The 124,380-nt window shown below is 35.5% G+C and overlaps 1 protein-coding gene across 4 annotated transcripts; it reads right to left on the bottom strand.

The window, feature by feature from the left end:
- Positions 1 to 6,044: 6,044 nt before the first annotated feature.
- Positions 6,045 to 92,189, bottom strand: PHF3 (PHD finger protein 3). 4 transcript variants are annotated; one of them, XM_045543802.1, is made up of 16 exons: positions 91,841 to 92,189; positions 80,847 to 81,023; positions 47,338 to 47,499; positions 41,861 to 43,649; positions 35,991 to 36,297; positions 33,298 to 33,481; positions 30,114 to 30,258; positions 29,875 to 30,031; positions 28,301 to 28,417; positions 26,413 to 26,544; positions 25,708 to 25,843; positions 14,114 to 14,309; positions 13,433 to 13,580; positions 11,462 to 11,551; positions 9,139 to 9,334; positions 6,045 to 8,917 (listed from the first exon to the last, which is right to left on the bottom strand). In XM_045543802.1, the coding sequence occupies exons 2-16, from the start codon at positions 80,947 to 80,949 to the stop codon at positions 6,789 to 6,791; spliced, it is 5,991 nt and encodes a 1,996-aa protein (XP_045399758.1). In that variant the 5' UTR covers positions 80,950 to 81,023; positions 91,841 to 92,189; the 3' UTR covers positions 6,045 to 6,788. The 4 variants fall into 4 exon arrangements, with proteins under 4 accessions (XP_045399758.1, XP_045399757.1, XP_045399759.1 ...); XM_045543801.1 differs by having other exon boundaries at positions 80,847 to 81,115; positions 91,841 to 92,183; XM_045543803.1 differs by lacking the exon at positions 80,847 to 81,023 and having other exon boundaries at positions 91,841 to 92,183.
- Positions 92,190 to 124,380: the final 32,191 nt, after the last annotated feature.

The raw sequence follows: 124,380 nt of genomic DNA, 5'->3' as shown, positions 1-124,380 counted from the left end.
CAATATGAAACTTGAATATGGACTTAAACCAAAAATTACTGCATGTTGGAAGGGGGAAAATGAGGGGAGATGAGAGTGGGCCGGTGAGGGGTAAATTCTTATCTTTAATAGTAAGATATCAATAGATAATACTGTATTTGTAACTTAAAATATTGCACATGCATGTCACAAATGTGAAGAAGGCAAATGTCCTAATAAATGTCTAAAAGGATTAAAAGTGGTTGCCTCTGGAGAGAACAGTGCAGAGGACTGTTGCTTTTTGTTTATAAACCTTGTAGAACTGTTTGACTTCTTAAACCAGGTACTTACATAACTGAGCAAATAAAAAAATAAATTTCATTTATGTTTAACTGTTGTCAAGTCTACAGATCTCAAAATTAGGCATAAAACAGGTTCTGACCACCACTGAAAATTACTGTCCTTATATGTACTGCTGAAAGCATAACTTGAAAAGTACATATTTTGCCCAAACATCAGTTATTGATATAATTTTGAGTGGCATTTTCACCTGCTACTCCCACTCCGTCACTGCAGATTGGATAGTAGTTATTGCTGTTGTTCCTTAGCACTTTTAGACTTTGATATTTATAATTTTGCCACCAAGAAAGCAACAGACAACAGATAACTTTGAGCACTAACAGGTAGAACAGGTCATGTGGAGGGAAAAAAACTCTTAGCAATAAGCAGCATGTAGGGTTTAAAAGGAAAAATACATAATTATCCATCAAGTAAATGAAGAAAAGAATTCACAAAGATAAGGACTGATGAACACAAAGTTAATGCTTGTGCAGATTCTGGTCTATACAAAGGAACTAGGTAAGTAATTTATCATTTGAAAAATACTAGATTTTTAAATTATTTTAGCCACTCTAATCCAATCAGAAAGCTATAGACATTCCTGGAAGGATTTAGGACCAAAGTTAAGAACTTTGGCACCATTAATAGGGCACTAATGGCTCCCAGACCGTTCCTATTGACACTAGAAGTGTGAGGGCAGAATATAACCTAAGGCAGAATTGCAGAATATCTACATATTGATTCAAAGGTTTTCTTGTGTTTTAACAGAAACCACTCAAGACAATTCCATCCAACATTTGCTGAAAAACTTTGACCCAAACTTGTTTTAGTCCATACCACTACATTTAACTTTGGAGACACTGAGATTATAAGGACAAATGCTCTAAAGAAAACTTTTTTGGTAGCTGGTAATCAAATCTAACTTTAAAAAAAAATACACTTTATGTATTAAAGCCAAGAAAGCTATTCTGTGGAAGTTTACAAAGTCTTCTAAGAAACTTTGCCTGAACTCATTCTCATATTAGCCCACACATTCTTCCATAATACACTGTGCCTTTTCCTTAAAGCAGAGCTTCCCAGAGTGTGGTCCGAGGACCCTTGAGGATCCCTGAGATCTCTTCAGGAGATCCAGAGAGTCCTCCCTTTCCCAATGACAATGCTGTATGAAGCCAAATTTTCTTCACAGATTTCAAACAAAATGACATATTGCAAAACACTGAATGCAGAGGCAGGTAAGATAATCCAGCTGTCTTAAGTCAGACATTAGAAATATGTAAAAATGAAAACAGTTGACACTCTTCTTACTAAATTTGGTTTGGAAGTCATTTTTCACGTTATATTAACATATAATAGGATTAGTGTTAAATTAACAAATATTTTATTACTTTAATTTCTAATATGCTAAATAATGAGACAACCCATATAATCAAAAGCTCTTCGGTGTTCTCAAGTTTGAACAGTATAAGGGGTTGGCCTGACGAGGTGGCTCACACCTGTAATCCTAGCACTCTGGGAGGCCAAAGCGGGTGGATCATTTGAGCTCAGGAGTTCGAGACCAGCCTGAGTAAAAGTGAGACCCTGTCTCTACTAAAAAAAATAGAAATTATCTGGACAACTACAAATATATAGAAAAAATAAGCCTGGCATGGTGGTGCATGCCTATAGTCCCAGCTACTTGGGAGGCTGAGGCAGAAGGATTGCTTGAGCCCAGGAGTCTGAGGTTGCTGTGAGCTAGGCTGACGCCATGGCACTGTAGCCAGGGCAACTGAGTGAGACTGTCTCAAAAAAAAAAAAAAGTATAAGGGGTCTTGAAACCAAAGTTTGAGAATTGCTGCATTAAAGTTTCTTCTCACAGCTACAATTTTAAATTCAGATGTTATCATTTGTCTTCTATGCTATTCTGCAAGCCACACAAAATTGGAACCCTCCCATGTTGTTCATGATTGAATTTCAAGAAACAAATGCAGAATATTGGGCTTGCAGAATAGACACACAATACTTGACTGCTACCTACAGATTCCCCTGTAAGTCGAAATGACTTGAGAACATTTTTTTCACCTTAAAACCCTGCAAATTTCATGACAAATTAGCATTACTCCTGTTTCCTGTTTTTGCTATCCTAGTGATGATAGTGTTGAAGATTTTCCACGTGATATGCTTTTCCAGCACAAAATAAAAACGATACAGAATTTTACTAAGGATGTTGTAATACTTCTGAAAGTGTTCAATGTAAACATGAGAACATTTTTAAAAATAAGTTGAAATATGTAATATAGAAACCAGGAGATGGCAATATTATTTACCTTTTGAAAGACTTCTTTAAAAGAATAAATTCCTGTGGAAAAAATCATTACTTTGGGGAAAAAGTATTCTCTTAAAGAATATTTTTAAAAGACACCTCGGGCTGATATACACACACATACTGAATTATTTCATAAAAAAGGTATTTTGGGGATATATACATAGGACTCACCTTTCTTTAAGTATTTATGTTGGAGTTTCCCCCTATGACTCTGTTCTGCATCTACCTATAAGATGAAACTTATAGAGTGGACTCAAGTTTTCAAAACACTTCTAGTTATTGATCCAGTATTTGTTTTTCAACTCACGCACTACCCTTCTTGCTCTACATGTGAATTACTAAAATTCTTTATGAAACAGAAATCAAAGGATCAGGGTGTTTGGCACCCCCTTAAAAGCAGTAACCCATTTTATTCACAGTTTGCTTTGGGAGACAGAAATCAATGCTGATTAGGTATATAGTTCTTAGCAATCATTAGTAAGTGGCAACCTGATTGCTGTTTTAGAGGGATCTACGATGAGTACAGTACAACTGGTACATCCAAACGTTAAAACTAAATATTTGTTTTACTAAGATCTGGTTCATTACCAAGCTCTCATAATGCATTTAAATGGGATTCATACATTTCTTTAAAAACATAGCTACTATTTAAAACTTAGGAATAACTGAGTGTAAACTTACCTGTTAACAAGTAGTGTTATATGTTAACACACATACATAAATAAATATGTTAACATCCAAGGTGCTTCTCACTCCATTTTCTTCTCCATTGTTGGTATTATTTTTCTTAAAAATTTAACATATATTTACTATGGCCTTAGATACTCTATAATTCCAAAAAGGTAAGATTAGTTCGCCCACATTAAGCTACAATTAGTGAGTCAAGTGCTGTGGTAGGTAGAATAATGGCCCCCGGGTACACCTGTAAATATGTTAGGTCACATAGCAAAGGGGAATTAGGGTCACAGATGGAATTCAGGTTGCTAATCAACTGACCTTAAAACAGGAAGATTATCCCTGGATTATCTGGGTGGGCCCAACATAATCACAAGCGTCCTTAGAAGTGGAAGAGGGAATCAGAAGAGAGAGTCAGAGATGGCAGAGAAAGACTGAGTCCCACACAGCTAGCTTTATAAAGGAGGGACCATGAGCCAAGGAAAGTGGGTGGCCTCGGGAAGCAATAAACTAAGGCAAAGACATGGATTCTCCCCTAAAGCATCCAGAAAAGCAATGCACCCTGCTGAGACTCTTGATCTTACCCAGCCAGATCCACATCAGAATTCTGATCTGCAAAACTGTAAAATCATAAATTTGTGTTGTTTTAAGCCACTAAGTTTGTAGTAATTTGTCACAGCAGCAGAAAACTAACGAGACTAGAGAATTAGGATTGGTGATTAACATAAACTGAAAATCTGTACAAAAGAGCCCACAGGTTTTGGGTTATATCTTTTTGCTCACTTTGAGAATGTGGCTTGCTCAGTGAAGGGTTTCAGACAGGCTGGTGGAATGGGGAAAACGAGGGCTATGAAAGGTGTAAATATTCATCAGACATTTGCTCCTCTTTCCTGTTCTCAATTCTCAGAGCACAAGAGCCAACCACGTGGATATTGGAGAAAAGTAGAACTCAGGTAGTATTCGGGCTCTGACAGCAGTCTAACCTGGGCAAGTTTTTCCACTTTCTAAATTCTAGTTTCCTCAGCTCTAAAACAAGTCTTCACCTTTCAGAGCTCACCAAGGTTTACATAAAGTGCTCAGTACAAGGGGAGGCCTACAGACGGCTCACGGAGGCTTTCTTATCACCACAAAAATTACAAGAACTTTACAGGTACTGAGAAGCCCTGGTACATTTTACTTAAAGTACAAGCTGTCTTAAGATGGTTCGAAACTTTCTAAAGTGTCAAACTTTTTTTTTAAAGAGCCAGTTTTCCTTAAAATAGGAAAACCTGAAAGATGAAATTCAAATAATTTACTAGTTTGTGTAAGGATGGCTGTAGGTGGATCTTAAAGACAGAATGGCTTTGGATCAATTACTCATTGCAAATTTTTATCTTTTTCCCTTTTTTTCCCTCAAGAGGAAAACCTCAAAGAGTTAATGTGGCCATACTTTCCCTACTCTCCACAATATTTCAGTCAACCAGGGGTTAAAAGATCTGGTTTTAACTTTAGTAGCCCTGTAATTCCAGGAGATGGTCATCACTAATAGGTGGCTATATGAGCCTTGCCTACTTAAAACATGTATCAAGATTCAATAACATATGAAGAATTTTAGAGTAAGCATCACAGTAATACATGTAAGAAACTATCAGCTAAGAGGTGATCAAAACGTGACTTGAAGGCCTTCTTTCATTTGATAACCCATTCTTTTTTATTTGTACCTTGCAAAAGACATCTAGTGTCTGGCAACCTCTCAACTAGGTAAATCAGTAAAAGCAGATTTACTACTGACAACATACACATTTGAAATAAAAAAACTGATGTTTTTGGTTTTTTTAATTTGTAAAACTTTGATAGCAATTTCTTCATAATGGTGCAAAAATGACTGACCGACCTTAGGTTTTGTTTTGTTTGGGGACTTTGTTTTTTAGCAAGTCAATTTTCAAAAGAAAAGTAAACAAAAGTTAAACAGACTTCTGAGAACTTTCATGAGGATAAATTTCAGAGGATAAGGATGGGAAGTAAAAGTGCTGCAAGTCATTGCAAATTAGACAAAATGTTTGGTTCTGAATTTCCTCTTCTCTCTAGCAAAAATAAGACTAATCCAATTTCAAAACCTATTTTTAACTCTGATCTGTAGACTCTTTAGGAAAACAAATTTAATCTTAATTTTGTGGCATTATTTATATTTTTCTTCATTAATTCGGATAAGTAAAAGTACTGGTTTCTTTTTTTGGTTTTGGTCTCAAGTGTCAGCATCATTTGGTAGCTATTGCTTTAGATTATAGCCAGTGATACAGTATGCATTTTAGGGTACAAATAAATTTAGATTTGGATTAATGACAGCCTCCATATGTTTTCTATCTCAAGTAAAACTGGTATATGAAACTGTATAGTTACTGTAAACATTAGGATAAATTACACATTTTAGAAAAATATTCAAAACACATTTCTCTTAAACAAAAGTTCTGTGGTCTTACAATGATTAGTCAGTGCACCAAATTTTGATAGCGTACAAGTTTTCAGAAACATACCTATAAAATGGGTTGGGTTACAGCTGCCCAGTGTTTTACTGGTAGTTCTAAATTCTAGCCTCTTCAGAACTATACAATTCACCTCAGCCTAAAATCTAAGATATTTAAAAGATTATTTTTCCCCTCATCTAATGCCTGACATAGATAGCTACATCTATATGTTCTTGGCTGAATCAGAGAAAAACAATTTCTGAAGGTAATTAAAGCTTTAAAGAAGAAATTCTTTTACTACTGAATTTCAAATCACACACACAAAATAGGTGAGAAATTCTTTTATCGTATTTAGAATCAAAATATTCCTTAAAATATTTACATTTTACAGTAAAAAGGATAGCAAAACACAAGATCATGTACAAGCTTCAGTATTCAAGTTTCTGAAGAGCTAAAAATGAAAATGAAAATAATGGCCTACCACAAAGCTGTAGTATATGGTAATAAATGCCTTCAATGAGTGCAGATTAAAGCAATAAATGTACCCCTTGGGCTTCTGATTCTTGGTCAAAAACTGCTCTATTAAATGATCAGCATAATCTGATTATGAAGTTGCTTGGACTTTCGTTGTTCCTCTACAGGTTCTTTAAAAACAGTGCAATTTAAAACAAACTTACAGAGCACACATTACTCTCAAATTAGTCATTATATAAAGGACATTCACTAGAGGCAGTAAATATATTCCATAGTTAACCATATTTACCAATTAAGGAATAAAACTAAAATTTCTAAGCCTTTATTGCATATTAATAAAACAAATCTTTGAATATACAGCAATGTAAAACTTTTAAAAATATTAAATTCCTATTACTAGGGACAGTTGGTATGAAGAAGGGATGATGAGCACTGGCACAGAGTACTCTGCACCAACACACAGAATCTACTGTTCTGCAAACCACCAATAGTAAAAATGTAAAAGATGGCACAATCTTAGCAGGCAATCTCGGAAAGTTTTTAAGATACAACATTTAACAGTTATTTAAATGTAATCTTGAAGTAGCCTGCAAATTTTACCTTTTGCTTTTAGTTCTGTCAGTGTGGTCCCTATCTTTATGGTACCTATCCCTGTCCTTTTCTCCTTCTCTATGTTTACTTTTCTCTCGGTCTTTGTCCTTCTCATAGTCTTCACTTTTAGGTTTATCTGGCTTCTTGTCTACATTCCTACTATCTCTGCTTGCTTTCCCATCTGCTCCTCGATCACCATGTGATAACCGTGCCCTCTCTTTATCTTTGTGCCCTTCCTCCCTGTTTTTTCTGTCTCTGTCCTTGTCTTGGCTTCTGTCTCTGCGTCTATGCCTTTCAGATTCTTGCTCCCAATCCTTTTCATGTCGCTCTCTTTTCAAGTGGTGTGAATCACTATAAAATCTCTGGCGGTCCCCTTTACCCCTATTAAATGGCCTATCCAGTTGCTGTTGGTCTTGCCTACCCCAAGGGTCACTATGGCGCCTTTCTGGTCTCCGAATGTCTTTAGCCTGGTAAAAATTTTGTGGGCCTATATACCTTGATGCTTGTGAAAGAGGACCCATCATACGCTGCTGTTGGCCTGGAAGATGAACAACAGGTGGCCAGGGCACCATGGGATTTTGAGCAAAGCCAAAGCCTGGTGGGGGAAGCAATGGAGGTGGCAAATGTGGTGGAAATCCAAACATGCTTTGTGGGGGGAAATTAGGAGGCCCTGGAAATGGAAATCCAGGGGGGTTAGACTTGAGATGCTGGAGGTTGGGCTGCTGTGGCCTCATGGGTGAAAAGTTTGCACTTGTTCTGGGGCTGGTGCTTCTGGAAGTAAAGTTGATGTTTTTAGATGGAAATTCTGATTGACTTGTGTTTCCAACTTCAAAATGAGATGTTGCTGCTGCTGTTCCTCTTCTAAATGGATGCACAGTTTCAATATTTTGCATTAAAATATCCTCCTGTAGGGGCTTTGCTTGTTCTGTTTGAGAAGTGTGTATGTTTTCTACTGATGGTGAGTTTTGTGCAACTTTTGAATTATCACTCTGTTGAACACATGAGTTTTTCTCTGCAGAAGACAACTTTTCTTCTGTGTTGGTATGTTCTGGTAAGTGCTCCTTGTTATGTGACAGGCCAGGCGGGGTCTGTTTTTCTCCATTCCGGCAACTATCTCCATCTTTGCTTTCTGAAGCAGTTACCTGCTGACTTCGTCCTGCTGCTTGCCTAGGATCCCTTTTCAGGTTGATAAACTGTGGGGCTCTTGTTGCATTAGCAACAAGGTTTTCGTTGCAATTCACATTACCATCTATGTTTCCTTTTCCCACGTTGGATCTGCATGGAGAACTGGTATTTGAAGTCTGATTATCTTGCAAATTATTCTCTTGATCTTGCAACTGCTGTCTTTTTAATGTTTTCTCTTTACTCTCCACAGTTTCCTCTTGTTTTGACTGGATTGATAAGTTTGTTAAGAATGCTTCTGTAGAAACATCTGGTGGTTTACCTCTGAGACTAAGACCTGTCAAAGGCCCTGGAGAAACGGGGGAGGACCCTACTACTGATGTTTCTTCTCCTATTACTGCTGAATTATCTGTGGATTCTGAAAGATCATCTACTTTAACTTTTACCTCCTTGGCTTCATCATCAGTTACTTCTACTTTATCTATTTTCTCTGCTTTTGAGTTGGTTTGCTCATTTAAAAATGGAATTTCTTTAGGAGTGTTTTGTTCTATCACTGACTGAGCCTGGTCATATATTTGACCAGTGGTACCCAAAAGGCTTTGAAGTATATCATCCACAGGAAGGGGTTTATTTGCTAATTCCAGAGTAGAAGGTTGATTTTCCCAGCCAATCAATACACCAGGAAGAAATCTTAAAGGTTTTGGTGGCTCCTGTTTGGTAACTTCCATTAAAGGTTCAACCGCTGTTGGAAGGTCTTCTTGAAGAGTCGGCTGAGGCTTATTTCTCTGCTTATGTAATACAGTTGTAAAAGAATTAAAAAAGTCATTTTCTTCCTCTGGTGCTTCCTCTGTAGAACCTTCCATTTTACTTTTTTTATCAGGTGGCAATGCTATTGGTATACTTTCAGGAGCCTCAGCTGTATGACTAGTACTAGCAGTAGCAGTATGTTGCCGCTTCAGTTTCTGACGAATAATTAGGCCCAACAACAGATTTGGTCTATGCAGTTCAAGCCCTGTATAAAAATCAAAAACATCAATTAATAATCATTTTCAATCATTACAAAAAAGGGCAAATTTTGTATCTAGCTTAGTACAGGTTATTAAATGGATGCCTGGCCCTGTCAAGCCATCTTGAGAGGGCTGGATCCTGAAAAAGCAAGCAGTCAGTCTTTCCACTCTGGTCCCACCTCCCACGTAATTCCAATCTTATTCTGTTATTAAAATGTATACCTACCAGGTCCATCGAAAGGCACAAGAGGGTGTGGAATTTTATCTGCAGCACCCAAAGGAATAAGGTACATATCTTTAACCTGCTTCATGTTGTTAGCAGCTACTCCATAGCGTTTTCTGCTACTGAAGTATGCAAACAGCAAAGTATAAGAAATCTGATCTTCTTCAGTTACTGGTGTAAAGCGAACCACACAAATTTCCTATTTGAGAAAATAACAAATGGTTGTTTAAAATAATAATCTGAAGAATAGCTTGGTTTTAAATACTATTTTGCAATCAGTAATAATCTACTGAACTTTACAATGATGGTTAGTTACCAAATAACGTGGTTTACCAACTTAAATACAGATGGGAACACTAAAAGGAAATAAATCTTAAGAAAAGATCTTTGCTGATCCATTGATGGATTTTGTTTTCACCTGATGGCTTTCCATAAGAAATTGAATCTCAAGGTGATTAATTTTTTCAAGGTGACACAACTTGTCAGTGGCAGAAATGATACTAAAACCCCAGTGTTTTGGTATCTGTGCTATATCCTGATTCCCAATGCTGTAACTTCCACAGAGGGCTGTCTATGTCCTTTGGCACACTGGGAACTAAGAGCAACCAACACCACCACCCTCCTATGCATTTATACACACAAACACACAAATCCACTTATAATTCAGTGTATGGGAACCGAATTTAGGACTGAAGGAGGATAGGTGAAAAGGCCTCAAATACACATAAGACCATATATTTAGTAAAGTAATTTGGCTTATTCAGGAAATTTTTACTCCCCTCTGGGTTCCTGGCTTTATTTCAAATAGAAAAGACAATCATAATTTGGTATTAATTAGGTGGCATTAAGAAATGGATGTGTCCACAAACGCATACGGTCAAAATGGGAAAGCCAGATTTGTTGCAAAGCCTAAAACTGATGGAATCTCCTGAAGAAAACATGTGAATGAACTGAACTATGGCTCTGCCTCTTATAAAATGTCTGTTATGTAAACCACCCACTTTTAGATTAAAATTCATCATACATATATTAGTAACCACTATTATAGTGTTTAAATCAGTTCAAGTTGGAAGCATACTTTAAGTGTTGGCAGTAATATTAATATAGGGGTATATTCAAGAGCAATTCCCAAAATGTCCAAAAGTAATACTTCCTGTTTTTACTACGAGAGAGTTAACAACAAATAAATGTAGTAACTTTTTGAATAGTGCTTCAAAGTTTATTTGTATTCTAACACTGTATCAATTTAAATTCTAAAATCCATATTGGGAAAAAAATATTCTTTTCATCTTAAGATCATCCATTTTGGATCACTCCAAAGAAAAACTACAGACTTCTAGAAAGAGAGGAAAAAAATAAAGTTGATTTCTTCAAGATTTATTTACCAACTGCCTGTAATATGCTAGGTACTATAAGATCCCTTGGAGGGGAAACCAGTTTCTTCTAATTATTAAATCTCCCTCTGTAGTACTATTTTATGAGTTTTAAAAAAATGATAAAAAAAACAGAGGAAAAAGAGAAATATTATTGTGATAGAAGGCTATTAATTATCTTCCAGTATCTTTTCTCCTCCTTTCCTCCTAATGAGAAGCCCTTAACTTTTAGCTGGGCACGTGCCCATCCAATTGAGATTACATTTCCCAGCCTCCCTAGCAGCTATGTAAGGCTATGTTACTAAGTTCTTGCCAATAGAAGTTGATGACTACAGTTTCTAGGTCTTGCCCTTTAAACAACTGGACAGGCATTCCTCATTTATTCCCATTTGGTGCTTATGAGTTAGCTTTGATCATATTTGACTGATAAGGGCAACAGTCTTAGAAATAGCAAAATAACAAGAAAGAAGGAGCATGGTCCCTAAATGATCCTATAGAACCAGAGTCACCTAACCACCCTGAACAACTGGCCTACCTCACGAAAGAGAGAAATTAACTTCTGCATTCTTTGAGCCACTATATTTTAGAGTCTCTTTGTTGTTAAAAGCTTAGCTGTGTCCTGACTCACACAAATACCTTTAATTGAAGCAAGGCAAAATTCCAGGGTGAACCTCAATACTTACTCTAAAACATTTCTTCCAAAACATTGACAACAGTCACAAAGAAAACATCCCACAATGGTGGGACAGGGAGGGGCAGAGTGGAGGGGGGGGAAGGAATGCGGGACTGTTTTGAGCAAATGGCTTTAAGTTCAGTTTTTGACGTATATTATGTAGATTCAGAATCTGTATTGGCTCCCTTCCCCAGGAGACCTTGCATCCTCACATAAGAACTCTGAGTTGTTTACTTTCTGAACGTTTTCCCATACTGGTATAGTGAAAAGTTTTCCTCACCTTGGTTCCTGATGCTTTTATTTTTTCCACATAATCCCAAACTGTCTGAGGTGATATCCTGCCACCTACTTGAATACTATCTGGTAGGTCCTGTGGCAAAAAATGTAAGTGATCAATATATACAGAATGTCTTTATTAAAATATCCAGAAATTGTACCAATTTAGCTCTAAGATTAATTTGAAATGGTAACAAAAACAAGTAAAAAGATTATGAAAAATGCATCAGAAAACATAATAAAGTGCGGAGACAGCAATCAGGCTTTACGATGCCAACTGCGAATGACTGATGCCTAAAATACAGTTATTAAAAAAGAGTCTGAGCTCATGCCAGGTCTCAGCAGGAACGACGGGCACAGGAAAGGGAAGCAGTGGCAAGCACAGCGCATTGACAGTCCAGAAAAAGTACAACACATTTCAGAATATTAAGCAGAGCCTGTTCCAACCTTCCCCCCACTTTTTCTGGTGGTGTAAGCAGGAGCATTCCTTAATCATTAACAGCTGAATTTCAGAGGTTATAAAATGTAATATAATTACAGGGTGTATTTTTTGCACAGAGGACAATAACACTATAATAATGTAAGGTATTTTATTAAAAGTACAATCTTTCTGAAAACAAATGACTATAAATATAATCAATTAAGAATATTTAAAGCTTTATTCAGTATATTTCTATTTTTTCATGAAGACTGAAGAAAATCATAAAAAGCATTAACATTAAATCCAATTATGTTTATTTAAATTATTTGCTTTAAATATTTTATTTGGAATTTTAGACCCAATCAAACTAAAAATAAGTACAAAGCAGAGGTGGAATTCTGAAAAGCAACCATATAAAAACTGTGGCTCAGAGAGTTAAATAATAATCTTATTTAAAATGAAAAGGATTTCATAGTTAATTTTTCATTGTTAAACTTCTCCATTTAAAAGAAGAATTATTTTTACCACGCACCAAAGACTAAATTTCCAAACAAATTTGTTCAAAAAGAACATTAAGAGTCTACTTTATTTTTCTCTTATAAAATTCATGCTTTTAAAATATTATTTACCAAGCAAACAATGCATAAAAGTAGCAATTATATTAATCAAAAACATAACTGTTAAATGAACTAATCAACATCAGATAAGTGATATTACATTGAGTAAAACTAATTTCAGCCTAATCTGAAGAAAAGTAAAGCTTCTGTTAGCCTTAAAGACAGCAGGTATATAATTTAGGCTTTTAGAAATACTGAATTTTTAAAAATCTTTTGCTTTTATAGCTAGCATTAGATATGAACATAATGGCAAAATATGATCTCAACATACAGTACATGTATACTGATTTTTCTTTCTATACATATACAAAAATACATTTCCTTCAAAATAGTTCAAAAAATGTCATACTTTCTCACTTATCACAATATTATAATGCTACTGCTGCTTATTTTCAATAAACACCACATAATAGTTTCATCACTACAGCAATGATGGTCATTAATTTCAGAGACAGTCCCCTAGCTGTAAAGCTTCAACTCCCAGTCTACAAACACCATACTCACAGAAATAGGCAAGTAAGAACTATAGTCATGAAGCTGGGAAAACATAAGTAGTGGAGAAATTAGACTTGCTTAACAATGAAAAATCTTTTTAATGGACTAACACTGAAGGCCATTACTATGCCAATCTTCTTTGTAAGTCTATATTCAAAGAAAAACTGCATACCCATGCAGATTCTCATTAATTTTTAATTCTCTGACATGGTAAAGTAATATATTTTGGGGAAAGTACAGGATATGTGGGTTTAAAACTTTCAGAGTACAGTCTTCTACATTTCTAAAGAATTGTGAATTCATAATTCCATTAATTGAACTATTTAAGGATCACTGTTCATAAATATTTTTGTTATATTATTAATTGTATACTGTTTCCCCCATTGCTTTCAGAGTCACATATACCAACGCAGGGACAGAAAGGCAGAAAAATTCACAGTACCTCTGTCAAGTATTCAGCGGAGCCAGATACCGGGTAGGCTTTGGTAACAAATTTTGCCACAGAAGGCATGTTGATGAAACCTTTCCAGATGAAGTTCAATCGAGCCAAGAAAGTAGATTCAACTTCAACAGTTCCAGGCATCTCTGGGCTACAAAATGATATTAAAAAGTTAGCAGCCTAAAAGACATGTTCATCAATAAATCCATTTTCTACTTAGTCATTAGTTACTTCTATTTTAACATGTCAAGAAGGCCAAAATACATAACGACTATTGATAAGGAGTTTACATTTTCATTTTATAAAATTACATTCACGTTTACACAGTAATGTTTCACAAAGTCATCCTTCTTGGCTGGCCTAGGTAGACTAAGGTCCTGAGAAGCACAAATAATTTTTCTTTAATAATCTATCCCCTGACTTTTTGGACAAGTATAATTAAAGAGAGTTTTAAAGGTGTTTCCCCAAGGATTCAAATCTCTAACTCTAAGCATCCAAAATAAATTAACCTCCAAGGCTTATAGTTTTATCACAATTAGTTTAGAGTACAGGAAGGTACAGTTTCTTTCTCAAAATGAAAGTTCCTAAGAAATGTGTCACTCTTCCATTTTTAAAGATTTACAAGTACAATTTGGTAAAGATCTATAATGACTATTACAGAAATTTTAACTTATAAAAAATTACCGTGGAGCCGGAGAGAATGTTGACTTTGGAGACTCTTGTTTCTCCTCTTCAAAGAATTCAGAAGCCAAAATATTTGAGGTTGAAGACAATGCATCGGCTATACTTTCTGCTTCGTTGTCCGAATGCTTACGAGCTACTCCAACAACTACTTTCACTTTTTTCGGAGAAAGATCATCTACAGGTGGTGCCATTCGACCTAAAATCCAGAAGACATCAAAATAAACCAATTATTGTTAACTGCAATTTTTATAATAACCCATTTTCATGTTCTAGAATTATTCAATTGTTAAGTAACTATATATTTCCTGGGGTAATTTCTAACTAACATCATTTCTCGTAATGAGTTATATTACAACTATATTTAAGAATCAACAGGAAATTTGCCAGTGTTCTTCCCACCTCTAGCCCTCTTCTACATGGAAAAACCTAAGCTTATCTGAATCGCAAATCATAGTATACTGTGTGGGGTTTTACCTATAATATATTTAACTTCCCTTTCAAATCATTTTATAAATATTATCTCCTAAATGTAAAAACATATCATGAGTAAATATGGAATAGATAATATAATTCCTCTCTTAGTGATGTGAAAAATTAGGAAAAGAGGATGTGTTAAACAACTCAGACAAGTTCACATGAAAATATTGTAACTAGAACCTAAAATAGGTTTCTTGATTCCCTGACAATTTTTTTTTTTTTTTTAACTAAACTGCACCAAATTCCAAAAGCCTTGAGGAGTAACTTGAAGAACTGAGTAAACAAATCTGTATCTGATTTTGGGATATACACACAGCAGCAGTTCACGATTATACACAAATAATACGGGGCTATTTAACATGAAAAACATTAGTAAAGTTTAGAAAATAATGTTAGTTTTAGACTACAGCATCAAGAAGGAAAAATCACTCAAACTTTCTGAAAAGTGGTCAAGTCTAGTAGTATTTAACAAATGTTCTTGCGTGTACCATTAATTTATGTATGTGTATGTGTGTATGTATGTGTGTGCATTTTATTATATAAATAACTAGAACTAAAATTTCATAAGAATTATAGTCGCCTCTATAACTGCAATTCACAGTAACATTTTCTATTCTGTTTTTGTTTGTTTCAAAACACTGGTCACTACTTATTCAACAGATTTCACTATTACTAGTGAGTCACAATCTGAAGTTTGAAAAGCAATGGCTACAAGACACTTTAAAATGTGATCTCTAAAGATCTCCAACCAAATCATGTGCCTCTTTCCTCTTCTTGAATTCAAGTTCGCATCATTTCTACTCCCTAGAATGATCTTCTCCTCTCTCTTTGCAGATACATGTCTCAATTTTCATATCGCAGCTCAAATGTCAATTCCTCAGCCAAACCTCCCCTAACCATCCAGTCTATGCTAGGTCTTCTGGATAAATATAGTTCTAACAATTGTGTTTCTATAACTTAAATAATCGCCTGCCTGTCTTTACCACTAATCTACAGTTTCTCTTAAAGCCTAGACATCAGACATTTTCACTACTACATTCCCTGCACCCAGCAAAATGCCTGACAAGAAGAAAAAGCTCAATAAATATTTACTGATGAATAACTAAGATAAGATATTAGAGAAAGGTAATTTCTGAGTAAAAGACCCAACATAACTTTGAAGGAGAAGAACAAAGTCTAAGGACTGATACAACCCAATTTTAAGACTCACTATAATACTAAAGCAATCAAGATAACAGTGGTATTGGCAAAAGAAAAACAAATAGATTAATGGAACAGAACAGACAGCCCACAAATAGACTCACATGAATATAATTAACTGATTTTTGAAAATGGAGCAGAGGTAATACAATGGCACAAAGACAGTCTTTTCAACTAATTCTGCCGGGGACACAGGATCAAGATGGCCAACTAGACACAGGGAGCATGTGCTAGGATAGGAACTTGGAGAGAAACCTTAATAGTAAGTAGATTCTAATATTTTGAACGTATCACCTAGGAGAAAATGCTAAGATTCACCAGGGAAGTGACAGAAAGTATCAAAAGTGGATAAGGAAAGGGTTCAGGGAAACTTGCCCAGCCAGGGACAGGCTAACAGCTGGGAGAAGCTCCTAGATGTGGGGAAACTGTAAGAGAGAAGCTCCCAGAACTCTATTCACCGAGACAAGCTTTTACAATCTTGGCTACCAGAGAGCCCCTGACCCATGTAGGTCTCAGGGCTAACATAGTTCCAGAAGGGGAGCTCAACATGGAATCCCTCAGGCATCCAAGCCTAGAGCGGCTTGAGCTAGGCACCATTCTGCAAGTCTAGATACTGGGGAACTGAGGGTGTGCCTCAAGCCACTGTGGGGCTCCGAGGAGGCGCTCCCACACACCCCTGGGAAAGTCTATACTGTCCTGCTGGGGGCTGCTGCTGAGACTGAGACCTGAATGGACAACATTTTCCAGTTTCTCACACATACCGCATGCATGGGTGAGGCCTTAGGCTTTCCGGCCCGAGGTCCAAGGTACCATTTTAAGAGCTTGACACTGGACTGCACCCTGCTCTCAGGCTGAGTTTGCACTTGATGTGGCTATAGGCCCCAACTGGCTAGAAAGGTGCAGAGAAAGCAGGTTTTCCAGCACACATCTGGAGCAGTACCCACTATCCTGCAGCCAGCTGCTGTGGGACCAAGTTTCAAGTGACTGCACTCCCCACAATTTCCTGCCAGCGCAGCTTGCCTAAGAAGGGCCCCACCCTCTCTGATCACAGGCCTAAGGTGCCATTCGGGAAGTCTGAAGCCATGCAGTGACCCACCCTCGAGCTGAATTCAGGCGGATAGCCCCATCCAGCTTAGGAGGGAAGGGGTGCCCAAGATCTCCCACATACCTCGAACAATTCCTATCCCCCCACTACAGGCTGCTGTGGGACCGAGTTGTGAGCAGACAGCACTCCTCCCAGTATCTTACATACCCTGTTTGCCTAGAAGCCCCATCCTCTGGTCACAGGTGCAAGGTGCCAGTTTGGGGGTTTAAAGCTCTGCAGCGCCCCAACTTCAGCCTGAGTGCAGGGTGACGCAGCTGCAGCTGCCAGCCAACTGAGGGGGGACAGGGAATCCCAAGCTCTTCTACACACACCGAGGACAATTCTCACCACCCTGCTACAAGCTGTAGTGAGACAGAGATGAGAGCTAACGACAATTCTCACCACCCTGCTACAAGCTGTAGTGAGACAGAGATGAGAGCTAACGACACTCCACCCAGCATCTTGCCCGTAATGTTTGCCTGGAAGAGAACCAACCCTTTCTAGCCACAGGCCCATGGTGCTAGTTTGGGAGTTTAAAGCTGGGCAGCACCCAGTATTCAGGCTGTGATCGAGCTGAAGCTGCTGCAGCCCCACCCAGCTGAGGAGGGACAGGAAAGCCCAAGCTTCCCTACACACACTTAGGACAATTCCCACTGCCCTGCCATAAGATGAGACTGAAAAGTGAGTAGATAGCACTCCCCAGTTTCTTGCCTATGTGCTTGCCTGTAAGGGGCCCTGCCCTCTTTCACTGCAAGTCCACACCCAGTGCCATTTTGAGAATTCAACACTGGGTCATGCCCAGCCTTTAGGCTGGGACCAAGGTGATGTGACTGCAGCCGCCACCTGGCTGGGGAAGGACAGGAGAGATCAAGTTCCCCTAAGCACATTTATGACAATATCCATTGCCCTGTAACAGGCAGCTGTGGTACTGGGGACTAGCCTGCCCAATCCATTGCAGCTAGTGGTAACATCAAAAGGGACCACTTGGGTCCATCCTAATGGATGGCTCCACCACTGCTACTGCCTATACTACTGACTATAAAGTGATCGAACTTACTAAACCTTCCACATCACACTAGCTGCTCAGGGGTCTGAGAACCCACCCATACATCTGGCCTCTGCACCAACTACTAGCTTCTGAGCAAGCCACCAGAAGGTCCATGAGTTGGCCCCTCAGGACACACTAATACAGCTGCCAGTATAAGATGCTCTGGGGCCTAAAATCAGATATACTCAGCCCATTCCTTACGTCACTGGGGCACAAAGACTGGCTTGGCTGTCATTCAAATCCCCAGCTAAATATCAGCACAGCCTCAACTAGTAACTGTTCCCTAAGCCACCAAGGAAATTACAGATACCACTGACCCTGTGTAAGGACTAAGAAATCACACAAAGAGCAAACTACTGGAGGCACCCTAAATCAAGGCCAAAGTGTAATTAATACTCAACCAAAAGCACATACATACCCTCACGAAAAAATTCTCCCCTTCAAAAGCAATTTCAAAAAATCACAAAAAGCAACTGCTACATCACATATGCAGTATCAATGGAAACACGAAAAAACATGGAAATATGACACCACCAAAGGACCACAACTGTCCAGCAATGGATCTCAATAGAAAGAATTCCTCATAATACCAGATAAAGAATTTCAAATATTGATTCTAAAGAAGCTCAATGAGATGGAAGAGAAATCTGAAAACCAATACAAAGAAATCAGAAAATCAATTTAAGATATGAATGAGAAATTTACCAAGGAAATAGATACTATAAAAAGAAAACCAAACAGAAGTTTTGGAATTGAAAATCAATTGAAGGAAATACAGAAGACATTCTAAAGCTTTTAGAATAGACTAGACCAAGATGAAGAAATAATCTCAGAACCTGAAGACAGGTCTTTTGAAATAATCCAGTCAGATAAAAAAAGGAAAAAATTTTACCTTCAAGATATCTGGGACTATAAAGTGACTGAACTTACAAATTATCAGGATTCCCAAGGGCGAAGAGAGATTGAAAAGTTTAGAAAACCTATTTGAGAAAATAATTGGTGTAAACTTTCCAGAACTATCAAGAGAGTAAAACATCAAGACAGGAGGCCAAATGATCCTCAAATACAACACAAAAAAGGACTTCATTATGGCATATCAGAATCAGAATAACTAAAGTCGAAGTGAAAGAGTAAATTTTAAAATTAGCAAGAGAAAAGTGTCTAAGCACCTATGAAGGAAACCCCATCAGACTAATAGCAGACCTCTAAGCAGAAACCTTACAGACCAAAAAGAGAATGGGACTATATTTTCAAAGTGCTGAAAGGAAAAAAAAAAAACTGCCACCCAAGAATTTATATCCTGCCAGACTAAGATTCATAAATAAAGAAGAAATAAAGTCTTTTCCAGACAAACAAATGCTCAAAAAATTCATCACCACTATATCAGCCCTACAGGAAATATGCAAATGAGTCTAAAATAGGGAAACAAAAGGTCAATATGCACCATCATGAAAACACACAAATACATAAAACTTACAAGTCTTATAAAACAATCAAACATTAGAAGAAAAAGGAATTAAATGGCAACATGACAGAAGTTCTGAAAACCACAAAAAGATATAAAAAAAGAAACAAGAATTTATAGAATAACTAGAAATCAACTACCAATATGACAAGAACAAAGCCTCACATATCAATATTATAATAACCTTCAATGTAAATGGATTAAATGCTCCACTTAAAAGATACAGATTGACTGAATGGATAAAAATACATGACCCAACTATCTGCCGCTTACAAAACACTCACCTTATCCATAAAGACACATACAGACTAAAAGTAAAGGAGTAGAAAAAGATATGCCACGCAAATAGAAACAAAAAGCAAACAGGAATGGCTATGCTTTTATCAGATAAAAAAGGCTTTAAATCAAAAACAGTAAAAAAGATAAATAAGGTCATTATATAATGATAAAGGGATCAATTCAGCAAGAGGATATAACAATTTTAAATATATATGCAACCAACATTGGAACACCAAGATTCACAAAACAAATATTACTAGACCTAAAGAAAGAGACAGACAGCAACACAGTAATATTGGGGGATGTCAATACCCCACTCACAGCACGAGACAGATATCAAGACAGAAAATCAACAAAGAAACACTGGACTTACATTGGACTTTAGACCAAATGGACTTAACAGACATTTACAGAACATTTCACTCAACAAATTACAGAATATACATTCTTTTCACCATCACATGGAACATTCTCCAAGACAGACCACATTTTAGGCCACAAAACAAGTCTTAACAAGTTTTTATTAATAAAAATCAAAATCACATCAAGTGTCATCTCAGACCATAGCAGAATAAAGCCAGAAGAGGAATTTTAGAACCTATACAAACACATGAAAATTAAACAACATGCTCCAGAACAACTAGGTCAGTGAAAACATAAAGATGAAAATTAAAAAATGTTTTGAAATGAATGTAAATAAAAGCACAATATACCAAAAAACCTGTGGGATACAGCAAAAGCCGTGCTCAGACAGAAGTTTATAGCATTAAATGCCTACATCAAAAAAGTAGAAATATGACAAATTAACAACCTAGTATCATTCAAGGAAGAAGAAAAACAAAAACAAATCAAACCCAGAGTTAGCAGAAGAAAAGAAATAACAAAAGATTGGAGCAGAACTAAATGAACTAGAGACCAAAAAATCAATACAAAGGATCAACTAAACAAAAATTGGGTTCTTTGAAAAGATTAACAAAATTGATAAACCACTAGCTAAACTAACCAAGAACAGAGAATAGCCAAATAAACACAATCAGAAATGAAAAGAAAGACATTACAACTGATACCACAGAAATAGAAAATATCATCAAAGACTATTATGAACAACTACACACTCACAAACTTGAAAACCTAGAGGAAATGGATGAGTTCCTGAAAACATACAACCTCCCAGTATTGTACCAGGAAGAATTAGAACTCCTGAATAAACCAATGATGGGTAGTGAGATTAAACCAGTAATTTAAAAATCTCCCAACAAAAAAAAAAGCTGAGGACCAGATGGATTCACAGCTGACTTCTACCAGACATACAAAAAAAGATCTGGTGCCAATCCCAGTGAAACTGGCTCAAAATATCAAGGAGAGAATCCTTCCTAACTCATTCTGGGGAGCTAGTAACACCCTGATACCAAAGCCAGGAAAGGATGCAATGAAAAACGAAAACCAAAGACTAATACCTCTGATGAACAAAGATGCAAAATTCCTCAACTAGCAAACTGAATCCAACAACACATCAAAAGGATAATACATCAAGATCAAGTGGGTTTTATCCCAAGGATGCAAAGGTGGTTCAGCATATGCAAGTAAATAAATGTGGTTCACCACATAAAAGAATTAAAAACAAAAACCATGGGATTGTCTCAATAGATGCAAAAAAGTATTCAATAAAATCCAGCATCCCTTCATGATAAAAATTCTCAACAATCTAGGCGTAGAAGGAACATACCTCAAAATTGTAAAAGCCATATGTGACAAACCCACAGCCAACATCATACTATATGGGGAAAAGTTGAAAGCATTCCCCCTAAGAATTGGAATAAAACAAGGACGTCCACTTTCACCACTTCTACTCAACATGGTACTGAAAGTCTTAGAGCAATCAAGCAAGAGAAAGAAATAAAAGACATACAGATTGGAAAAAAGGAAGTCAAATTATCTCTGTCTGCTCATGATATGATTTTATACCTAGAAAACTGTAAGGATTCCTTCAAAAGACTTTTAGATTTAATAAGTGAATTTAGGAAAGTCTCAGGTTATAAAGTCAACATACAAAAATCAATAGCATTTCTATGCACCAACAATGACCAAGCCTAGAACCAAATCAAGAACTCAATCCCATTTACAATAACTGCAAAAACAATAAAATGCCTCAGGAATAAATTTAACCCAGGACATGAAAGATTTCTAAAAGGAGAACTACAAATCACCGATGAAAGAAACTGTAGATGACACAAACAAATGGAAAAATATTCCATGCTCATGGACCAAGAGAGTCAATATTGTTAAAATGACCCTGTTCCCCAAAGCAATCTACAGATTCAAAGCAATTCCTATCAAAATACCAACATCATTTTTCACAGAATTAGAAAAACCAATTATAAAATTCATATGCAACAAAAAGAGCCCAAATAGCCAAAACAATCCCAAGCAACAAGAACAAAGCTAGAGGCATCACGGTACCTGACTGTAAAGTATACTACAAGGCTGTATGTAGTAACCAAAACAGCATGGTACTGGTATAAAAATAGACATATAGATCAATGGACAGAATAGAGAACCCAGAAATAAAACCACATACTTACAGCAAACTGATCTTTGACAAAGCTGACCAGAACACACACTGGGAAAAGGACACCCTTTTCAATAAATGGTGCTGGGAAAATTGGATAGCCATATGTGGAAGAGTGAAACTGGATTACTATCTTGAACCATACACATAAATTAACTCAAGATGGATTAAAGACTGAAATGTAAGACCTGAAACAATAAAAATCCTAGAAGAAAACCTAGGAAAAACTCTTCTGGACAGGCCTAGGCTAAAGAACTTATGACTAAGACCCCAAAAGCAAAAATAATAAAAACAAAAACAGACAAATGGGACTTAAGTAAACTAAAAAAAATCTCTGCCAAGCAAAAAGAAACAATCAAAAGAGAAAAGACAACCTACAGAATGGCCGAAAATATTCCCAAACCATGTGTCCAAAAAAGGACTAATATCTAGAATCTACAAGAAACTTAGCAAGAAGAGAACAACCAACCCCCTTTAAAAGTGGACAAAAGACATGAATAGGCATTTTTCAAAAGAAGATATACAAATGGCCAACAAACATAAAAAAATGCTCAAAATCAGTAATCATCAAGGAAATGCAAATTACAACCACAGTGAGATACCATGGGACTCCAAATTAGAATGGTCATTATTAAAAAGTCTAAAAAGATGTTGGTGAAGATGCAGTGAATAGGAAACACTCAGACACTGTTCATGGGAATGTAAATTAGTACAGCCTCTATGGAAATCAGTATGGAGATTTCTCAAAGAATTAAAAGTAGATCTACCATTCGATCCTGCTATCCCACTACTGGGTATCTACCCAGAGGAAAAGAAATCATTATATCAAAAAGATACCTACAGAGATATGGAATCAACCTAAGTGCCCATCTACAGATGAGTGGAAAAAGAAAATGTGGCACATATATACCATGGAGTACTACTCAGCAATAAGAATGAAATAAATGTCTTTTGCAGCAACTTGGATAGAACTGGAGGCCATTTTCCTAAGTGAAGTAATCCAGGAACAAGAAACTAAATGCAGTATGTTCTTACTTATAAGTGGGAGCTAAACAATGGCTACACAAGGGAACACAGAGTAGGTATAATGGACATCAGAAACTGTAAAAGGGGGAGGGTGTTAAGGGGCAGCGTGATAAAGGGTGAGGTATGAAAAATTACCTATGGAGTACAATGTACACTACTTGCTTCGGTGATGGGTACACCAAAAGCCCAGACTCCACCACTATACAATATATACATGTACTGGAATTCAACTTGTACCTCCTAAATTTATTAAAATAAATTTTTAAAAAATGCTTCTGGAAAAACTAGATAGTCAGATAGTCACATGCAAAAAATAAAAAGAATCTTGACATAAATCTTTTACCCTTCCTTCATAAAAATTAACTCAAAATGGATCAGAGACCTAAATGTAAAACACGAAAGAAGATAACACAGGAGAGAACCTAGAGACCTAAATATAAAATACAAAAGAAAACAACATATAAGAGAGAACCTAGATGACCTGTTGACCAAAAAAAAAAAGTGCATGATACATGAAAGAAAAAACTAATATGCTGGACTTCATTAAATTTAAAACTTCTACTTTGCGAAAGACAATGTCAAGAGAATGAGAATACAAGGCATGGACTGAGAAAATGTATTTGCCAAAGACATATCTGATAAATGGCTACCATCCAAAATGTAAAAAGAACTAGGTTCAACAATAAAAAAACAAACAATTTGATTAAAAAATGGGCTAAAGACCTGAAAAGACATCTCAAAGCTGTGTATCTTTTTTTTTTTTTTTTTTTTGAGACAGAGTCTTGGTTTGTTGCCCAGGCTACAGTGAGTGCCATGGCGTCAGCCTAGCTCACAGCAACCTCAAACTCCTGGGATTAAGCGATCCTACTGCCTCAGCCTCCCGAGTAGCTGGGACTACAGGCATGCACCACCATGCCCAGCTAATTTTTCTATATATATTTTTAGTTGGCCAGATAATTTCTTTCTATTTTAGTAGAGACAGGGTCTCGCTCTTGCTCAGGCTGGTCTCGAACTCCTGACCTTGAGCGATCCACCCGCCTCGGCCTCCCAGAGTGCTAGGATTACAGGTGTGAGCCACCGTGCCTGGCCTAAGCTGTGTATCTTAAAGGATGTTCCAAGCATACCATCAGGAAACCACAAAGCAAAATAAGAATGATATACCACTATAGATCTATTAGAATGGCCAAAATTCAGAACCCTGACACCACCAAATGCTGGCAAGGATGTGGAGCAACAGGAACTCTCATTTAATCCTGGTGGAAATGCAAAATGGTATAGCCACTTTGGAAGATAGTTTGGGAGTTCTTTATAAACATACTATATGATCCAACAATTGTGCTTTTTGGTATTTACCCAAAGGAGTTGAAAACTTACATCCACACAAAATCCCACATACAGTTTATAGCAGTGTTACACTCATAAATGCCAAAACTTGGAAGTAATCAAGATGTCCTTCTGTAAATGAATAGATAAATAAGCTAAACATCAAGACAATGGACTGTTACTCAATGCTACAAAGAAATGAGCTATCAAGCCATGAAAAGATATGGTGGAAGCCTAAATGCATATTAGTAAGTGAAAGAAGCCAATCTGAAAATGCTACATACTAGCATATGATTCCAATTATATGCTATTCTGGAAAAGGCAAAGCTATGGAGACAGTAAAAAGATCAGTGGTTGCCTGGGGTTGGTAGGGATGGTGGGGGAGGGATGAACAGAACACAGAGGATTTTTAGGGCAGTGAAAATACTCTGCACAATACCATAATGTTGGATTCATGTTGTTACACATTTGTCCAAACCCACATAATGTATAATACCAAGAGTGAACCCTAATGTCAAATATGGACTTCGAGTGATTATGACATGTGGCAGGTTCATCAACTGTAACAACTGTACCACTCTGGTGGGGGATACGGATAATGGTGGAAGCTAAACACATGGGGGGGGGCAGGAGGTATAAGGGAAATCTCTATACCTTCCTCTCAATTTTGCTATGTAACCTTAAATTGCTCTAAAAAATAAAAAGTCTTTTATCAAAAATTAATTTCAATTTCTGATTTTTTAATGTTTTATATATAATAATAAAATATGAATGCTATTTTACTCCTTCACTTTAGTAAATGACAGTACCATCACAGCTGCCCACAATTTCTGATGTTCTTTCTAATAATTAAGTTCCTGTTATTTGATCCTGGCAAAAGTTTTTAAGCTCAGATCATATATAGTAAAATTAATTCTAGATAGTAAACTATACTACAGTATCAAACCATATCTCAACCCAGAAAACCAGTCACTCACAAATGTGCTACTGCTAAGGAAGACTGGGTGGGTGCTTCAGTGCCAACACTCGGAAAATGAAACCTACGTAAATTACAAATACTAGTATATAAGTATTCCCCTTTCACAATGAATGTAAAATTTTAGGAAGAAAAATTTTCAATTACCTATGCAAATTTTGCAGTTAAGATCAAAAAGATGCTGTCTGTGTTGGCTAGTGGTATCTTTAGACGTGGAGTCAATCTCCTCTTTCTGTTTTTCAGATCCTTCCGGCTTTTCCAATGACTTATTGGCAGTCGGTTCCTAACATAAATGAGAGTAAAAATTAGCTTTAGCAGATAAAATTTGGTCTCAATTATAAAAATAAATTTATATTTCACATTTGATTTTTTACAAAATGAAACTGTTCCACTCATAGGTTTTTTTTTTTACCATATCTTAAAAAAATAAATGGTAGCTATTGATAATGATTTAGAGCAAAAACTCAGACATTCCTTATTCTTCAAGGCTTCTAACAAAACTTCAAATTATTTCCTCACTGATATTTGAGAAAAAGAAACACCAGCATCAAATGACAGTCCGCCTAAGAAGCATCTACAGATTTCTAAGCCTACTAAGAAATTCACCAAGTCAAAGCACCCCAGGAATCTACATTGTAACAAGTGTTTAACAGGTACCTATAATATCCTGCAGTCTACACACTAAGAGAATCAATATTCTAAGTACTCTCAAAAAACCATTCAACCAATATGATAGGCAACTTTAAAACAAATACATGTTTAAACATGTTTTTCTACTTTAAAAACGTTAGGCAAATAAAACTTTTCTGAATCTAGGTTTCGAGCTATTAAATATGACATATTTATCTTTACCTGAATCTCCATGGCTGCTTCTTGTTCTTTCATTGGGGCATCACTCTCAATTTCTATTTCACCTTTATGAGTTATTTTTGTGATTGGTCGTCTTTCCACTTCTCTCTGCTCTTTCTCAATCATCTCTATGGTCTACGAGAAAATATATTAAAATAAATATAAATATGCATTTCCAAATGTACACTTTAAATAATAAGAGCTTACCTAAAAATAAACAAATCATCACAGATGACTTTTAATCTTTAGGTAGTCTCTCATAAAATAAACTTACACTGAGTGCTTATATATGCCAGAGACTATTTTAAAATGCTGGGGTTATAAGAATAGGGTTAGACCCCATACCTCAGCCATGAGGAGTTCACATATACATTGTAACAGAAAGCAATTTAAGTGCAATGTAATTTGCAAAGTGGTGAAACATGATATCTACATTTGAAATCTCTTTGTACTTTTTAGCAGCTGCCACAGGGAAGTAAGAACTATCTTGCTTTTAAATTCCTAATTTGATGTTCTACCACCCCCTACAATAGCAGTTTATTCACAGCAAAAATAATCTGGCAGTCCTTTATCTCCTAACTTGAGCCTGCTTAGTGACCCTGACAGTTCACAGTTGAACAAGCTCAATAACAAAACAAAAAACTTAATTAAGCAAGTATAGCAAGAAGTAGTATAAAGTTAGCTGGGAGTGGGATGGGATAAGGAGGGTAAGATGGGTCCGCTCACTTATTTTGCCTTTGTTGAGTGCAAATCATCCATTAAAGAAATCAGGTATGTGGCCTAAAGAAAGAATAAGCTGGTCTCTGATGCAGATGATACATGAAGCCACAGTTCCAAAGCAGAAAGAGACATGTGTACATTTGCGATAAGAGGAGGGAAAGAAGAGGAAGTGATATTATTTTCAAAATAAAAGAGGAGGAGAAATTACATAGGGTGAAGGTGAAAAAAATGTGTGAGTTAAGTATGATGTATCAAATCAAGCTCTCTTGAGCTTCACACTAGAAGCACAGATCTACGTGAAGGTTTAGTGCCCAAGATGCAAGTAAGTATTATGGACAAAAGAATCATGTAAATCACGCAGAGTTAATATGAACTATAAGAAACCAATATTTTCTAGAATGGGGGCTAATATTCTGAGGCCACTGTAATAAAAATATTAGATAACACGGCTATCTTACTGTCACAATAGTTCTAAGTCACACAGTCACTTAATCTTTAAAGGTATTTCAAGTTCACCATCTCCAACTGAAAACTCAGCATCTGTGACTGAACAGAACTTTTGAGTTTTAAAAATGCAATATGGTGCACACTATATATTATATAATATTCCAGTTAGGTGTGAGACAGTACCACATAATTAAACATACAGTATTTCAGTGAATATGAACATTCATACATGGCAATTCAGGTCATGTTTTATCAATAAAGTAAATATAGGAAAAATTCTTGTTTTTCAAAGCTTTTGGTACTTGAAACTGAATAATAAGGGATTGTAAACACATACAAATTTTTTTTTTTCTGACTTAAATTCATCTGGCTCTAAAAATTACCTATATTCATAATACCTTCAAACTGTACTTTTGAAAAAGTACAGATGTGATGAAGAAAAGATGTACCTATTTTCCCATCCTTCTCATTTACAAAATATAATAACAAAACACAAGGTAATTCTGTAACCTCATAACTGGAGGAAATGAGGAAAAAAACTGGAGAGATCAGGAAAAACAACAATTTAAGAACCAGAGGAATGGGTAACAAGTAACTAGAAGCAGTGCGTAACAGAAAGTCTGTGTTACTCTGCAATCTGTGTTGAATTAGCTCTGTATAATTTTTCCCATGGCTGAAAAATGTAGGTTTTGATAGTCAAACGTATATTTACAGATAATCTTACATGTCTGTTTTCTCTTCGTCTCCACGCAGCTAACTCTTTAGAAGCTAGTTCTTCTGGACTCATTTTTATAAGATGATCAGGGGTTACTTCTCCCTTCAGAACTTTTTTAAATAATATCTGGAAGGATGTAAAAATAGGAAGTAGAGACACATATTTAAAAAACAGAAGCTACTGTATAGAAACTTGAAATAAAGGTATAATTTTTGAAGCCTGATTTACAAATATTTAATGATTTATATATAACCTACTACACAGAGAATAAATGACTGCTTTGTATTCTAGGAATTTATTTAAGGCAGTAAAATACACATTTCATATAAAAATCAACACATAATGGAGAAGCATACACAGTAGAACCAATTCGATACCTATCCAAAAGTTGTATTAAGTCTACACAGGAATGCAATCTAACCGTCATAATAACCAATCTATAGTATAGCAAAGTACTGCATAAAAGAGCTTCACTCAATGTAATGTCTTCCATATTTTTAAGATTTTACATATTTAAATCCTGACAGGCTGGACTCCAGAGCAAAGAACCAATTGCAAGAAAAAAACCTAAAGGGTACAGGTCTTTAACTAATTACTGAAGTAATGCTTCCAGATTATATAATTCAAGAAGTATTTGATCCCCCTGGACCATGATAGCAGATTGTACAATGTACATTTTTCTTAAGTAGCTGTTAGTATACTTCAAAAAAATACCTCAAATCACATACTGTAGCAAATATCCTTATGCAAATGTATATCACTTATATGAAAACCTTGTATGCAAAGAAGTTGCATCTAATTAATTACATTTTGTTACCTAGAATCACCTGTAGCAAAAACTCCTGGTAAACCTAGGTAAATGCCACATGAAAGAGACCAATCATGTTCTGAACTTTTAAAATGCTCACTGGCATAACTTGTGCTTACTGTACTAATTAAAGGCCTACTTTTGGTGCTGACACTGACACACACACATACACACACACACACACACTCTCTCTCTCTCTCTCTTTCTTACTCACAGCTTTTAGATTTCTTCTAAGTCCCAAACAAGAAATCCCAAAAAAAGATTAGGGGTTCAATTAATACTTATCCCACTGCTAAAAGATATTTGGAACCAAAGTTGCAGTTAATTCAGCAAAAAAGTTTTAAAATAGTTTTTATCTAAATGTAATTTATTTTCTTAAGAAATGCAGCTCTATTTTCAGTTTTAAATCAAAAGTAATAATATAGTGTTATGAATTTTAGCTTAGCAGAGTTTTTAAAGAATATATATAAATGGATTTTTAAATAAACTGGATTATTCAAAAAACAATAAAGGAAAAAATTCACATAAATCAAGTAGACACCTTTAGCATTTCAACAGACTAACTGGATAACACTACCCATTACTATACATAATTCATAACTCAGTTCAGTAGCAAAAAGATTTTATTGCAATTACATGTTCTAAACCTAGAAGAAATTCTATAGTCTCACTTCAATTAATAATAAATTATAGATGTATCATATTACAATGTTAGATACCTATATATTCAGGAAAGTTGGAAGAATATCCATACACATGAACAAAACATACTTACATTGTTTTTAGGATCTTTCAGATTGAACATCAAACTTCTATATTTGTTCTTATATTTAGCATCTGTGTCCCGAAAAAAAGAGAAAAGCTCTTTTTCAATTTTTGTAGCAACTTTTGCTGCCTTTTCTTCTGGTACCTTCAAATTTGAATCTGTAAGTCTAAAAATTAGAACAATTCAATTATTTTTCAAACACATGAAGCCTATATTATTCAATCTTCTACATTAATAATATGTGTTACCTTTTCATAAGAATGTCTTTGAGAGAATGTCTGACACTTTGTCTGATCTGATCTGCAGACGGCTTGGAAGTAGAAGCAGCAGGATACACATTAGGCACTCCTTTTTCAACTTTTTTCTTCTTTGCCTCTTGCTTCTCATGAGTACCTAATTTGAATAAATATCAAAACTCATTAAATTGTTTTTAAAAAACAGTTTCCTTTTTAATGCACAATATAAGTTTATAAACAAAACTGACTGATTAAAAGTCCCTATTAGATATGAGATCAGAACCCATAGTCCATATTGAAATATTCTGACACTAAAATTCTAATTAAAATGAATAGTGACTAAAAAGTAGCCCTAAAGCTATAAAACGTATATGCCCTTTTTCCAATTTAGATAATGGTTTTTAAAGCTAGTTACTTTTCACATATATATATTCATTAACTTTTAAAAACCTATTTAGAAAATTCGATCTGAATGTATTAGGTGATAAGATAATTTAATGACCTTACTAATACCATAAAATTGATGAATTTCTTGTTTTTACTAGTGCTTAATATTACTAATATGAATGTTAAGCTTTTCAAATGATTTTTCATTCTATCATTACTAACTCCTGTGCATCTCCAAAATTTCAATGTTAAACATTATACTACTCTGACCTATCAGATCAGCTCATTTATTCTAGAGTCTGCTCATTCCAACAATTATTAACTCTATCATGACTTCAACTTTCCCACATTATCAACTTATATGAGACAGTCCAACACTATTACCACTCCCTTGTATACTTAACACCTTTATACTCTCTCCTTTAAATATCTGTGTTGCAAAACCACAACCCTGGTGAAAACCAACTTTTATCCTTAACCCAAATACACCACTAACAGCTAAAGATAATTTAAGAAAAATAAGCATTGGTACAGGCAGATCTCATTTTAAATGTATAAATACAAATATCAAGTAGGTGACTAAACGTTCTGCCCTAATCCAACTAACTGTTTCCAATAACTTTGCTCTCCCACTTCTCAAGACATCTGTTTCGTAACTTTTCTCCTCTCTTCTCAAACCAATAATACCTCCTTCCCAACTTCAACCTCATTTGATTTGCTCACTTCATATTTTACTGAGAAAACAACAACAAAAAAAATGTCAGCTATTACATGTTCCCACCACCAAATCTAACCTACCTGTATCAGCTCTCCCTCTTTATCACATACAATCTTCCCTATTACCACAATGGATAACTGTTCCTTTCTATGACAAACCTCTGCCTCCATGTGGAGTGAATCCCATCCCCTTTTCTCTTCATGGATTTCACACCTCAACTATCACCTCTCTCTACTATGTCATTAATTTCTTTCTCTCTCTCTGTGGCTCTCTCTCAACTGGATCATTAGTCTTGCAAACATAAATATCTGCTTTAAAAAAAAATTCCTTGACCCCATGTTCTATCTCTAGCTACCCCACCATTTCTGTCCCCTTAAAGAGTAAAACTCCTTGAAAAAGTTTTCTATAATCAATACCTCCAGTTCCTCACCTTTCCATTCTTCCATAAGCCACTACAATTGGCTTTTGTCCCTAATGCTCCACCAAAATCACTCTAGTCAAAGTCACCAATGATCTCCATTTTTCTAAGTCACAGATTTAACAATCCATGTTCATCTTATTATCATAGATCCCTAGACAACATTTGACACAGTTGATCATTCCTTCCTTCTTTAAACTTCATCTGGCTTCCACACACCATAGTCCCTTACTTCTTCTCTGTCCTCACAGGCTGCCCCTTAGTCTCCTTTACTGATCCTCTCCTCTTCCCAACTTCTAAATGCCAGTGCTCCCCAAGGTCTCTGCTTCCATCTCTTTATTATCAAACTTTGCAGCTGTTTACATTTAGGTCCGTAATTTTAAATATAGGTTGATTATCCTTTTTCTGAAAAGCTTGGGACCAGAATATTTCGAATTTGGGTTTTTTTCTGATTTTGGAATATCTGCATTGTACTTACCAGTTGAGCATCCCGAATCTGAAAATCTGAAATTCAAATGTTCATTGGAGCATTATGTCAATTCCTAAAAATTTTCAGATTTTGTATTTTCAGATTTGGGATGTCAACCTGTACTAACAACTATACACTAATAAATCTCAAATTCATATACTGGCCCCCAAAGTCTTCTATAAGCTCCAGACTCATCAGCCAAAGGTTTACTCCAACATTTCCACCTGTATTTCCTAATAGGAATCTCAAAGTGATAACGGCTGAAACATAATTTTTCAATTTTCTTCCCCCAATTTTTTCTCTTTCTCATCTCAGTAAATGGCACCAACATTTATCCAATCATCCTCTAAGACTTTTATGTTCACCTACCTATATCTAATCAATCAGCAAATTCTGTCAACTCTCTTATAAAATGTATCTGAATCTGACCACTTCCCACTACCTCTATCGTTCCTCTGTTCCAAGCTACCAGCATTTCTTTCCTAGGATACTGTTATAGACTCCTAGTTGGTCCTAACCATCTACAATCCAAACTGTACAGTGCTACCACAATAACCTATCATTCCCTTGTACGAAATCCTCTTAACATTTTCCATAATATTCAGAACAAAATATAAACTCTTTGCGATGGCTCCAAAGGTCCTACATAACTTTCTCTGAATTCATCTTCTATCAGTATTCTACCCTAATGCACTACTGTCCAATCACTCCATAGTGACTTTCTTGCTCCTTAAATGCCAAGTTTACTTCTACCTCAAAGCCTTCAGATTTGCTGTGTCCCTTACCTAGTCCCTTCTCCAAAAACTCTTCGCATCCCTTCCAATTCTACCTCACACGTTACCTCTTCCACATCATCTAAAACAGAAGCTCCCACCACTCTCTCCGATTTTGACTATCTCATTATTCAACTTTCTATTTATAGGCTCTAAAATAACACACCATTTTCTTACCTGTCAATGTATCATCTGCCTTTCTCCCATTAGTATTTAAGTGTCATGAGGGGAGGGACCTTATATTAAGTTCACTAGTCTTTCCCCAGAATTTACAGAAATATTTTTTAATTACAAGTATAAGGCCAATCACCTAAACTTTTTTTATTGCTATTAAAATATTAAAATTTTTAAATATCTAAAAATATTAATTAGTTGTATATGAAATAAAATATAAATATATTAGTATATAGTAATTCTATTAATCTCACTACCTGATTTTGAAGCTTTTTCTCCTATGCAAATAACAGTTGTAGAATCTTTTGGTATTTTTTCACTTTTTTCTTCTGAGGATCTCCGAGGTAAAACTGGTTGTCCCATCTTACGAAGAGGAGCTAGCTGCCACTTTTTAATTTCATTATCTCTACAGTCTGATGAAGTTTTGCCCTCACCAGGCTCCTGTAAAAACAGAACTTAATTCATTAGAATGAAAACTATTAAAACTCTTTAAATATAAAGCAAGATGTAATTGTATGTGGATAAAAAAATTAAACCTAGTTAATATTATAATCTATTATCAAACATACTCCATTCTTTAGCCCAGTAAATGTTTAAACATTTTAAGAAGTACAGATATAGCTCTCAATTATTGGAAAAATGAAATTCACCCTTTCATTCAAAATCCAATTTTTAAGCATCTGTTTTGTGCAGAACACATAACAACCGATAAGGGAGAAACAAAGGACATAGAGATCATGTTCTCAATAATGTATTAGATCCTAAAGATTGAATCCAAAAAAAAAAAAAAGGAAAAAAAATAACGTATTAAAAAGAAAAAAAGATATAAAGTAGTAAAAATTCTCTCAGCTGGCTGAGGATACGGAAAAAGGAAGAAACTGTGGAGAAAATATCTATATTTTTCACAGTATTTCCAGAACAAATGAAGTCACATTCATTTATAAGTGTATCAATTAAGTTCTTGGTGTGCCCATTGGCAATTTTAACTCCCATGAGGTAGAATTAATCATCATGGGACTTTCGACTCTGGTCCTAATTATATCCCATAAAGAATCACTAGTGAAAGTGGAATTCTGAGACCCTTGGAAGAAATTAATCACATCATACTCATGGGAAAGGAACACTGTGTATAGACATATAATCATAAGTTTGAAGACAGAATACACACACAAAAAAGAATTTCTCTAGAGTAGGAATCCTCTAATTTTTTACTAGCTTGTCTATTTTTTTTTTTTTTTACCTCCCCAACTAGACTTGAAAACAGGGACATATTTCAATGGTATATACCCAAGGCTAGTAGTACTATGCTTGGCACATAACAGCAACTCAGTAAATAGTTCAACATTAAAATCTCGGCCTAAGAAGTGACATCTGAAAAGCAAATTCCATAAACTAACACCAGACAAGCCCAAATGAGATCCAACAGTTCACACCAAAAAAAAAAACAAGGAAGCAGTGATTATTTGGGATGGTGCATGTATTTATAAAATCAGACTAACCTCAGTTCCTTTTCTGACAAAGAGACTGGATAGAGGAGTTTCTCAAAACATTAACAATGTTAATATTTTGGGTCTTTTTAAGCAAAATGGAGACAACTCAGCTAAATGACAATACAACAAGCTATATTTCTAAACTGCTGAGTAGTTGTACACAAGAGGTGATGATTAACAGTAATAGAAGCTTTCTAAAGACATACTATACACTATTTTTAATGCTGCTCTCAGCTATCAATGACTATGACACTCATCAAATCAACAAAGTAATAGCAAATATCAGACAGAATCTGATTTTCAAAAAGTCTTAGCAGACAAAAAGAATCAGATGCCACAAGGATTTGGCAAACCGGAACTTGATCCAGATTTGCTATACAAAGAATATCTGGAAGAACTGAGTTTATAAATAGTGGGAAAGATTTTGGAGAAAACATGTTCATGCTCTTCAATCTGAATTACCTTCCATATAATGCTGTAGAAAAATTAGCTTTAATTGGGAGGTTTCAGAAAACTAAAAAGTTTTCAGAGATGTAAATTCATGTGAAACCAAAGAAGTTTCTAATAATTAGAGCTGCTTAAAAATAAAGATGTATTCCCTTGCAATGGTTTTCTAATAGAAATTATATCATCACTTCCTAGAAATATTTAGAACATATTAGTAAATCAGAATGGTTAGACTAAAAGATTTCTAAGATTGCTCCCAACTCTAAAATTCATGTTGCTTTTTGTATTATTATACTTGCGTATCCACATACTTTTGCTGCTAGAGTGTTTCCTCTCTAGCAGTATTCTGTAATAACTAATTCATGATTAGAAAAGTCAACAGGTAATGAAAGGTAGACAATGAGGATTTAAAAAAAATTAATCAGATAAAATGCTGTGACCTTTATATATTTCTGTTAAAGACTAAATATCTTGAAAATTCTATTTAGAAGATACTTTCAGAATGTAGTCAAAAATACAAAACCAGGAAAAACTGATGACTTTTTAAGAGTCTACATTTTAAGAGAAAAATAATGAGGTGAGAGTTCTAAGCAAATGAGACAAAGTTAAAACAATCACTTCTCCTTACAAAGCAAAAAATACAATTCTTCCACTTGAAAATAATGCTAAATAGTTAAAGGATTGAAAAGCCTTTTTTAAAAACTTAGCAAGCATGATTTACACTTCAGACCACAGATCACAGACATACCCCAAAACAGAAAACTCAACTACCAAACAGGAGACTAGAAATAGCACAAGACTGTAAGAGATAAGACCTTCATAGTATGAAGAAGTGATTACCTGGTTTCACCAGGATAGCCAAAAAAATCTTAAAAATCTATTGATTTTTAAGGAAAAATAAATTTGAAAATGTACAATAGAACATTAAAACCTAAAGAGAAATTTCAAAATTCTCGTGGTCAGTCCATACAAAGCTCTCAAATAACAAAATAATGCATTAATGAAAAGCTCACCTGTTTTAAAATTTTGACCTTGTGCTTCCCTGTATCATTTATGTATTTGCTTTTGTCATTTGTTGTATGTTTTGATAACCCAAGCTTTTCACATTCCATTGTTTTATCTTCACTATGGACTTCAACTGTGGCTTGATTTTCCAAAATATCTGGATCTAATATTTCAGTCTTTTTATCTTCTTCAGCACAGCATTTTACACAGACATATTCTTTGTCTTCCTCTCCCATCTGCTGTGCTTGAGAAAGACTTAACCCAACACAATCACCATGAAACCAGTCATCACATCTCCCACAGCCAACCATAAACCTGGGGGGAAAAAAAAAACTTTCATTTTTTTTAAATTGTCAAAAGTGGGCCTAAATTTTCAATATTTGGTTTTCTGATACTTTGCATTGCAATTTTCCATCTTTACCCATTCCATAAGTTCAACATGGAGCAAGTTTTCAAAGAAAAGAATATTCTATGAAAATGAAACATTTAGACTTTGAATGTTTCCCCTCTGGTATGAATGAGAAAATACTGGGGGTGGGGGACAACCATCAGGAAGAAAATAAAGGACAACTGACATCTGTCAGTATAGAGTACTACACAGAAGAAAGTACAGATTAACAATGTGAAGGGTGGTAAGATTTCTGAGATAATCTGACCACACACAATCCATCAAAGTTACAGCTACATTACCATAGATCTGAAATCACATATAAAATTGGTAAGAATTGTTTATCCAACAAATCCTTTTAAATGACAAAAAGAAAACCAATAAAAGTAACAAAAATATAGTTCAAAAACTAACAAAATAAAGCCTCTCTGTCTATTAACCATCCCAACTATGTAACTTTAGCTCAATATATTCTGATTCATGGTATCACAGTGATTCAGCTAAAAAAATCTTTTTATGTATTTTAGTGTGGATTTCCTTGCCAATGACCATGTGTTTTAGATAAATGTGTTTTCCCAAATAAAGATCAATATTTTGTCTTAAAGATAATTTGTATGCAGGTTGGATTTTTTTAAATTCCCAATTTCCTTATAAATGTTTTCCCTTTACTGCATTTTAGCTAAGAAATTACTTCATTAACCCACTGGAAAGTCCAGGCACATGAGATTTATGTCTCTAGAAAAAGCTTCCATTTTTCTAGTTTAAAAAGAATTTTCAGAAGGAATAGGCCAGGGGCGAGGGATGGAAGCAAAAAATATCTGTAATTACTTTTGAATAAAATGGAAATAAGTAAACAGCAAATTAAGGGAGAAATTATCTTTTACATACTTTTAAACCCATTGTGAGGAAAGCTAAAATGCTCACTTCAAATAATCATCCTTAAAATTTTCCTTTTTCCTTCTTCAGGCTAGCGATTCATATGTTTGAAAGACTTAGAAGGATTTAGGTATGTTCTTTAATGATTTAAAGACTTTGTGCTACTGATTTTGATAATAGGAGCAACCAACAACAGTGTCAAACTCCTTTTAAAAAGTTAAAGCTAATACACTGGGTAATAGGGTCAACTCAAAATATGCCAGAGGTTCTGTTTTAATGTTGGAAATATAAAAATTAGAATGAGTTTCAATCTTTACAGGGTGTTTTAAAAGTCATGTCAAATACCCCATTCCTCAATAATGGTATTTCCCTCCAAACTATGGCTATGCTTACGGAGACTTGACTTCTTCCTATCCTTAATTCATCATTCTTTATCCTCACTGGTAATGCCTGTGCTAGCTTTATCAGGTGAAGTCCCCATCTCCCCAATGATTCATTTGGTTTTAAAAACAAAAATAAACAATGTTTTGGGTTCACAAGAAAACTTTCAAACAATACAATAATATGTTTGCAAGGCAGAAATAGTCTTCTCTGGGTTTGAGATTTCTGATGTGTCCATGCTTCAATGATACATATATTCCAGCCAGCAAGGGGAAAAAAAAGCTTGAATAACACAAGTGCTTGGTCTTTCATTTCAGGTTGCAAAGTTACACGAACTGCTATTTCTTGAAAGTAGCTAATATGAATGTTTTTGAAATATTCACGGAAAGCTAATGATTTCCCTTTACTTCCATAATCTAGCTATATTAAGACTTCTTCAAAACAAGTCTAGGTTAGTTTCAGTGAGACAAGACTTAAAAGCCTAAAGACCATGCTTTTGTCCCAAACCTAAATCTAAAAGTCAAACTATAAATCATATATTATGGCATTTCCAAATTTTTATTTAATTAGGGTAGGATGGTTTTATGATCATCAAATTTAGGAAGCTATCATTTCACTATGGCTCATTTCAGGTTTATTCTGGAAATGTCTCAAACCTGAAAGCATTGAAAAGCAAATCTCTAGTGCCACCTACAGATGGTACCTTAATATTATAGTTTATATTTTATGTAAAAAAGTTACAGAAAATTTCCTAGAAATCAAGAAAAAATCACATTGATAAAAAATAATTTCCATATCCTAGGGGAAAATAAAACTCATTCTAAAATGAACAGGTTACCCAAAAATATAAATATGGATCATTTTTAGGTCTAAAACTTAGAAATACTATGAACATTTTAAACCATATTTTTTAAATGTGGTTTACATAAAGAGAATATATTTTCTTCCCTTTTCAAGCTATTGTTCTACTGGGAGCAGCTAATAATTACTCTATTTTCTGCCCTATCCCTGAATTTCTGATCAAGGGGAAAACCCACTTTAAGGAAAAGACTATAACCTAGATGTTAATCTTTTACTACAAAATCAGTGTTATGTAGAGTTTAGCTTGCTATCAATTAATTAGAGCAAGTCAGTATCCCTTAATTGGAAGAGTTCAGCAATATTTTCTTCTCCATATGTTCATATACAAAATAAAAAATAAAAAACTAAACTAAGCCTACTACAAGACAATTAAAAATTAATTTAAAACTCTTAATCTTTATTCTTGTCTTTTGGCATAAGCCAAAAAATATCCTTAGAACATTTTAAAGTTTCTTCAAAGTAAACTACAGAGATAAAATTAAGAACTTCTGTTCTTAACAAATTCATCATATATTCAGTAACACTGCAGATGTTACAAGATGGGCATTCACTCCTGATCAGTGTTTCCTGGTGACAGCCTAGACCATGTTACTGTGAATGTATATATGTACTCACTCTTTAAGATAAAGATTATATTCCACATAAACATTAAATCATTTTTGTTACTAACAATCCAATCTGCAAAAATACTTGTCTGTGTAGCTCTTAAAATCCCAAGAAAAACACAATCATTTATTCTAGGATAAGACTTCCTTCTCAGAAGTTTAAGTTTTCTTGTTTGAATATAAAGCTATAAATACATTTTGCTAAGGAAGTATTTTTTGTTTTTTAAATTTTATCCCACACACTACCATACAACTGCAGGCAACAAAGTGTAATGCAAACTAAAAATACAAGCACCTTCTGGACAAGTGGGGAAACAGAAACCATAAACTAGATAATATGAAAAGACTAAGATTTCTTCCTTTCAAATGCCACTTGGCTTACGTTTAAAAGATGTTCAAAAAGTTTCATTAATTTTTTTTAAAAAAAGAGTGTTAATCTGGTTTTTAAAATAATCAATATAACTTTGGTATAAGGGTGAACCAGAAAAATATATGGAAGCAAAAAAACTCAACATAACGTGTTGACTCTTTAAGAGTCAATATCTACTGTCTTTAGGATATATACAGAAGTTCTTTATGGTCAAATATCACATCTGGCAATGCCATGAGTAAGTATCTGTATTATAAAATGTAATTTCCAGCTGGAAGCACATACAAGGAAGCTAACGTCAGCTGCAACATGTGTAATATGTGAAAGAGTTGAAGCAAAGCTGTCAGAAGTGCTAGATGATGTCATATTAACAAATAGCTTTGAATGTGTCTAGTGCATGAAATCAAAGGATCAAAATTATTTTCAAATATGCCCTTCCTAATAAATTCCTATCTTACACAAGGATTAAAACAGAAAAATTACATGCATTTTTTGAGTAAACTCAATGTACACAAGCACAATGTACCAAAGTAGTAACGAAGGCTAGTTAATATGTAAAGAAAAAAACAATCAATGACATAGGCTTCTTTATTCACAAAATTGAAGTAATCTGAAATGCTGCTTCCAAAACTGATTGGTTCCAGTGTTAATATATATTATTCAGGTCAATACAGGGTGAACCCCAAATCCCTATACATCTTAACATTCTAAGTCATTTTCCAGACTGGGGCAAAGAAACTCTAGATTCTAGAGTAGATACAAAAGGCGGCATTAGGTTTAAAAACCGGGGGGATGGGACACTAACACCTAATATTCCTTTTAGGAAAATAAGCCTTGATGTTGGTGAAGTGACAGTCATCATTAAAAGGCTGAGCAAACTCTTGAAGACTGGGCCATCAGAAGTTTATCTTAAAAAAGCTGCACTGTAACAGACATAACATGGCTTCCAACTCTATGCCAAAGTTTCACTTTAGAAACTATTTACTTAAGACTCCCTAAATACATTTCTCTGGCCAGATGTCAGTGTGACAATTTTTAGGAGATTCTGGCAGAAAGGGGGCTGGCTTAAAAGAGCACTTAAAAGCACCATTCAACCCTCAATTCTCTTGGGCCTGAAAACAGCAGGCCCACTTTAGAATATTTGAGTAAAGTGTTTGTGTAAGTGAGGGCAAATGTAGGACTGTATTAAAACAAGTCACAGTTTTTAAAAACTGGAATATATTCTGTTACAAACTAATCCCTAATGTATCCCTAAAATAGGCTACGGAATGAATCACAAAGAAATCCTTTGATATAAAACTTATTTTTTTACAGAATAACACAAACACCTCCCTCCCATTCTCCCCAATCATTCCAACCCTGTCACCAAAATAATGTGTTACAACACAGTTTACTAAATTGTCCCTCCCTAAAGAGTTTCGTTTTTATGTAATCTGATAGTGCTGGGAAAAGTCACTCTAACATGAGTGAGTACTTTCATGAGTGAGAATAATAATATAGTATACAGGTTATAATATTCTTTTATCATATCAGCGTTGATAGAAGTTCCAACAGCAATGTCAACACTTGAACAGGATAATCTTGTAGCTGCAAATTTCACTTCTTGTTTTCCTTTTCTTAAAAAGCTAGCAAAAAATGCACTGGGATTGAGGAACAGTGTCATAAAACTACAAAACACTGAATCTTAAGAAAGAATAATGAAAAGCAGTACTAAAATCACCTCTAAAATTTTAAAAGCTTAGAACTCACAAAAAATTCTTTAAATCACTAAAACATTCAAAAAAGAAGTACATGTTTTCACTCTATTCCATGTTACATACAAAATTCACCTGGGTAATTAACACTTGTTTAGCTATCAAATTTCATTCCAAAGTCAAGTTTAAGAGTTATCAAGTGATGGCATTAAATCTTTAATGTGCATCATTTTACCAAAAAAATAAAATAAAATAAAAATACAAAAAAGAAAAATAGAAGTTCCATTATGACCTTCGTGCTTTATTACTAGTTCTTCTCAGGCCAAATTAAAATGATATATAACTTACAGACCGAAAGCAGTGTAACAATTTTCTGATTAGTAGGAAGTTTTTGGTGTTTTGTTTTTTTTTCCCCAGATGCAACAACTAAATTACACTCTCTGGTTACAATGACAAAACATTTCCATATATGTCAGCTGTTGGTCACACTATGCTTTTTTAAAATGTTCTAGGATGATATATTTGCAAATTCAGTGGCTCCATCTTTCTATCATTTATCCAGGGTTGATGAGGGGTTTTTTTATTTTAGCAAAAGTCTTTGTATGTTAAATAATTTATTTCTATTAAAAAGTTCTCACACTAATCCCACCCCAAAGAAGTAATTTCTCTTCAATGTACACATCACTCATACATACACACACACCTGTTGCCATGTGGTTTTTTGCAAAACCCACACTGCTTGCTGGGAGTCCACATATATTTGTTTTCAAATGAGGAGCTATGATCAGAACCTTCTCTTTTTACAGTAGCAATGTTGTCTGGAATAAACAATGGTGGTTCATCCAAAGAAAAACTTTTGCTGCTTCTTCTTTGGCGGGGTTGTAGGTTCTTCTCAGATTTTTTTAGTTTCAGTTTATCTTCCTCTTTATAATGCTCGACACCTGGGTGTTCAAGCTCTTCCTTCACCTGACTACTAGTTTTCATCGATGGGGCCTGCTGCTGAGGCTTATGGCACTGTTTCTGGGTGGAATGTACTAAATGTCCAGTTTGTGCAGGATTATGAGGTTCTTTAGAGCAACCAGGGTGACCATGAGGCTTATCACTCAAAGAATGAGTTAAAGGTTTAGAAATCTGTACTAAATTTTGATCCTGTAATGTTTTTTTCAAAACAGAATAAGCTTGGTTTTTTATGGATTTAACCCCAGAATTGCAACTCTGAATCTTTGACTCCTTATCAACTTGTTTTTTTCTGACTTTGACTGGCCTATGAAAATTTTGCTGAGATTCTGGTTCATCAGCATTTCGTTTCCCACTTTTGACATTAACTTTAGTTCTGTTCTGCATTACTTCATGCTTTGCTGCAACAGTTTTCTTCGGAGTATCTGTGGTCATGTTTTGCTTAGAATGAATTACAGGTTTTGTGTGTTTTGACTTTATGTTTTTTGACTCTAAATAAGAAACATTACTTGACTGGCTGTTTCTGTCATCCTGAAGGTTTGCTGTTTCATGAGAGTCCATTTTAGTACTTTCTGTAATACTCAACTGTTCTGAATTTTGGTCAGACAAATCACAAATAGCATTTTCTAAAATATTGTTTTCTGGTTCAAAAGTACTCGTATCAACCACCTCTAAGTTTGATTTATTAAACTCGGTGCTCTGCAACTGCTTATTAGACTCTGTGTCTTCACAATAACCGAGTGGTTCTATTTTATTTCTTTGAAGAGAGTTCTTAGCTTTATCATCAGCAACATTCGTGGTATTCTTCCTTTCCAAATTACATTCAGTAACTTCATCCACAGAACTAGACAAATCTACAAGGTTCTTTTCTGTCTTATTTGGATTTGAACAAGCGACATCATCAGAAATACCAGTAGAGGATCCAGGTTCCTCGATAACTTGGTCATCTTCATGAGATAATTTTACTGTCTCCTTTGAGTCTTGTTCAACTTTTCCCTTTGCTATTATTTCTTCAACAATAGCTTCATCCATTTTACCTGAAATGGAATCATTCTGTTCACACTCTTCTTTATCTGAAAACTTAAACAATGGACTACTAACAGTCTTAATTTTACATTCCAACAAAGTTTCATTTTTCTTTTCTTCAATAGTAACACAAGTCTCTGAAAGAAGTGGACAATTTAATTCATGAGATGGCACATTTGCTTCTACCTGATTATTACACTTATGCTTAGAATCTAATTCAGCTTCATCCTTCATTTCAAGACAAGATGACACTGAAGGATGACTTGAAGACACTGATACTTCTGGTACTACTTCAATTTGTCCACTATGTCGGCTGCTCCTTCTATTCTCCTTATGGTACTCGGGTTTCAGAGAGGTAGAAACTTCTTCTTTAATCTGATTTCTTTCTGGTTGTTTCACCCCTGCTTTAGGGGTAGATACAGTCTTCCCAGATGCTTTTTTTGTGTTACTTAAAGGTGCTGCATTTGAACGCTTGGCAATAGTGCTCTGTCGCAAACTTCTTACTTGTTCTATCATAGGGGAAAAAAAATAAAAATAACTTAGCTACTGTGCCATGTGTTTTTATTTCAATACAATTTAGAATATATCACTTCCTTATTCTGAGCTATAAAACTTATTTGCTCATTTCAACAAAAATGTACTGAACAGTTACGATGGTGGTCATATATACATTAACAGATATACAACGTAACATACATTATATATTAAATTTTATATTTATCAAAGTTTTCTCTGAATTCTGGCAGGAGTGAAAAAACCTCTATAAAATTCAGACTAATAATTACACCTTACTACAAGACATGTTTTCATCACGTCTCTTATCTATAAGAAGTAACTGAGGACTAAAACAAGTAAAATGAGCTTCCCTTTGCCATTAATGTCCATCTTAAAGAAAGACCATCATATATTTTTAAACATTAAATATTTCTAAATGTATAAAACAAAATAAATTCAAGTGCTAGTAAAATGTGAACTGAAACTACCTATCACAAACAGGATCTGTGCAAGTTTCAAGATACAGCCTCCAAAGAACTCTAATTCCTTTATCAATGTGCTACCCTTAGTATCATCATTTTAGCATTCATCCTATTCCTAAGAAATTACATATGAACTAGACTACCACACACAGATCACCAAAAAAGAAATCACAACTTAAAAGATTTAAAATGTATCATAAGAGAAAATAATTTAATAAAGCTTCCCACTTTTAACAATGAGCCTAACTAAGAGTCTCCTTTCCCTATCCTGGTACATCCCCCTCGAGGGAAGGAGAAACACAAAGTGAAAAGAACTGGAAAAGAAAAGTGAGCTAAATAATTCATGAAGTAGAAAAACAACCCACAACCTAAAATTTGTCGTTTCATTTATCACTGGACTGTGAGAATCTTATAAAAGCTATATATCCTCATTTACCTGAAACAGTTCCAGGTGATGCATATAGTTCTAATGTAATTATTAATAGCACTCTTGCACTCTCAAAAGTATACCAGTTTAGATAATAAATTATATGGTCATCCTAATCTTAGGGATGCTTTCTAATTTCCCTAGGACTTGACACAATATTATCTGGATATTAAGTAAGTACTCAACAACTTTTAGAAATTATTTGGTGGATTATGAACTATTTATCACGTTTGGTATATAATATTTTTTAAATAACTATAATTTTAATAAAGTTTTATTTCAATATTTAGATGATTTTTAAAGCTTTAAAGGCAGCTTGTAGCAATTTACAGCTCTACTTTATTCATCCTTGACATAAAATAGATAAAAAAAACTTTTAACACCCATTACCCATTAATAAATAAATGAAAAACTTTTAACACCAAAGTGGTTGCTAAAAATGACAAATGAATAGCATATTCAACTGCAAAGGATATTCAGATAAAAAATTGTCTTTCAATAGTAAGTAACTTATTAAGCAAAGGTTAAACTCACTTTTTCTGGAAACAGCAGCAGAATTTTGGAAGCCAAACAAAAGATGATTAAAAAGTAACTGACTGCCTGACAAAGACTGGGCAATTAAAAAAACAAAAAAGTAAATGATGTAGGAGACCCAAAAGTGACAAACACTAAGCTGGCAGTACTGGCAAAAACTAACAATACTAACACCACAAAAGCCTTAGGAACTGGTGGCCCCAGATGATTCTAAAGAGGAGATGAAGGTAGGTGGTTAAAAAAAAACAGGAGAGGTTGAAAGCTCTTTAAAAGCAGAAGTTAGATCCCTAGGATCCCTCTTCTCCCCTACTCCACCTGTTGGCCTTTCCCTGGTCCTAACTCAAAAACTGATGGTTATTCTCCGGAGAGAGTGAACTGGGTTTCTAGCCTAAGGAACATCAGGCACAGTTGAGAATGGCAGTAAAGTACACTGTAGTATATCTGTATATACCGAAAGCTCAGAAGCTCCAGTCTGCTTCCCTCAGGACTCCCATGATATATTAGCACTCTAATGAGCCCATGGGGAATAACCTAAATTTTGATGTTAGGGGTTCTGCCAAAAACAGCACAGTCAGATCACCATACAGTAGTGCTCATAGCTGGCAAAATCCAGCCCACGCACCTAGAAGTTCCATAAGTTTTAGTTCCCTACCATTAAACATGAGCAATAATCAAGGATCAGATATTTTAGGAAAGTCTCTAGGAAAGATGGAAGCCACAAAACTTTTTAAATGCAACAGAGAAAATAGAAACTACGAAATCAGTAAAAACTTTTAAAAAAACACCATTAGTTATTTTATAAAGAAAAAAGCAATCATAAGAATAGAATGCTACAAAAAGGACCATTCCCAAAACAAACAAATAAAGGAACATTTAGAAATTGGAAGTATACAACTTGACAGAAAAGCTGGAGGATAAATGAGAAAATTTCATCAAGTAAAAGAAAAGGACAAAATCGTAGAGAGTAGGAGAGATAAAGAAAATGTAAGGGCCAGGCTATGTTACCTGACAAATAATAACCCCAGAAATCAAGAGTGAAGAAAATAAAGAGAGAAATTAACAATGAAATAATTCAAGAAATCTTCCCAGAATTGAACAATAGTTTTCAGACTAAAAGGATCTACTGAGTACTTCGCTCAATACAGAAAACACACCCACACCAAGACACATTTATCATAAAACATCAAAACACTAGAGCTTAAAAGAAAGATTCCACAAACTTCAATAAAGTAGGTAACATACCTCCCTCCCCAAAAATACAAATAAACTTCTCAACAACACTAAAGTTAGAAGAAAATGGAGCAACACCAACACCTTCAATACTTCCGAAGGAAAATGATTTCCAATCTTGAATCTTATGTCCTACCAGACCATGATTCCAAAGTTTAAAAAGAGTATCTCAATGCTCCTTTTTCTCACAACACTACTGGAAGAAGTGCATCACTAAAATAGAGGAGTTAAACCAAAAAAAAAAAAAAAGGAAATAGGAACTACAAAAAAATACAAAGCACAGACTCCTCAGAAGAATGGTAAAGAGATTCCTGAATAACACTTTTGCTTCAGGCTTACAGGGCTAACACCAGCCCACACAGGGACAAAACAAAAGGTCTGAAGAGGTAACAGAATATCTGATATGCACACATGTATTGAGGAAAGATTCAGATAGCTGGCAGAGCAGCTGGGGTGTTAATTGCTGGTATGTAGGCAGTAAACCAAGCAAATGAGAAAGAAAAATGCTTAAACCAGAAAGACAAAAGGCTGTAGCAAAAAAAAAAAAAGTTTATTAAGTGGATCATTTCTAATAGCATATATAGGCATAGTAACATAAACAAATACTCTAATCTAACAAAATTATATATTGGAAGGATGAGAAAACTGTGCTTCTGTGAGATGGGGACAAGAAGAGGAAAGAAAATCTACATTATTCAGAGTGGGAAGTCAACAGGTTAATACCTAAATCAGAATAATCAAAAAATAGCAATAAATGCATGTTACTTAGAGATATGGAAGTTTAATACCACAATAAATAAATAAAAGCTCCTGAAAGAGTTAATAGTGATTTCCTCTGGGTAAAGGGAAATGGGTAGTAGGTACTGGAAATTTACACAGTAAACTGATAAAATCTCAAAACTGATTATTATCAAAATGTTTAGATTAGCAAACATCAAGAAAATATAATATCTGCTCAGCAAGTTTACAACCTAACACATCTGTCCCAATATCTCTGATTTACTAGCTAGACCTCTTTGGAAGGATTACCTTGTGCCATTAAACGAGGTGATTTTCTTGGTGATCTCACTGAATTTTCTTCTACTTTGTCCCTCAAATTCCTGTTAGGTAAAACCAGTTCTTCTTCATCAATGGTATCATTGCCACTTTCTTTAACAACTCCTTCATCCATAATATCGTCAAGACCAACAACTAGAAAAAAACAAAAACAACAACAAAAAATTAATTTTTAAAAATATTAGGATTGTTAAGTATTTAAAGGCAATACAGAAAATAATATGAGACAATTTTAATGTAATACTATACAAAGTCTTGAAAATCTAGGTCTATTCTTAACATGTGAAATTACCACTATTAAGTTTCCAAATCAATTCAGTTTTATAAACGTCTACCTTGTGAGATAATTAATCAAAGAAAGTATTAGCTATAATCTTTCCTAATTTGACCTCAACTATCACTTTCATTTATTTACCGTCCCCCCTTGTGAATGTTATAGGCTACTACACCTGGAGTACTCAATTATACCAATTTTGGCTAAAGTAGTACAAATGCATGCCATATCTTCAAAAGTGTTATTTTAGGTTCATGCTAGAACCAAATTTCTAGTTCTGAGATGGTACTACTTAGAGACCGAATAAGCAAGGCAGATGTACTTTTGAGTGGTACTCACCCCCACAAAAAAAAAAGAAAAGAAAAAGAAAAACAGAGAAAAATGAAAAACATAGCTTCCCCTTTCCCCAACTGCTGGGAAAAATAGTATGTGTCTAATATAGCTATATGATTACATTACCTTCTCCTACTCAAAAGAGAACTAGAGCCATTTGCTTAATTTGGAAGAGGTGGGGGAATGAAAAAGGACTCAGGAACATTGAAGGAAATATAAACACTGTATTCATATTGTCATTAGGTTTATTTCTATATAGAACAAATGTCACTTAACTAGCCAATATGTATCAGTAATTCGAAATGTGCAGTTGTATGAAATCTTGTAAAAAGAATCTGATTATTTAGAACAGAAGGTCTGGATTCAAATCCCTGCTAGAACATTCAAATAAAACTTGATCAAGTCACTTAACCTCTCTATCAGTTTCTTTATCTCTAAAATGAGAATAACAATACCTGTCCTACCTACCTCACAGGGCTGTTGTGAGGACCAAGTGAGATGATGTATGAGAACTCACTCTGTAAACTTTAGAGCACTATACAAATGTTAGTTATTATCTTCATCTTAGGGGTTAGAAGGACCCTCAAGAAGTTATCTAGTCCTCATCTTTGTATCCAAGTAGAACTTCATTTAAAAGAGCTCAACAAGATAGTGGTCTATCCTAAAATTTAAAGAGAACAAAATTCTTCATAAACATACTTTTAAATGATACAGTCTTTCTGAAGAGCAATTTGACAACAAATATTGAATCATAAAACTGCTCATATACTTTCACCAAGATAAATTATAAAGAATAGAAGAATAGATTGTGAAGAAAATGCTAGCCAGAAAACACAGTGTGATCCTTGTCAGAAATAAACAAAATGCATGTGTATGTACATTTAGACAGACAGAAAAAAAAAAGACAGGCAGGAAACAGAGAAAATTATAACAGTAATCATAATAGTAATTCTTATCTATAAAAGATAAGAATACACCTTTCTTCTATTTTCCAAATTTTCTGCTATAAGCATGTATTATTCTCAAAAACAGACCTTTCAATCACTATGCTATGCACTCAATGTTTAGAGAAGAATATGCTTTAAGAAAATTAATCAAGATTAATTTAAGATATAATTAGGGTAGGGACAGGTGGGAAGTCCAGTTAGGCTATTCCACCATGACAGAATACTTATGTTACCACACATTCACATAAAACCTCAAAAAAATTTTGACATTAGATTAGCAGGTCTACTATGTTCATTTACAAAAGCAAATTTTAAGACTTTTCATCAATTGTACGTAAAAGCATATATATGATATATGCATTACAAAGATGCATAGATAAACTTAAATAGGAAAAATAAAACGAACTGCTATCAGTGATTATTTCTAAAGGTAAAGTGGATAAGGATTTTGTCGTTGCTGTTGTTTTTTAATCTTTGTTATACTTTCTCTGAGTTTTCCAAATTTTCTACAATAAGCATGTATTTTATATTGTTATCAGGAAAGAAAGTAACAATCCCAAAGAGGAAAACAGTACAGGAGAAAAGCATAATTAATAGTGTTTGTTGGCAGGGAATGAAAAGGTATGTTATGAATTTTAGAGCTGTACTGCAAAGCAGAATCAACAGGATTTAGCAAGCCAAATCCAAAGGTCAATTATCAGCTTTTAAATTATTCCACTTCCTAGGCATCTGACATAACTGAGCCTTCCCTTCTTGAATCCCCCTCTCCTCACTTAGTTTCCTCTTATTTCACTAACCACTTCTCAACATCCTTTGATAAAGCCTCTTCTTGTAGACGTCTACACTTCACAGGGCCCAATGGTTCAGTTCTCTCATCCCTCTTCTTTATCTACACTCACATTCATTCCTCACCAGGTGATCTCATCCAGTTCTATCTACACGCCAATGACTCCCAGGGGTATTTTCTCCACCTCAAGGTCACATTTGACCTCCAGAAGAGTGTAATTTCACATGTCCATTAAGTTGTCTAACAAACTCCAAATCATCTCTCATCAAGACTATAATAGCCTCCTAGCAATCCAGGTTTCCCTATTGCCACCCCCTCTCCCAAAAACACAGTTTATTCTCCACACAGCCATCACTGTGAGCCTTCTAAAATATTAAGTCAGATAACATTACATTCTTCTGTTCAAGACCCTCCAAAGCCCTCCCAACACATTTAGATTTAGATTTAGATTTAGAGTCAAAAATCCTTGCCAGGGCCCACAGGGTCCTAACAAGATCTTCTCTTGCCAACTTCTCTGACTTTATCTCCCATCACGCTGATTTACTCTGCTCCAATCACACTTGCTTTTTCTTCAACATGAGGAAGCATAAGCCCATCTCAGGGTCTTTGTACTTGGCTAGTCCGTCTGCCATGGAAGCTCTTCTCCCAGATACCTATATAGCTTACTCTCACACTTCATTCAGGTTTTACTCAAATACTACTTTCTCAGAGAAACCTTCCCTAACTACCATATGCAAAACACACTCTCATTACTGCCTATGATCCTTAGCATATTTTATCCTTTAATGTTTCTCTATATGACATTAAATATGTTTATTGACAGTCTTCTCTGATAGAGTGTACACTTCACTAGCCAGAGACTCTGTCTCTTATTCTTGGCTGGGTTCCTAGAACCTAGAATAACAACCTGGTATATATTAAGTACTCCAGAAATACTTACTGAATAAAAGAGTAAGGGGAAAAGATCGGTCAGGAAAATTTAAACCTTGATAAATGAAAGAAAATGTTTCTATTAACCCAAACAAAGAAGTTGGAAAGAACAAATTTGGAAGATAATGACTTCACTTTTTAGATATATTGATGACTTGAAAAAAGAGGAGGCAAAAGAAGCATCAAGGTAATACAACATCACAAAAGAAGGGTAAGGAGAATTTCAAGGTAGTAGGGATCAGGAAGGTTAACTGCCTCAGAGAAAACAAATGAAGGAGGAAAGCCACTAGGTTTGACACACAGAAGCAGAGGGTCAGAAGACAAAGGGTTAAGAAGTAAATAAGTGAAGAATGACAATAACTACAAGTCTCTTTTTTAAGAAGTTTAATGGTAAAAGAAAGGAAAGGGGGACAATCAGCTGAAGAAGGTTAAAGAGACCAAAGATGGTTTTTCTATAGAATTGAGAAATGGGGAAGGCAGAGGAGAAGCAAGTTATGGTAAGGAGAATACCCTTTACAAAAAGGGAGATGAATAAGAGAACGCAAACAGGGAGAGAGTGGGGCAAAAGAGGGAAGAGGAAAATGGGAAGGGGACAAAGAAGAAAAGGAAAATCAACAGAAACCTGACCATGTTTTATGTGCTAGAAAATAACTTGGAAGGTAATGATGACACCTTGAGGCTCCATCATCATTCAAAATCATCTTGGTCAACAACTTACAAATTAGAATAACTAAAACTGAATTTGGGAGATATTTCTCAAAGGTGAGATTTCCAAGAATGCATATGTTTTGGTACTTCTCTTCTTCCTGGCAACACATTTCCTTCAACTCAAAAAGTCTATTTCTACACTAAATCAAGCTCTACATTGCCTCCAAAGTTCCTAGGACTCTCATGCTGAATAAAACCCCCAACAACTGAAGCACCTCCAGTATTGCTTTTTCCTACCTCCCACATTCTACAACCAGGTGTCATTCTCATTTTGAAATCATTTTTTCCTCAAGTCTGATACTTAATGCCAACTGTATAAGAGAAGAAATAACCAACCTAGAAGTAATTGGGCTGAGGCTGACCTTTGTATTGCTGCATAATCAACACATACCAAATATGAAGAGTTCTTTACTGTCTCTGACTTGTAATTCTCCCTTTTGTATGGTATTAAAGTGATTTATGCCAAATCCTATTGTTGAGAAACACAATAAATTTAGCTCCAAATGGTTTTGAAATCTATGATCATACTTAGAAATCTCCTTGAGCCTGAATTTAGATCACATTAAAATGTGATCCCATGTCAATCCCAAATCACCCTAAATAAACTTGCTTAAGTGAAGTCCTTCTGACACTAATACTGCTTTATTGAAGACTATTTAATTCTAATCTATAGTTTTGGGAAGAGGCAAAGAAGACCAAAAAAAAAAAAAAAAACCATTTGGACTTAAATTTATTGCATTTCTCAACAATAGGGACTGGTGACTCATACCTATAATCCTAGCACTCTGGGAGGCCGAGGAGGGAGGATCAGTTGCGCTCGAGTTCAAGATCAGCCTGAGCAAGAGCAAGACCACATCTTTACTAAAAATAGAAACAATTAGCTGGGCGTGGTGGTGCACGCCTGTAGTCCCAGCTATTCAGGAGGCTGAGGCAGGAGGATTGCTTGAGGTTGCTGTGAGCTAGGCTGACGCCACCCTCTAGACTGGGCAACAGAATGAGACTGTCTCAAAAAAAAAAAAAAATAGGGATTGGTTTAAAGCACATTAATACCATACAAAGGTATTACCAGTCAAGAATAGTAGGAAATTCTTCACATTTGGTATGTTTTAATTATGCTGGCAGTACAAAGGTCGAACTCAGACTAACTGCTTCTAAGTCAGTTATTTCCTCTATTTATACAGTTGACGTGAAGTATGAGACTTGAGGAAAAAAAATAAAGAACATGATATCTTTGTACTATCACACCTATTTTATAGAGCTTTTATTTCTGAAGTAGAATAAAAAAATATGGATATCCCCTACAACAGAGTCCCCACATTGCACAAGACCACCCACCTTCTACTAGGCCTCCCTCTGGTTAAGAATTCTTTCCTTCATGGATGATTCATTGACTCTAAGAAGATAAATTCAGTCCCAAATGGTTACTTGTATTGTAATATACAACCTGATAGAGTATATCACACTCCAGCTTCTTTTTGGAATCAATGAATTCGTTATCTATTATCTGTGTTACCTATTTCAAAAATTTTCTCATTTACCTTATTTTAGTATTTGGTATCAATCTAAGATAATTTTTCTTTAGAATGCTATTTTCAATTACTCCAACACTATTAAATTATCCATCCTTTCTACTATAGTTTATATTTAACACATTCCAAAGTCTTATGTTTAAATGATCACAAATATTTCAACCTTTGCCAAACTAAACTTCATGATTCATGAGGAATTTCATAGGTATCTTCATGGAAAGGGGAAAGAAGTCTATAAAATACTGAGTTAAAGGAAGTTAAAACCGTGTGTTCACTGCAGAACTTCAGAGTTCTCAATGTACTAAAGGGTATTTATGAGACAAAGAAGTGTACATGGTATAGCATAATTGTTTCCCAAGCTTTATTTTCTCACACCTTCCTGCCCCCAAAATCGTTTATCAAAACGGTGACACTGGTTATTTCAGGAAAGATTTTTCCCTTCCTTCTCATTCACATTTCTAGTCCATTTTGTATTAAAATGTTTTGTTAAAAAAAATTTCCAAAAAATATTGTGTAAATGCCTAGAAAAAGCTAGGAAGATACATACTCAACAAAGGTTTTCTATGTAGAGGGAAGGGGTATTGGTGCCACTTTTTCTTTTTTATCAAAGTTATACATGCACAAAATTTTAAAAAGTTCTAATTCCATAAAGTTTGTTAAGGAAAACATTAATGCCCAGCATCCACTTCCCTCTCTGAAATCTCTATTTCTTCACTGGGAAAATAAAGATATTGTCACCCTTCACTGACGGGTTGCTGTGAAAATAAACCAATGCAGTAATAGTTTCTACCACAGTGCCTGACAGGCAAGCTGTAATATCTTAAACAAATGATAGTCATATTAGTATATCGTGGCAGGTTTTATCAAATAGATTTCTATAGCCCTAAATGCCCTGACATTTTTTTTTTACCTATTCCCAACTGTCTAAATAACTACCCTAAATTACATGTCTAAATCTATTGCCAAGATTACTCTATCAAGCTGATAAAAAAATAAGTAATTATTGTTAGGTCTGGAGCCGATAGAGACACACAAAGCCTCATGTGTAGCAAAATGCTGTTTATTTTGAGCATCTGGGTACAGATGGATGGAGGCTAAAAAAATCGTCCACAAGAAAGAAGGGAAGAGGAGCCTTGGGTTTTATAGAGGGTTTCTCCAGGGAGAGTAAGTAAGTGGGCCAGAACAGCCGCTTATAATAAATTCTTTTTCAAACAACCAGCTCCTAGGACTCCCTGCCCCAGTCACATCCATCCTTCAGCTCCAGTGCCCTCCTTATCAGGAGAGAGAGAGAAGGGTAAACTTCGTCCCTATGAGAGTATGGAAAGGAATGGTGGCTGCAGCCGTCTGTTGGATTTACAATGTTTTATAAGTCTAAGTTTTGCATTAACCACATTCTGTCCTACACATACTTTTCGGGTTCCCACCTGGAACAAAACCTAACAATTATTCCCTTAAAATACTATGAATCATTTATCTTTAAATTAATTCCTTTAAAAACATTCACTGAGTACCTACTATGTGTTGCATGCTGTCCCTGATTATTCTAGATACCAAGACTACAGAATTCTCAAGACAAATAACCTGGTTTCTTCTACAAATATCAAGAAAAAAAGTGGGGGCAACTTATATAGACTTAACTTACCCATCAACTAATTGAAAGTATTGACCTTACTTCAATTCTGATTCAAACTATAACAAGAATGTTGAGAGAATTGGATAAAACTGAATAAATATTTAAAAAAATATTGGTAACTAATTTTAAATGTTTTAGGTAGTATGATGTTACCATACTTAAGTTTTTAAAAAGATTCTTATATTGCAGAGATAACATGCTGAAATATTTAGAGATGACACCATATGCTTTCTTGCCTGGGCTTCCAAATAATCCTGGGGGAGAGGGGTGTTAAGGATGAGTGGAATATAAATGAAGCAAGACCAATTAGTATTTAAGCTGAGTAACAGGTACATGGGGGTTCATTATTCTATTCTCACTATTTCTGTATGTTTGATGTTTTCCATAAAATAAAATTTGAAAAATTATTCCCATGAAGCTTCATTTTAATGAGTGAAGCAAAACAAACAGCATGTTAGGTGATAAGTTATATAAGGAAAGGGAGTGTGGAGGAGAGAACAAAGGATAGTTTACAATTTTTTGTGTGTGATAAGTTTATAATTTTAAAATAGAACGGTCAGGGAAAGCGAGGGATAAGCTGTACTGGCTTTCATTGCGTAAGAGCTTCTGGCCATGGGAAAAGTGGAACCTGAAATTCAGGCTCCTGTCTGCTTTCCAAGCTGTGCACAGGAAAAAGTGGTGTCCTTATCTAATTTCCAAAAAGGTACTGTACAGGCTGGAAGGAACCTGGGGATGATACTACTGAGGTAACTTTTCAGCAAAAGCCTGACCACGTTGGGGAACTAGCTTTCAAGTACCCAGACTATGAGGCAGGAACATGCCGAAGATATTAGAAGAATAATATGGCTAGATTAGGAGAAGTAAGAGGAATACAGCAGATTAAGATCACAGAGGACAAACTGAGTAGGGTCCTGTAGGCCATAAAGACTTCCGGTTTTTTTTTCTTTGCACAAGTACCAGGGCATTGTGAACAAAAAGTTGACATAATCTTAACTTTTTATAGAATCACTCTTGGTGTTCTTTTGAGAAGACTGTAAGGAATCCTGAAGGACAGAAGCAGGGAAGCCAGTTACAGGCTACTGCAGTGATCCAGGTGAGAGAGAATAATGGTAAAAACCATGGATGCAGTGAAGAAAGTGAAAAGTACAAGTAGCCAGATTCTGGATAATTCTGAAAAAAAAATGCCAACAGGATTTGCTGATGAACTCAATATGGTATATGAAAGAAAGGGAGAAGTAAAGGATGACTTCAGAAGTCTTTGCTCAGCAACTTGAAGGAACTGCCATTTAGAGATCACAATGACTGTAGGAATTAGAATTGTCAGAGACAGGGGAGTAGGGGTATGGGAAGAGTAGATACCAAGAGTTCAACTTTAAACATTAAGCTTAAGATGCCCAATAAACATCCAAAGCAAGTAAAGTCTGGAGTTTAGGCAAGAAGTTGAAGCTAAAGGTATGTATACTTGGGAGTGGAATCATAGAGGTCTTTTTTTTTAAGCTATGAAATCAAATGATACACAAAAGTGAGTAGAAATAGCAAAGTTGTCTATACTCCGAACCCTGAGACACTCCAATGTTTAGAGATTAGGAAAGTGAAGAGGAGTATCCAAAGAATCTGAGAAGCAGCAGCAGCCAGGAAGGTAGGAGAATAATCAAGAGAGAGCTATAAAACAGAGATCAAGTTAATAAATCCTTTCAAAAAGCAAAGATCAGCTGAGTTGGAAAAAGAAATAGCCTTTGGATCTAGTAATGTGATAGTGACTGTTGATCCAGAGGAGTGGTAAAGGTGAAATCCACATTTGGAGGAGAGATATTGAGGACAAGGAGCACAAAAAATTCTTTCCAGGAGTTTTGCCATAAACAAAAGAACAGAACAATACAAGCATACTAATGAATACATATGAAGATGATGTGTGATGACACTGAAATTCAATTTTAAGGGCTTTGACAGACTTTTATACTTCTTTTCCAATTTTCCCAAGTATAGACAAAACAAAAAATAAGGAATATGTCCCATCATATAACTATAAACCATATCTGTGCAAACAGAAAGGCAGAAACCTAACTGCAAAACATGATCTTCTAACTTCATCAAGCGTACCTAAATGTAGACATCATAATAAAGGTATTTTTTAACCTACCAAGCAATATTTATTATGAAAATAAGAAAAATACCAAAGTGCACATTCCAAATTTTCATTTGGATTAGCTCTGTCTCTTCAAAAACAGGCGAAGAAGAGGCACTTGGCCATCCACTGGTCAATTCTGAAAAAACTAGTGAGATAAGGCATGCACTGTTAATATGGGTGTGTAAATTTGGAGGGAGGGGGAACTATTTAGTTGCTTAAGGACTGCTTCTTAATTGTTTAAATATGGCTTATTTCTTAGATTTTTTCTTTTTTAGTGTGACAGCACAGGAGAAAATCATTCTCAAAGTTCATTTATTTACACAGCCCACAAATTATAGTCTCAGTTGGGTGAAAAAACACAAATATGAATGTAAACATGTAAACACAACCCTCGGAGACACTAGCATTATTTATTAACATTATTAGTATTTATGAATTATTTTAATCTGACAACAGGATTGACTAATCACCACTTAATGTACACTTTTTATTCACTATTTCTTTGCTTGGACTGTACTTCACTTGCCCAGGATCTTCAAAAGGCTGGCCACTACATATATCTTACCACACAGCTACTCTTAACGTTAGAGAGAGGCCTGAATTGACCAGCCCAACTCAGGTAAACCATGACCTCCTCCGCCAAAAAAACAACTACACTTCTCTATCATCTTACAATTTACTTGCAAGCTCAATGAGGGCAGGGACTTTATTTGTCTCAAACACCAATGTATCCATCCTCCAGCACTAGAAACAGTTTGGCACATGACAGGCATACAATAAACATTTGTTAAATAAACAAACAGTAGTGTACCAACCACTTTTATGCCAAAGCAAATCATATACCTTACATACAATGGTGGAAGCACACTGTAAATCGCTGATGCCTGGAATGCTATTTAATAAGAATCATGTTACCATAAAACAGTCACTTTTACTCAAATATAAGAAAAAACAGACAAACAGGGCCAACCAAAGGGTTCTTAGAGAGTTACATTTTTTTTTCAAAAAGGAAGACTTAAGCAATTAACAGTCCTAACTTGTAGCAGCCCAGGAAAAGATTATACATACCATTAAATAGAATATAACCTCCATGAGAGCAGGAATTTGTCATTTGTTGTGTTCTGATACATCCCTAGAACCTACAACAGCAGTTGGAACATACAATGTTCCAACTTAAACATAGCTTGAAGGAATAAAATGCGTGAATGGATACAAAAATATCATGGCTCTCAAGTTTCTATCTCAAGAGATCAGGACCCCCACATTCAACTAGACTCAAATTAAAATCTACCCTCAGCAATCAAAAGAAGTAGAACACAACACCTCTACTCCATCACAGTAGTGTCGACTGGTCCCTTGCAGAACTCAAGAGTTAAAATGATAATAGTTTAGAAAACAAAGATTAGAAGAGGGCATCCAAACACAGAACCACCCAACAACAAAAACAAAAAAAGCTGCTCAAAAAGATACACTTAGTAGCATTTTTTCAGGGTGTACACTTAGGAACCAAAGCCTCTTTTAAGAGTACAACTGAAAAAATCTCTATCTATTATAAAAGGAATTCTGATCAAGTATATTAAGAGATTAAAGACATGAACCTTGATAGGAAAAAATTATCAACTGCAATAAGTTTGGAACATATGAGAGAATTATTAGAATTTGGAAGACAAAAGAAGAGAATTCTGATAAACATACCTAAGTAAACGTCGTAACTTAACGATGAAAAAAATGATTAGTATTGTAGGTAGTTAGCCTTGAAGCAACTGTATATATAGTAAAATGTATCTTGCTCCATTCCATAACATAGGTTTCATCTTCAGTAAGTATCTCTGGCCTCTCATGAGCAGTATGCACTGAGTAATTCTTTATATCAAGTTCATTTAAGTTTCCAATTCCAGAGCCTTCCTCAGTGAAAATCAAGTAAACAGAAGCCCTCAAAGAAAAACTATTTTAATAAGGTTTATCATCCATGTGTTTTACATATACCCATCCTTTTATTTATAAGAGCGCAGCCCCTTCTGTTTATTTCACCTATTTTAGACAATCTGTTTCCTAGCCTCTCAACTAGATGAATAGATGGAATATGCTAGATATTTAAGAAAGATACACTAGTAGGTCCTAAGACATTATTATAAAAAAAGGAGAAATAAACCTTTCAAAAAAAATTTTTTCCAGGTGTATTTGTCTCAGGCCTAGCTAATACGGGACTTAAAGCCCTACCTACTAAAACAGTACCTAAGGACATTGCAAATAAAAAATGATAAAATAATTTATTTCCCAAGACAACTAAATCACCAGTTAAAAACTAAATTATTTCCATTATACTGGTTTTAAAAGGAAGATCTTAATATGTTTTGAAAATGTCAGATTCTTGAAAATTTATGTGCAATAATTATTTTCCTAAATCATCACAAAGATGTTCATTAAAGCTAATACTGCTTGTCCATTAATCAAGGTTATTTGACAATTTTCCTGTGGCCAGTGTGCATCAAATTTAATTTAAAACATTTTCATCAACACTAAACCTTAAACCCTAAGGTAAGGAAAAAATTTTCTACCAAACCTTAACAATAGATCAGTTAATTTCCAGGCTAACCTCTTTTTACATATTTGATATATTTTTGTGACGCTGCCTATCAGGAAATCTGACATGTCAAAACTGACTGTAATTATGCATATAACAAAGGAAAATATGGTTCTGAGGCTAAAACTAAAATAAAAATTTCAGAATAAAAAGAAATCAATAAGCACTTTTAGAAGCACTCTGCCTCTATAACAGTAACAAAACTATACAATGGAGCACACATTTAAAAGTATTGTATCTCACTAATATGTGAGATGATTTGAGTATAAAAAAGAAAAGGACAATTTGAGCATTGAAAAGAAAAAGCAGTGTGACACAATATATTTGTTAAAACCTATGAACCCATTAGGACAATCAAAAAGGAAAGTGCCAAAAAAATCATTTGCCATCTCTAGGACTAGATGTGATCATTCACCACTCCTTACTTTGAAAATTGGTAATTAAATGTTAATTCTTTCCCTTTAATCTCCCTCTTTAGTAGAAACTGTAAGCAACTAGGTAATGAAAGAAAATTTTCCTTTACCAGAATAATGCCAACAAATAATTATAAAAAAAAAATTAGAAAATCATCACTTTGCTACAACTGATTCCAGCAAGTATCATCAACAGATGCACAGAACCATTAGCAGGAAGGCTGATGAGGAACTAAATATTTTCATGTGGCCAAAGTGATATCCCTACACATTATTTGCCACCTCAAGTGTTTAGGAAGAAATTTGGCTCTCATCACCTTAAACCCAGTAGTTAAATTTAACATCAAGAGTCAGACAATCAAACATTGTAACACTTCTGATATGATGATGATTAACTACATAGCTCCACCTATAGAGTATTCTTGCCAAAATATGTTTAGAACCTCACTTTTAAACCTAGCTTGCAATTTGCAGAAAATAAAAGAAATAGAAGCACAAGCCAACTGACATCACAATTTAAAAAATCTAAAAGCTAGGGCATTCCTAAGAGACATTTGGTCTTATCTCTTCAAAAAGTATCAATGGAAAAGAGTGTGGAGAGACTTCAGAAATATAACTAAATGCCAAACTAGGTCCTTGACTGCACCTTGATTTGAACAAACTAGATGCAAATGGCAGCTTGGGAACAAATGGTAAATCTGAATATGCACAGAAATATTAGATGATGTTTGGAAACTGTTTATTTTTTAGGTGTGGTTATGATATTGTTATAAATACATATAACTACTTTTTTTGCAGATAAATACTGAAGTTCACTTAAATGGATGGATTAGATAGATGAACTGGTAAACTGATAAATAAATACAGCAAATATAGCAAAACATTAATAGTTGGTGACGGGTAAATGAGAGTATACTGTACTTTATGTTTTCGGTATGTTTTAAATTTTCAAAATATACACTTAAATTTAAAAATAAAGGAAAGCTTAAAATAAGAAACATCCTTAAGCAGGTATCTAAATAGCATATATTTGATTTACACTTTGTTCCAAAACAGACTTAAAGTGGCTTTTAAAAGAATATAATCTCAACCCTCTGAATCCATGGGTTCTGGATCTGTGGATTCAACCAACAACAGTTCAAAACTATTTGCGGAAAAAAAATTTTATCCATACCCAACCTGTACAAACTTTATTCCCTAGTCATTATTTCCTAAACAATATAGTGTAACATCCATTTACACAGGATTTACATTCTATTAAGTATTGTAAGTAATCTAGCGATGATTTAAAGTATACGGGAAGACATGCAAAGGTTATATGCAAATACTATGCCATTTTATATTAAGGACTTGAACATCTGCTAATATTGGCATTGGGAGGAAGGGTCCTGGAACCAATCTATCATGAATACCAAGAAATGACTGCACAATACAAGGTTATATTTTTTTCAAAATGCTGAGCTAAATTAAGCAAAAGAAAAATATGAATAAGAAACTACGAAGAACTCAAGGATGATGTCAATATGCAGAATAAGTTACAAACATTTACATTTTACCACAAGTTCCCTGATTTCATGGAGCTTAAAAGTCAAAGTTTGTCAGGTATTCAGCAACTCTTTAGAGGAAAAAATACATGAAAAAATAATATATGTTAAAAAGGTACCACCTCTAAACAATTTACCATTTCAATAAACACCCTTATAGCAGTTTTTATTACACTGTAAGTATACACTAAGCAGATGGTTTCCTAAGGGGATATACATAACTAAAAGTGTAAACACAACAATCAATCTAAGTCCTGGAAGAAAATACTATTATATATATTAACTTATCTAAAAACTGAACAGAAATAAAACTTTACTAATATTTAATGAGACTGACACTAATATCCTTGGTGGATTCATGTCAGACACAATTTATCTAAATGGAAAGATCCCAAGAGAAGAGTTAAAAATTCCATAAAGTGGAGAAGTTAATACCCTTAATGCATTCATTTGCCTTCAGTATTCTGCATTGTTAACAGTATGTCATTATGTATTTTAAGAACTTTATAAATAATAGACTGTTTACAGTAATTTTAATGAAATAGGAACTATTAAAATCTTCATGTCACATAAAGGTTCTCATTAACTCACAGTAAAAGCCTTAAAAGAGCTGCTATACTTAAAAATGAGTTACACATCTTTGTTTTACAAAATAAGACAAATGTTTTACAAATGAGACAAGTGTTAAACATTCTGGCCTTTTCTATTGTAAGTAGCTAGAAGTGATATATCATATTAAAAAATAAACACCCTTAATCTGCCCCTTCCAGATGACATTTTAGTAATAATAATTGATTCTCTTAAAAATAAATTAATTAATTTTAAAAAATACAAAACTTGGGCTAAGAAAATTGTTTACATATATTTCCATCATTACGTGATTTTGGCTAAAAAATGAAATGTGGCACTTACAAAAACTCTTATCTGGACATTTCAAAATTTTTTCAAATAAAAAAGGTTCAGTAAAGAATTCTGAGCTTATATGGTAATATTGTAACATAACAACTTCCTGTTGGTTTAAAAGAGCAAGCACACAAAAAAGATGACAGAAATATTCCAATTAAATTGCAATAAAAGCCTTTCATATTTGATATGAACAAAAAACTACGATTATAATTTAGTAACTAGAGCCTACAGTAAATTTCTTCCATTTAAATACATGTATTATTCATTATTGAGTTATCTTTTTCAGCTATGACAGCCATTAAAGTCCAGTATCAAAATAAACAACTTAGAACCAGATAGGTAAAAGACTGTATCAGAACAAGATGAAATTTTCTAAAATAATTAAGCATATGCAATCATAGTACATTCCACAAAAGTTCTTATGCAACAACTTCAGTTAATTTTAAAGTATAAACATCATTTATTTTATTTATAGCTTACCATTTAAAAATATTTACTTTATGTGTTATACAAAGGACATTAATATATTAATACATGACAAGTATATAAACACACATACAAATACTGGTGTGCACTCAAAAATGCCTCACTTACAAGCATGTAAAGTCAAAAGAGTTTGGATACCATTACCTTAATGAAATGAAGCCTCAAATACATAGTAGCAATTTTGACACTCACCCACTTCAGGATGAAACAATTCAATCGCCCTTGAAAATTTTTGATATGAGCATATAATCATGCTCTATGAATATAAAACTAGATTTTATAAGCTGAGACCCAGGTTCCATTAGTTAGGGGGATAAAATAGATATGCAGCCTAGAAAAGTTTGACAAGTAAGGCAAGATTAGCTCTGAACATAAGCCAAGTAGTCAATCCTCCTAGGATGACCTGTGAGCTGGGAAAAGGTACTGATCTTAATCTCCCCACAGAGTGAACCACAGAAGCTGTGCTTGAAACTGCTAGCTGCTGCCCAATATTCATTCAGCCAGTCTTCCTCATTTACTATAATTCTGTTTTTTTAGCTGGGTAGAAAAGACTATACTTTTCAATCCACCTTACTGCTAGATGTGGTTATTGTCTATGTTGTGGCCAATGGGATATAAGTAGAAACTGTACATGCAACTCATAGGATACAATCTTAAATGAAGAAGTATTACATTCTCCTTTTTTACTGACTGGAATCCATATGTATAGCTGAAGGAGCCATCTCAAAACTATGCGTGATCCTGGAAACAGTGATCACATACGGTAGTACAAAACAGGAGGAGTTTAGGTCCCTGGCACTATGGGACTCTATACCAGCTCTCAGTCACTTACTTTTGAGCTATTACATAACAAAATAAATTTCTGTCTTTACACCACTATTTTCTGGAGTTTTTTAATCACTCCCAGCTGAGCCTAATCCTAACTAAAACCAAGGCCAAAAAGAAATGGAGTCTCACTCTGTCATCCAGGATGGAATGCAACAAAGTCAAAAATTCTGAGTCAAAGTGATGACCCACACTAAGTCACAACCCATGAGAAGCAAATCCATGACAGCAACTGAGACCAGGAAAAGAATGTAGAGTCTGAAATACAGAAAGCATTCCTGGGGTCAGCCAGGAGGTTGAGGAAATGAGAAATGGACAGCTGAGGTGGCTGAGGATGCTAGGTTTATGATTTGGGGAAATCCGTGTAGCCAGCCTTTCCTACTTCTCTAAAAACAGGGATCTGCCACTGCCAAGGAATTACAAAATTTCAGCTTCTCTAGCTGGCTGGTACACTCACTTCTGTGATAGGGAAGGTGAGTCAGGAATAGTTAGGGCCCTGAAACAAGTAATCACTTTCCTGGACCACTATAAGCTAGCCAAATAGTCTCATCTCAAGATCCCATAAGGACCAAAAATTCAGCTCTCCTATCTATTAGCAGAATTCCTTGTTGGTCAACATCCTCAAAATATAGCAAAGTAAAAGGCTTAGAAACTTTATTATTCATTTTTCTTCTTGACAGAAAAAAAAAGTTAAGAATAATTATGAGGTTAAACAAAGGAAAAGAAGATCAAAACCAAGGTCAAGAAAACATTTGTTCAAGGATTCTTGATATTCTTTATAACAAAATTTTTAAATTACAAAGTAGAATAATTCATTAAGGATTGAAAAGCTATTCATAAACCATCTCATGTTGATTAATAAATAAGTTAAATATCAACTTTTGCACATCCAGTATGAACAGTGTTCTATGATTATGAGAAATAAATATATGTAATCAAGTTGGTGCCACATTAAACAATTATCAAATGAAGAATCCTAGTCTTTAAAATTGCAAAATCATAGAATATTAGTCATTCTGCCCCAAAACTACCCATTATCCACATACTGTACCCCTAAAACTTTTTTACTTCACTATGTTAAAATGTACAAACACCAAATAATTATAAAATCATTTGCATTAAAAAATACCTTTCAATAATACAAATAGTTCTGGAAATGTTCAAGAGTTATCAATAAAGTTTGTTAGTATATACTAATGTGATAAGCTTACTTGTTTAAATTCTGAGTTCCAATCACAGACAAGGTATAAAAATAAATTTTGATTACAGATAAGACGTTAATTCTGGAGGGGGTAAAAAAAGCTTTTTTGCAGATGAAGAATGAGACTGTAAGGAATGCAGCTGTGAAGAAAGGAAAAGGCAGAAAGTGAAGATGAGAGAATATAGAAAATAAAATGAAAGATGGCCAAGAACAAGTAAATATATCACATATTTTCCAAGTGTCCCAAAACAGGGTGCTTTAAAACATTTCTCTTTCATACTTCTATACCAAACCAGGACCTGGGTCAGGCTCATTCAACTGTTCTAATCTCCACAGTTATGGGTTAAAAACATATTTGATGTGAAAGGAACTGGGAAGAAGCAGGGAAAAAAAAAAAAACTTTAAAAAAGAAAAAAACGCATTTGAAAGCTAATCTGGATATTTGACCAATCTTAATGAGAAAAGCAAATTCAAATTTATACATTTTCAGAACTGATTCATTTCTGTTATGTTCTTTTACAAGAATACTTTATTACAATTTAAGATACCTTTAATATCTGACATGTATTCTCTTCGAAATACTGTGCCAGCTATTTCATAAATTTTACATTTTTAAACAACAAAAAGACTGCAATGACTGCTACAAAATGATCAGATTATAGTTGGCTCTGGAGAGAAAAAAATACCCTTCCTACTCAAAAAACAGGAGGTATTTTTCTCTTTTTTTGCAATTAGAGTACACCTGTCCACCAGGTGGTAGTTAGTAGTCCTACAATCAGACAGAAATCTAGTTTTACACTAGTTTTTCAAACTAATAATCTTACAACGAGGTTTTTCAGATGGGCCATTTCTATTTAAGAAAATTAAAAGCCATTAAAAGGTAACTAAAATTTTAAATATAATCAAATAATTTTTAGACATCATTTTAAATTAAAAAATCTCATATAAACTAATGATTAACTCCCCTTTAACTATCCCAGGCTATTGTACACTCAATGTACGGGGGCACCATTCACTCTGTATTCCCTGAGATTGGTACCCACTGGAGTTGTGCAACCCAGCCACTGAAATGTCTCATCCTAATCTCACACTCTGGTTACAGGAAATTAGCTTTACCAGGAAAAAAGGACTTAGATTATGCTTTGCACAATGTCATCATTTTGGATATTCCCATATTTTAGGTAACTTCCATGTAATCATCCATGACAATTTGCCTCTCTTGTTATGTAGGTATACATTTGGTAACTAATTTATCATTAAAGATGGATTTAAAGATGTGATGAAGTCTATGACAAAAGATCAACACTAGGGAAAGGCAGTATTTTAGGAGGAACAGATGGCAGAGGACAGTACCAACGCTAGTAGCTCCAGTTCAGAAATCTTTTGAGAAGATTCTCCAACAAGAGAACAAGGGTAGAAGACACAGGCCTAAAGCATTCCAAGGAAATCCAGGCACCCACTACAGTGAAAATGACAACAAGGGATTATGCAATCCTGCCATAACTGAACTGAAATAAAACAGTGAGAATAATCATTGGAACTAAAAAGGATAGAATCTATGAATTTTACTCAGCAAGTTGTCACTTTAAATATGTGCTGCAAAACAAAATTATCTATGCTAAGATGATCTTCATTTGTGTCTGAAACTATGAGGATTCTCCTATTTATGCATTAGAAAGGACCCCAAAGTCATTTTCTCAGGCAAATCTTGGCCCTGTACTCCAAGGGATGCAAAGCAGCCTCCCATTCAAACAAACACCCCTATCAGAGCCTTCAAATTTACACAATCTCACATCCAGCCATGATGATTAATAAAGCTTACGTCTACACCATTTAGCTGGCAAAAGGAAAAAAAGCTGGTTGCATTATCAACAGTTCTCAGACAGTATCATACAACTCACCTTCATATCAATATTGTTTAAAAATCTGGTGAGAAATGATATCCCAGACAGGATGTTTGTAAAGACAGCTTAAAAATCTATGCTGGGATTAGGTCAGTCAGACGATTATATTAGTCCCTATAATACTGCTTATACTGGAATATATATTGAAGGATATAAGAAAAAGCCCTATGTTCATTGAAAGTAAGTTGTAAAGGATTTTCTTTTATTATATCACACATCATGATAAAACTGTGGATGAAATTTCTTTCTAGTTTTACTGTCAAAAATACTTTTCTTTTTCCTGGGCATTGCATATATTTTTACATTCACGACACTGTATTTTCACCTTGGAATGTTTTCCTCCTGCACAATGATTACTAGAAATCTGAAGGCCAAAGCTGTATGACACCTGCTGCACACATTTTATCTATTATCTTAATTTCTGGTCCCACTATCCTACCCCAATTTTCCTTTGTGCTCTTTTTTCCATACAAAATTTACCAAATGCCTACTATTCTAGTGCCTATATGAATAACATATATAGAAGCAGTCTCTGCCTTCATGGAGGTAAATTATTTCATTTAAATTAATATGTTACCTTTAATAATTAAAGCACTTGGTCAATACCCATCATTTCTGGGATTAAATACAGTAATGTCAGGTAGGCAAAAACCTACCTACCAGATACAATGAACAACTATCTGGATGAATGGCACACTTAAAACCATGACTTGAGGATGACTAAATCAACACATGTAACCAAAAATATTTATGCCCCCATAATACTTTGAAATAAAAAAAAATACAGTAATGTCACAAATTGTGAAGGGTCTGGGATTTTACCCTACTTGCAAACTAACCTATTCCTGATTCATGGTCACTGAAAGAAAACACAAGACTATTGGGCAAGAGACAAAGAATTCTGTTATTCATGGCATAACAAGCAGCATGATCCTGATGGTTATACCAGTTCCCTTTGCCTCTTCAAGTTCCACTTCTACCTGTTGGCACTTACTAAAGGCACATCCTTAGAGCACCTTTCTAGTATTCTTGACTCACTAAATCACTAGCCAATGACTGTCTCTCTCTAAACCCCTTAGTCTTTAATAACTAAGAGCCATTTCAGGCACTCACAAACCCATAAAGCTCTCCTACAAACACACACATCTTTAAATGGGAAAGAAAACTATACTCTTTTTTCTTTTAAGAACAGAATTTTAAAAAGCCTAATTTTGCTATGAAGCTAAATGAAATTTGAGAACCAGTTTAGAGCCTTGATCTTAATAGCACTCATGTACTTGAAGGCAGAAAAATTTAGAATCTACTGCAATCCATGTACTGATTTATGTATTAGAGAAGTTGGGAAATTAGTCATTCTTGAAGCTTCAGTTTAATCGACTATAAAATGGGATTAATAGTACAGGTTGAGTATCCCCAATTCCAAATCCGAAATCTGAAATGCTCCAAAATCAGAAACTTTTTGAGTGTCAATGTAACATTCAAAGGAAATGCTCACTAGAGCATTCAGATTTCAGATTTTTGGATTAGGGATGCTGAACCAGTAAATATAGTGCAGATATTCCATAATCCAAAAAAAATCCCAAATCTGAAACACTTCTGGTCCCATTTCAAATAAGGGATACTCAATCTTTAGTATCTATAGTTCTTAAGTTTTTATGAAGATTTAGTAAAATAGTGCTGGCAAAGTACTTTTGCACAGTATTTAGTACATTAACATCCACACATTATTAACTATTTTATTAATTTCCTTGTGAGAAAAGAGCTGGGGGCTTTCTTTACAAACTACATCTCCGTGAACCTGCTTTCTCAAATATCCTGAGATTAAAACTAGTTTCATGACAAGTTTTCATGACGAACTAGCAGTTCAAATAATAATTTATCATGTTCTGATCCTGTAGTGTGCCTTGCTGTGATGGTTAATTTTATTTTTAATTATTTATTTGACAAAAATAGTATACGTTTATAGTGTACAACATGTGTTGAAATATGTGTACATCGTGGAATGGCTAAATTGAGTTCATTAACATATGCATTACCTCACATATTTATCATTTTTTTGTGGTAAGAAATGGTTAATTTTATATGTCAGCTTGGCTAGGCTACCATACCCAGATATTTGATCAAACACCAATCTAAATATTGCTGTGAAGGTATTTTTTAGATAAGATTAACATTTAAAGCAATAGCTTTTCAGTAAAACAGAATATTCTCCATAATGTGGGTGGGCCTCATCTAATCAGTTAAAGACTTTAAGAAACAAAAGATTGAGGTACCCTCAGTAAGATGGAATCTTGCCTCTAGAATGCCTTTGGAGTGGAGCTGCAACATCAACTCTTCCCTAGGTTTCCAGCTTGCCAGCCTAACCAGCAGATTTTGGGCTTGCCAGCTTCCACAATCATGTAAGCCAATTCTTTAAAATCAATCAATCAATAAATATCTCTCTCACTGTAAACACACACACACACAACCTATTGGTTCTGTTTCTCTAGAGAACCCTAATACACTTGCAAACTCTGAAAAGTCTGTTGATAGTTTTATTACTAACACAAAACTAACGAGTAAGATTATTATTACTAATGGGTGAAAAAATACTGAAAGCAAGGAAATAAATGCAAATTGACCATAGAAGAAATAAATAACAAGGCAAAACTCAACACTGACAAAGACAAGATAATAACTGACGGAGTTCCAAATTTCCTAAATAAGAACTGCTGGGTATCAGAAATTTTATAATTATTATGACTTAATTAAGAGTCACTGGTTTAATACGGCAAACTTTGTATATCTTTTATCTGCTTTTTCCCACCCTCCTTAAAATCCCATAAATATAAGAATAAAAGAATAAGAGGTAAAAACTCATAACAAGAAAGTGAATAAAAAGAAAACCCAAAGCACTATGAAATATTTCAACACATTTCTGGAAGATGAAAGAAAAATGAATAGACGAGATTAATGAAATAGAGCATGAAGAAGTCACAAGCCAGAGTGAAAGGGAGCTAAAGCTTAAGATGAAACAATCTTGTCCAACAAACTACTAGAGTCTCTAAAAGTGGAATGACAGAGGGCATAAGTATTGAGCTGGGCTAGACATAAGCATCAACTGAAGGCCTACATACTGAGAGTTCAATCCCATCCCTTCCCCCCATTTCAGTGTCCAGCAAGGCCTACAACCAAGTACTGAACTCCAAGAAAGAAAATCTTTTCTTAACCCTAAACTGTAATTGAATGAACTAACTGGAGAAAACAGGAGAGTTATCACCTAATGATAAATGCTTCTCACCCTGGTATTTAGAGGTTCCCCCAAATAACTGCAGGCTATCTACCTAAAACCTACCCACAGAAAAACCTGACTAAACTACCTATTTTCTTCTATATTAGTTAACAACCAACAAAAAATAATCAGACATTTGAGAGAAGCTTGAGACACTACGGGAAAGATCAAAATAAACAAATAAAAATTAATTCGGACTATAAAGAGACTCTCATACAGTTTGAACTGTGCAGGTCCACTTATCCATGGATGTTCTTCTGCCTCTGCCACCCCTGGACAGCAAGACCAATCCCTCCTCTTCCTCCTCCTCCACTTCCACTTAATGAATAGTAGATATACTTTCTCTTCCTTATGATTTTCTTAATAACATTTCTTTTCTCTAGGTTACTTTATTGTAGTACAGTATATTATACATTTAACATACAAAATGTGTTAAGTGCTTATGATATTAGTAAGGCTTCCAGTCAACAGCAGGCTATTAGTAGATAAGTTTTGAGGAAGTCAAAAGTTTTGTGCAAATTTTTAACTGGGAGTTGTGGGGCAGGGAGTGTTCCTAAACCCTGCAACAAACAAGGGTCAACTGTATATCCCTGTGATAACAGAATGCTACTCAAAAGTGGTATAAATAAAGAGAACACAAGTAAGAATTCTTAGAAACTGTCAAATTATCAAAATTAAATATTCAAAGAAATGGAAAACATGACAATGAATCTCTAGAAAGACATACTGCAAAAACAATGGAAAGGTGCAAGTAACAGGTAAAAACGCAAGGACCAACATTTGTCTTCAAGGAGTTTTCAGAGAAAAACAAGAAAATTTCCCAAAGTTGAAGGGATCACCCTTCAAATTTAAAAGGCCCACCAAGTGCCCAGGAAAATAAATAAAAGACTAAATCCAGATACATCACAGCAATTCAATACCAAAAGATAAGAAGATCCTAAAGCTGGGATGGAGGAAAGGCCACCTAACAATGCAACAAGCCTCATCTAAGTATCAGGCAACCCATAAGCAGTATCAAATGCTAGAAGGCTAGAAATAATGCCTAAAATTTAAGGAAAGGGGATATTTAACTTTATATTCTATATAAAAGCAAATCATTAGTCAAGTATGATGGTATTAGAAAGTTATAAAAGATATCAATAAGCCAAGAGGGTACAGATAAAAAAGATGAAATAAAGGAAAAGAATAGCTCTAATCAAGAAAGGCAGCAAAGCTCTGGGATAACAGATGTACAGCACACCCAGAAAATGATAAACCCCGACACGAAATGACAATGACAGAAGGCTCTGAAGACAGATCTTTGGCGGGGGGGTAGAGGGGGAGTAGATTTAACAGAACCAAAAGTATGCCCAAGACCATGGAAATAGAAGCCTATTATAACAATACAGAAACGCAACGCTACTAGTTTTAATCCAAGATTTGTTTTTTGATTTCGGGATTTTTTTTAAGTGAAATAAGCAATGGGCTTCAGGAGTAACAATGGAATGAATTTAAGAAATAGATGAAAAAAAGAAACTGAAAGATATTAGGGTTATAGTAATGAAGGTAAGATTTTCTTTCACATTTTAAATCAGAAAGACAGAAAATTAAATATTCAGTCAATACAAAGTATAAGTAAGATATATTTGGTTTTATATTATGACAAGCTAAGGAAAGCAAAACTAAATGGAATCAAATACAAGTAAAACAGAAAAGTCACAAAATATATAAAATAAGACAAATTGGAAAGTTCTGAACTTGGGCTAGAAATTCCATACCTCAGGATTTTCTAAATGCAAAAAGTGGTATTTTAGTATTTGTGTTAAAAGGTATATTTGTTTTATCTGAGTTCAAGTGTTACATTTGGTATTAAGGATGACTGTAGCAATGACTAATGAAAAATACCTGTTTGAGAAAAACTGACATATTCTAATAGAAATGTCTAAATCACATAACAGTCTATAACACAGAGAAAGTATAAGAAATAAGATGGCAAGAAACAAAGTGAACTAAGAGGAATTAAAGCTGCTGCATAAATGTAGTTATCACTGTACTTTTAAGCTATATTTCATGTAATTTAAGGAAGCAATAAAATCCAACAAGCCTACAAATAGGACTTAGAACTAAAATGAAAATAAGACTAATTTTTAATAGAAAAAGAACAGTTTCAGAGATACTTTAGGTTGGAACAGACCTTAAAAGGTCACCTAATACAAACAACTATCTGATGCCTAAATCCCAATGAAACACCCAGTCCAGGGGTCATATTCAGCGAAAGTATAAACCCAGATATGGGATATTATTCCATTTGAGAGAAACCCAAGTTCTTCCTTTTAGCCACTCAAACTCTACCTCCCTTTAACTGCTACCTAATCAATCTAGCTCTTTCCCTTTTATCCATAAAGAAGTCAAATTCCTTGTGAATACGACAAACTTTCAAATATCTATGGCAGCTACTATGTCATACTCTTTTCACCTTCCAGTATTTCTCTTCTGCACTGTTATACCTCTAATTTCTACAAAATGTTTGCCTCTCTTCTCTTTGCTCTCTTCTAAATGTACTCCACTTTCAACTAAACCCAAGTACAACTCAAAATATTTAACATTCATCAATCTTACAGAAATGAAGTTTTAGTCTTAAAGGCCATGCACGTGTTTACAAGGCTAATCAGTTAATCTTCTCTAACATTTAATTAAGAGTATAAACTTTGTCTTAACTAACGTATTTTCATTTCATTTGCATGACTACTTTACAGTATCAAATTTGTTTTTCCTGTTCAAACACAATTCTGTCTGTAATAAAAAGTCTCTCATCAAAGAAAAGCCCCGAACTTGATGGCTTCACTGTGGAATTCTACTAAATATTTTAGGAAGAACAAACACCAATTCTCATGCTCTTGCAGAAAACTGGAAAGAAGGGAATTCTTCATAACTCATTCCACAAGGCCAGCATTACCTTGATACCAAAACCAGACAAGGTGTCCACAAAAAAGAAAACTACAGGCCAATATCCCTGATGAACACAGATGCAAAAATCCTCAACAAAATACTAGCAAAATGAATCCAGTGGCACATTAAAAAGACCATTCACTATGATCAAGTGGGATTTATCCCAGGAACGCAAGAGTGATTTAACATAAAAAATCAACATGATAAATTACATCAACAAAATAAAGAACAAAAACCACATGATCATCTCAACAGATGGAGAAAAAGCATTTGATAAAATTCAATATCACCTCATAATAAAAATTCTTAAGTTGGGTATAGAAGGAACATATCTCTACACAATAAAGACCATATACAATAAACACACAGCCAACATCATACTAAACAGGGAAAAGTTAAAGCTTTTCCTCTAAGATATGGAACAACAGCCCATGTTTACCACTTTCATTCAACACAGTACTCGAAGTCCTAGCCAGAGCAATTTAGCAAAAGAAACAAATAAAGGGCAACCAAATTGAAAAGGAAGAAGTCACACTGTCCCTATCTGCAGACAACATGATCTTTTTTTTTAAAAGACAGTCTTGCTCACCCTGCGTAAAGTGCAACGGCGTCATCATAGCTCACTGCAACCTCCAACTCCTGGGCTCAAGCGATCCTCTTGCCTCAGCCTCCTGAGTATCCAGTACGTGCAACTACAACCATGTGCCCCCACACATGGCTAATTTTTCTATTTTTAGAAGAATTGGGGGTCTCACTCTTGCTCAGGCTGGTCTTGAACTCTTGAGCTCAACTGATGCTCCCACTTCAGCCTCCCAGAGTTCTAGGATTACAGGTGTGAGCCACCACGCCTGGCCTAACATGATCTTTTATATAAAACCCCCTAAAAGTGCCACAAAAAACTCTCAGAACTGATAAACAAATTCATTAAAGTTGCAGGATACAAAACATACAAAATCATACAACCATATAAAATCATAAAAACATACAAAACTCAGTAGTGTTTCTATATACTAACAATAAACTAGTGGGGGAAAAAAATCAAGAAAGCAATCCCATTTACAAAAGTTACCAAAAATTATAAAATACTTTGGAATAAATTTAACGAAGGAGGTAAAAGATCTCTACAAGAAAAACCATAAAACACTGATGAAGGAAAGAGAACACACAAAAAAGGAAAGATATCCCATGTTCAAGAATTGGAAGAATATTGTGAAAATGACCACAATACCAAAAGCAATCTATAGATTCAATGCAATCCCTATCAAAATATCAATGATATTCTCCACAGAAATAGGAAAAAAAAAAAAAAAAAAGCCCAAAGTTTGTATGGAACCACAAAAAACACCAAATAGCCAAAGTAATTTTAAACAGAAAGAACAAAGCTGGAGGCATCACACTACCAGGCTTCAAAATATATTACAAAGCTATAATAACCAAAACAGCATGGTACTGACATAAGAAGAGACACATACACCAATGGAACAGAATAAAGAACCCAGAAATAAATCCATATATTTACAGCCAACTGATTCTTCACAAAGGTGACAAGAACACTAATTGAGGAAGGGACAGCCTCTTCAATAAATAATGCTGGGAAAACTGGATATCCACACGTAGAAAAATGAAACTAGACCCCTATCTCTCACCATATACAAAAGTCCACTAACTCAAAATGGATTAAAGGCTTAAAGTAAGACCTGAAACTATGAAACTACCAGGAGAAAACATACAGGACACTGGTATGGGCAAAGATTTTATGGAGAAGACCTCAAAACCACAGACAACAAAAGCTAAAATAGACAAATGGGATTATATCAAACTACAAAGCTCTACACAACAAAGAAAACAATCAATAGAGTGAACAGACAACCTGCAGAATGGGAGAAAATATTTGCAAACTATTCATCTGACAAAGGATTAATACCCAGAATATATAAGGGATTCAAACAACAGCAGGGGGGGGGGAAAAGGCAATCCTATTAAAAAATGGGCAAATGAGCTGAATAGAAATCTCTCAAGAGAAGATGGTGGGCCAGGCACGGTGGCCCACATCTATAATCCTAGTACTTTGGGAGGCCAAGGTGGGAGAACTGCTTGAGCCCAGGAGTTCGAGACCAGGCCGAGCAAGAGCAAAATCTCTACAAAAAAATAGAAAAATTAGCAACGTGTGGTGGCACATGCCTGTAGTCACAGCTACTCAGGAGGCTGAGGCAGAAGGATCCCTTGAACCCAGGAGCTTGAGGTTGCAGTGACCTATGATGACGCCACTGCACTCCACGGCCTGGGCAACAGAGCAAGACCCTGTCTCCAAAAGAAAAAAAGATGGCCAACAAATATATGGAAAAAAATTAATATCACTAATCATCAGGGAAATGCAAATCAAAACCACAATGATACACCATCTTATCCCAGTAAGAATGGCTATTACCAAAAAGAACAAAAAATAAATGCTGGTGAGGATGTAGAAAAAGAGGAACTCATATACTGTTGGAGGGGATGTAAATTAGAATAGCAATTATGGAAAACAGTATGGAGGTTCCTCAGAAAACTGCAAATATGGCTGGGCACAATGGCTCACGCCTGTAATCCTAGCACTCTGGGAGGCTGAGACGGGTGGATTGTTGGAGGTCAGGAGTTCGAGACCATCCTGACCAAGAGCAAGACCTCGTCTCTACTAAAAATAGAAATAAATTATCTGGACAACTAAAAGTATATATAGAAAAAAATTAGCCGGGCATGGTGGCGCATGCCTGTAGTACCAGCTACTCAGGAGGCTGAGGCAGGAGGATCGCTTAAGCCCAGGAGTTTGAGGTTGCTGTGAGCTAGGCTGACACCACGGCACTCACTCTAGCCCGGGCAACAGAGTGAGACTCTGTCTCAAAAAAAAAAAAAGAAAGAAAGAAAGAAAGAAAAAAGAAAACTGCAAATATAACTACTATATGACCCAGCAATCCCACTCTTGGGTATATATATCCAAAGGAAAAGAAATCACTATGTTAAAGAGATATCTACACTTCCATGGTTGTCACAGCAGTATTCACAATAGCCCAGATACTCAATCAACCTAAGTGTCTATCAACAGATAAATGGATAAAGAAAATGTGGTATATATACACAATGGAATACCATTTAGCCATAAAAAAGAACAAAATTCTATCATTCGTAGAAACAGAGACGAGCTAGGAGGACATGTTAAGTGAAAAAAGCCAGGCACAGAAAGATAAATACAGCATGTTCTCACACATCTGTGGAAGCTAAAAAGGTCGAACTCACGGAAGTAGAGAGTAGAAAAGGGGTTACTAGAAGCAGGGAAGAGTAAAGGGAAGAAGTACATGAGACAAGGGTTGGTTAATGGATAAAAAAATACAGCTAGATATGAGGAAACATTCCATAGCCCTACACGGTGACTACAATTAACAATTTATTGTATATTTTCAAATAGCTGGAAAAGTGGATTTTGAATGTTCCCAATGATGAATGTTTGAGGTGATAAGTATGCTAATTACCCTGAGTTGATCATTACACATTGTACAAAGGTGTCAAAATATCACACTGTACCCCATAAATATGTGCAATTATGCGTCAATAAAAAATAAGAAAAGAAAAAAATACAATTCTCAAATATAAGATTAATGGTATAATAGGTTCACTGAAGTACAGAAGTTTTTTAAAAAAAATACTAGTACTCAGAATAAACAAAAAGGTCAAAGATTCCAGTGCAAATATAGAATGAATTTGTATGTGTAGTTGGATACACAGATGTAATTAGTCTGCACAAATACTCCCTATATCCCCCAAAAAAGTACAAATAGGGAGGAAAATAATAAATATCTGAAAACTGGATTTTAGTGGAACAGGGAGTCACTATGTTTAGTTCAATGTACTGTGTCAGTGAAAATGTTGCCCAAGAGAAACAAGAAGCCATAAAACTCATAAATACCTATTAAATCTCAGTGACATACTAGACACCAACCCTTTTTCCAGAACAACTGCAATGTAATTTTTTCCAATATTACACAGATTAATTCTGTCTCTAGTGATGAAGAAGCCCCAAACTCAAAGGTATGATTAAAAGTCAAAAATTCATGTGCCAAAAAAGGGACTAAATCACACTATCCTGAGAAGCTTTTTAAAACTGGTCTTAACATAAATTACAATATTTTGCTCAGAAAGAAAACGACACAAGCTAAAATTCTTTCATTAAACAACACTGACTGGTGTCAAGTATGATAATATTAATGGCATTTAAGAAAGCAATGATTACATGTGCATGTTAGCAAGTATTTTCCTTTACAGTTGAAAAAACATAAGTATACAATACGAATCAACTCTTAGCAAATATGCAGGATACTTGTAAGAGTTCAATGACTTTTTGATTTGCTTAAGCTCCAAAAACCGTGCTATAGGAAAGCTCTTTTTTAATTTAGTCAATGATGATTTTGCAAGCCATGATGTAGCCTGGAAAGGACATCTTGGTCTCACTGAAGGTACAGTAGCTTCAAGTGCTATCTGAATGAAAGACTGCTCTGAATAACCATTTATCTACAATGTGTCTATCTTCCTGGTCTAAGGCAGTGCTAAACTACACAGTAAAAAATAAATAAATCAAATTACAACCATTGAACATTTCTTTTCAATGTACCATACTAAGAAATGGATCCTAAAAACAAGATTTATGAATCACAGCTGTCAGCGTAAACATTTTCACCACGTCCCTGATAAGGCCAGTAAACATCATTTCAATGATTTTGAATACAATCCTCAAGTAGTATATATAAATAATATATTCATTAGTTTGAACACATCACTTGGGAAAATATTATTTTAAATTTAAGGGTAACGGGATTTTGTTTTAGAATATATAGAATATCAATAACTGGTCTGATCAAGAACTAATATTTCCCCAATATTTAATTATTTTTCTCACTCACTGGAGGTTAAACAAACAAACAAAAAAACTATTACTGGGCACATCTACAAACCATATGCAAACACTGCAGTTAGATAAAGCAAACACAGAGTCAAAAGCATTCAAAAAGAGGATCAGGTATCTATTGCCTGCTATCTCTCAAAATGAAACAATTAGCATCCCAACTTTTATGATTCTGACAGAGCACTAAAAAGTAATCTTCTATGTTTCTTGCCTATTTTTATAATTTTTAAAACTATGATTTTTGGAGACAGCTGAAATGCAAGCAACTCAACTACGTCAACAAAAAAATTGGTCTTTAACAACTACAGAGACCAACCTAGTTCATCGTATCAGAGAACAAGATGTAGTAGTTATTTTGTTTGCTAATTTTATCATTGTCAAAACTAACGTTACAAAATAACCAAATCAATAGCTTTCATTGGCCCCGGAAATACAGATAGGATCATTCTCCTACTTAGCTTCAAGACCAATTAGTAAAAGCCTATAAAGCCACGCACAACCATCTGGCTAAGAACTACATTGTATTTAATTTATAACAAAAAGGTGAAGTAAACTTATCAACAGTTCAAAGTTACTGTTCACACAGGGTTTTCATTAATAGTTACAATAAGATTTCTTATTTGCAATTCTCTCTTAACAAACAAAAAGTTAAAAAATTTTTCAAAAATGTTTTCAATTTTGCCCTCAGAAAATGTGTGGACCTTTTACAGAGCCAAACAACTCCAAGGGCAAAAGAACTTTGAAGGAAACAAGATAAATCCCCTGGCACAATGAAATTTAAACAATCCTAGACAGAAGAGCTTTATTATTATTTTAAGTTTCCCCCACATAACCCCTTACATATCTTAAGAACATATATACTATACATACATTAATACAAACAGTTCTGCTAGAGAATCCAAGAAAAATAATTGTAGCAAACAAATTTTAATATTAGAAAATTTATAAAGTAATTCTACTTAAGTTCTTAAATAATAGTTTAAAGGTAACAAAATCAAATACAAGCATTAATAAATCATACCTCAAGCACTTCAATAAAGGTGGTCTAAAAGCCTTCTATTAGCAAAAGAAATGTTCACCAAAACTGAAGAGGCTTTTCACATCAACAAAATCTTTTTCTTTTTCTTTTTTTTTTTTTTTTAAAGACAAGGAAGTAGGAATACTAGTACTACTGAAGGCTGGAATTTTAAAAGTAAAAAAGTCTAACAGGATGATACATGTGCCAATTCCAACTCCAATATAACATCCTTGAAGATAATTACAGTTCCAGCAACAAGTATTAAATGTTTTTCCTGAATTTGTACTAAACTGGGAAATAGTAAGCATACAACCACACACTGTCAAAAGTGCTTAACAATAAAGATAATCAAAACTACTGCACTGACAGGAGCACCAATATAAATAACTTCAACAATGCATACATAAAACAAAACTGTAAAAGCTTTAAAACATTTAGAATACAACAACAGAACAGTGTAAACCTAAGGGATAACACAACACAATGTAAATAATTCAGAGATAGACCAACACCAAGCAATTCAAAAGATCTCAGTATTAAGGAGTTGTTAAAATGGAAAGATTCCTAGTAGCAGTGTTGAGGTCTTCAGGCAGAGTAATCTGATAAATTAAGAATTTTTGGGTGAATAGCAGAACACCCATTCTAAACTTTAAGTATTACTATATTAAATTTAAAATATTAGGTACAAAATATTAAAAGAAAATTAAAAATATACTGAAAAACTGTACTGCAGGAACAGTCTAGAGTCACTGGAAAACAAACCAATATCATCACATAAACCTGTGAACTTACTCTAGGGAATGGTGAGGTAAAGCCTTACTGCTCCATGTATGACTGATTTACCTTTAACCTAATTTTAGCTTACAGAATAGCTAATTTGCCACAAAGTTTATAGTAGTATTTTCTTTGCTTTATGAAAGAAAAACTACATGTTTTTATATGTTAACATAATCCCACAGTAATTTCCAAGAATAGAAAACTACAGAGTTACTATAGCCTTTCAGCTACCTCAACTATAGATCCTGTTCTGTCCAACAGAAACATACTGCAAGCCACATGTGATTTTAAATCTTCAAGTAGCCATTTTTAATTTAAAAAAGTAAAGAGAAGCCGGGCACAGTGGCTCACGCCTGTAATCCTAGCACTCTGGGAGGCCGAGGCAGGTGGATCGTTTGAGCTCAGGAGTTTGAGACCAGCCTGAGCAAGAGCGAGACCCCGTCTCTACTAAAAATAGAAAGAAATTATATGGACAGCTAAAAATATATATAGAAAAAATTAGTCAGGCATAGTGTCGAATGCCTGTAGTCCCAGCTACTTGGGAGGCTGAGGCAGGAGGATTGCTTGAACCCAGGAGTTTGAGGTTGCTGTCAGTGAGGCTGACGCCACAGCACTCTAGCCCTGGCAACAGAGTGAGACTCTGTCTCAAAAAAAAAAAAAAAAAAAAGTAAAGAGAACAAAGAAAACAGGTAAAATTAATTTTAATAATAAATTTAACCAAAAATATCCAAAATATCACTTCAACACATAATGAGCATAAAAAAATTAATGAAATATTTTATCTCCTTTTCATATTGATTCTTCAAAATCTAATGTGCATTATTTTACAGCACATCTCAATTAGGACCAGATTCATTGTAAGTGATCAATAGTTTTTTATGTGGCTAGTGGTCTCTGTACTGGACAGCAGAGGTCTAGAGTTCTGTCTCTGGTTTTGAGATACATGCACAAAATACCAAAGGAGCTGAAATGGGAGCAAACAATTCATTAGATTTGAAAGACCAGAAGGGACACTGGGAAAGGTCAATTCAGCCTTCCCCCTTGAATCCAACAGGCCTAAGGAAGGTGACATGTTCCAATTTGCCAGGCAATCCCTATTTGCTAGGGAGAGTCCCAATTTACACCTGTTGTCATGATGCAATTATTAACAGCATCCCCTGTAATTCTCAGAAGTGTCCCGCATTAGATGATAAATTATATGGTCACCCTACCTATACCCATAATATCCTCAAAGATAACTTCACACTCCTTGAAAGAATATTTAGTATATATTCTAATTCTGATGCCTGGAAAAGAAGCTCTAAATTCATAGAAAAGAACCCTAAATTTACTACCCTCATCATTCCAAAAAAAAAAAAAAAAAAAAGCTGCTTAAAATTCTTTTTATTTTAAATTGCAGACTAAAAAAAAAAGTAAGAATTACCTGTTGAACAAGGCATCTGGAAATTGGGATCATTGCTATCCAAAACAGGCAAACAGAACTGGTTACTTGCAGATCCTAGCATAGGATCCTTATCGCTGAGCATGTTCTTCAGCGAGTCCTCTAAGACATTTTGACTTGCACTAAAATCCTCACAGACTTCATTCTCCAGGTTGGATCCTAGAAATAGGGCATCATCTAAGTGTTCAGTAGGAATTAAATGATTAAATGTATCAACTATATCCATGAAGACTTCTGTGTGTCTTTCAGCCCTATAGAAAGACAAAAAAAATACCATAAGAAATAAAGCTATCAATTGAAAATCACCTAATACCAAATTATTTTAATAGTTTTGAGTCGAAGAACACACGTAAGGTATTTCTGATTTGTTGTTTCAAAAAAAAAAAATCTTCATTGTTTTTAGAATATACAATTGGAAATGTAGAACAAATCTTTACTAAATGTTTCTTCATCATGCATGTAGAATATCATTTTACCAGAAATCCTATTGTTTACTCAATTCATTATTTTTAAGAAAAAAATTATGTATAATTTGACACATCTGAAAAAGTTACATGGCTCAAACCATAAAAACCATATGTTTTTAACCATAACCTTTTCATAAATTAAGAATTAGACAGTCCATGTTAAAAGAGCTAAAATCAAATTGTTTAAATTATTGTCCCATACCTGTTAAAAACTGTAAAGTAGCCTTGTTTTGTTTATAAAGCATTTAAATTGTTTAAAGAAAGGTAATACATATAAACAAAAAACTTTTTTTGTGGGAGCAGGGGAAGAAAATGGAAAAAAAACTGTTAACCCAACAAAATCAAAGTTAAAAAAACTACACACGCATGCAAAGATGTGCACATACACAAATTTTTTTAGGGTCCCCCCTTTAGAAGAAAACAAGAGAAATGACAAGAAAACAATGTATATCATGTATTTAAATTTATTTTAGTAAGTTATATGTGGTCTATACATATATATATCAAGTTAATCACCTATTTGAACTGTACCTACATATTAGGTATTGCTTGGCAAAAGTCATTTCAAGCTCTAAAGGAGCCTCAATTATCAAAAGTTGAATAATTTTCAACATTGGTTTTAGAGAAAACTGTAGCAACATATTTTGGAGGAGGGGAAGTTAACAACAAAAAAAAAATTAATATTCTGTTAACCAGAAAATTGCACTGATTAGCCCAGAACATCCTGGGCTCCATAATTCCAAGGACTTTTTAGATTAGCTCCAAATTTACCAAAATTTTCTCAAATTGGTCTTGAATTCTTCCCCCTATAAAAATGAGAAGAGGAAGTTCAGAGATATTCTAACATTTACTGGGTATATATTATATGCCATCCAATAAACAGAATCTATTATTATCCTTGTCTTACAAAGAAAATGAACTTAAATAATTTAAATGTCTTCCCCAAAGTCAAAAAACAGAGCCAAAATTCAAACCTAGGTTTCAAGTTCCACAGCCAATGCCCCCAAGTATTACCCTTTCATGGTGAGCTAAGGAGCTAGGAAGATTTGACTCTTTGAACAATTTTCCTACACATCAGTGGTTGCCTGGGGCTGCAGATAAAGGACAGATGGACTGCAAAGGGACAACCAGATACTTTGGAGGATGATGGAAATGTCCTAAATCTTTGTTGTGATACTAGTTTCATGAATCTGTTCATTTTTAATGGACTCAGTTTACTGTACCTCATTTTAAAAAAAAGAAAAAAAAAACAAAGAAAATTCCCTTATTCTCACAAAAGTTAATCCCCTTCTAAGAAGAGGAGTTTTAGTACTGTTTCTCAAATTTTGCTATTTTACACTGAAATATTAATAAAGCACTGAAACAGAATGTTAACATTTTACTGACTTGCTGCTTATTTTACATGCATTCTCTAACAGAAAATTGTAGATAGCAATACCAATAAAAACTCAAGAAAAGTCCCCTTAAGAATTCCCTACAACTATATGATCTCAGTATCTAAGAAAGGCTTAATAATCATACATCACCAATATTTCTGCTAATATGTTTTTAGGTTCCAAATAAATTTTGGTATATTAAATTCTGGTAATTAAAAATAATTTACAAAAAAAAATTTACTAAATGTTTACAAAATTCAGTAGACTAAAACTACCAATGAATTTATTTATCTGAATGTGCTGGAATCCAAAGTTTACCACAGGCCAAAGCTACCTCCTCTTCAGAGAGCTGCATCCCAATAAGTAACGTTTTTTTCTCAGATGAATCAAAAAGAAAAAATGGCCATTTCAGCTCTAGAAACAAACGGCTAACTTTTCTTCCAAAAATGGTATGCTGACTCTACTGAAAATGCACTCATTCCCATAGCAATACAAGGCTAGCAAATTCTGCAAACTTCGCCTGTGGTCTTTCTGTTGCACTAACTATATGCTGTGCGCTTTCAAGTGTTAGGGACATTCAGAAGTTATGCTCACACAGCTCAAGATCACATAGCTATAAAGAAGACCAGCTCATTCTAACTAGTCATCTAAATGGGCAATTTTTTTTCTTTTTTTATATTTTATTTTAAATAAAAAATTTTTAGATTAGACTAGACCCAAGATTTTTTTTCAGTAATACTGCTGTTAGTGAAACCATACCAAAGCTTTACTTAAAAATGCCTTCAGAGCCTGTGTCATATTTTTTAAAGATCAATTTTTTTAAAGTAGAGCATATTGTAAATAAAATGGGTGAATCCAACTTTCCAGTACTGTTTTTTAATCAAAACTAGTATGACTTACAGTGTGCTTCCCTTTATTTAAATAGGCATTATCAGGAAAAAAGTTTCCATGGTTACAAGTGGAGAAAAACTGGCTATAAAAAGTTACATTTCTTTAATAATATCTTTTATTTTTTGGTGTTTATTAAGCAGCTACCATTGCATGAGACACGTTTACTAGGCTAATGAAAATGGGAATCTTCTGGCCAGCGCAGTGGCTCACACCTGTAATCCTAGCATTCTGGGAGGCCAAGGCAAGAGGACTGCTTGAGCTCAGGAGTTAGAGACCAGCCTGAGCAAGAGTGAGACCGCCCCTACGAAAAATAGAAAAATTAACAGGCACTATGGCACTCCCACTTGTAGTCGCACTTGGGAGGCTGAGGCAGGAGGACAGATAGAGCCCAGGAGTTGCAGGTTGCAGTGAGTTATGATGATACCACTGTACTCTAGCCTAGGGCAACAAGAGTAAGACTGTCTTAAAAAAAAAAAAAAAAAGAAAGAAAGAAAAGAAAAAAGAAAAGAAAAGAAAAAAGAAAAAGAAAGGAAAAGAAAAAAGGGAAAACTGGGCATCTTCTAAGACAGAATGGAGTATAAACCATCCCAAATTTATGGGTCCAAAGAAGACAATTCCACAAGACAAACTGATTAATGAGACTAATTTTTCTTATGTGGGTCCAACTGGCTCTGGAAGCAATTCCAAGGGAAAAATGCCAAAAATGGTAGTAAACAGCCATCCAACAAGACTATTATGAAAGTAATATTTATTGGATGTATAAAGTAACTCATTTTAAAAAATCAGTTTCAGATATCAAGTGATCAGCATCAAAAATAAAATTAAAATTCTCATGCTAAAGAGGAAAATAAATGTTAACCAATTGCAGAAATATTTACTCACTTAATAGGGACACACTAATCTTCTAAAACCAATGTTGTATCCTGGTTTGGATCATGGAACAGAAAAAGGGCAGTAGCAAAAAAAAACTGGTGAAATCAGAATAAAGTCTGTAATTTAGTTAACAGTAATGCACCCACAGCAATCTTTTAGTCTGATAAAGGCACTAACATGTCAGATGTCAATAATCAGGAAAACTGGATGAAAGGTACACATAAACTCTATACTCTTTGTAACATATCCATAAATCTAAAACTATTCCAAAATAAAAAAGTCTTTTAAAAAAACCACTAATCTAAGATAGAGTGCCCTAAAATACCTAAGTAATGTGGATAGACAAAGATAATCAGAACTAATTAAGGGGAAAATTTAAGAGCCAATTTAGTGTCTTCATTAATTATACAGACAGCTTGATTTAAACAAATTACTGTTTCTTAAATTGAAATTTTACCTAAATGCTTCCTTACATTTGTCATTCTAAATTTAATAATTAAAACATAACCCTATGCAGGGTGTATTTTAAAGGACTAATGATATGTGTGTATCCAATTAAATTAATATTAGTAATTTGGGAACGTACATGCTAAAGTCAGAAATTGCTTCTGGGTTCAGAGTCACAACTCATGTTTACAGACAATAGAATGTATGTAGCTAAGTCAGAGAATTGGATAATCTACATAATTCAAAATTATTCATTTACTCATAAATGTATTAAGCATCTACTACAAAGCACTGTAAGTGCCAGTGAAACAAACTCACCTCAAATTCAAGGAACTCACAATCCAAAACAGAATATAGACATATAAACAAAGAGAAAACATGTAAACATCACAACAAAATATGAAGTGCCATATTGAAGAGTTGCAGATAGCACCACAGAAGAAGGTGAAACTCAGTAGGCCAAGAAAGGCTAAGGAGGTGATGTGTGAGCTGTATCCTACAGGTCCAGAGGATATTCTAGACAAAGGAAACAGCATTTGCTAATTATGAATGGCTCAGAGTTTGGTCCTAATGGACCATTTATAAAGACTCAGAATAAAATTCAAAATAATTAGTACTAACATTTCAAATAAAATTTAATCTGAGCCCAAAGATATTTTCTGCTTTAAAATACTTGTTTCATCTTTAATTCTCAGGAAATTATACTGCAGCCAAATTATTTTATACTAACAAAATCAGCCTATGTTATTTTCTAAGTGTTTCAGATATGGATAGAATCCAAAAAGAAGAGATTGAGAAAAAGTACCAACAGCAAAAAAATTATACTTCTACAAACACTCACTTTAAATTAAAAGTAAATTAAAATTATCTATCTCAACTTTTTAAAACATTTTCAAAGTAAAGCTATATATTTTATCATATTATTTCTTCAAAAAGAAAAAAAATTAAGCCTAACAATCACAAGAGCTATCAAGTGTCTAAGAAGTGACACACTATTCACATGGCCTGAGAGAAGCAAAAAAAAAAAAAAGTTATATGCCACGATGAAGCCCTGTTTCATGTAGTAGTCTACATTTCTGTGTGTTGGTTGGGGTTGGCGGGATGGGGAGGGGAACAAAAATATATCAGGAGATTATGAAGAAAAATTAAACAGGGTAATAGTGATGGTGGTGGTGATGGGGGGAGCAGTGTACATATGATAGTAAATGAAGGCCTCACTAACAGAGTAGCATTTGAGCCAAAACCTGAAGTGAGAGAGCGATCAATGCGTGAATGGGTAAAAGCAATCCAGGCAAAGACAGAGAAGTACTAAGGCCTTAGAAGTGGAGCTTACTTGATGCCCTTCAGCTCCTACACTATCATTTAAATTAGGCAGTCTTTCCTTGTCATAGTTTCCTTGTAGGAAAAAAAAAATTTAATTAAAAAATTCAGCAGTCAATTTCATCAAGCATGCTTACTAAGAACAAATTTCTAATAGGCAGTAGTAGAATAATAAAAGTACTACTACTACTAATGATGATAAAACATAAAACTTAATGAGGTACAACTTCATGCCAGGTACTGTTCTACACACTTTACATCTGTAATTCTCAATCAGAGGTGATTATTATGCCCATCAAAGGACATTTGGCCATGTCCAGAGACATTTTTGGTCATCGCCAAGTGGAGAGGGTGCTATTCACACCTAGTAAATACATTATTAATGCACTAGGACAGCCCCGCAAAAAATCATTATCCAGCCAAAAATGTTATCAGTGTCAAGGTTAAGAAACTCTGCTCTACATTTATTAATTCGTTTAGTACTCACAACAATCTCATTACAATAATCCCAATTACACAAAAAATAAAATAAAATAAAATTGGGATCAGAGAGATTAAACTATTTGCTATAGTAAGTAGTGGAGCACAAATATAAACCCAGAAAATTTCATTCAAGAGTCAATGTGCTTACCACTACCCTACATTATCTCTTATAAAGTTAAATTCACTGAATATTTATCATGTTCAGGGCACTGTGCTAAACAAGTTAAATGCATTATACCACTTAATCTTCTTAACCACACAATTAGGCAGTTATTATTATTCTCAATTTACAAGAGAGGCTAAAGCTTAGCAAAGTTATAACCAATATTACAGAATAAATAAGTGATAGAGCTGGGACTCAAATCCACTCTATGTTACACCAAGGTCATTTCTTAACAACTATGGTATAACAACATTAGGAGAATCATAGGTTATTCTTCCAGGATGGAGTCAAATTACTAAATGATTAGGCCACGTGGCATGACACTATACTATCAAGTAAAATTCTACAAAGCAATGCAGCCTAACCACCTACTCTACGCACCCACTTCAAATTCTGATCCAGTGTCGTTAGAATCCATTGGCAAGACATCATAAAAGAAACAAGTATCATAACTTACTTTCCAAATATACAAGGTAAAAAGAAGATACCAAGGTGTCTGCTCTACAAAGACAACTAAGACCAAAACAGACCTAAGACCCTAGAAAACTATCAAGTAGAAACTGAAACTGGCAAAAGCAGAATTACAGTAGGCAACGGTAGTAAGAAAAGAGTTAACTTCAAAGTTTACGGCTACACTGGCATCATAACAGACATTATAAGGAGTATTAAAAGTTTGAATTAACTACAGAAGTAGTGGACCTAGCTCATCATTAAAACTATGACCTAGGCCAGGGTTGGGGAACCTTCAGCCTTGGGGCCACATGTGGCCTTCTGGATCCTTGAATACAGCCTTTTGACTGAATCCAAACTTCACAGAACAAATTCCTTTATTAAAAGAATTTGTTCTGTAAAATCTGGAATTGGTGGAGAGGCCACACTTGGGGATCTGGACCCCTGACTGAGGTAATAACACTTCAAGCTAACAAGTACTTGGCACATACTATATGCCTGGCCCTGTGTATTGTATGCATTATCTCATTAGCTTCTCACAATTACCCCATAAGGTAGGTGCAGTTCTTTTTCACTCTTTTGAGCAAACTGAGGCCCAGGTAATTACATAATTTGCCAAAGGTAACATACCCAGTATTCTCAAATTTGAACCAAGACAGTGTGACTCCTAAGCATGCACTTTTAAATTCTATACTTTATGCACTCTACTTGCACGACAATATTAATTTTTACAGTTTTAATACATCATTAATGAAATCTTAAAAAATAATAGAAACAAAAGGGACTCATCCTTCTTCTAAAATAAAGCAGGAAATATGCATTTAGCCATCTTCTATATATAAAAAACAAAATGGTTATCCTCAGTGTATATGAATAACATCATTTGGAGGAAAAGCAAATTATCAACTACAAACTTTGCAATTTATTTTCAGTCTAAACTTTTGTTTTCGGCCGGGTGCAGTGGCTCACGCCTGTAATCCTAGCACTCTGGGAGGCCGAGGCGGGCGGATTGTTTGAGCTCAGGAGTTCGAGACCAGCCTGAGCAAGAGCGAGACCCCCGTCTCTACTAAAAATAGAAAAGAAATTATACGGACAGCTAAAAACATATATATATATAGAAAAAATTAGCCAGGCATGGTGGTACATGCCTGTAGTCCCAGCTACTTGGGAGGCTGAGGCAGGAGGATTGCTCAAGCCCAGGAGTTTGAGGTTGCTGTGAGCTAGGCTGACGCCACGGCACTCTAGCCTGGGCAACAGAGTGAGACTGTCTCAAAAAATAAAAAAATAAATAAATAAACTTTTGTTTTCATGTGCCCAGCTCACACAAATTATGAATGAATTAAAATGCTGTTTAACCTTTCTGTATAATCTACTATGCCATTCAAACTATCTAATAAAGTTAGATAATACCAACAGATTAAAACTTCTGGATGATATCTTGAAATTTTTACTTATTTCTCTACATCCTCCTTCACTGTACAAATGATCACAAAATTTTTAAATGCCTGACCATTAAATAATGGTCTAAATTAAATATATAATGCATGGCAATAATTGTCCAGTCTACACATTTGGCAATTCCTTATACAATACCATTCATAACTTTTGAAATACATTGCTCTTTAACTCTAAAACACTGATTTAACATCTTATGTCTTTGAATCTTGTTTCCCAGACTATACTATGTTCCTTTAGAGTAGAAACAGCACCTGGGTCTCATATATTTTTAATCAAATCAATGCTTTCAATATCCTTCCAAGTGTAATCAAAGGGCAACAATTAAAGCAGAATGAGTTTTTACTGATCTAATAAATGCAACTATCATAAATGTGTAACAGTTTGCCAAGTCATTTTTGTAGTTTAAAAAAAAATATGCTTCTGAAAAGATACTCCAGGATTCCCAGAGGTTGCTCCAAGAAACAGAGCCCAAGAAGTACTGTTCCAGAAAAGAAAGAAATCCAGCAGCCACTTGTCAAAAATAATTTCTGAAATGTTATGAATGAAAACATTTAGAAATCAGCATTCTAAGAATCCTGAACTCCCTGACACTGTGAGGTGAAGTTATGGGTAATACACAAAACTAGATGCTGATCAATAAACTGCATTATCTCATTAAAAAATAGAAAAGGTATTATCTCCAAAAAATATATATTAATAAAAAAGATTTTGAGAAATTAAAATGGAACTTCATCTGTGTAAGAAAAAAGGTGCACATTTAATAAAGCAAAATGTATCAAAAAAACAAACACCATATTACCTTGTCAAGAAAGATATTCAGTATCTGTTTTAGTAACTGAAACACAGAACCCTATATGTGCATAATTTTCATTCACCAGTTTTTCCAAGTATACCCCATACTACGTAAAAATCTAAGCTCTAAATTTTGCAGCAAATCCACATTTTCACTTCCTGTCTTCCAACTTTTATCAGTAATCCATAAGTCAGACTATTGATCTTTCCCAGCTGATTTCAATACTCATTTAAATTTTAACATGGTTTAAATGATTAATATAAAATAGACAAATTCCTTTCAATTTTGTCTTGAAATTTGCATTTGACCAAATCTATTTTTTACCTATATTGATGCAGACCACTTCCCTTAGCTCTAACTTCTTTGAATATGAAACATATAAGTATACCATAAGATCAACATGATACACTTAGTTACCTGAGGTCTACCTCAACAGAGAATGCATAACTAATTCAGTATGACAAATAAGTTCACTGTTCTCCCAACAGGATGCAAAAGCAGTACAATTAATTACATTTTTGTACTCTTCAATAAATGAACCTATAAAGCATGCGAGCAACAGAGGAAAACTTTGGTCCCATCACTGACTCATTTGTTATTGTTTTGACAAGTCACCGATACAGCTATCAAAAAAAAGCTTAAAATCTAAAGTTGTAATCTTTTTAAATAAAAGTGGCCCATTTCAGGACTGAAAATGCGGCTTGATCAGAGCGGTAATAATTCCTAACAGTCCTCCCTTAAATTCTGTTACTATCCCTGGAAAATGAAGTATGTATATAAAAATAATATCTGATAATTATGACGGAGCAAAGAATCATTATGGTTATATATAACTAATAAACAGGAAAATGAAAAGAAAAAATTAGTGATGAAAGGTCTAAGTGGTAGCAAAAGTTAAAAATTACTATTTGAAATAACAATACTCTTTACACATCTTTTGTGTTTTGGAATAGAGCTATAAATTCAAAATTAAGAGTATGCTACAACAGAAAAGTTCCTCGTTCTTTGTCTCCTATCACAAACACACATCTTCCCCTACACACACTTTCACAATCCTAAACATTTCATTCACACGAATCAAAAAATGGTGGAAAATGAATAACTGAGGCATAGTTTTAAACAACCAAGTTGGAAAAGGGAAGACAAGTTCGACCCCAAAATAGTAACTAAATACAACAATGTACTATTTATGTACTCCCGACGTAGTTCACTGTATCATTTTTAAATTTTAGCTTAAAATAAGGTAGTAAAATTTGTATCTGGGAAAGCTCAGTAATCGATCTTTTTAAATTAAGTACCTCTACATGCAACAAAGATTACGATTAGGTAAATATTAAAGTATTGTTGCCACTTACATTAAGCCAAGACCATATTCTACGAATGGTAACTTAATAGCACTAATAATCACATACTCGAATCATAAGGCTCCAGGAAATGGCATTTAAAAACCCAAAGATGGGCAAAGGTCATCTGACCCGGCAATACATTTCTGAGAGAAAGAAGGGACACTGGACTGTGGGCGACACCAACATTCTCTCCCATTCTCCGTATTCCCCCCACCAACCCCCCGCCCCGTGTCAGGTGATCAGTTATTTAGCACCATTAACACGTACGTATCGACAAGTGGTTCATTAAATGACACATATTACTGGAAGGCAAGATTCTAGGTTTCTCATTTCAAACTAAGCAAAAGGAGTCGACAGTTTGGGTCCCCAGGCACAAAAGCGCGCGATAACAGGAGGATAGATGGAGCACCTACTCCCATCTCCAAACGCAGGCACAAGGACTGGCCTCGCCGCCAAGGCCACCCGTTTCCCCAAACGAGGGCCAAAAGATCAATGCCGGGGCTCGCGGGGCGGGAAGAGGCCCAAGGGCCTCCGAGCCGGGCCTTCCCGGCAGCGCCCGCCGCGCCTCCGGGCCTGCGCGCCCGCGCGTCAGCGGCGGCCAAACACCCGCGCCCAGGGCCGGAGTCCCGGTCGGGAAGAGGCCACGGCCTGGACCCTCCGCCCGATGACCGCGCCACCGCGGCCGCCAGCCCAGCACAAACGGTCCCGGGCGGCAGAGGCGCGGCCCGGTTAGGCCGAGGACGTTGCGCAAGAGGCCCGAGAGGCAATTTCCCGGCCGCGCGGGAGAAAGGCGCGCAGTGCCAGCCACGGGACGGGCGGGGAGGCCCGCCGCGGCGCGGTGCGTGCGGAAGGGGACGGGGGAGGGGAGGATTGCCCGTCTCCCTGGCCGCGGCCACAGCCGCCACTCACCCAGCTCCGCCAGACGAGCGCTACCACTGGCAGCAAGAGGAAGATGGTGGCCGCTGCCGCCGCCGAGAAGGAGGAGGGGGCCCGGTGGGTGCCGCGGAGAGGGGGTACGCGCAGGACGTCGGCGTCGCTGCCACAGCCTCTCTCCCTCCCGGGAACAAGCTGCTGCTACTGACGACACTGTGACTGGCTTCCGCGCCGCCCTCCTGATCCTCGTTGCAGCCGCCGCCGCCCTGGGCCCGAGGGTCGCTTGCCTCGTGCGGACTGTGCGGCGGCGCGAGACCCCGCAGCCATCGGCGTACGGCGGCGGCGGCGCGGGAGCTGGAGCGGGGCCTCGTCACGTGACCCCACTGTTTACCGTTCCGGGGGCCGCGGCCTGCGTCGCCGCTGCGCCTGCGCCGTAGGTCCTCCCGCTCCGCGCCTCCGTGGGGCCCGGGGCTGCCCAGCCCGACGGCTCTTTTGCGCCCCTCCCTGTCCTCGTGTAGGCGGCACCGCCCGCCGGCCTCTAGCTCTCACCTCCAGGGGGCCGGGAGGCGTAAGGCAAATAGAGGAGGCCTTTTGTTCGGCTTAGTGCTTCTTAGCATTAAGGCTTCACAGTTAATGTAATATGGATGAGCAAAGCTGCTCCTCATCCCCAGGCATTTTTTATTAATTGGATGCGAGTTCAAGAATGGTAGACAGGGTGGAGTAGATGAGTCCTCTGCCCAGATGTCCCTGTTGGTTCCTCACAGACGCTTCACCATTAACTACCTTGGCCCTCACCCTGTCCCTGCATGGCTGGTCTACCTCAGCCATCAACTCAAGTTGTCTCCCCCCAGAAACATTCCTGGTATCCTGGCATCCACTCAGCAGTATTCACGGTGTGGTCCGAGAATTCCCTGAGGGGTCCCCAAGACTGTTCAGAGGAGCCTCAATTTCTTTGCCAACAGCATGTGTCTAAGACCAAATTTTCTTCCCACTCTTCAACCAGGGCAGCATATTGCAACTGAGTAAATGCAGAAATAGGAGAATCCAGCCTTTTTCTATTAAGCCATAAATTAGGGTGGAGAGCTAGGGTAAGTGGGTTTTGAGAAAGATTTCTCCAGGCAAAGATTAGGGTAGAAGGAAGAAGTTTATTTACTTTTACCGAGGAGGAAAAAGAGCCAACACAGAAATCAAAGAGGTAGGGAATGTTGGCAGAGAGAACCAGGTATTCAGGCCTTTTATTTAGGGAGAGGTTGTAAATTAGCGGGATACAGCTGTATCTGCTCCTGCCTGTCTTCCTGGCAGTGAACTGATAACAGAAACAGTGAGGGTGTCAAAGTCCAAGAATTGGCTCTCCTACCTTTCCTTGGAGAAGGGATTATTGCAGGAGATGTGACTCTGCCCTTAAGATATGGTTGAGGCCTGAAACTCGCACTCTGCTATTCACTCAGGAACTATGTACAAACAAATCCTCAAAAGCAATTTTAAAATAAGGGAAAGATTTACATCTCTTTTCCATTTGTTCAACTCTTTTCAGAAGTTGTGCAAAACAACTGCAGGGTGCCTGTTAGAGAACTCATAGGATTGATCTTTAACTGTCACTAAGAAATTGTGGGATTAGATATTTTCCTGTTAATTGTGCAAGGCCGCCCCTTTTACCAGATATTAAGGAAATTTGCAAAAATTTTAAACAGTATCACTCTTTTCATTAATTTGTTGGGAAATATATTTTCATAATAAAAATTTATGGTAACATGCAATAGTTTTATTATTTCAAAATAACAATGTTTCCAATTTTTCTTAGGTTTAATTTCTAAAATGGTAACTATCAATAGATACAACCATACAAAGAAAAGCTCTTGGGAATCTCACAAAGTTTAAGTTTATAGGGCTCCTGAGACCAAAAAGTTTGAGAACTGCTGGTGAAGGTTATGTACTTCCGCAGCAGCTTGGGCTGACCTCTATCTCAGCCCTTAATAAGCTCTATGAAGTCATTGTTGCTATCAATCACTCTGACCAAAATGAGCTCCTCAGGAACAAGGATTGTATCTTCTATTTGCAGGGATCATTACGGTGTTCAGCCAGCACCTGCTGAGCACCTGCGGTGTAGTCTGCACTCTAAAAAGCGGTATGGTACTTGTCGATTTAAGCCTCCACCAACTGTGGTCCACGTTGTTACATCATTGCAGGGTTGAAGACTAAGTCACAAGCGTGTGGAAAAATCTGTTCTTCTCTCCAGTCTTCGATATTTAAGTACTCCCAATAACAACTGCTCTCTTCAAAGGAGGTTTGGATTGTCCTAATTATACTGGATTCCTAGATTTCCACCCCTGCCTTGACTCATCAATTCCTCAACACTTTGTTTTACAACCGGTTTTTAATGGTTTTTTGAAAAAGGAAAATAGAAATGAGTAATTAAAATTTTTTTCATTTGGGATGCCTGGGATGAATTACAAAAACAAACTTAACACTATCTTTACTATTCTTCTGGACCTCAATATTAAATTTCAAAAGAGCATTAGGAAAGAATAAAATTATTGTTATAAACAAAATCTGAGTAGAACTCAATAAGGGAAATCATTAGCTGGAAAATCCCCTTAGAGGAGCTGAAGAAAACTTACCTTTTCAGAGAAATTTTAGTAAATTTAAGAAAAACTAAAAAGAAAACATAAGAACCATAAGGCTGTCACAATTACAAAACAAAGACTTCTAATCCTAAAAAAGTCGACAAGCTTGCCATAAATATGATGTTTTGATTCTATTATTTTGAACCAGCCAAGTACCCAGATTCACGTTTGTCAACGAATGATCTTTGCTTTTTGCTTCCAGGTGTAAACACAACTATATGGCTTTTACCCAATTCACAGAAAAGTTAGTAGAATTTCCAACATGATAATATTGGTAATGGCTATAACCGTACACAGCACACTGTTTCAGTTAAAAGACTCATTGGAAAATCAGCATGTATCAGTAACGTTGAAAACACCAAATTAACGTGGGAAAATTAAATTTGGTAGGAAAACAGGACAAAACCATTAATAATGGCTAAAACTGACAGTGTATTTGTATTTGACTAAAAAATTATAAAAGAAAGAAAATTGACAAAATGTGGATCTTAAATCATCGACCCAGGAAAATTGAACCTGGCAGAAATTAAGGTCATCAACAATAGTTCCCAGTGCAGATAAAAAGACAATATTGATATGAAAAATGTTTGGCATCACTGAAACTTTGATCCGTACAGTATCAGTTCACTGGAGTAAAAATAGAAAAAAATCGGAAGAGTTAACCACAATGAGCAGAAAGTCAATAAAAATATTAAAATCATTGAATGGAGTTTTCTGTGGAAAACATTTTCTAGATACACACTCTTTCATGTTAGTTTGGAATCACATTTAAATGATTTTATGATTAAACATAGACTCAAAACAACAGGGTCAAAATATTCAGTCTTCTTACTGAGATCATTGAATTTGGAGGCTTCACCCACACACTTTGTTTCTTACATTATCAGGCTTGTTTCCTTCCACACATTTCTTAACTTATTTTCTCCAAAAGGTTGGCTCCCAGCCACTTGGGCTTCCAACAGTAAAAAATGGGTGAAGGGAAGTGAGGTGCAAGCCCTGTCCAAGGGTGAATAATTTACATAGCACACCAGAGTTCAAGGGACCTAGGAAGGCTGGGTCAAATAATACAATAAAGCTTTTCCGTGTATCAGAACTGTGCAAGCCATAAAGCACCTTTGCAATGTTCAGCAACTCTAAGGTGCACGGAAACAGTAAAAAGAGATCAGAGGCATCAGGTTTCTAACCAACTTTGTGATTAACTATCTTTGTGACCTTATCTTTCTCAAACCCTCTGCATTACTTTCCCTGCCACCTACAACTTCATTTATTTGCTTGTTTATTTATCTATTCCATTATGTCCCCAAGTAGGTTTCAGAAATAAATGACATTGTTCCTGCCCTCAAGGAACTCAAAAGAGTGGCAGTGGACAATTGCAATTCAGCCTGATGTGACAGCCGTTGGTGCACAAGACATATACTAATGTTTTATATGGCCTAGAGTGAACGTGGGGCATTTCTGACAGAGGGGATGCCCTAAGGTCAAAGAAGTACCAGAAAACTTGATGTGTTTCAAAAACTGCAAATGATTTGTTATCTGGATTGGACTTGCTGCAGCCATAAAAATAATCAAAATTCTTTTAACAAAGAAAGTGTGCAAGCGTCTCTCGCAATATCACCTCCCTACTTGAAATCTTTCCATGATTCTCCAAATTATAAAGAATAAAATTAAAACATCTTAATATGGTAATCAAGGCACATTAGGATTGGTCCTTACCTAACGCTTTAGTTCCTTAGCTCTGTATTTCCTACTTTTTAATTTATGATATGACAATACCTGACTACTTACTGTTTCCTACATACATCCATCCAGCGTCCCTCGCCTTAAAGTCTTTGCTCATGCCACTACTTCTGAAAGGAATACTCACTCTCAAATGACCCCAAACACCACCACAATCCCTCCTGCCACTTTATCTGATTGTTCCTACATCCTTTAAAGATGCAGCTCAATAATACCTCCTTTAATTTATCACATTTAATGATGAAACACTAGAGGCATCCCCACGCAAGCCAGGTATACACAAGGCTGCCACTATGACCACCATTATTCAATATTAGCCAATACTAAAAAACCAATAGATATAGAAAAGGAAAAGACACAATGACCATTATTTGCATATGATATTAATACAAACCGCTTCCCAAAAAGAATCAACTAAATAGTTATTAGCACTAAAGAGTTGCCTTGGTGCTAGGCTGGATATAAAAAAAAAAATCACTGAGAAATTTATAGATTCCCCATAAATAGCAATCACTATTTAGAATAGAGTAAGGAAAATAAATTTCAACAAAAATATAAAACACTGGCCAGGCACAGTGGCTCACGCCTGTAATCCTATCACTCTGGGAGGCTGAAGCAGGAGGATTGCTTGAATTCAGAAGTTCCAGACCAGCCTGACCAAAAGCAAGACCCTATCTCTACTAAAAATAGAAAAATTAGCCGGGCATGGTGGCGCATGCCTGTAGTGCCAGCTACTAGGGAGGCTGAGGCAGGAGGACTCCTTGAGCCCAGGAATTTGAGGTTGCTGTGAGCTATGATGACACCGCTGCACTTTAGCCCAGGCAATAGACTGAGACTTTGTTTAAAAAAAAAAAATACATACACACACACAGAAAAAGAAGCAGAAAGTTAGAGGACACACATTTGCTGATCTCTAAACTTACTACAAAGTAACATTAATAAAGACAGTATGTTACTGGGATGAGAACATATACATCAATTTAGAATTGAAAGTTCAGAAGTAAACCCATGTGTCTATGATCAAACGATTTCAACAAGGGTGCTAAGACTATTCAATGGGAAGAGAATAGTCTTTTCAACAAATGATATTGGGACAACCAGTTAGCCACATGCAAAAAAATGGACTTGCACCCTTACCTCAAGCCATATACAAAAATTAACTCAAAAAGAATATGTCTCTGATGATGTTTTGTATTTCTGTGGTATCTGCTGTCATGTCTCCTCTTTCATTTCTGGATTTCTTTATTTGGATTTTCTCTCTACTTGGTTAATCTAGCTAGTGGCTTGTCAATTTTTGTTTATCTTTTCAAAGAACTCACTTTTCATTTTGTTGGTCCTTTGTATTGTCCTAATTGAAAAGGCAATCCCATTTATAATAGCTACCAAAAAAAAAAATCTAGGAATATATTTAACCAAGGAGATAAAAGAGCTCTACAAGGAATACTATGAAACACCCATGAAAGAAATTGTAAATGACACAAACAAATGGAAAAATATCCCAGGCTCATGGATCAGAAGAATCAATATTGTTAAAATGACCACACTGCCTAAAGCAATCTACAAATTCAATGCATTCTCTATTAAAAATACCAATATCATTTTTCACAGAACTAGAAAAAACAATCCTAAAATTCATATGGAACCAAAAATGAGCCCAAATAGCCAAGGCAATCCTAAGCAAAAAGAGCAAAGCTGGAGGCATCACGTTACCTGACTTCGAATTATACTACAAGGCCGTAGTACATGGAACTAGCATAAAAATAGACAAATCAATGGAACAGAACAGAGAACCCAGAAAGATAGCCACATACTTACAACCAACCCATCTTTGACAAAGTTGACAAGAACATACCCTGGAGAAATGACACCCTTTTCCATAAATGTTGCTGGGAAAATTGGATCACCACATGCAGAAGAATGAATCTAGACCCCATCTCTCAGCAAGTACAAAAAATCAACTCAAGATGAATTAAAGACTTAAATGTAAGACCCGAAATAATAAAAACACTAGATGAAAACCTAGGGAAAACTCTTTTGGACATTAGTCTGGGCAAAGAATTCATGACTAAGACCTCAAAAGCACAGTCAACAAGTGCAAAAATAGATAAATGAGACTTAATTAAACTAAAGAGCTTCTATACAGCAAAAAAAAAAGTGAACAGACAACCTGCAGAATGGGAGAAAATATTTGAATACAATACATCTGACAAGGGATTAATACCTAGAATTTATAAGAAACTCAAACAACTCAACAACAACAAAGAGAACCCCACAAATAATCCCATCAAAAAGTGGGCAAAGGAGGCTGGGCGCGGTGGCTCATGCCTGTAATCCTAGCACTTTGGGAGGCCGAGGCAGGTGGATTGCTTGAGGTCAGGAGTTTGAGACCAGCCTCAGCAAGAGCAAGACCCCGTCTCTACTAAAAATAGAAAGAAATTATCTGGCCAACTAAAAAATATATATAGAAAAAAAATTAGCCAGGCATGATGGTGCATGCCTGTAGTCCCAGCTGCTGGGGAGGCTGAGGCAGTAGGATCGCTTAAGCCCAGGAGTTTGAGGTTGCTGTGAGCTAGGCTGACGCCACGGCACTCACTCTAGCCCAGGCAACACAGCAAGACTCTGTCTCAAAAAAAAAAAAAAAAAAGTGGGCAAAGGACATGAATAGACATTTTTCAAAAGAAGACTTATAAATGACTAATAGGCTATAAAAATTGCTCATCATCACTAATCATCAGAGAAATGCAAATTAAAATCACAATGAGATGAGATGTCATACCAATCTGAATGGCTATTATTAAAAAGACAGAAAATAGAAGTTGGCAAGAATGCTGAGAAAAGGAAATGCTCTTGTTCTGATGGAGGAAATAGAAATTAGTGCAACCTCTATGAAAAACATAGATTTCTCAAAGATATAAAAATAGAACTACCATTAAATCAGGCAATCCCACTATTTGGTATCAATGCAAAGGAAAAGAAATCACCATATCAAAAAGATAGCTGCATGTTTATTGCAGCACTATACACAATAGTAAAGATATAGAATCAACCTAAGTGTCCATCAGTGGATGATTGGATAAAGAAAATGTGGTATATATATACAACAGAATACTATTCAGCCATAAACAAGAACGAAATCGGCCAGTCATGGTGGTTCATGTCTGTAGTCTCACCTACCTAGGAGGCTGAGGCAAGAGGATTGCTTGAGCCCAGGAGTTCAAAGATGCAGTGAGCTATGATCCCACCATTGCACTCCAACCTTGATGACAGAGTGAGACCTTGCCTCAAGAAAAATAAATAAACAAAATTAAAAAGAGAGAGAAAGAATGAAAGTATGTCTTTTGCAGCAACATGGATAGAAATGGAGCCCATTATCTTAAGTGAAACAAGTTAGATACAGAAAGACAAATACTGCATGTTCTCACTTATAGGTGGGAGACAAATAATGTGTACAGATGGACATAAATTGTGGAGTGACAGACAATGGAGATTCAGCGGGGAAGGAAGGGTGTGGGTGGTGAGAAATTACTTAATGGGTATAATGTACATTATTCTGTTGATGGAGACATTAAAAGCTCTGACTTGACCACTATTCAATCTATCCCTATAATAAATTTCATGTGTACCCCATAAATTTATGCAAAAAAAGACAAGGAGATGAAAGGCTACTGGTAGGAGGTAGTTATATACAACTTCCATCTGGTTAAAGTCTTATTACCCAGTTGCTAGAGCCATTGTTTCTAGTCTGAGCACATACAGAACCAGATTCATCAGGTATAATTGAAAACAAGTTTATGCTTCCAGCACCTAAGCCCAGAGAGTGGGGAAGCAAAAGGAAAGTCCTTAGTTCACAGGCACAGCAAAGATTACAGCTCTCCCTAACCCAGGAAGAAGACAAACAAAGGAATTGTCATCTTCCCTGAAGCTTGTGGTTTCGCAAAATACACTGAGTCTATGTCATGAGTCCAAAGCTGGTGACACTTTCAACAAGAAGCTCAGCAAGTTACAGTAACAGCAGAATACATGTCCATTGGACAAGAGTGCCTTGGAATGAGGGTTAGGGGTCTTCCTTCTTATGGGGCTAAATATAATCATGGCTTTTCTCAAAAAGGACCATTCCTAGCATTCTTGAGCTAGGCACCCATTCATAATTCTTTCAAATTATATCACTAAAGGCGAAGAACTTGTTGTAATGTGTGTTTGAATTCAAACTAAAACTGAAGAAAAAAATTACAAAATCACGTGTGTAACTTAATGTCTACAAAGAGAGAAACTCAAGAAAATTTGGTTACAGGGTCCAGGCCCTACAAGGAAAATTTTTTCAGTCCTGTCAAAAGAAATACATAGGAAACTTTGTTTATCACAGATTGGAATTCAAAGTACCTATTAGAAAGGTTGGAAGGGAGGGCCAAGGAAGAGTATTTCATCAGACTAGAGGAAGTACTAGGAAGTAAGGGGGTATGACTGTGATAGTGGACAACCAGGGAAGTTATAGGAGAAGAATATTCTAGGGGAAGAAAAACCTAATTCCAGCAAGAAATTTAGAATCTATTATAAACAAAATGGGAAGCCATTGGGGGACTTTTTTAAAGCATAAAATGACATCAGATTTTTTTTTGGTAACAGCTTTATTGAGATATAATTCATATACTATACAATTTGCCCATTTAAAGTATACTATTCAATGATTTTTAGTATTTTTTTAGCACACTTAGTGCATTTAGCACAAAATTATGCAACCATCACCACAATCAATTTAGATCATTTTCATTACACCAGAAAAAAATTTCGTACATTTTAGTCACTGCCACCCAGCCTCCTTCCCCTCACCTGCCCTAGGCAACCACTAATCTGTCATTAAGCTATTTTCTGTCTGTACATATTTCCCTATTCTGGACATATCTTATAAATGGAATCATATGATGTGGTCTCTTGTGACTGGCTTCTTTCACCAAGCATAATGTATTCAAGGTTTTTCCATATTATAGCATATATCAATGCTTCATTTCTTTTTATTACCACTAATATTTCATTGTGTGAATATACTATAATTTTTACCTATTCATCCATTGATGGACTTTTGGGTTGTTTCCACTTTGGAGCCATGATAATGAATAATGCTGCTGTAAGCATTTATTATAAGTTTCTAATGGACATATGCTTTCATTTCTCTTATGATTATACCTAGCAGTGGAATTTCTGGGTCATATGAAAACTTTATTTTTAACCATTTTGAGCATTGCCAAACTGTCTTCCAAAGCAGCTATACCATTTTACATTCCCACCAGCAGTGTATGAAGGTTCTCATTTCTTCACTTTCTTACCAAAACTTGTCATTATCTGATTCTTTGATTCTTGTTAACCTAGTGGATGTGAAGTAATATCCCATTGTGTATTTTTATTTCTTCTTGAGTCTGATTTGTTGTTATAATTTTCTAGAAAATTGTTCATAATGTCCATGTTTTCCTGTTTAGTGGCACAAACTTTTTATTCTTATTATTCTCTTACTTTTTCAGGTCCTTTGTATTGATTTATAACTATGTTCACATTTTCCCTCAGTTTTCTAAGGTCTTGACTTCTACAATTTTGCTTTATTAATTTTACCTAAGGTATGTTTATTTTGTTATAATTTTTAATAAACCATTTTCAGCGTTGTTAATCCACCCTATTATACTTTTGTTTTCTTTTCCATGATTTTTTAAAAACATTGCTCAAGGCAGGGTGTGGTGGCTCACGCCTGTAATCCTAGCATTCTGGGAGGCCGAGGCGGAAGGATTGTTTGAGCTCAGGAGTTCCAGACCAGCCTGAGCAAGAGCGAGACCCTGTCTCTACTAAAAATAGAAAGAAATCAGCTGGACAACTAAAAATATACAGAAAAAATTAGCTGGGCATGGTGGCAAATGCCTGTAGTCCCAGCTACTCGGGAGGCTGAGGCAGGAGGATTGCCTGAGCCTGGGAGTTTGAGGTTGCTGTGAGCTAGGCTGACGCCACGGCACTCTAGGTCGGGCAACAGAGCAAGACTCTGTCTCAAAAAACAAAAAACAAAAACAAAAACATTGCTCAAGCTGCTTTAAGAATGAATTATATCCCAAGCTAAAGGGCTAAAATAGCCCCTTAAAAAAAATGAATTACAGCAAAACAAGAGTGAACAACTATGGAAGAATGCCTGTAAAAGCACAAATAACAGATAATCCATTGCAGAGATCCAGGAGGGAGAGGAAGAGATAATGGTGCCTGGACCAGAATGATGTTATTAGAGATTGAAGGAGAATTAAACACAGACAAACTAGCTTTTGTCAGTAGAATTGACAAGATATACTAATGGATTATATGTGGGGGTAAGAAGAAGGAATTTAGGACGTCCAAAGTTTGGCATGTGAATAACAAGGTTAGAAGATGTTATTATTTGCTGGATTGGGGAAGGCTGGTGCAGGAGCATCATTAGGAACAATGATTTCATGGTAGACATTTCATAAATTTTATGTTGGAAATATCTATGAGGTATCCAAGGGAGACTTTCAAATGAATAGTTGGATATAAGAGCTTAGAATTCAGGGGTGATAATAGAGCTGGAGTTATGAATTTTTCAAGCAGTCAGCATATAATAGATGATATTTAAAGCCATGATACTGGATTAGATTACCTAATGAATAAATTTAGAGGAGAAAAAGGGAAGCTGAGAGGGATCTCTGGGGCACGGCAACATTTAGAGGTTGAGTAGAGAGGAGGATGTAGTATGAAGACTACCCAGGAGCTTGCTTCATATGGTCTCTGATAGCTGACGTGACCAGGCTTGTGAGGCCAGGTAAGATAGTCCTTCCTGATTATATCTTGCAGAGGGGAACCTTGTTTCTGAAATGTAGTATAGCGTGGAAGCTTGAAGAAGGAAGGCAAGTGTGTATTCACCAGTATCTGGGATATTTGTTAAGGGAAGGATCAGCTACTAAATTGGCTTCGTTTATTCAATAAATACTTTTTGAATACTTTTTGAGAAGCCGACATTAAATTAGCTGTTGGGTATATAGCATCCTTAAGGAGCTTATAATTTTATTTTGAAAGAATGTGTCCTTTTTATCTCTCTATTCTCTTTAGGCCCTAGCCATATAGCTGAAAATGCCCAAATTCGCCTTCTGTTCAAACTTCTCAACTTACTTCCAGATCCATAAAACAAATGAACTACTCAAAATTACTGTGCAAGTGTTTGAAGGACACTTCAAATGAAATATGTCCAAAACTAAACATATGATTTTCTTCCCTAAGCCTGTTTTTGCTCCATTGTCCTCTCTCTACCATTAGAGGCCAAACAAAATGTCACCATAAAAGAATAACCTTCTGGAATAATTAATCTGAAACCTTAAACAAAATTTAATTATTATTAAAAAGTTTATTATAAAAAGTATCAGCAGCTCAATTTTAACAGTTTGAACTTACAGTGCAGGAAACTTAACTGATTAACAGCCAGAAGTTACATTGCCCTTATGGTCACTATATGTGCATTTGTAAGACTAAGCATCAAATTGGGGTTTGTGTGATAATTTAATTTTAAATGATCTTTAGAGGAGCTAATTATTTTAGCTAGGCTGTCAGTGCAGGTACTGCTGCTGCCGATGTTGCTGCTAAAAGGATTAAACTTTCCCTCCTCTCCTGTTTTAATTGACTAAGGCAAAGATTTAATTCAACTGCGGGATTTGAAGATTTGGTTGATACTGTTGATAACATTTTTTAAGACAAGCCTATGAGATAAATTTTTGTGTACTGCTTCAAGGAGATGTTTCTGATTATTTTCAGAAACAGTCTTAAAATTGTTGTGCCTTTCACTATGAATACGCAATCAGGCAAATACCCAGTGTGGGAATTTCTGAAAGTCAAATGATCCAGTTTCTTCAACAAATTAATGACATAAGAAAAAAGAAAACTAAAAAGGGAGGGAGAAATATTAGTGATTTAAAAAGACTTAAAAGACATATGAAACAAATACAATGTGTTGATCTTCAGATTCTAATTTGAACAAACTAATTACCGAACAAAATAATAACTGAACCATAAAGACATTTTAAGGCAGTTGAAAATTGAACACAGACTGGTTATTTAAGGCATTTAATAACTTTCGTTAAGTGTAATAATTGTATTGGGCTCTGTGTGTGTGTTTTTTAAATCCTTATCTCTTAAGAGATATACGTGGAAATTCATATAGGTTCCACTTATAATGTCTGGAATTTTAAAAGACTCCAGAAAAGATAAATACAATTAAAATTAATGGATGGAGACTAAATGAAAGAAGAATGACAAAATGCTAATAATTGTAGATGCTAGGACTGTGGTCCCCAACCCCTGGCTGGAGGACCAGTACCAGTCCGTGGCCTGTTAGGGACCCGGCTGCACAGCAGGAGGTGAGCAGCAGGAGAGCAAGGGAAGCTTCATCTGTATTACAGCCCATATCTGGCATCACTCACCTGAGCTCAGCCTTCTGTCAGATCAGCTGAGGCATTAGATTCCCATAGGAGCAGAATCCTACTCTAAACTGTGCATGCAAGGGATCCAAGTTGGGTGCTCCTTAGGAGAATCTAATGTCTGATGATCTGAGGTGGATCTGAGACGGTGGTGCTAGAAGAGGATTAGCTGCCTGAGATCGCAAATGACAGTGGCCTTAAAAGTACGTTTGAGACAACATCAAATCTCCATATGTTCTGGATTAAAGTCAAGGCGGAATATCCTGAGATTGCCACAAAAGCACTGAAAAGCCTGCTTCCGTTTCCAACATCCTATCTTTGTGAAGCAGGGTTTTCTGCAGTGACAGCAACCAAAACGACATTACGGAGTAGACTGGACATAAGCAACACACTTCGGGTGTCACTGTCTCCCATCACTCCCAGATGGGACCATCTAGTTGCAGGAAAACAAGGTCAGGGCTCCCACTGATTCTGCATTATGGTAAACTGTATAATTTTTCATTGTATATTACAATGTAATAATAATAGAAATAAAGTGCACAATAAATGTAATGTGCTTGAATCATCCCAAAACCATCCGCCTCACCCCAGGTCCCAGGGTTCATGGAAAAATTGTCTTCCACAAAACCACTCCCTAGTGCCAAAAAGGCTGGGGACCACTGTGCTAGGAGATGCATACAAGAGGGTTTATCTCTTTGTTTTTGCATATGTTTGAAAATTTTCACAATAAAAAGTGAAATAAAAAATTGTTGCTTGTACATACACACATTTATCTTAAAGTATTTTCATGAACTACTTCCTTTATATAAACACTTTTAATGTTTTAAGCTTTGGATCTAAAAATGTGGTAGTGGAACATAGATTTGGCTTTAAGAAAAAAAGTCATCTCGCTTTTTCATCTCCTTATCTTTCATTATGTGCACACCAATTCTAGAATCTTCTATGGATTTAAATGACAGGAAGATCTTTATGCCAGCCATCATGTGGGAAATGCTTGCCCTCTCCAGGCATATCAGTTCAGTTACTTCTTCAGCGGCAAATGAATTTCTTTTGCAAATAAACATTAGTTGCTAGTAAGTCCTGGGTTGCTAGTTTTATAATCTACAAAGTATAGTAAAAAATCTTTCCTTTGTTCTGGCAGCCTTTTATATATATAATAACAGATATTCCATCTTACTTGAACAAATTAAGAAAGTGAAAAAACAATCCCAAAGTCTGAGGTGACAAAATTAATATTCTGCTTTTAAGTCCTCTTCACAGAAGTAAAAAAAAAAAAAAAATCCCCAAAAGGATTTTTTTCTTCAAAGACTTCATAATATAGATGAAATTAAATATCTAAAAATAAAATACAATTCTTGAAGATTATTTTGATGCCATCTAGTAAACCAAACAATTCTACAAAAGTTCTACAAAGATCATAACTATGATGATGATAAACCTAATCTCTATTGTTCTGTTTTGTATTATTTTTTAAATTTCTATAAACATCTGTTGGTTCAAAATGGATATGTTCTTCTAAAAGTTATCTAGCGAAAATTTTCTCTTAATACTTATATTAATCATAAATCTATTGTCTTTTATATTTAACATTTGAAAGTCCTTAGAAATTGTCTTGGTGTATAAAATTAACAGCTTTTATAATCCTCATTAATTGCTACATCATTTACTCTGATAATAATATAAATGTGTATGCATACTTCAAGTAAATTGATAAAGTTTTGAAATATAAAGCCTATAAGGACATAGTCACTCTATTTTCAGGATGCTTACTTATATTTTAGGGTGTGTATTCAGATATTGATAATGCATCCAAATGACATGCTTAGTGTATATTACTAGGTTGTTAGAGTTATTGTTTACAATAGTAACCTATGTGCTCACAAAATCACTGATCATACACAGGTTCAAGATTCCCAGAATATTGCTGGAAAAGGCATTGAGGTATTCAGCTTTCAATGAAAAAAGCCAAAACCAAAGTGGCATTGAAGGTTTGAGCTCATAACCAGCACAGAGGCTGGATTACAAAGAAAGGGTCAAAATATTTTTGGGAACTTAAACTGTCTCAAGGTGTCTCACTGGGAGAGGAATTGAATCTATAATAAAGTAGATAGTTAAGAATACTTCTTATCACTAAACAAAATATGTATCTTCTTCATCAGTGTGGTCAGAGTGGCCACCAAATTCTGATGCTCCTGCATCAGTAATCTCAGTTACATTTCGAAGTGTTTGTGAGTTTTGTATGCAAGAGACTCAGACTTACACAATCAGATGAAGGCTGGGCATCTGAACTTGGGAGCATGGCCACAAATTCTTGGTCAAATTAGGTGATAGCTTTATGGATAGAATTCAAAAATTCCAGCAACAAATATTATTAATAAGAAGTATGATCACAGGAGAAAGGATAGGTAATCTAGCAGGCAACTCAGTCACTGGAAGGGCAGGTGTGTGGGTAAGAAGCTGTTAATAGAGGGTCCCAGAGAAGAGAACAGTTTAAAGGATAGTGTACCAGCAACCAGAAAGTGCAAATTTATGGCATGGACTCAGGCGCTGGGGCACTTGGGTGCCAAGGTCATGGCCAAAGCAACAGCAAGACTGACCATGCTGAGCTATTAAATAACTGCTCTGGAATTCCATTCTCATAAACCTGTCCAGGCAGAGAGTGAAAGGGCTAACAAACAAAACAAGCAGCAATTGTTGAGAATGATCGCTGAACTCTGTACATACATTATAACATTTAATTGCCTCAACAACCCCACAAGATTGTTAACTTCAATTGGTGAGAATAAAATATTAAGTAACTGGCCACAGGTTTTAGCCAGAAAGTTATGAAGTTAGGATTTAAATTCAGTTCTTTCTGCCTCCTCAGTCTATACTTGTTCCTCAAAACTTTCTCATTTGATCAAATATGCTTCGATCTATATCTAAATATGTAATCTGTACTCAACCTTTCCTTTTTCCTTCTTGTCTCAATATAAGAGAGGCTCTTTCTCCCACCCAAGGCTAATACTGCCACATGTGTTCCAGTCTCATCCCCTCCCACATCCACTCCCTTTCCTCTCTCATTTGTTCCACTCCTTATTTCTAACGACTTTCTCTTCAGAAATTAAACATGTCGAAGTTTTCCCTCTCCTTTCACAGACAAGCTTAAAAAAAAAACCCTACTTTTCTTATAAAAATAACACATTTTCATTAATTAAAAAGAAAACCAACCAACCTAATAAAAGTTATAAAGGGAAAAGTTTTTTAATCCCTCCATACCTGCCTACCACTACCAAATTTCAGTCCATGTAATGTATATCCTGAATATTTTCTATACATTATATCAAATATTTGTAACTGGGCTTCCACTTGGTCTCCCTATTCCAATTTCCATGTGCCAGTCTGACCTCTGTCTCAAACAAATAGCAACTGAGTAATTCTTAGTAAAAAGCACTAGAATGCAAGTTATTTGAGGGCAGGGATTGTTGACCATTTTATCCACTGATATAGCCCTAGTTCCTTGAAGAGTGTTAGGAACATAGTAGTCTTTCAATAAGTATTTGTTGAATAAATGAATGAATCTCTGACTAAACCCAAGAACAACAGCTGGCTTGGAGGCTCACAGATAAAAAAAGCGTGGACAAGACAGCTCTGGTTATAATCAGAAGGGTTGGTCAGTGGTATCATAGACCACAGAAACAAGGGAGCATCTGACTTAGGCGGCTCCTTGGGTATCAGGAAGCCATGCCTTAAAAGTGGGTTGTGGGCTGGACTCCAACTTGCCAGGTGATGGGGGAAGTATTAAGCAGGCTCTCCTGGGCACGATGAGATAACGACACCGGGCTGTTGCCTGAGTCCTTCTAAGGAAAGTGGTGCCGGGCTGGGGTCATTCTTCATCCATGAGGTGCCTTCAGTGCACCACCACATTCTAGGCCAAAAGAAGTTCTGAAATATGAGATTAGGCTAAATTCAGGACAATTGCCACCTTCTGAACACAAGCTCCTGAAACCTTCTATTTCTAAGTATATTGTAATTGTTAAGAGCACATATTCCTCCATTCCAATACTGGCTTAATCAGTTATACAAATGATATACTGAATAACCTAAGGCAAATTGCTTAGCCTTTTGGTATGCTGGTTTTCTCTTCTAAAAAAATGGAGATGATAATCATACCTATCTCCTAAGATTGTTGTGAAGATTAAACAGAGCACTTACTATAAAGCTCTTAGAACATTGCTTGGTGTTATGGACCGAATTGTGTCCATAACACAATTCATATGTTGAAGCCCTAATTCCCAATGTAACTGTATTTGGAAATAGGGCCTGTAAGGAGATAATTAAGGTTAAATGAGGTCGTAGGGGTGGGGTCCTAATTCAGTACAACTGGTATCTTTATAAGATGTGGAAGAGACACCAGGGATACACACACACACACACACACACACACACAAAAGGCCACGTGAGGACACAGTGACAAGAAAGATGTCTGCAAGCCAAGGACAGAGGCCTCAGAGGGAAACAACCTGGCCAACACTTTGACTTTGGACTTTTAGCCTCCAGAACAGTCAGAAAATAAATTTCTATTGTTTTAAGTGTGAAATAATAAGGAATAAATACACTGGTCGCTGTCCCTAGTTTCTGACATAGAGCTCCTAAAGCCCTTATAGATAGAGCTGCTAGGAGAATCTTCTGTTCTGATACTTGGTCTTTGACCTTAATTCCTGACACAGAGATCCTAAATTCCTTGGAATTTCCTAGATTATAGGAGCATCTTCTGTTCTAATGAAGCAACTTTTAGTGGGCTCCTGAATAGCCTTAGGATGGGGGCTGTTTGCCAGGGGAACCAATGATGTGATTAGAAGATTAAAATTTTCAGCCCTACCCCCAACATCCAGGGAGGGGAGAGGGGCTGAAGGCTACAATGATCAACCAATGTCGTAATCAATTATGCCTATGTAAAGAAGCTTCCATAAAAATTTAAAAGAACAGGGTTTGGAAAGTTTCCAGGTTGCTGAATATGTGGAAGTCCTTGGAGGCTGGCATGCCCAGAGAGAGCATGAAAGCTGTATGCTTCCTCCCCCATACCTTGCCCTACACATCTCTTCCATCTGGATGTTCATCTGTATCCTTTTTAACATCGTTTATAATAAGTGGGTAAATATAAGCAAAGTGTTTCCCTGAGGTCTATGAGCTTTCCTAGCCAATTGTTGAACTTGAGGAGTGGGTCATGGGAATCCCAATTTATAGCCAGTTGGTCAGACACACAGGTCAGAACCTGGGGTTTATGACTGGTGCTTGAAATGGGGGCAGTCTTGTGGGACTGAGCTCTTAATCTGTGGGATCTGACTCTAACTTCAGGTAGATAGTGTCAAAATTGAATTAAATTATAGGACACCCAATTGATGTCTACTGGAGAATCACTTGGTGTGTGGGTGAAAATCTTCATAGACCTTGTGAACTTTTTTCTATGTTGTGTTGAGTGTGTGAGAATAGGAAAAACAGTTTGGCTTTTCCTATCTTTTGCCTTAAGCCCAGTGGTATATTGTTATGGCAGGCTTAGCTTGCTAATACAGTTGGTATATAGTAAATGTTCAGATTCTGTCAGTTCTTGTTACTATCTATCTTTTTCCAAGCCCATGAGGGTCAACCACCTCTCCTGGTAGACTCTCAAGATTGAGAGGCTGATTCAGCCTCCACACTTATCCCTAAGTGTCACTCTTCATGGTTTCCCATTCTCTGAAGATATCTTCAGTCATGTCTTTTATTTCTTTAAATGGTCAGCATAGTAGTTTTAGAGTCTGCATGTGGTAATTCCGATATCTAAAGTCTCTGAGGGTTTGCTTTTTCCTCATTGAGACTAATTTTGGGGGACACCTCATTATCTATGTTTGCTGGGCATTGTGTTTGAATATGAAATGCTTTGAAGATACTTTCCTTCAGAAAGAATTAGCATTTGTGCCTGAGGTTGTTATAAGTCCTGGACCACAGTAAACCAAGTTCACGTCTTGAGTTTCTCTGTATATTCCAGGAGATTCAACTGGGCTATATAATTCTACACAGGATCTTCCATTTCCAGGTCATTCTCAGTTTGAAAGAATAGCTCTGATTTATTGCAAGGAGGTTTATTTAGGCTCTGCTCAATGTTTGTTCAAGACCTGGGTTGATTTATTTTCCTTGCACTCCATAAAGATTTTAAATTCTACTCCTATCTTTAACCAGTGGGAAAATGTTGTTGGCCAAAAGCATCTTCCTTGGTAGAGTAACTCTCTAGTAAGTTGGAGAGTAACTTTCTTTCTTTGTCTTTCAAGTGTGGTCTAATAATTTCTTAACGTCTTGTCATTTATTCCAAGCTCTTAAGAAAATGTAAGAAGCCAGACTGGAAGGGAGGGGCTGGGTGAGAAAAAGTTGAAAAAGTCTAAGAGAGAGTGGAAGAGGGAGGGAGTTTGGCTGCTGGTTTGGCATACAGTCAATCAGCTCCTCCTAGTTTCCTTTAGTGGATCTGTGGCTAGGGGGTGGGCTTCAGGGCACTTCATATGTTACATGTGTGAAATAAGAAGAAAAATGGTCTTTCTAGAGTAAGAAAATCAACAATCCCAACAAGCTAATCTCACGTTATTATTGACACCTGATATGAATTCAATAAATATTTGTTAAATGAGCAAACGAAGTTAATCACTTGAGTATACTTACTTAATGCTCCTCTGTCCATAAATGTCACAGAAATGTCAGTAAAAAAAATACAAAGGGAATAAATCCATAGAAATAAATAAAATGTAAAGTGGTTGATCAGTTAAGCAGAGTTTTCAATGAATTTCTGGAAAATGGAAAATAGATGGTAGTTTGTTGACAAATAACATAAAGCAGGAGCTTCAGCCTAAAATACAAGGAAGAGAAGGCTATAGTAAGGTAGGATCTGAACTTTCCTGTGGTAGCTGGAGAGACTCTAGTCGAGGAATAGGCAGGTACTAATTTGGTGGTCAATGAGTCTATTTCTGGAGCAACAATTCTGTTGGTCCCTGATGACTCCCCTTTCCATGTAGGAGCAGAGCAACCAGAAGCCCTGTGTTTACCAGTAGGGCTAAGAGTGGAGGCTATTCTCTAAAGAAATTTAAAGAATTTCCTAGGGAGGTCTAAGGCTCCTACTATAAGAATTATAACCTAAAACAGTCTCCCCCATTTCCATTCGGACTTTTTGGTGGTTCTCCACACTGTCCTCTTGCTTTCTACCTAAAAAGACTACGTAAACTTGGTCAACCAATACCCCTCACTTACCTACACACACATTGCTGCTAGTTAGGGAAGAGATCTACTGGAAAAACAACACAAAGCAGGAGAAACCCATGCCAATGTCTATACTGACCAGCCTGTATTTTATTTTGTAGGTATAAATGGACAAATATGTATGCCCAGAAATAGGAAGAAGATTGATCTTAATGTAAAAGGCCAAGATGAACCAACCAAAAATAGCTGGAAACAGAGCCAATTTGAGAAAGAGGAGAGAACATGTAACACTGATAAAATTCTCATTAGTATCTCCTGAAAAGTTCAAAATTACATTCTTTCCATAAGACAATGCTAGATATGATGCTAGGAAAACTGTACTAGAGACTATGAAAAATGAACCTTTAGAAGAGACAAAAAGCTTTTGAAGACAAAAAGCTTTTGAAAGCAAAAAGCAATTATTAACAAAATCAATAGAAGTACTGCAAGGAAGTCTCCCAGAAGAAGAGCAAAAAATAGAGATGGGAAGCATGAAGAAAAGACAGTTTATAGAGGCTCAATCTAGGAACTCCAACATTTGACTGAATAGTTATTTCCAAAAGAAAGAATTGAAGAAACGGCAGAGAGTAAATTATTAAAGGAAGAACACTTTTAGGACTGAAAACAAATAAGATGGTTTTAAGCTGAAATGCCTATGAAGCATCAAGTAGGCTATATGAAAAACAAAATAAAATATTACATACACACGTCTTCATTCTATTTCAGATTACCAAGGATAAAGATAAAATTCTAAAAACTTCCAGAAAGAAAATCCAGGTTCACCTACCGAGTATTGAGCATCCAACTGAAATCAGTCTTTTTAGTAGCAAGACTGGATATGAGAAGATGATGATGAAGTGTGTTTATAAACTTCTGAGGGAAATGATTTGGGGCCTAGTATTCCCAGTCAAATTATCAGACAATTGTGAGGACAAAGAAATACATTTTTAGACATGCAAGAATTCAGAAAGTTGACCTCTCTCAGTCATCTTCTTTGAGGACATCATTTTAGGAAAACAAGGAATAAAACTGAAAACAATTAAAGTATGGAAACAATGAAGCTAATCTAGGGGAAAATTAGGACAAAGTTTGTCCAGATGGAAGCAGGAAATCAGTGGGATCCTAAAATAGTACTGCAACAGACAGTAATTTCTACAAGCAGGATAATCTTCAGCATACAGTAAAGGGTTATGTTTCTTTATCAACAAGGCACAAAAAAAGCCATCAGAAATACCAGTAAACTATAAAAGTTTTCTAAGAAATGATGGTTTAAATATAAAGCAAGCTAAAATATGGAATGATTTGAATAGTTGATTGAATGTAAGAAGAGAAAATATTTTATCTTGATGTTTGGAACATTATTTTTTATTGGTACAGGTTAATGATGTGGGACTTATACCAAAGAAAATCTTACCATTCCACTTCACTCTATAGTAAACAATACTAACATTGTCATAAAATGTAAATGCTGTCTTTCTATGGGGGTTTCAATTTTCAAAATCATTTTATACAAAACACAGAAACCTTAATTTTGGTTATAGAACAGAATAAATGATTGGATTGAGTCAATTCACTTAATTAAATTAAATATTTAATTTCTATACATTGGAGGTATAAGGTCAAAAGGACAGGTGGAGAAAAATGCAAGAGTAGCTGATAGAACAGGGAGCCAATATACTATCTAAGCTGAACAAATGAGATGTTAATGTTTAAAAATACGTTAATTTTTAAATATAGCCATTTGAAGAAAACCGAGAGTAGTAACAGTCATTACTGACATAATATTTTCTATGTACCAGGCATAGTTCTAAGCATTTTACATAGATTAACTCATTTAATCCTCACAACATTCCCTTGAAGTACTCAGATTTGCTCCATTTGAGAGCTAGTAAAACTGAGTCACAGAGGATTAAGTAACTTGCCTGAGTTTATGTTATGTACCTAGGAATAATGACTCACAAATGGAAATAAAACAATTTAATTAGGAGGTATGCTAAAATTGGGAAGTATGCAAAATAATTTGTATTGGGGAACAATATGTAGTATATATTATCTCAAGTTGATAAATCTAGAAATAATAAGCTATTTAGAGCTATTCCAGGGCAGCAGAGTACTTTCTATTTTACCTTCTATTTTAAGCCATTTTATGTAGTAATTTACTTAATATGTGTATAATATTTTTAAAAATTTAAAAAAGTTTTATTCCTTAAATTTTTTTGTTTGTTTTTTGAGACAGTCTCACCCTCTTGCCCTGGCTAACGTGCAGTGGTATCATCATAGCTCACTGCAACCTTAAACTCCTGGGCTCAAGCTATACCTCCTGCCTCAGCATCCCAAGTCACTGGGACTATAGACATGCGCCACCATGCCCGGCTAATTTCTATTTTTAATAGAGACAGAGGTGGTGGTCTCGCACTTGCTCAGGCTGATCTCAAACTCCTGGCCTCAATCTATCCTCCCTCCTTGGCCTCCCATAGTGCTAGGATTGCAGGTGTGAGCTACCATGCCCAGCCTAAATTTTTGAACTAATTGTCTCCTCCCAAATTTCTTCCTCAACTCACACTTAACAAAACATCTCTTAAAAGATAGCTTTCTCTCAATTTTAGATATTAGTATGTTCATATTTCAGAAAATTGAAGATAACACCACCAAAATAGAGAAAGTGGCCTCAGCTCATTTTGGTTGAAAGTGCCTCATGTGCCATGTGTCTGCATAGAATTCATTTTGTGTTCATACAAAGTGACATTAAAAAAACGTGTTACAAAGCTGTTAAAATGTTTATGCCATCTTATCACAACGTTTATGAAAGTAGTATAGAGAAGAAAAATCCCATAGCCTGAGGAAGTAAAGATAGAGAGCTCTGTAGTAGAAATACTGAAATGTTAAAAATGACAAATGAAAGAGGAACCAAAAACAGAGTCATCATGGGATTCTGGTAATGAAGAGAATGTTAACTTATTCATGCATTTATTGAGCATGTATATGTTCTTATAGGTATTACATGTTAAGTGCTGAGCTTATAAAAAATTGGGCATGCAACTTGCTCTTAGCTTACAGTCTAGCAGAGAATATAAAGGACACATATAAATACCTTTAGTATATGATAGACATTGATAAATAATATCATGTGAAAAAGTTTCATATGATAACAAAAGAAAGAGAAATGCTCTAGGGAGATTGTAAAAATAGACAATTTTGCAATTGTGTTGTGTGCTTGACGACAATCAGATGCAAGATGTAGGCCTATCACAGAGGTTGTCAAATATAGGTCAGAAGATAAGGAAACATTATGCCATGTTGCTAGTGAACCAATCATATATAAAAATAACCATGTATTTTTGATAAGAGACTGTATCTCCCCGCAATCCTTTTCTAGAATAGGACAGTAAACCATACCTCTGCTGGGCACTTAGCCCACCCCAAGCCAGGATAATAGAAGGAGAATATGATAGGGAAAAAATGCAGTACTCTTTAACAAAATTACACACTGGATTTGATATTCAATATTTTCAAAAAAGATCTGTTTGGAGATTTTGACCTTGAGACTGAACCAGGCAGTCAATTTTTTCTCTTCTTCACTGTGGGTAAGGACTGAGAGGTGGCAGTGCTTCCCCAACACCCCCTCCCAACACACACACACACACACACACACACACACACACACACACACACACACACACACATGTGTGTACATGTCCTTTTCTCTAGCTTGGGCTGGTAATTAACCAGATTCAGAGGCAGCATGAGCCAGTGGGTGAGAAAAACAAAGTGGGCTGATGGGCATAGGGAGAGGAGAGGAGGGAAGGGACAAAGAAGCTTGTTGGGATCCTCAGGGAGGGAGAAGAGGAGGGAGGGAGATCAAGAGAAGGCAGCCTTTAGGCCCCTCTGTGACAGACTCAGGATGATCTGATTGGTAAGAACTTGATTTCATGTGAGTGTTTGATCATTTATCTGAAAGGTTTTCTTTCTGGTAATGGCTCAACTTTCACTACCTTCCAAACACTGGAAGCATAGTAAACATTTTCATTTTTTATAGTATAATTAGCTGCAATTCCAAATTTCGGTGGATTTTGTAAAGTAGCAGTGGACTTCAGGTGAGGAAGACAGTGTCTGCTCTGGCTGCGTGGACTGTGTAACTTAAACCCTGTCGTCCTTGGGGTGACAAGTGCTCCTGAGCGTACCCTTCACATTTCGCACGTGATTGGAAGCCAGAATGGAAATTGGTCAGAACATGCTAAGAAATTGTTTGCCAAAAATATATACTGAAGTTAAATCAAACAGCTGCCTTATGGTATAGAAAATTGGCCTTGGACAGATGAGGTCACAGTGTGAAAGCAAAAAAAGCAGATTTCAATAAGGCAGTTTCATAGTTAGGATTGATCAGCAGTGTAGCCCCATGGGTTCTGAAGTTAAACACAGCATGTTCAGTCAATTACTCATCATATTTACTGCTCCCTCTAAATTATAATTTGAATTGTTAAAAACAGTTAAAAATAATAGCAAATTCAATAATTATGGATATGTTTACTTTTATATTGTCAATTTTGGCTATTTGTCTGTTTAAACACCTAAGTCCTTTTTTATATTTCTGTTGGTATCTCTTATAGACAGGTTTCTGCATTTCCTAGTGGGGACTCAGGCTATCTCATGGTTTTATAAAACACAGTAATAACACATACAGTTTAATTAATAATTATTATCCTTATTCAACTTATTTTAATTTAAAAATAAAATTACAACGAAACCTATTTAATAAATATACTAATTATATCATTTGTAGACACATTTCTCATTTATTCCTTAATTTAATCACTAAATGCTAACGGTTTCAGGCATTATGCTAAATTTAAGGAGTTGTCAGTCACATTTACTATTTTTTCCCCCAAAACCTTACCATGCTTCTCAATCTACATTAAATACCAACCTCACCTTTGAGGTAGTTAGGAGGTGAGAGAAGCAATTATCCATGAATCCTGAGAATCCCTGTACGTTCTTACTGGGTATGCCAAGAATACAAGGCTCTTACTGCTTTTTACTTGAGACATTTCTCAGGGTTGTGTTTGCACTGATTAACCTTGAGGAATGAAGTAATGTTTTCCACAAAGAGTAGGTTTGCTTACTTCTGACTATAAAAATGGTGAATCCCTGAGGTCAGTATTCCTTAGCTGCAATGCAAACTCACTGCATGCATGACATCCACCCAAAGCTCTTGCTGCTTACTGTGCTTTAATAGAGTTCTTTCTCCTTGATCCATAAGTCTTGTGCTTTTGACCAGCATCCACAAAACAGTAACATGCTAACTTATCACTTTGTAAAGAATGGTAAAATCAAATCCCAGATCCTGAAAGTAAACAGCCAACACAAAGATTGTAAGTCCCTTATTGCCAATCACTTTCCAAGTCCTCAAGCCTCAGACACCATTGCTTTGACTCAATTACAGATATGCCTTAAGGAAAGGACCCCAAAATTGTAACGACTTTTTCAGTGCCTGTATGTCTCAGGTCCTGGAATAAGCACAAACAGTTACCATTATTCCTATATTTTACAGATGAGAAACTGAGTCTCACAGAGTTTAATAACCTTCCAAGATCACTCAAGCTTGTCAGTGGAGGAGCAAGGTTATGACAGCAAGTTTTCATGACTCTAAAACCCATATATTTAAAACAGAACACCTGGAAAACCTATTACACATTAACTGGGTCCATGTTCTATTTTGAGATTTGATAAGTTATAACTTCAGAAATTATTAATAGTTGCAATGTTGATTTAGGATAATTACACCGAAAGAGTGAACAGTTAAAGAACATTGTATTTTTTAAAAAGACTTGTCTTTGTTAATAATCTTAAAATACACTTAAGAATTGAGTACACTCAGATCTAGTATTTGTTTTAGTGGACATGAAAAGATTCTGGAAAGCATGCATTTAATTGGAACATGCTGAGTGAAACCTAAACGTTCCTTAGCATTATAGCTTAGAAATTGCGAACACAGCTGAGGCTTATTAAATGCTCTGCCCCTGCTCATCCAGAGCAGAGATTCCAAAATATTGACATCAGAAGTTAAGTATGTTCTCCTGAACTTTCTCTGGAGTTTGGGCTCCAAATCTATGGTTACCACAGCAGTGGAAAACACACTCATCACTTTTTATTGTGAAGGTTTAACTATCTTTCTCACTAGATGTTGAATTTCAGCAGGGTTAGATGCATGTCTTGTTTATTTTTCTAATAGTGTTACTTTGTGTCTATAGGTTTCTTTTTTTATCTTCCTTTTTTCTCTTTTTTCTTTCTTTTTTAATGAGTATAATAAAATGTTCCCCAAATGCCAAAAAAAAAAAAAAAAATACAACAGGAAGAATCCCTTCATTAAATACAAGCCTTCCTTTTGTGATTCATTACATCATTGTTTTCATTCACTGCAATGTTTATTGAATTTTAAGTAGAAACTTGTAAGACAAAAATTTTATAAATTAAAGTAGGATGACTAATGAATACTATAACAGAGTATATTAGCCAATAGCGGCTCAACCTCCAACAAGGGCAATTATTTTATCTAATTCTTCCTCCATCTATCAGTGTAGAATTTCAATTTAGTGATAGCACAGAGAAAATTTACAATTTAAAAGAGTAATGAACTACATATGCAATGAGACAAAAAATTTACTAAGCTGAAGTCATTTTATGCTTCATGCACTTAACGCCAATATTTTGGGCCAATAACTTTTATGAGTTCAAAATAAATAAGCATTCTTAATAGCTTAAAAAATGTATTTAAAAATAGTGCACTAGGAAAGTCAAAACTTTTAAACAACAATTTGAAAAAAATGTTAAGTCAGCAAATCCATGTTCATGTGCTGGATTTTTATTTGTATTTTAAGACAAACAAACAAGCAAGCATCTGAACCACACTACTGATTGCAAAGTATGCAATATATATGCTTCTTAAATATATGTTTATATTATATTTATATATGTATATACACTATATATGTATGTAAATATGAATATATACAAAGGTATATATTTATATTACATTTATATATAGTACAGATATACATATATGCATATATATATGCACATATATAAAATAGTTGAACCTCAGAAAATGCTTTGCTTTGGTCTCTGTCAAAAGCATGCAATCTCTGAGAAAAAATTTGTTCTGTCTTCAAATTCTATGACTGGCATCCAATAATTCCTTATCAGTGGAAACACTGGCAAACACTAGCTCTACTTAGGATCAGATTTATTTCTGCTGTATATGCACGTAGTTGTACTTGACTGCTTTCTATGTTAGCTTCTTAAGAAACCAAGGGGTATTTTTTAAGGAGTGTTGTGGGCAATACTGAAATCCAATGAACAAGAAGATATAGGAAACATGACTGAACATTTTTTATAGGAAAAAAAAATAAAAGACATTCAGAACTCATCACTTGCTCTACAGTAATTAGCTACTTCTTAGCAGTCATAACATCACAATAAACCAAATGTCAGGTTTTAAAATCATTAATGAATAAAGGAACTGTCATGCTCTTAACCTACTGTTAAAATCTCAATAAAGTACCTTCAGCACTATCTTGGCACAAAAAAGATCATTTCTAGGTTGAAGCAGGGGTTGCTTTCTCTCCTCATAATGTCTATAGGATTAGGCTAAATCAAGTCAAAAGTGAAACTAAAGTTATAGTGTATTCCTATTAAAACTTCATTAGTTTTTTTAACTCATGTTGCTATATAAAAGTTAACGTATTACATAAGAAAACTTAGTAGATTATGGCTATTAACTTTAAAATAAAAACTATCTAATTTTTAATTCATGCTTATCATTCAGATTTCTTTCAGTAGTGTTGGGATAATTTTGTGAGTATTGGCTCAGGATTACATACAATCTACTTTACTTCAATTATCCTTTTCTTTAGCTACTCTTTGAATAATTCTCATCTCAAGTTTTCTTCACATAATAACAGCTAATTGATTTTTTCAATGTTTTTTTCCTACCAAGACCATAACAAGTAAGTATTAATACATTTTAAGTGTTTGCTAATTCTTGGCGTCACATTAGTCACCACAAATGATAACTCAGATAAAGGAGAGATATTTGAAAAAAATTACTTTATATTTGATCCACAATTTTAGAATGTTGAGTTGATTTTCAGGTAGTCCCAGAAAAAGGATGACGTTTCTGACATTTGTTTAACCGCTGCAGTCAAAAAGGCAACTGCTTTCATTACATCAGTGTTATTCAAGTCTATATATCGGACACAAAACTATCAGGCAGAGAATTCCTCATACCTCTAAAGATAGAGATTTTCAAGGGCTAGGTTTATAATTTGGGTACAGGAAGGAAGAGGTGCTGAATATTGCAATTGTCCCTGCAGCCAAAGAGGATGTTCCATTGTCCCTGCTTCTTGTGTTACTATTAATAGTTCCTAAGTCAGAGTCAGGGAAGGTGCATCTAACAGGTAGAGCTCAGGCCCTACTGAAAGGGAGGCAGGAGAGGAAAGTATCTGGTTTTTCAAATTTTCTAGAGTGACATGGGCTTTGTCCTCCACCAAGACCTCTCAAGTGAGAAATTTCTCAAAATTAGAAAGTGGGTTAAGATTCTGGAACGCTGATAAAAAATGATATATGCCCCCCCCATGTATAGCTTATTGAGACCTCTCCCAATGGCAGGACATGTGCCACAATTAGACAATTCGTGGAAATGGTCTGTTTTTGAAGCAGTGACTTAAAGGTTTTGCTTAAGCTTATTATCATCAGAGAGAACATATCTACCCTGTTCTAGAGAGCATGATCTTCAGGATTTTAAAGTACCTCTTAGCGAGGCTCCCTGTAATTCTGAGTGGCTACTAGAAAAAAAAAATTCAAATCAATTTAACCTACATTTATGTGAGTCTCCTGCATATGAGGCTCTGAGTATCACTAAAGATAAAAAGATGAATAAAATAAAGGTGTTTCTTTCAAGAAACTTGTCTAATGAGTTTTCCACTAGATTACAAAAATATTCAGTAATTATTGAGCTATAACATTGTTATAAGGAAAAGGAAGCCTCTGGTACAATCTGCTCAATCCATGATTTAAATTTGGAAACAAGCTTAGCTCAGTCTGTAAAAAGATAAATAGTGTAATTATGGATAAATAACCACTAACCAATTTAATTCTGACCATTCTCAGATATGGTCAGAATGGAAACTATCTTTCCTTCATAAGCAAGACGTCATTATATGTTATAATATTCAAAAGGAATAAAAGCCACAAAGCAAAGCTTTCCAGAGGACCATGAGAACCAGACATCTTTTAGCAGACATTATAAATTCTTGGCATCAGATCATACTTTGGCCTGGTTCAGAAGTCACTGTCTTTGGAAGACGTTTTCTGAGCTCTCAGCTCATCAAGCTTTCAGGACAGAGCAGGGACTGAGTAAGAGAAGTTGTGTCGATTCCATAGGAACCGACACAAAGTATCCAGGTAACTCTGAAGTGTGGAGCAGTTGCTGTTCTGGGCAATGTTGCTAGGTCTTGGTGGCAACATATTTCATGAAATGAGTGGCCTGGTTAGAGAACACTCAGGCTTTTCTGCCAATCACACAGAAGCAGTGTGTGTCTATGCATATATGAGCTGTTATTTATGGTAGAATTCTTATTTATTTATAAATCAGTTGGGAAAGGGTAGACTATTCAATAAAGGATACTAGAACAAATGATTCTCCATTTGGAGTAAGAAGGAAAATTTTGCCATCCACCCCAAGAAATTCAGATGAAATAGATACTAAACACGAAAAATAAAATTATAAAACCTTCAGAAGGAAACATAGGAAAACATCTTTATTACATCTGGGCAAGGAAGAATTTCTCAAATAAGGCACAAACAGTATAACCCTAAAGGAAAACTGGTAAATTTTCATACAATAATATTTGAAACTTTCTATGACAAAAGACACCATAAACAAACTGAAAAGACTTGCACAAATTGGAAGAATTTTGCAATTCAGATAGCAAAATAGGTATAATAGATAGAATTTATGAAGAACTCCCACTAGATCAATAAGAAAAAGCAAAAGGAGAAAATGAAAGAATTGATTTCAACAGAAGAGGAAAAAATGGATGGCAAAAGAAACATGTAAAGATGTTCGATCTTACTATTAATCAGAGAAATGCAAATTAAAGACACAATAATAGGCTATTTTATACCCATTAGCTTGAGAAAAATTGACAATGGGTAATATTATGTATTAGTAAAAGTGTAAAGGAATAGAACTTCGTGTAGACAATATAGATGGCTTCTACTACTTTGAAAAATAAGGCAGAGACTTCTCATTCTTTATCAAATCCATTCTCTTCTTCTTCCTGGGAACGCAGCTAGACTACATTTCCCAGGTTCCCTTGCAGTTAGGTGTGGTCATATAACTGAATGTTACCAATGGAATGGGATTAAAAGTGATGTGCTTCTCCTTGTGCTTTTCCCCTTCTGTCTGAGTGAGATGGCTATGCCAAAGCAAACTGGGAAGTCGCATGCTAAAAATGGCAGAATCTCTGACAGGCTGGGTATCTGAACAGCTGTATGGAGCAGAGTCTCCCTCCCCTCCACCCACTCTGCAAGTTACCTGCTATTCATTAAAGTCACTATGAGGGTTTCAGCACATGCTGCTCTAGGTTTCTAGGTGAATGAGAAATAAACTGTTATTGTACTAATGCACTATATTTTGGGGTCTGTTTGTTACTGTAGCCTAGCTTACCTCAAAGATGAATTTGGCAATATACAATACCTATATACCTTAGTAGACAGCAATTCTGGTTTTAGGTATGTTCCCTAGAGAAACTCACAGTTATGTGAACAGGGAGACATATATAAGGCTGTTCATTGCAGTACTGATAGTAATAGAAAAAAAAAGGTAGGGGAGAGTAACTACTCTTCTAAAGGAACAGGTCAATTGTTTTTTTAAAAAATAAAACTGAATACTATAGAGTAGTAATTATTAATGATTTAGACACCCTTATTAACATGGATGAAGTAAAAAAATTGCAAAAATAATTATGCTACCATCTATGTAAAAATTTAAAGATTAGCATATGGAGAACATTTATAGATAATCAGTATGAAAATGAGAATTATAGGCTGGATGTGGTGGCTCATGCCTGTAATCCCAGAACCTTGGGAGGCCAAGGTGGGAGGATTCTTGAGCCCAGGAGCCTGAGACCAGCCTGAGCACCATAATGAGATCCTGTCTCTACAAAAAATGTAAACATTAGCTGGGCGGTGGTGTGCGTCTGTAGTCCCAGTTACTCAGGAGGCTAAGGCAGGAGGATTGCTGGAGCCCAGGATTTTGGGGTTGTAGTGAGCTATGATGACACCCCTACACTCTGTCCTGGGCAACAGAGCAAGACCTTGTCTCAAAAATAAATAAAAGAACCAAAATAAAAACCACTAATTCCAGTATTGTAATTCTGGGTCTGCCATGCATAATTATCTTCTGTATTGCATGACCCTTCAGGGCATCATTCACAAATCCTATTAAGATCAGTTGTACAGTTAGTATTAGAGGGACTACAATCAGGGACTCAAATGTATTATGGTCTCTCTGTCTCCTACTCTCTTTTCCTTTTTTTCTCTCTACCTATTTCTTGGTTTGCTTCTCCTTACTTGTTGATCCCAACACCACTCCCAGAATTGTCTTTTGCCTCAAGACTGAAAAATAGCTATTAGTAGCTATTGGGTTCACATTCACCCCAGAGAGTAAGGGATGCTCTTCCAAAAGCTCCAATCATAAAAACTGTCTGTCTCTCATTAAGTCATACATGGCCTTTCCTTTTGGAAGAAATATTTTCCTTCTCTTTGCTTCCATGTACTTCATCTATTCTTTTCCTAAGGCACTTTTCTGTTCTACTCTGTATTGCCTCCTTAGAAAGCTTATCTCTCTAACTAGACTGTAAATTCCACGAGGGTGGTAATTACAATTGGGTCTTATTTTTTTGTGTGGTGGTTATTATTATTCTGGTGTACTGTGACCTATAGCATCAACAATAAGAGGCTTTGGAATATTTTAAATGAATACTTTATTTCTAAAGCAATATTCATTGTCCAATCTAGTCATTCAAGAGATAAAATGTTCTACACATAGTTTTGTGAAGCAGTGGTTTCATTCAGCAGCACAAGGACAGGTACACACAACTCAGTGGATATCTCACCATATTACGGAATAAACTGGAATAGCAGTTAACCACCATGTGGAGGGTGGTAGGGGGAAGCTGTAGGTGGTTTAATAGGGCGAAAACAGCAAGTGCCCCATGGTGAATGATATAAAGAAGTTCAGGTAGGCATTCAGCATCGGGGTAGATGGTCATTAGGCACTGAGGCTCAAGGGCATGAATCCAAGTCTTCGAAGGGACAAAAGAAAGAATGAGAGTCTCAAGGGAGATGGCCAAGAATGACTCAGAAACTGGGAACCTGAGAAAAAGTAGCAAGACTTTCACACATTAGCAGAGAAACGCCAAAGGAGATTTGATCTTAATTCATAGAAATCAGAGCAGGCAATGCTTAA

The sequence above is a fragment of the Lemur catta genome, chromosome 2 (assembly GCF_020740605.2).
Source record: "Lemur catta isolate mLemCat1 chromosome 2, mLemCat1.pri, whole genome shotgun sequence".
Classification (NCBI taxonomy): Eukaryota; Metazoa; Chordata; class Mammalia; order Primates; family Lemuridae; genus Lemur; species Lemur catta.
Note: the sequence above shows the minus strand (reverse complement) of the source record. Positions and strands in the feature narration are given on the sequence as shown.

Excerpts from the sequence above, each read along its gene's own strand:
- PHF3 (XM_045543801.1), bottom strand. The coding sequence starts at position 81,090 with ATGGATATAGTTGATACATTTAATCATTTAATTCCTACTGAACACTTA. Across the intron at positions 36,298-41,860 it reads AAAAAACCACATGGCAACAG|GTTTATGGTTGGCTGTGGGA; the intron begins GTGTGTGTGTAT and ends TTTTCCCCCCAG. Across the intron at positions 30,032-30,113 it reads AAAGACATTCTTATGAAAAG|ACTTACAGATTCAAATTTGA; the intron begins GTAACACATATT and ends TCTAATTTTTAG.